This window comes from Leopardus geoffroyi, chromosome C1 (genome assembly GCF_018350155.1).
Source record: "Leopardus geoffroyi isolate Oge1 chromosome C1, O.geoffroyi_Oge1_pat1.0, whole genome shotgun sequence".
NCBI lineage: Eukaryota > Metazoa > Chordata > Mammalia > Carnivora > Felidae > Leopardus > Leopardus geoffroyi.
Window position 1 is genome coordinate 81,314,904 of NC_059328.1, and position 144,179 is coordinate 81,459,082.

General features: G+C 40.3%; 3 long non-coding RNA genes across 4 annotated transcripts; all 3 read left to right on the top strand.

Annotated features, from left to right (window-relative positions):
• Window positions 1–24,207: 24,207 nt before the first annotated feature.
• On the top strand, window positions 24,208–31,213 carry LOC123600032. Its single transcript, XR_006713435.1, has 3 exons — window positions 24,208–24,463; window positions 27,863–27,989; window positions 31,121–31,213. It is a non-coding gene; the product is annotated as an uncharacterized LOC123600032 (long non-coding RNA).
• Window positions 31,214–62,572: 31,359 nt separating this feature from the next.
• On the top strand, window positions 62,573–79,664 carry LOC123598286. Of its 2 annotated transcripts, XR_006712509.1 has the most exons (5): window positions 62,573–62,841; window positions 69,121–69,227; window positions 71,387–71,496; window positions 74,248–74,309; window positions 79,618–79,656. It is a non-coding gene; the product is annotated as an uncharacterized LOC123598286 (long non-coding RNA). The 2 variants fall into 2 exon arrangements; XR_006712510.1 differs by having other exon boundaries at window positions 71,387–74,309; window positions 79,618–79,664.
• Window positions 79,665–79,750: 86 nt separating this feature from the next.
• LOC123598287 lies at window positions 79,751–107,545 on the top strand. Its single transcript, XR_006712511.1, has 9 exons — window positions 79,751–79,794; window positions 79,922–80,130; window positions 80,661–80,762; window positions 82,917–83,049; window positions 84,427–84,501; window positions 91,174–91,539; window positions 95,010–95,175; window positions 106,102–106,182; window positions 106,540–107,545. It is a non-coding gene; the product is annotated as an uncharacterized LOC123598287 (long non-coding RNA).
• Window positions 107,546–144,179: the final 36,634 nt, after the last annotated feature.

Consider the following 144,179-nt stretch of genomic DNA (forward strand, 5'->3'; position numbering starts at 1 on the left):
AATGCACTGCTTAGTCATGGAAAGCATCGTGAAGCACCATTTAGCAAAGGCATCCCGCCAACTCCTGAAAGGCTATTCACGCAGAGAGAATAGTCCGTCATTAACAAAATCTGCCATATTTTCCTGGTTTTCCCCTGAAGATGCTGCTCCCTCTGCAGCTCTATCATTTGGTGTCTGTTTTCTCTCACACACGTTTCCTCCCTCCTTGTATTTTCATTGATGTTTGCAAACCATTCTTAGCCCTCTAGGAAAAGCAAGCTTTGAATCTCATGTCCTCAGACTCTACCCACTGCCCCCACGTCTCCATGGCTGGTTATCTCCTGAGCCCTGGGTTCCTGTGTCTTTAGTTCCTGACTCCCTGTCAGTTAGCCAGCACCAGCTCTGCCTTCCTTCCTCACGAGTGGATTATTTGCAATATAGTCTTCCCAGTCAACTGGCCTCTTAGTCGTTGGCCTGCTCTTCTCCAACCGTCTGGTCCTTGGTGCTGTCCTGGCCACTGACCCCATGACCACATCCTGGACCTTGTCTTTACTGTGACCTTCCATCAGACCCCTCACCTCAGCTTTACTGACACATAACTGACACGCAGAAATTGTGTATCTTTAAAGTGCACGGTAAGACAGTTTGATGTACGTATACTTTGTGAAATGATTACCACAGTCAATTTGTTAACACGTCAATCACCTCACACAGTTGCCTTGTTTTGTTTTGTTTTGTTTGTTTTTGGTGCGTGTGGTGAGAACACTTGAGATCTGCTCTCTCAGCAAGTTTCCACCATCACGGTTTTAAACAGCCCACTCGCGGATTCGCGCTTTTTCTATCTGCCTCATGATACTGCTGTTAATCACAGTTTGATAAAGGGTGTTTGCTTCACATAGCTCTCAAACATCATTTTTTGTACTTATGTACCTCTACCCACAATCAATCCTTTTCTCTTGCTCTTTGGTTGTGTTTAACAGGTATAATATCTCATATTTAAACTACAGAAGGCAATGAACGACGTTTGGAATCTCTTTTTCATTCTTTCTCCAGACCGCTGCTCGTTTGGTTTGCGGATTCACAAACCATGCCCCTCGTATAATTTTTTATCCATATATCTGAAGTTTCACCTCCTAAACTGGAGATTGAGGTGCCCCTGTAGCAGCTGCTATGTTTGAAGATTTATCTGTTTGGTTGATTTATGGGATTTGGATTTATTACATTAATGGTTTGCTGCAGCATACGTGCATAAACCTCACCTGATAAATGCTGCTTCTTTTGAGGCAAATTAGGAAATTACCAATTCATTGTATCATTAAACATTTCCTGCATGTTTCTATTCTCTTAAGAAAAATGAGAGAATGCTTATGTTTTGCAGTCTTTACCATTGCTTTTGCATTCAATAATAAAACAAATATTGAAATTCACTAACTCAGCTATTATTCGGAGTAACCAATTATGGGTTCATTGTATTGTAGTTATTTTAATAAAAATATAATCAGTTCAAAAATACTTGGCTTGATCTTTTCATTGAGGAAAGAGGTTATTTTTCACTCTGGTAGCTGCATTAATTTGCCTTTGCGACTAGAATATAATTAAGTAAATTAATTCCTTCAAGTTTTTTCTCCAACACCTTGTGTGCAAGTGAAGAAACTAAGAAAGCAAAGATATTTAAGCCATGTTTCCTGTCCCACAGCTACTTGCAGGCTAAATGATGAGATAGAGCTGAGCCAGTGGTTGACCACACTGCAAGTGTTTCACACTTTTGTCCTTAAAAAAACTTTAAATAGCACTCTCGGGGCAGCTGGCTGGCTCAGTCAGTTAAGCGTCCTACTCTCGATTTTAGCTCGGGTCATGATCTCGTGGTTCGTGAGATCAGGCCCCACATGGGACTCTGTGCTGACAGTGTGGAGCCTGCTTGGGATTCTCTCTCTGTCTCTGTCTCTGTCTCTCTCTGCCCCTCCCTCTCTCTCTCTCTCTCTCTCTCTCTGAAAATAAACATTTATGAAAAACCCTTTAAATAACACTCTAAATTGTGGCAAATTGGCTAGCTGTCCACCAAACCAGTTTTCCCTACCCTCCTTGGCAATTTGCTAGACTGTATTTTCCAGTTTCCCTTTATAATAAATGTGAACATATGACTATGTGAAGGCCAATGGAATGTAGATAGAAGTGATGAGGGGCAGCTGGGTTGCTCAGTTGGTTGAGCAGCACACTCTCGATTTTGGCTCAGATCATGATCCCAGGGTTGTGGGGTTATGGGATAGAGCCCCCGCATTGTGGTCGGTGCTGAGCATGGAGCCTGCTTGAGATTTTCTCCCTCTCCCCCTCTTCCCTGCTTGCACTCTCTTTCTGTCTCTCTAAAATAAATTAAAAAAAAAAAAAGAAGTGATGAATCCCACTTTTTTTATCTGTCCCATAAGACCCCCATACAACCCTTTATTCTCTCTTACGCCATCTGCTGGCTGGATGTCCACACCTGCCACTACCTGAAAGTCAATATTGAATGAAGATAGTAGAACCTGTTAGCATAGGTCCCTAAATGAAGCTGAACTTTCTACACCACCACTCCCTGCTGAGCAAGCGATAAATCCATATGTGTTAGGCTGATGAGATTATAGGATTTATGTATTGTATATTCTAGGGTACAATAACTAATATGCTAAGGAACTTAAAGAGGTGATCCTGCTCATCAGAGTCAAGAGTGTACTTTTATCTTGTGAGAAAATGAGGCTCATAATATATTTGAGATACATCATTATGGAAGCTAAGTATGGACTCGGTTGTACAATTGAAGACTGCCATGAAATCTAGGAATCATAGATTTTTTGTTATTGTGTGCTAGAGACTATGAGAAAAAGGAAAACAGTGAAGTCACAGAAAAGTAAGGAGCGAATGGGAACATTAGAGGTGTAGTAAATTATTTCTGTAATGATGTTTCTGTATGTTCAAATACCCATAGTTGGGGCTCCCTGGTGGCTTGGATATACTCTTGGCTGTCCTTATTCATTGCAAGAGAGGGTGGAATTAATGAGCTTTAAAACCTTTAAATCAATAATTCAAAGGATGCTTAATTAAATAAATGTCATTGCCAGGCCCCAGCTGACTCTATTTCCCAGTTGTGATATTCGGACTTCTGTATTACTTTTATATTAGTAATATTACTTAAATATTATAAAATTTCAAAACATTTAACTTCTGGTCTATAACTATAATTAAATTTTCTGTGTGCCATATGTAAGTCGATTTGAAAAGCTGAATACCCTTTAAATAGCATTTGCAATTGTATTATGATATACGTATTATTCACTGAAGAGCTAAGTAGTTTGATGGTATCCCAAAAGAAGGAAATGTAATCCTATGTCATTATATATGTGCATTTAATGGCACATGCTCCAAGCATCAAGGAAAAGTGGCATCTCTTGTCTTGAACTCAAAATCATGCCACATTATAATTTTATTCATACTTGAATGACTTTTAGATAAAGCATTTTGTTTCCCTTTCTGAGTTCCTAACTATTCTCCCTTTTTTTTTTTTTTTTTTTTGGTTATTGACAGAAGAGGCATATGCTTTTAGCATGGCATATCTTTACAGAAATACATGTGCAAATAATTTGTTTTTAAAGAGTATATGTGGGTGGTAAGCTTTTTAACTTCTTGCCTGTCAGAAAATGTCTTGGTTTTGCCATTACACTTTATTGATAATTAACTAGTTATAGAAATATAGGTTCAAAATAATTTTCCCTAGGAATCTCAAAGGAATTGTGACACTGTTTTAAACATTCAGAGTTCATATGTGAAGAAAGCTGATCCCACCCTGATTTCCAAATTTTAGATTTTCTTTTTATATTTGGATTTATGAAACCTTATCAGAGTATTTCTAAGTATGTATCTTTACTCTGTGCTTGGGACTCAGATGACATTTCAATATGGAAACTTAGAGAGACAGAGACAGAGACAGAGACAGAGAGGGAGAGAGAGAGAGAGAGAGAGAGAGTGTGTGTGTGTGTGTGTGTGTGTGTGTGTGTTTGCATGCATGCATATGCGTGTGTTTAAGCTCAGGGAAATGACCTCATTTCAATGCTTTTTTTCCTCCCTGGTCATTTATTGCTTTGGTTTCCTCTTTTTGTAATTGCTCTTAAATAGTTCTTGGATTTTTCTGGGTTTGTTGTCTATATTTCTTTAAAAAAATTTTTTTTCGTTTTATTTATTTGAGAGTGGTGAGAGTAGGGGTGGGGGGGAGAGAGAGAGAGAGAGAGAGAGAGAGAGAGAGAATGAGAATCTTAAGCAGGCTCCGTGCTCAGTGCAGAGCCCAATGCCGGTCTTGATCCCACATTCCTGGGATCATGACTAGCTGAAATCAAGAGGTGGATGCTCAACCTACTGAGCCACCCAGGAACCTGAGTATTTCTTACCATATTTTTTCATCTTTTCTTTTTGCTTAATGTTCTGGGAGATCTTCTCGTCTTTATCTGCTGTCATTCATAATGATTCTATCTATTAAGCCTTTCTATTTTAGTTTTTAATTTCAGCAAACCTAACTAATGTCTAAACCCTCTTTCTTGTCTTTGGATTGCTCCTTTTTCATAGTAGCCTATTCTTGTTTTATTAATGCCAGATCCTCTTGAATGTCTCTGAAATTAAAATGATCCTAAAATTTTCTCCTGTTATTATATCATTTTTGTTTCATAAGGGCCAGTCATTATGTTTATTTGGCTTGAATTTTTTTTTCATGCTCTTTGTTTTCTACAAAAACTAGCATTTTCGGTTCCCTTGTTATATGTATAAAGGGCTGTGCTGACTTTATTTTTTTTTTTAATTTTTTTTTTCAACGTTTATTTATTTTTGGGACAGAGAGAGACAGAGCATGAACGGGGGAGGGGCAGAGAGAGAGGGAGACACAGAATCGGAAACAGGCTCCAGGCTCTGAGCCATCAGCCCAGAGCCTGACGCGGGGCTCGAACTCACGGACCGCGAGATCGTGACCTGGCTGAAGTCGGACGCTTAACCGACTGCGCCACCCAGGCGCCCCTTTAATTTTTTTTTTTAACGTTTATTTATTTTTGAGACAGAGGGAGACAGAGCATGAACGGGGGAGGGTCAGAGAGAGGGAGACACAGAATCTGAAACAGGCTCTGGGCTCTGAGCTGTCAGCACAGGGGCCCGATGTGGGGCTCGAACTCACGGACCGCGGGATCGTGACCTGAGCCGAAGTCGGCGTTCAACCGACTGAGCCACCCAGGCGCCCCTGTGCTGACTTTAATAAAGGTATTTGACATGTGCTTCCTGTGCTCGGTTTTAGTCCGTTAAAGTCCTCTTTGGTGAGTAGAAGGACTGCCTGCAGACTCTGTATAGGTGGGTGGAGTGAGTCAGAAGATTGTAGAGAATGCAGAATATGTTGAAAGTCCCATAATAGCTAAAGGAAGACTTCATTCTGGGACGAAGTGCTTTCATGCATTTCACTCCTGTGTAGTGTGGCCATACTTCTCAATTTATGCCCATTGTTATATCATAATTACTCATAGTGCGCCCCTTCTAAAGAAGACTGATTCGGGTGATAGCTTACACAGTCACCCTCTCCTTAAGTGGAATGGTCTTTTTCCCTGTTCCAAGTCTCTGGTGGGGTCTGGAGTTACCACAGGCTCTGCTGCTGTGTATCTTTCCCTATTTCTAGCACATCATCTTGGGTCCTTTCTAAACAAAATCCCACTTTATTAAAAAACTATTTGAGGGTTTAGCTGGGCAAAATGCTGCTACTAGCTGTCTTATGTATACCAAGGAAGGGGAGGGAATCCCTGGCCCAGCGTTTCCATGGCCATCTCTCTATCACCACTCCTGATTGCAGCCCCACAGCTCTCTCCTGTTCTATATTATCTATTGATTGCAAATTTTGAGCCTCTTTGAGACTTTTCCAAAACCACCATTTCCTGTCTCTTTACAGCCATCTTCAGTGCTTGTTCTGGGTCTTGGCTGTCATTATTCATTTTTTTTATCAATATCATCTACCCCAGGCTGTGTTCTTGTATTAGTTTTCTGTTGCCACATGGCAAATTACCACAATGTTAACATGTTAAAATAACATCCACTTAATACGTCAGTTTTTGTGGATCCAAAGTCTGGACTCTGGACTAAAATCAAGAGTAGGGGTGCCCAGGTGACTCAGTCAAGTTAAGTGTCTCACTCTTGGTTTCAGCTCAGGTCATGATCTCATGGTTTGTGAGTTTGAGCCCCACATCAGGCTCAGCACTGACAGTGTAGAGCTTGCTTGGGATTTTCTTTCTCCCTCCTCTTTCTGTCCCTACTCTGCTTGCACGCTCTCTCTCAAAATAAATAAATAAAAAATAAAATCAAGAGTAAAGTATGGTCTTATTTGGGTTGTATTCACCCTGGAAGTGTGATTAAGGAGGAGTCTATTTCTTTTCTTTTTTTTTTTAATGATTATTTACTTTTGAGTAATAAATCTGGGGGGAGGGGCACAGAGAGAGGAAGACACAGAATCCTAAGCAGGCTCCAGACTCTGAGCTTTCAGCACAGAGCCCAACATGGGGCTCGAACTCACTGACTGTGAGATTATGACCTGAGCCTGAGTCAGATTCTTAACTGACTGAGCCACCCAGGTGCCCCAGGAAGAATCTATTGTTGAGCTCATTTAGGTTGTTAGCAGAATTCAGTTCCTAGTGGCTAAAGGACAAAGAAACCTGTTTCTTCCTGGCTGTTGACTGAGAGTTGCTCTTGGCTTGAGGCTGCCTTCAGATCTTAGCCACATGGCTCTGCCATAGCATGGCAGCTGTCTTCTTCAAAGCCAGCATGAGGACATCTCTATCAAGGACTCACCTGATTAGGTCAGACCCACCTGAGGTAATCTCCCTTCTTATTAATTTAGAGTGAATTGATTAGTGGTCTAATTACATCTGAAAAACTCCTTTACTGTTGCCATATAGTATAACCTACTCAGGACAGTGACATCCCATCACATTTCACAAGTTCTTTCAGCATTCAGTGGGAGGGGGTTATACCAGGTATGTATGCCAGGTGGCAGAAATCCTAGGGAGGACATCTTAGAATTCTGCCTACCACAGATCCCTACAGAGTAGACTCTGGGACAGACATTTCCATGTAGGAAGTTCACTTCTGAGTGTTTCAAAGATGACCGGTTGTGGAGTAGCATTGAATGACCTGAGAAGTTAGCTATGTTGTTGTCATAAGGCCTTGGCCAACAGCATGGGAGCTTCAGAAGCTGGGATGGCCCTTTAGATTTGTACTGAGTTGGGGGAGAGGCTGTGTTTTTATACCCTGTCCTTGGCTAGTCATTGGATACAAGCTGTCCTGAGAGCTGACCTTGTAAGTTGAGAGTGGAGTCTACAACCTTCACAAAAGCTGGGGGAATAAGTTTTCAGTCCTAATAGGGTGCTATGGTCTGAATGTGGCCCTCAAAGTTTATATGTTGAAATCCTCAAGCCCAATGTGATAGTTTTAGGAAGTGGGGCCTTTGGGAGGTGATTAGGTCATGAAGGCATTAAACAAAATTTTTTTAATGTTTATTTATTTTTGAGAGAGAGAGACAGACTGCAAGCAGGGGAGGGGCAGAGAGAGAGGGAGACAGGATATGAAGTAGGCTCCAGCCTCTGAGCTGTCAGCATAGAGCCCAAGGTGGGGTTCAAACTCACAAACCACGAGATCATGACCTGAGCTGAAGTCATATGCTTAACCGACTGAGATACACAGGCGCCCTGGCATTAAATAAAATTAATGCCCTTATAGAAAAGGTCCAAGAGAGCTCCCTTGGCCCTTATGCCATGTGAGAATATGAGAAGTTTGCATGCTTGGAGAGGCCCTTATCTGACCATCCTGGCACATTGATCTTCGACTTCAAGCCCCAGAACTATGAGAATAAAATTCCGTTGCTTATAAGCTATCTAGTCTGTAGGATTTTGTTCTAGCATACTGAATGTAGTCCATTCAGATACAGGGTGATCTGGGGTGTGCAGTACAGCATCTATAACTTAATTTCACTTGTTTACTGTCTTTAGGGCAATTATCACCTATGATCTTATTCACCTATTTACTTTATTTAATTCCTACCGCCTTCACTAATTATAACCTTTATGAGCACAAGGTTGTTCTCTGTTTTATACTGCTCAAACCTCACATCCTACAATAGAGGTTGGCACTTAGTAGATGTTCAATAAATATTTGTTGATTCCACAAATGAATTGGCTTTCCATAGTTCAATCCAGAATGTATTAAAAATCTCTGGTCTTTGGTTTTTTGTTTTTGTTTTTTTTTTCATTTAACGTATCTTTTCTTTCATTTCATGGAGTACGAGATTATAGAAAAATATTGAGTCAGCTATCTGGTACCTCTTTCCAGATCTCTGTGATGCTGCCATCAGCCTGCAGCCTATTCATCATCTCTGACCTCCATGGACTGGTTTCCTCTTATCTCCCATCACCGGTAGCTAAGTCCAACCCCAAGAACTGGATTCTCCCCAGCGTGCTCATTTAGTTTATAGACTCAGGATCCTCTTAATCATTCCTGTTTAGATTTTATCACAAAATACAATTTTCTACCCCAATTTCTAGAAATTAATCCTTTTTTTCTTCCCTTTTTTTTTTTTTTTTTTTTTTTTTTTGGACTGGGCTTAAGCAGTTGTTTGGAAAAGTTTGCCCAAGTTCCAAAATACTGAATAATATGGAAATGCTTGTTATCACTTATTGAGAGGTATCTATAGGAGTGACATTGTTGTAAGTTGCTCCATAAATCATTCTTAGTTTTTCAACAACCTTTCAAAGAAGAGCTCATCATTCCTATATTATAGATGAGAAAACTGAGGCTTGGGAGCTTTTTGTAGCGTTAATATGTAGCGTAAAAAGTGTTGATGCTTCAAAACCTCAGTGTAACAGACTCCAATATCAATGGTCTTAACAACGCTGTTTCTGTTGCATGCCTCTCCCAGTCTGGAAGTCTGCTGCTTATTACCTTCCGTGAAACAGGTTCTTACAATTTCATGCTCATCAGTGATCAGATGCTCAGATATAGCTTAGCACTGTTCTTCCTCTGTGAAGGAAGAAAGACGTGGACCTGGTTGATGATACCAAACCCCTCTAGCCCCATGCAAGAACCGTTCTTTATGAATATCATCATTATGAAATGAGCTAAAGTTCCTTTTTGAGGGATCATAAGTGGCTGAAAGCTCAGGAACATTCTCTCTCTCTCTTTCTCTCTCTCTCTCTCTCCCTATATGTCTATGTCTATGACTATGTCTATGTCTATGTCTGTCTATGTCAATGTCTATATCATCTATCTATCTATCTATCTATCTATCTATCTATCATCTATCTACTTTCACTGAGCCTGTATCACAACCTTCTAATACCTAACATATGAGCGTATCATGCTACTTTGCATCCATGTGCCTGTTTTGCAGTGTAAATTCAAGATCTCAAACATTTGATAGAAGCTTCACCAATTATTCAGCTGAAACAAATACTATCTCAGCAACAGATGTTAGTAGGACTTTTTATGAGAGCAGAGGTTTAACATATAAATCGTACCATGGAAAATTAATCGTTTAGATAATAAAGACAAATGGAGACTAATTTCTAAATATCCTCCCTTCCTTGCTCCACCCCCACATCATAGAAACACACATTAGGAAGAGCATCTATTTGTCAGATTTGCTTGGTGTGTTGCTTCAGAGCTTACAACAGTATTACCAACTTTCTGAAGGAGCTCATCGATCTAAATTGGTTTAATCTCGAGGTTTTCTTTATCATAAATAGCTCTAAAGCAGTGACATTGTACTTTCCTCAGCTGAGGGATAGCTGAGTAAATTCTATAGAATCAGGAGTCAGTGGATTTGTTTGTTTGTTTATGTATTTAGAGCACGCAGGGGAGGGGCTGAGAGAGAGGGAGACAAAATCCCAAGCCTGATGCAGGGCTCAAACCCTTGAACCACGAGATCATGACTTGAGCCGAAGTCAAGAGTTGGATGTTTAAAAGCCACCCAGGCGTGCCAGGAGTCAGTGGATTTAATGTGATCCAATAATTATTTTATTTATGAAAATATCAGCTATTTTAAACATCAGCATTGCTTTCTTCAAAAGTTACATATTCTATGAGAGGTTTTGAAAAATGTAATGTAAAACATTCAATGCAATTGAATGATGATTTCCTTTTTAGCATACTTTCACATTTGTACTAAGCATTTGATAGAAGGAATGGCTATCATAAACTGAAAGACATTTTTAAGGGGGTACTTTTGATTCTACAGTAAATTAATGTGATAGCTATGGGAAAATGGCCAATGTCCCTCTGTGTAGTTTTACATCAAAAAATGATTAAGTGGACACTGAACTTGTAAGTAAATATGGTCAGCTATTCAGATGCCAGCAGCCTTTATTCCTAGGATGCTTCTCACAATGAGGAACATGACATGCAATGTTTTATTCTTGAGAATGCAAGCCTTCTCTTGCCTATTTATCTAACATCATTACCATACAGAGTAATCATCATGAAATAGAAACTTATGTAGGAAGCAAATACAAAATAAAAGGATCTGAAAAAGTATTAGCAATTAGCCAGAAAATGTAAGACGTAAATGAGTTAGTGCATGGAATGTTGAAGTTGGTGGTAGCTTGATCTGTGCTCTGAGCCATCTTAGAAGATGAAAACAGTGATACATGATGCAGTTTGGGCAAGTATTCAAGCTGATACAAACCGCTCCAAAATGTAGTAAAAGTCGAAAAGGCAGTTTGAGGAAGTACACAGGAAACCTGGAATTCTCTATTGGCAGTGTGATCTGGAAAAACTCCAGGAACTGAGTACCCATTTCCACATTCTTGGATTAGGAATTGAAGGTGTTCAGCATGGCTCTTTCAAATGTTGGGCTTGCATTGTACTTGGCTGTCTAGTCTCGCTCTATGTCCACATCAGTCAATAAATAAAAACCTCCAATTTTTCTTTAAAAAATTTTCTAAAGAATACAATAGTTACTGTGTTCTCTTTGGTTTCTGGGCATTCAGATTTTCATTATATGCCCAGCTAATTTCTTTGGATAGCACGCAAGTATGTGACAGCCTATGATGAATGTCATAATAAGACTGTGCAGCACCTGTGACCCGGAAGTGAAATGTGCAAATCATAACTGCTTGAGCAGCCACAGGGGGGAGGACATTTTACAGTGGCTCTCACATTTATTTCAATTAAGGTTTTTATAGAGTGTTTATTGTGTAATTTAGTGATTCCAATTTCTTCCCAAACTTAGTTACAAACCTATAAACTATATGAACTTGCTACCCAATTTGGACTTACTAGGGAGGTCTGTTCTCATGGTTCTCCATGTGAACCCTGGGGTGGGAAACAGGTCAATGATTCCTCTAAGAAAGTATCAGCCCAAATGGCCGACCTCCCCCTATCTCAGGGGGTCCAGAAAGCAGTTGTTTGTGACAACCATATATGAATTTATGCCACAGTGGACCTCCCACATCTGTGACCAACTTTCTACTGTTTCCTAGTGTGATGTTTCCTAGTCACAACTATTTCTGTCAATATAACTTACCATTTAACTGACACCTGCATGTTGGTGGTTCATCCACCAAGGTGTGACTATAGGAAGCACATCCACTGTTTCCCTACAGGATTGAGATGGGCCATGCTGACCCACAGCCCATGGGGAGAGAGTAAGCCTGGCAGATATGATGACTGCTAATGCTTGGTCTTCTGGCAGCGGCTTTGTTTTTCATTAATGATCGCTTTGATGTAGGTTGAAGGACCCCCAGTGTCTCCTGGGATGTATCTCACTCTCAGAAGGTATATCGAAGCAATCTGCTCACTTGGAAGTTTGACTTGTATTTGTGCAACACATCTATTGTTCTTGTGAAGAAATAACCCTTAAAAGTTTTTTTAAGGTAACAGAGTAAAATCTGATTTCTAAATCTATGTTGCTGGCTCAGACTTTGTTGACAAGTAAAATTATTTTTTTGAGGACAAAGTAGCTAAAAGACTCTATTTGTGATTATTAAAAATTAAATTATATATGAAGTGATTCACCTTGGAATCAAACTTTATTCCCAGGTCATCCAAACAACTCTCTAAAATTGCCAAAGGAACACGATAATACAAGTTCTTGGAGAGTGTCATTTGGCAAGGTGACCAATAAATGAAATGAAATGTCAGGAGTTTAGAGCAGTAATAGGGATATCAATATACTTCAGGTTGTATAAAATCTCACCAGGAACTTTCACTGGACAGAAGCCAAAGCTAAGAAAGAACCCTGATATCAGGCAGTCTTATAAGGGACTGACTGACAAGAAATCAAGACCTGTAGGAAGAAGTTTCAAGTGTCCTCCAAGAACCTCAAAAACTTTAATATAGAGTATTTTCAGGATTTAAGGTCTGTAAAGCATTCTTTTATGATTTCTTATCGGACACTGAGTTCTGTACCAATTACACTTTCACTTATTCACTTATTTCTTCATTTATTAAATTTTTTATTATGTTTTGGAGACTGTGACAGGCTTTAGTGATACATAGTTCTGGCAATCGAGGTTCACAATGCTGGGTAGGAGACATATGAATCACATTTTTGTAATTTTTGAAGTATAATTTGCATAAGATGAAATTTGCCTTTTTTTATTTTTTTATTTTTATTTTTTTCTCCTTTTTTTAATTTTTTTTTCAATATATGAAATTTATTGTCAAATTGGTTTCCATACAACACCCAGTGCTCATCCCAAAAGGTGCCCTCCTCAATACCCATCACCCACCCTCCCCTCCCTCCCACCCCCCATCAACCCTCAGTTTGTTCTCAGTTTTTAACAGTCTCTTATGTTTTGGCTCTCTCCACTCTAACCTCTTTTTTTTTTTTTTTTCCTTCCCTTCCCCCATGGATTTCTGTTAAGTTTCTTAGGATCCACATAAGAGTGAAACCATATGGTATCTGTCTTTCTCTGTATGGCTTATTTCACTTAGCATCACACTCTCCAGTTCCGTCCACGTTGCTACAAAGGGCCTTATTTCGTTCTTTCTCATTGCCATGTAGTACTCCATTGTGTATATAAACCACAATTTCTTTATCCATTCATCAGTTGATGGACATTTAGGCTCTTTCCATAATTTGGCTATTGTTGAGAGTGCTGCTATGAACATTGGGGTACAAGTGCCCCTATGCATCAGTACTCCTGTATCCCTTGGGTAAATTCCTAGCAGTGCTATTGCTGGGTCATAGGGTAGGTCTATTTTTAATTTTCTGAGGAACCTCCACACTGTTTTCCAGAGCGGCTGCACCAATTTGCATTCCCACCAACAGTGCAAGAGGGTTCCAGTTTCTCCACATCCTCTCCAGCATCGATAGTCTCCTGATTTGTTCATTTTGGCCACTCTGACTGGCGTGAGGTGATATCTGAGTGTGGTTTTGATTTGTATTTCCCTGATGAGGAGCGACGTTGAGCATCTTTTCGTGTGCCTGTTGAAATTTGCCTTTTTTAAAATTTGAGTATAGTTGATACTAATGTTACATTATTTTCAGGAGTACAACATAGTGATTTAACAAGTTTATACATTATGCTATTCTCACCATAAGTGTAGCTCCCATCTGTCCCCATACATGAATTCACCAATTTTAAGTGTACAATAGAAGTTAGCAATGTATACAGCTGCGTAACTGTACAATCATGACATTAGTCACATTTTTTATCACCCCAAAGTCTCTAGTTCCTCCTTATAGTCAATCTACCCCATCTACCCTATGTCCATGGCAATCGCTATTCAGTTTTTTCTCACAAGAGTTTTGATTTTTTCTAGAACTTTATGTAAAAGGAATCATATAATACATAGTCTTCTGTGTCTAGCCTTTTGCATTTAGCATAATGTTTTTGAGATTCATCCATTTTATTGAAAATATCCATAGATTTTTTTTTCTTTTATGAGCAGCATTACTTACATGGCTATGCCAAAATTTTTGTAGCAATTCATCAGTTGATAGATTAGTAAGGTTGTTTTCAGTTTTGGGCTGTTATGAATAAACTTGTTACAAATCTTTGTGTATGGGTCTTTGTGTGAGTATTTGTTTTCATTTCTTTTGGGTAAATACCTAGGAGTAATAAATTCTGGGTATTATTTTCTTATGAGGTTGTTGGCATTTATTATGCTGTCCCCAGAGTTTGATTTAATCCCCATTTAATCTCCATGTTTTACACTCAACCTTCCTCATACATGCCATGTTTGTGCGTTAGGCCTCTCTAGACCTCGGCAGGGTAGGTCAGGTCCCCACCTACCTGTAATTCCCTCTGTGCCTACACTGTAATGTGACTTCCTTCGTCCTTTTTTCTCAGTAATCGCTTCTCTGTACTCTTTCCATATTGATAGCCAGGAATTAGTTGAAATATTTTGGCTATCAACGGTTCCTTTCCCATGCTCGTGAAAGACGGAACTCAAATAGCCTTCTCTGACTACCCTAGCCTTTATTAAACTTTCCTAGTCATTGACATGTTTTACATCTCTTAAGATCCATGTTAACTGTTGATATGATGTTTAAAAAATTTTTTTAAAATATTTATTTATTTTTGACAAAAAGAGAGAGAGAGAGAGAGAGACAGAGTGCAAGCAGGGGAGGGGTAGAGAGAGAGAATCCGAAGCAGGCTCGAGGCTCTGAGCTGTTAGCACAGAGCCTGACATGGGACTCAAACCCATGAACCACAAGATCATGACCTGAGCTGACACTGGTTGTTTAACTAACTGAGCCACCCAGGCGTCCCTCGTGAGAGGGTTTTATTTGTTCATGTGTTTCTTATCTATCTCTCCTACCAGAATGTGAGCTTCATGAAGGCAGGGAATTTATCGCATTCACTTTCTTTCTATTTTTTTTTTAATTAAAAAAAATGCTTATTTATTTTTGAGAGAGAGACAGACATAGCCTGATGTGGGGTTCAAACACATGAGCAGCAAGATCACAACCTGAGCCAAAGTTGGACACTTAGCAGACTGAGCCACTCAGGTGCTCCTATTGTGTTCACTTTCTGATCCCAGCACTTAGCACTGTTCTTGGCATATAGTAAACACTACGTAGATATTTCTGATGAATCAGAGATGCATGAATCCTCATCCTGACAGTAAGAATATATCATAATCTGGTGTCCCTTAATTTCTTTAATGTGAATCTCTGGATCTCCTCAAGCTTATACTCTTATTGGATTTTACCACGAATCATGATTTCAAAACTTGTATACGCTCTTTGCTTTTCTTTTTCTGTACTGAAATTATACTTATCCTTCAAGGCCTGATTCAAGTCTTCTCCACAAAGTTTTCCATGAAGATAACATTGCTTTTCTTCCTCCTGTGAACATTGACTGTATAGATGGTCTAAGTAACTATTTCATGGTTTCGTTATATTTCTTTATTCTCTAATTATGTCATGGGTTAGTTTTGTCTCCCTGACAGAACTATAAGCTCCTCATAGCCAGAATCCCCTCTTATACCTGCTAAGAAGTGTTGGTCTGTATATTAGCTTTTAAGCAAATTTATGGTGCTCATATTTATGTAGATATATGAGGATTATAGATTACATAGAAGGCTACTAACAGTATCATCCATCCATCCGTCTATTCATTCCATAAATATTTATTCAGTGTTTTTTATGTGCCAGGTAGTGCTTTATATTTTGAGGATACATAAGTGAATAAAACAGCAATAGAGACAAAAAATCTCTGAACTTTTTGAACCTATGTGTTTTGGGTTGACAGCAAAGACAATTTAATAAAAAAAATACATTATATGTTAAGTAGCCATATATAAAATAAGATCTTCAAATTTGAGGGAGAAAAGGAACTCAATAATTGAATTAAAATGTAATCATCAGGCCTTCAACAGCTTATAAAAGACATTTAACCTTATCTTCTATTTAGAAATGGAGTCTCTGGTTTGAGGAGGGGCAAAGAAGGCAGAGCAACATGGACATTTGCTGCTTCTCTGATCCCTGAAATTCATCCAGGTCAGCACCAGACCATTTTGCACAAATAGAAAATTGATCTGAGGACTCACACAACAATCTACATAACTTGGGCCACAGAACTTGACAGGTACACAGCACAAAGAGGTGAACTGGGGGAGAAAAGCTGCAGAGGGTGCAGAGCTGTTTTTGTTTGCGAAGAAAGGATGGAGACGGGGGGGGAGGGGGGGAGGAGAGTACAGGAAAAGTACTCTCCGTGAAAGCAGCTAGAATTAAAGAGTAGAAACGCCCACAAGGAGCTTAACAAGAAAGGGACAAAGGGGAAAGGAAAGGGTTTCAATACTATTAAGACTCTATAAACAGGGGAGCACAGAGTCAGAAACTCTGCAACTCACTATCTGGCAGAGCTCTGGTGGTAAGGGCAAATCCCCAGGAGCAGACAGTGGGGTCCTCAGAGTCCTTGGGCCACACGGGGAGAGGTGGCTCCTCTGCTGGGAGGACATTTGGTAGAAGCCATGAAGTCTCCCCACAAAGGTTCCAGCGAACCCCAGATTACAGCCACATTTTCTGGTGTTGGAACAAGGATGCTAGGGTGTGGTGAAGACTGGTGCCAGATGTGTGTTGTGATTTACCATAGTCCCTAAACCGCTGTTGCTATAGGATCATGCGAAATTTTTCTGGAGTGGGCTGGCACTCAGCCACAGTCTCTGGGCCTCTACAGTGGCATAGTCACATGAGTGTTCCTGGGGACGGCTGGCAACCAGCCATTTTTTGGTGAGACCCTCCCCCAGAGAGTCAGAGCAGGTCAAAGCCTCAGGGAACCTCAGAAGTGAGGGGTTTGGAAACAGCCACATCTGAGATAAAATTATGGAGGGAGGTACTGCTTGGCAGGCTGAGTGCTTGGACATGGACAGTATAGAAGCAGGGAATGGATAGAAGCCTGAGACAAAGGAGGGCTGCATGATGGCTGGTTGGTAAGAGCACAGAGTTCTAATGCTAGAGACTGGGAAGCTGTGTGATGCCGTTTTCACCTCTCCCATGCATCCTTACACATGTACCTGTGACCCTCACTGATCCACCACAGTAAGCTAAGCAGCGCCACCTCGTGGAGAATGGAGCAGTTATATGAAGCCTTGTCTAACTGCGCCAACCAAGCCCTAGAGGATCACCACAAGTCTCTCTACCTGCTTACTTTATGGACTATAAAGTGCTTCATAGTTTTACTTCTAAAGGAAACTGGATGTAATTTCATGTAGATTTCATTCTGTTCACTGGTCCATCTATTCATTTTTTTGTTTAGTTTCTTATGCTTCGACACAGAAAGAGAAAAAAAAATATTTTTCATTAAATTTTTCTACTATATTTTAAATTTTTTTATAAAAATTTTGTCTATTTTACCTTCTTCATCTCATTTTATTCTATTTCATTGTATACATCTTTTTCAAATTTTAAATTTTTTCCTACTGTTTTTCCTTTTTAAAATTTTCATTTGTTTTCCCTTATTTCTCTACTCTATCAAGCTTCCTTCAACAATCAGACCAAAACACACTTAGAATATAGCTTTCTTTATTTGATTTTTTGTGTGTTGCTTTAAATTTTTTAAATTTTATTTTTAATTTTATTATTTTCTTCCTCCAAAATGATGAAATGAAGCAACTCACCCCAAAAGAAAGAGCAGGAAGAGATAATAGCCAGGGACTTAATCAATGCAGATATAAGCAAGATGGCTGAACTAGAATTTAGAATCACGATAATAAGAATACTAGTGGGGGTCGAAAAAAAGCATAGAATCTCTTTCTGTGGAGATATAAGAAATAAAATCTAGTCAGGATGAAATTAAAAATGTTATAACTGAGTTGAAATCTCAGATGGATGCCATGGTGGCAAAGATGGATGAAGCAGAGCAGCAAATATAGAGGACAAGTATATGGAGAATAATGAAGAAGAAAAAAAAGAGGGAAAATAAGGAAAAAGAGCACAAAGAAGAATTAAAGAACTCAGTGACTCATTAAAAAGGAATAACATCCAAATCATAGGGGTACCAGAAGATGAAGAAAGAGCAAAAGGGATAGAAGATTTATATGAGCAAATCATAGCAGAAAACTCCTGACCTGGGGAAAGACACAGACATCAAAATCCAGGAAGTATAAAGAACTCTCACTAGATTCAACAAAACTGACCATCAACAAGGCATATCATAGTCAAAGTCACAAAATACACACACAAGGAAAGAATTATGAAAGGAGCAAAGGAAAACAGGTCCTTAACCTATAAGGGAGACAGATCAGGTTTGCAGCAGTCCTATCCACAGAAACTTGGCAGGCCAGAAAGGAGTGGCAGGATATATACAACATGATGAAACGGAAAAATATGCAGCCAAAACTTTATCCAGCAAAGCTGTCATTCAAAATAGAGGGAGAGATAAATAGTTTCCCAGACAAACAAAAACTAAAAAGTTTTGTAACCACTAAACCAGCCCTGCAAGAAATTTTAAGGGGGACACTCTGAGGGGAGATAGATAAAACAAAACAAAAAAGACCAAAAACACAAAGACTAGAAAGGACCAGAGAACACCACCAGAACCTCCTACTCTCCAAGCAACACAATGGCAATAAGTTCATATCTTTCAGTACTCACTGTAAATGTCAATGGATTAAATGCTCCAATCAAAAGACATAAGCTAACAGAATGGATAAGAAAACAGTATCTGTCTATATGTTGTTTACAAGAGACCCATTTAAAAAAATTTTTTTTTTCCAACGTTTATTTATTTTTGGGACAGAGAGAGACAGAGCATGAACGGGGGAGGGGCAGAGAGAGAGGGAGACACAGAATCAGAAACAGGCTCCAGGCTCTGAGCCATCAGCCCAGAGCCTGACGCGGGGCTCGAACTCACGGACTGCGAGATCGTGACCTGGCTGAAGTCGGACGCCTAACCGACTGCGCCACCCATGCGCCCCAAGAGACCCATTTTAGACCTAAAGACACCTTCAGATTGAAAGTAAGGGGATGGAAAACCATCTATCATGCTAATGGTCACCAAAAGAAAGCTGGAGTAGCCATACTTATATCAGAAAATCTAGACTTTATTTTTTTTTTTTAATTTTTTTTTTTCAACGTTTATTCATTTTTGGGACAGAGAGAGACAGAGCATGAACGGGGGAGGGGCAGAGAGAGAGGGAGACACAGAATCGGAAACAGGCTCCAGGCTCTGAGCCATCAGCCCAGAGCCTGATGCGGGGCTCGAACTCACGGACCGCGAGATCGTGACCTGGCTGAAGTCGGACGCCTAACCAACTGTGCCACCCAGGCGCCCCAGAAAATCTAGACTTTAAATGAAGACTGTAACAAGAGATGAAGAAGGACATTACATCATAATTAAGGGGTCTTTCCACCAAGAAGTTCTAACAGTTTAAAACATTTATGCTCCAAATGTGGAGAAACCCAAATATATAAATCAATTAATCTCAAACATAAAGAAACTCATTGATAATTGTGCCATAAAGGTAGGGGACTTCAACACCCCACTTACAACAATGGACAGATAATCTAAGCAGAAAATCAAGGAAACGATAGCTTTGAACGACACACCAGACTGGATAGACTTAACAGATATATTCAGAACATTTCATCCTAAAGCAGCGGAATACACATTCTTCTTGAGTGCACATGGAAAATTGTCCAGAATAGATCACATACTGGGACACAAATCAGCCCTCAACAAGTACAAAAAGATCAAGATCATACTGTGCATATTTTTAGACCACAATGGTATGAAACTTGAAATCCACCACAAGAAAAAATTTGGAAAGGTAACAAATACTTGGAGACTAAAGACCATACTACTAAAGAATTAATGGGTTAACCAAGAAGTTAAAGAGGAAATTAAAAAGTACATGGAAGCCAATGAAAATGATAACACCACAGCCCCAAACCTCTGGGATACAGCAAAAGCAGTCATAAGATGGAGGTATATAGCAATCCAGGCCTTCCTAATGAAGGAAGAAAAGTCTCAGATACACAACCTGACCTTACAACTCAAAAAGGTGCTGGAAAAAGAACAGCAAATAAAACCCCAAAACAGCAGAAGATAGGAAATAATAAAGATTAGAGCATAAATCAGTGCTATTGAAATGAAAAAACAAAAACAAAAACAGTAGAACAAATTAATGAAACCAGGAACTGGTTCTTTGAAAGAACTAACAAAATTGATAAATCCCTAGCCAGTTTAATCAAAAAGAAAAAGGATAAATAAATAAATAAATAAATAAATAAAATCAATAAGTAAAATCAAGAATGAAAGAAGAGAGATGACAACCAACACTGCAGAAATACAAACAATAATAAGAGAATGTTATGAGCAATTATATGCCAATAAATTGGGAAGAAATTCCTAGAAACATATACACTACCAAAACTGAAACAGGAAGAAATAGAAAATGTGAACAGACCCATAACCAGTAAAGAAATCGAATTAGTACTCAAAAATCTCCCAAAAAACCAAGAATCCAAGGCCAGATGCTTTCCAGGGGAATTCTACCAAACATTTAAAGAAGAGTTAACACTTACTGTTTTGAAGCTGTTTCAAAAAATAGAAATTGAAGGAAAACTTCCAACTCATTTTATGAGGCCAGCATTACTTTGATTCCAAAACCAGACAAAGAACCCACTAAAAAGGAGAACTACGGACGAATATCCCTGATGAACATGAATGCAACAATTCTCAATAAGATACTAGCCAACCAGATCCAACAATATATTAAAAGAATCCTTCACCATGACCAAGTGGGATTTATACCTGGGATGCAGGGCTGGTTCAATACCCACGAAACAATCAATGTGATACATCACATCAATAAAAGAAAGGACAAGAACCACATGATCCTCTCAATAGATGCAGAGTAAGCATTTGACAAAATATAGCATCCTTCTTGATAAAAACCCTCAAGAAAGTAGGGATAGAAGGATCATACCTCAAGATCATAAAAGCCATAAATTAGAGACCCACTGCTAATATCATCCTCAATTGGGAAAAACTGAGAGCTTTCCCCCTAAGGTCAGGAACACTACAGGGATTTGCACTCTTGCCACTGTTTTCAACATAGTACTGGAAGTCCTAACCTCAGCAATCAGACAACACAAAGGAATAAAAGGCATCCAAATCGGCAAGGAGGAAGTCAAACTTTCAGTCTTTGCAGAAGACATGATACCCTATATGGAAAACCCAAAAAATTCCACCAAAAAACTGCTAGAACTGATCCATGAATTCAGCAACATGGCAGGATATAAAATCAATGCAGAGAAATCAGTTGCACTTCATACACCAATAATGAAGCAACAGAAAGAAAAATCAAGGAATTGCACCATTTATGATTGCACCAAAAGCCATAAAATACCTAGGAATAAACCTAACCAAAGAGGTGAAAAATCTATACACTGAAAACTATAGAAAGCTTATGAAAGAAATTGAAGAAGTGACACAAAAAATGGAAAAGTATTCCATGCTTATTAATTGGAAGAATAAATATTGTTAAAATACTACCGAAAGCAATTTCCATATTGAATGCAATACCTATCAAAATAACACCAGCATTCTTCACAGAGCTAGAACAAGCAATCCTAAAATTTGTATGGAACCAGAAAAGACCCTGATAACCAAAGCAATCTTGAAAAAGAAAACCAAAGCAGTAGGCATCACAATCCCAGACTTCAAGCTGTATTACAAAGCTGTAATCATCAAGACAGTATGGTACTGGCACAAAAACACAGATCAAGGGAACAGAATAGAGAACCCAGAAATGGACCCACAAATGTATGGCAAACTAATAATTGACAAAGCAGGAAAGAATATCCTATGGAATTAAGACAATCTCTTCAGCAAGTGGTGGTGGGAAAATTGGACAGCAACGTGTAGAAGAATGAACCTAGACCACTTTCTTATACCACACACAAAAATAAACTCAAAATGGATGCAAGACCTAAACAGAGGACAGGAAGCCATCAAAATCCTCGAGAAGAAAGCAGGCAAAAACCTTTGTGACCTCAGCCACAGCAACTTTTCACTCAACATGTCTCCAGAGGCAAGGGAAACAAAAGCAAAAATGAACTATTGGGACCTCATCGAGATCAAACAAACAAACAAACAAACAAACACCTTCTGCACAGTGAAGGAAACAATCAGTAAAACTAAAAGGCAACTGATGGAATGGGAGATGATATTTGCAAATGACATATCAGATAAAGGGTTAGTATCCAAAATATATAAGAACCTATCAAACTCAACACCCAAAAAACAAATAATCCAGTGAAGCAAAGAACAAAAGACATGAACAGACACTTCTCCAACGAAGACATCCAGATGGCCAACCGACACATGAAAAGATGCTCAACATCACTCATCATCAGGGAAATACAAATCAAAACCACACTGAGATACCACCTCACCCCTGTCAGAATGGATAACATGAACAACTCAGACAAAAACAGATGTTGGCAAGGATGCAGAGAAAGAGGATCTCTTTTGCATTGTTGGTGGGAATGCAAGCTGGTGCAGCCACTCTGGAAAACAGTATGGAGGTTCCTCAAAAAATTAAAAATAGAACTACCCTACAACCCAGCAATTGCACTACTAGGTATTTATCCATAGGATACAGGTGTGCTGTTTCGAAAGGGCACATGCATCCTGATGTTTATAGCAGCACTATTGACAATAGCCAAAGTATGGGAAGAACCCAAATGTCCATTGACAGATGAATGGATAAAGTTGTGGTATATACATACAATGGAATACCACTTGGCAATCAAAAAGAATGATATCTTGCCATTTGCAACAACGTGGATGGAACTAGAGGGTATAATGCTAGGTGAAATTAGTCAGAGAAAGACAAATATCATATGACCTCACTCGTGGAATTTAAGATACAAAACAGATGAACATAAGGGAGAGGAAGCAAAAATAACATACAAACAGACAGGGGGACAGAACATAAGAGCCTTAAATGTAGAGAACAAACTGAGCGGGAGAGGTTGTGGGTTGGCGATGGCTAAATGGGCTAAGGGGATTTAAGGAAGACACTTGTTGGTATGAATACTTGGTGTTATATGTAGGGAATGAATCACTGGATTCTACTCCTGAAATCGTCATTGCACTATATGCTAACTAACTTGGGTGTAAATTTTTAAAAATAATAAATAATTTAATTAAAAAAATAAACCTCAAAAAATGCTTCTCTGTTCTATTTTAAAACAATGAAAAATAATTATGTGGGGTCAAAAAGGGAAAAATATTATTGAATTTGTTTCAATGGGGAGTAGTTTGCAAACAATGAGTATGGTCTTCTAACGTGATCCGAATAATCTCTGCTTCATTGTGAGCCACAAAAGTTGATTTAATGTAACTCTGAAAACTGCTAAAGTTGAAATTTCGTTCCTGACTCTAAATCAACACATCATCAGGAGAGAAGGTTTGTACCTTGAATTGCTTGGGGCGTGTTGGTTGCAGTCATTGCTTTCTGTATCCCTAGGCCATTCTCTCCTAAATCCCCTAAATCTAAAATCTGAAAATAATCCTCTTACTGTCTTCTTTTCCAAAAATCCACTCAGAGTGGATCACATGAGTGGACTTCCTTGTGGAATTCTATCTCAATCTCTTCTCGGGACCTCTGTCCATTAAGAACCCTTAACAGGCATGTCAACAGTAGGTTTATAGCTAAAAGTTTTGGTCCAGCGGCAATGTTTACACAATTGCATATTTTGGGTCATTCACGTTGTATAAATATTGTCAGGCTTTGCTATTCAACAGCTTGCCTGTATTTTGTAGAGTATATGGTTTACTTTCAGAAAGTAGCCCTTGGAGGAAAGTTAAAAATTGAGTATTAAAATTTTTTAATAGTACTGGCAAAGAATGAAAAAGAGTATTATTAGATTAGCAAATATATTGGTCAGAAATATTAATGACTATCAAAAGTAAATATCCATTGATATAAAAATTCTACAGTGGGAAGCAGTAATGGATTTTAAAGCTAAAACTTATATGAACTTTTAAAATGTGTGATGTAAATATACTCCAATAGGAGTATAGGAATATAGAATTCATATTTTAAAGATGGGATTAATTTCTATTTGTTTTTAATTTTTATAAATGTCAAAGTATAATGTGTTATGAACAATGCAGAGAATAGAATTTTTGAAATTTCCTAGAGCATTCATAATTTATCAGTGCTGGCTGTCTTCTCCCCAAACACCTTGGTATTTTTGAAATAAAATTATAAAACAGAGTGTATTCAAGATCTGGATAAAAGGTTTCCTGGGATAAGGAGGAAAGAGAAAAGATTTGAAGGCTATACACTGTATCTTCCTGACATTTTTCATTTCACATTTTTAACTTGATTGCATGTCCATTTATTCATTCAACAGATATTTATTGATCTGTTATTTGCTTGGCACCATTCTAAAGGATGAAGATATAGTAATGAAAAAATATTCCTGTCTTCACAGAGTTCTTAGTGCGGCAGGGGAGATATACAATGGAATAAAAAGGTAAAAAAAATGTAGGATACGTTAGATGGCAATATGTACTGAGGTTATAAGATGAATAAAGGAGGGAAGTGGGTTGAACTTTTAGTTAGGCTGCCCAGGGAGGGCTTCACTGGGAAAGTGACTTGAAATACTTGAAGGAGTTAGAGAGCACATATCTGGGGAAAGAGTGTTCATGGCAAGGAAACAGCAAATGTAAAAATCTTAGGTGGGAGCAGGTTTGGGATGTGGACAAAAGGAGGTCAGCATGACTGGAAAAGAGTGATTGTGTCAGTGAAGCCACTGATACTCTTCTCTGCCTGTATAGCTGTAAGAATACGGATAGTCTAACAGGTACTCTTTTCCTACTATTCATTAGTGGTTCCAGATCTATGTCAACTGAAAACAATGCCCTATTTCAGGCCAGTGCTTACTTTCTATGTTTTTATTTTTTTAAAGACTTAATTTTTTAGATTAGTTTTAGGTTTAAAATATCATTACAAGGGAAGTTGAGGGATTTTTCATTTACCCCATCCCTGCATAGCTTCCTCTGTTATCAACATCATGCACCAGAACGGATTTTATTAAGTTTTTTAACCAAGGATGAACCTACATTGACACGTCATAAACACTCAAATTCCATATATACCTTAGGGTTCTTTCTTGGTATTGTATATTCTATGAGTTTAGACCAATGTGTAGTAACCTATATCCATCATTGCAATATCATACAGAGTATTTTCACTGCCCTAAAAATCTTCTGTGCTCCATTTATTTGTCTCCCCTCTTCTGTACTGCACACATTGATTTATTTACTACCTCCTCAGTTTTTCCTTTTCCTAGATGTCATACAGGCGGAATCAAACAGCATTTAGCCTTTTTAGACTGGCTTCTTTCACTAACTAACATGTATGTAAGGTTCCTACATGTCCTTTTATGTCTTGATAGCTCATTTATTTTTAGTGCTGAATAATATTCCCTTGTCTGGATGTACCACAGTTTATTTATCCATTCACCTACTGAAGGACGTCTTGGTTGTTTCCACGTTTTGGCAATTATGAGGAAAGCTGCTATAAACATCCTTGTGCAGGTTTTTGTGTGAACATAAATTTTCAACTCTTGTGGGTAAATACCAAAGAGTGTGATTGCTGGATCATATGGTAAGAATATGTTTAGTTTTCTAAGAACCTGCCAAACTGTCTTCCAAAGTGGCTGTACCATTTTACAATTCCACCAGCAACGTATGAGAGTTCCTATTGCTCCACATCCTTGCCAGCGTTTGGTGTTGCTTACTTACTTTTCATTTCTAAGAGAAGTGTTGCTTCTGACATGAATTAGAATAGAATTAATTTGTCAGTCTATTCCTTGCTTTGATCAAAGAAAGGACTTGGGGAAATGAAAAGCTCTAATGTCTTTGTTAAATTAATTGAAATATGTAAAAATTTAAAAAGCAAAACTGAAAAAAATTAATTGACATTTTGCCAACTCCAATTTAATTCAACACACATTTTATTGAGATCCTCTAATGTAAAAAGTTTGCTGCTTGTTCCTTTGGGGGATATGGTTAGCAAAGAGCCATGGACTACAACTTTCTCAGTTCCAACCTTCTCAGGGCTCTTTAACAGAAGAACCCAATAATCTGTTCTAATAATACTGTCCCATTTATCTGTTGCTTTGGTCTGAGTGTCTTGCTTAATTTGCTTGCGAGCTGTGTTTTCTTAATACAGAAATTTATTATGCCTCAGTGAAGTAGATATTAAATACTACTCTCATTTTTTTTCAGAATAGTAGAAAGATTTCCAATGTTTGTCCTCAGATGCCTGTGAGATCCTTGTTATTCTGTGTCTGGTGAAGATGCTTCTAGGCGTCCACTTTGCACCTACAGAAATGGGCAAACCGATGCCTAACTCCCACATAACTTCAGAACATGGCTCCTCTTCAGAACATGGTTCCTCTATCCCGGAAGTACTTCAGTGTTAAACAGATGAGTTTTCTTCGGAAAGAATTTTCTGTGTATCCATTGTCAGAGCTAACATATCTGTGATAGTTCTTTCCCTGACTACACTGGATACTGTGGGTCTTTTCCTTTTTCTTTTACTAAGGTTTATATAGATTTTAGCCTTCACTTTTCTCCCTCTTCCTCTCATTTGGTTTTTGTGATTTCCATCCAATATGCTTGCACCTAGATTCCCTCTATTTTGAAAGAAAGTTTTATTTCTCACAATGCATTGGTGAATATTATTTGCTACACTGTGTTTGGAAGGATTCTGTGACTGAGTCCAGGTTCAGGAGGAGAGAGTGTTGGGATTAATTAGTAATGAGAGAGTGTCAGGAAATAGTAGCTGTTTCAGAACCTCACTGTCTGTACTGTTGGCTTGCACGGATGGTGTAATCCCCTTGTACCAAGCCTACCATTCTTCTTGTTTTTATGGTTTATTTATTTTGAGAGAGAGAGAGAGAGAGAACACAACTGGGGGAGGGGCAGAGGGTGGGGAGAGAGAGTCCCAAGCAGGCTCCACACTCATCATGGAGCCCAATGCAGGCTCAATCTCACAACAATGAGATCATGACCTGAGCCAAAATCAAGAGTCGGACACTTAACCAACTGATCTACCCAGGCGCCCCCCAAACCTAATCCTACAGACTGCAGCATGAGGTCATGTCATGCACAGTTCAGGTCCTTGAACTACTGTATCTCAGCAAATGTTCGATATTTGGAAGGAACTACTTGCTCACTTTGGATACAGAATATACTCAAGATATGCAAATTTGTCATATATGATTTTTAATGGGATGAAGCCTTTAATAGTTGATATCACTTGGGATCATCTATTTCAGACTTTCTGTTTAGTAGACTATCTATGGTCAATGGTATTAGCAAGTGGGCTGGGTATCTGAAAGACTCATTAAGTTTCAGATTCCTGAAAACTTGAGGTATTTATTTCCCACTTTCTGGAATGCATGCTACTAAGGCATTTAAACTGCCTGCTAGTTCCTGTTCATAAGGCTCAATAACATGATGTCATCAAGGTAGTTAATGTGATATTGTGTAAAATTCCAAGACGATCAACATCTTTGAGTGCTAGATCATGTCAGACAATGGGAAAGTTGGTATAGTTGTGATGCAAGAGTGTGAAGGTGAGTTGCTGTCCTTACTAAGTGAGAACAAACTGTTTCTGGTGGGACCTGCAATTTGGTATAGACAAAAAGTCATTTTCTGGATCAATAGCTGCTTACCAGGATCCAGAGGTTGTATTTATTTACCCCTTGAAAAATGAAATACTGTATCTGAAGTAGCTGCCGCATTTGGAATAATGACCTGCCTGACATTATAACAACCCACTATCCACCTGCATTTTGCATAGGAAAAAAAGGAGAATTACATTGGAATGTGATATGAGTTATCATGCTTTCACCTTTCAGATTTTTGGTGAACTCCATGCTGTCTGTAATTCCATCATGTTCAGTTGTGGCTTACTGCTCTGGTTGAGAGAGAATGTTTCAGAGGCCACTACCTCATCATCATACCATAACAGCCCTACCTCCAGAGGTAAGAGAGGTCACATGGTGATTCTGTTATAAACATGACTATTCAATTTATATATGCAAGGTCTGGGGATACAAATATAGGCCCCCAAATCCACTTTATCAGTTGACCTCCATAAGCCCCACATTGACCAGTGGACCACAGTGGCAGTATAAATCAAGAGAGCTAGAATCTAGTAATCTTGAGATAGGACCGGATGTTTTCCTTTTCCCAGAGCGTGATCACCCTATATATAAGCACCTTTTGGAAGGCTTAGAAAATATTTCAGAATATAATTATGGTGATTCTGGATAAAGCCCCTGTACTCTGAGCTTATGAACTCGGTTAGGGCTGCACTGGGGGAGAAGAGGTGCTTCACCATTGTGGTGATCCCAGATAGATTTCTGCTCACTTGGGCTAGAATTTTTATACTTGATCTTAGCCAAAAGGCCGAGAAGCGATGGGCTAGAATTTTTAATTATAATTATGATATAGTATATACTTAATATAGATATATTAATATAGATATAATATAGATATATATAATTATTTAGTGGGCTACCTATTTGTCTTATTAAAACATTGTGATCAATAAGTCTTACTGCAGATACCTGCAGGTCAAATATAATTGTTTATTATGGTAATTATGCAAACCTTGCCTTTAGAAGTTAAGTTGGCCCCTAACATTCCAGAATTTCACTATCCACTTTAAAATCAGAAAGCCCATTTCAGTTGTGGCTTTTCTCACCATTATCCCTAGCTTATGAAAGACAGCCATCCACCATAAAGCTCTTCTAAGCATATAGTGGCTGCATCATTAATGCATTTCTCAACACTTAAGGGAAGAGGGAGTACTCTGGACTCTCAAGGGACATGTTTTTGTGGATATTCAGGTTTACTCCAGGGTTCCTATCTTTCTAAGCCTTTTGGTCTTTTCTTCTATTTTATGCCAAGGAAGTTCTGGCATCTCATCCTGATTGAATTAGGTCCATGTTTCAGTAATCATCCAAGCCAACTGTTGAAACTCCTCACATTTACCTCATTCTCTGTTAAGTTAAACCATAATAATATACTTGACTTCATCCAATATTGTGTTTTACCCTTCTTGGTCTAATATGTATAGAATCTACTCCCATGGTCATCCTCTAAGTTTCTGCCAATGTCTATTTGCAAAACTCTTGCTATTATTTTGGAATATGAACTCTCTTCTCCCACATATGACTTGGCACTTGCCTCCATGGACTGTGTTGAGATACAACTCTAGTTTCAGGTCTTGAGGCAGTGAGAGATAATGAGGAGAATACACATCCTCTTTGAAGGCATCAGCCATAGAGGAGCTTATAGAGTCTTCAGGAAAGGTAAGGCTATGCACCTCAGAACCTAAGGAGCTGCTTCTGATGGCAAGTGAGGCTCAGAGATATCAGATTAAAAATACTCAACTTTGTCTAAGTTGAACAAAATTTCCTCCTTCCAAGTTCAGGCATTCATTCCTTCTAAACAATTCCTAAATTTTTACATAAGAAACTCTGTCTGTTAATTCATCTCATATTGTAATTATGTAACTCGCAAAATTATATTTTGATTAGTCATACCTGCCTTATGAATCCAAGAAATAAGAGGTTCTTTCATGGCTACTAAAGTTACTTCCTGGTCTTCTGTGACTTGATAGCAGAGAGAAAGCTCGTTCCCAGTTCTTATAATTACATTTACTACTGTAACTGTCAAGGACTTCAGCTACTTTGTTACTCAAAGACTTGCCTTCCATAGGAAATTCATCTCAAGAAGCCACAGCTATAATTTAAGTCATTTTGCTATTGTTGCCTGTTACAGATTACCAGCATCCCATTTGTCATTGGCAACGAGATTTCACGCTAAATTGTAAAGCTAAAGAGGTAAATAACCCAATTATAGAATCCTATCTTTGAGGGTCAGCTTCCTGGGTCCACTCATGCTACCAAGTCTTCTATCAATCAAGAGCCAACAACAGATATTTCAAATGGAGAACTTTAATATAAGGAATTGGTTACTTGGTATTTTAATTATGTGTTGTAACCAATAAACCAGTTACCTCAAAATTTAATAACTTGAAACAGCAATAATACGGTTATTATCTCACATAGCTTCTGAGGTTCAGGAATCCAGGAGAAACCTAGGATCCCTTGTGAGATTGCAGTCGAACTGTGAGATGGCATTGCAGTTATCTGAAGGCTTGGCTGAAGGTGGAGGATCCGCTTCCAAGATGGCGCACTCATGTAGCTATTGGCAGGAAGACCTCTGCTTCTTGCTGGCGGTTGGCAAAAAGTTTCAGTTTCTCACCACGTGGGCCTCCCCACAAGGCTGTTTGAGTGTCCTCATGACAGAGCAGTTGGCTTCTCTCAGGCAGTGATCTAAGAGAGAGAGCAGGATGAAGCTGTGATACCTTCGATGACCTAGCCATACACCATCGTGTCTGTCACAGTGTACTCATCTGAAGCAAGTCACTAAGTCCAGCCCACAATCAAGGGGAGGGGAATTAGGGTCCACCCTTTAGAGACAACAGTGTTGAAAAATTTGTGACATATTTTAAAACCACTACTCACCAGTATTAGAAGCCTTAAAGAGCAGAAAAGGAATGTGAAGGTTAAGTCCAATATTAGTATGTGTGAAAGTAGCTACTACTCTTGGTGTTGAAGGAACAAAAGGGCGCTGGTATATGTAGTGGCTCAGAGGACTGGTCTGTGTGGCTGGCGCTTTGAGTGATGAATACCATGTGGCTGCTGTGTGGATCTCTAAGGAGGCTACCCTGTGACTATTGTTCAGCTCTCTGGGGGAGAGACTCATGCTTTCTGAAAAGTGCATGGTGTCGCTGGTACTCTGTCGCTGAAGGGGCACAGCCAGCCCTGAGGGGCTGAAGCAATGTTGGTATGGTATTTGTTTTCTGCTGCTAGAGGAAAACTTATAGGAACTGTAAATAGAAAAAGAGTTCATTCTTCCCTCCTCCTGTCTTTCAATTTCACACTAGTCTCTTTCACTGACAGAAACTAACAGGAATCCATCTGGCAAGGGAATATTGAAAATATAGTGCAAAGAAGCAGAGAGGATGGGTTGACTTGGCACTGAGAGATAATAGGTAACTAACTGGCATAGCCTGATTTTGGCTTATGTTTTTCTTGCAGGTACTATGTCTCAAATCGCCGTTTTAATTCTTCACAATGAACTATGAAAACCATCATATCTGGTCCAGATCCCTGCATAACCTCTTCCCAGTAAGTGGCTGGTGGCTGTATGAATTGGGTACTCTGTATTTTTTTTGATACTCTGTATTTTAAAAGTACTTAAGCAGATTTGTGGTAGATGGCTTTTAATAGGATAAAAGCTTGAAAAGTGGAAATCATTTGAGATCGTCATCAATTTCAGAACCCCAGTAGCCATTTGCAAATTGATGGTATACATAGGTTGGATATCTAGACGTCTCCATCATGTCACCAATAATGGTCCAACTTGTCTTTCTTCCCCTTTTGTGTGTTCTGCTGGCAAATATGGTAAATATTCCCCAGTTTATAGTTGTCCTGTAAGGTTTTTTCCAGGCCAGAGCTGAACCAAATGACCCCTTGAAAGTTCACAGCTCTAGATAAGATTATGAATTGGGCACTGTTTTAGATCTCTGCAAAAGAATATTGTCATTGCATGAGTAGTTCAGAATCTTGCCCCTTCCCAAATATTTTTTGAACAATTAACCCGAAATGTGAAAGTTCTTCCCGTTCACTTTGCCCAACACCATATCATATCCCAGTTGTTTCATATGCTGAACAGGTTTTGTTCCCAATCTAAATTCTAGGAGCTGCCACCAGGGACGCTAAGTTGCTCTGGCATTTGATATGCAAGGAGTGTCCGCAGTCCATGTGGGTAAAAGAGTTCAAATAGATTTCTGCCATCTTCACTTATACCATTCTCCCTTTACATTCTCATCGCACAACCCTTAAAGAATGTTCCATGTTAAAATAAATTTAGTAGACACAATCAGGAACTTAATGGAAAAATGCACAGTAGAAACTAGCAATTGAATGACATTTTGCAGTTTCGCTCGTGGTTTATGAGACTTCAGTTTGGTCTGGCCACTCACTTCCTGGCCAAACAATGAGGAAGGCAGAATCTGTCATTGTCTCAGTCTTTCTTTTCCCTTTAGAGTTCTATTTCTTCCCTCCAGGGTGCGATTTTATGTCCCACTTTGATGGTGCCTTTGTGGTTGGATGACCTGATATAATTCACAGCTTCCCTGTTTATACATTTTCTCATTTAAATAATCAACTCCTCTCTTTGGATGTCCACTAGGTACTTCTCACTTAAAATGCCCTGACTAGCTCCTGATCATTGCACTCCCTTCCCCAAAACACACACTACCCTCAATCTTTCCACTTCAGTTCATGAAAACACCATCCTTCCAGTTGCTCAGGCCAGAAACCTGAGCTTTTCGTTTTTTCTAAGGTTTATTTTTGAGAGTGGGGGGGAGGGGAAGGGATAGAGAGAAATGGAGACCCAGAATCTGAAAAAGACTCCCAGCTCTGAGCTGTTAGCACAGAACCCGACACAGGGCTCCAACTCATGAACCGTGAGATCAGGACCTAAGCTGAAGTCAGACACTTAACCAGCTGAACCACCGAGGTGCCCCTAAATCAGAGCTATTCTTGTCACTTTTCTTTCTTGCAATCCTCATAATCAATATGTTAGCCAATCCTATTGGCTCCACTATCAAAATGTATCCAGAGTCTGTCTACGTCTCACCATCCACTACCACTACCACTCATCCACACTGCTGTCTCCTCTCACCTTAATCAGTGTAACAGACTCCTGCATGGTTTATCTGCTTCTGTCTTTGCCCCAGTTCAGTCTCTTCTCAACATAGCAGCAGCATGGTCCTTTACATGTACGGTCAGTCCAAGCATGGCACTCTTCTGCTCAAACCCTCCAATGCTTCTCATCTCACTCAGCCTATTTTTCTTAATGTTTATTTATTTTTAAGAGGGAGAGAGAGAGAGATACGGAGCACAAGTGAGGGAAGAGCAGACAGAGAGGGTGACAGAATCCAAAGCAGGCTCCAGGCTCTGAGCTGTCAGCACTGAGCCTGATGCGGAGCTCAAACCCACAAACCGTGAGATCATGACTTGAGCCGAAGGTGGACGCTTACCCGACTGAGCCACCCAGGAGCCCCAGCCTAAGCCTATCTTGAAAATGTCCCCCAGGGTTCTGTGATGACTGGACTCCCTCACTCATCCTCTGATCTCATCTTCTACTTCTCTTCCCTTTGTTCTCTCGAGACGAAACACACTGTTCTCTTTGTTCTTTTCTTTTAACAAATCATATGAATTCCTCTCTCATGATATTTGGATTAGCTTTTCCCTCTACCTGGAAAACCCCTCTTGCTCTGGTATTTGCAATCTTTGCTCCAACCCACCACCAGTCTTCTCTCAAATGTTATCCGCTCAGTGATGACCTCCTGATCGCTGAAATTAAATTGGAAGCCACCTTCACTTTCTGCCTCACATGTTCTCTCCCTCTTCCCAATTTTATTTTTATTCATTAATCACTATTTGGCAAACCCGAGAAGCCAAGAAAAAATACATTTTACTGATATATTGTTGATTGTCTATCTCTCCCCAATATAATGCAAGCTATATGAGGTCTTGGATTTTTGTCTGTTTTGTTCATTCCTGTGTCTCGAGTTCCTTGAGAAGTGCTTGGCACATAGTAGGCCTTCGGCAAAGATTGGCTGAATGAAAAAATGTGCAAGTACATGCATGAAAAAATCAATCTCTTAAACATAATATGGGGGGGACTAGATGATCTATAAAGCCCTTTCAATCTAAATCTAGGAAAATGAGGCTCAGGGTGGGATTCCTTCCTGGCTGCAGTATAGGCAATATATTTAACATCTGGTAATTTACTAGCACTGAATAATAAAAACCATTGCCAGTCACAAACAACCACCCTCTCCTTATTGATCATGTATATAGGCTACCTACCAACCCTGCTTCTACCCAGGAGTATCTACATTTTAAAAGGTTCTGTTAAAGATCGAGAAGCCAAAGGTTATCATTTTGTAATAGAAATTTCAGCATTCTAGTGTGCCAGTAGTAGTAAATATTTGACAATTCATCACACCTCTAGAAAGTATGTCTTTTCTGTCCACTCATAAGTTTAACCCTGAATTTTTATATAAATCTCAGAGATCTAAACATACTAGAAGTAGAATTTGTATGATGTTTTCTCCCTGGGGTAGTATAATTTTTCCTGCTCTGGTTTGGTTGTTGTTTAGCAGGTGAGTGGAAAAACAAAGCAGTTTGGTGGGTTTTTGTTTTTTGGGGGGGTTTTTTGTTTGTTTTTTTTGAGTCCTTAGGAATATATTTGAGGAGGTTGACACTAAGAAGGAAGCCCTCAAGGAGCTCTCAGTAATGAAATAATTAGCCAGCAAGGTCATCTCCAATCTATGTCGGCATTTGATAGTGGCGTAATACACCCTGCTTTAGCCTACTTTGCGCATCGTTATTTTAGACAAAGAATATATATGGAGAAGGACTACATAAAAGACAGTGACCAGATCTCCAGTTCAATGGCAAAATATGAAAGGATTCATTCATTCATTCATTCAACAAATATTTATTGACTGCTTACTATATGCAAGTCACTTTTTTAGGCTTTTGTGACCTTTTTCACAGAACGGGTTGCACATTTTATTCATTCATTCACACAACATCAGTTGAGTGCCAAACATGTCAGATACTGTGCCAGGTACTGGCTATACAAAATTAACTGATTATGGACCTTGTCATTGGGAGTTTTATTTCCAGGAGGAGGGAGACATGTTTTTGATATCTGGGCAAAGTGCAGGGGGGAGGGCCTAAAGGAAGGGGTGGTCAATTCTATCTCAAAGTTCTGGTAAGAGAAATAAGGAATTCCTAGAGAAGAGGGTGACTGAATGAGTCTTGGCAAATGAGTAGGTGTTTGGACAGGAGGTTGAAGACAGGAGGCAGACTTCTCAGGCAAAGGGATTCAGTAAGAGCAAAGGCAGGGAGTTATGAAACCACATAGAAGAGTCAGAGTTGTAAGAATTGTGAGGTCAAGACAACTGTGAGGACAGATAATTTATAGGGTCTTCTATGTCATTTTAAGAATTTTGCTCTTTGTTCTGTAAACTATGGAGAGCCTTTGAAGGATTTTAAGAAAGAGGGATACATGGTCTTTCTTAGCTTTTAAAGATCACTATCACTTTGGTAGCATTTGGAGAATGAATTACAGGAAGTGAGGTTAGACACGGGGAGACAGTTAGGGGGCTATTTCCAAACTGAGATAAAGGGTGACGCAGCTGAACTCTGGCAATCAAAGGGGGAAGGAGAGGATGGTATAGGTATGAAAAATGGTAAGGACACAGGGTTGACACAGTTAGCGGAGGGAGGTGAGATGAAGAGAGAAGAAAAGAAGAAATTCTTGCTTTCTTGCTTGAGTAAAGGAGAAAGTGGTGGTATCTTCTACAGAGACAAGAAACTTAGGAGGAGAGCAGTTGTCAGTCTTGACAGGAAGTCTGGTTTTGGAGTTGTCTGTGTGGTCCAGCTAGAGATCCATACATAGCATCCGCCAGTGGGCACTGGTAATCTCAGTCAGAAGGTGTTTGTAGAGGAGACAAGTTTGGGGATTGGTAGCAACACGAGGGTGGGCTGGGGAAGAGTCTGCTCAACACTGTCCCCGCAGGACTTCCCAAACCTCTAAACCAGAAATAGGTTCATCATCTAAAGTAGACTTTTTTCAGTTAATGTATTTGAATCAAGATCCAAAAAATGCAGCTGAATAAATGGTATAAAATGACTTAAGGTGGTTCTAACCATTCACTTCCATGGTTACAAGCAGGGAGTCTACCTTAACTGCAGTGATCATGTCCATGTGACTTGGAGGCCGTGAGCAGGAGCTGACTAGGCCCTGGTGGTCCTTTTCCACCTCCTCTGATTGCGGGTTAAGACTCAATATTGAAGTATTAGAATTCTATTTCTTGAGTTTCAGACTAACTAGAGTTAAAATCTATTCTGCCCTGTTAAGTGTAGGGCTTAACATTTGCCTATTATATATGTGCACTATAATAATAAAGTTTTGGGGCACTTGGGTGGCTCAGTCGGTTAAGCAACTGACTTCAGCTCAGGTCATGATCTTGCAGTTCCTGAGTTTGAGACTCACATCAGGCCCCCTGCTGTCAGCACAGAGCCTGCTTTGAATCCTTTGTCACCTCTCTCTGCTCCTCCCCTTCTTGTGTTCTCTCTCTCTCTCTCTCTCTCTCTCTCTCTCTCTCTCCCTCTCAAAAATAAACATTAAAAAATAATAACAAAGTTTCCATGACTTGCCTCCAAAATATTTAGTTGCTTCCATGCCTGTGGCTCCATAACACTTCTTAATACTCTATTATGGTTCCAATCTTATGCTATTCAAAGTATGCTTTCCATGACATTCTCTGTTAGACTGTGTCTCCAACCAAGCACAGGGGACCCACCATATTCATCACTGTATCCAGTCTTAAATATAGTAGGTATTCAGTTATATTTTTGAGTGAATGAACAATGTTTTGTGGAAATAGCACCTGATTGGCCCCTGAAGTTTCAAAATACTTCAATTTGTTTTTTTGTAACTGCAGCATGTATACCCTCCTTGGGAAGTAAGTGATTTTCTTATCCCTATTTTATAACCGAGGAATGGCTCTGAAGAGGTTAAGTGGCTTGGACAAGGTTATGCAGCCAGCGAGAGATGGGACCCAAACCTGGGTTTTCTCATCCCAACTCCTTCCCTTTGCTCTCTGCATTGCTGTGCCTGCCCAAGGAGAGGTTTTAAAAGAGCACTGGGCCCTTCAGAGAAGTATGGGGTAAATGAGATTTTGTCTCAGAACATGGACGCTGGGAATAGAGGTGAAACACTACATCCACTGCCAATTTTGTCTACAGTAGCCTTGAAAGCTAACATGTTATAAAGACACCACTGAGCTCAGATTTCCACAGAGGGCAGGTCAGCAGTAATCCTGGCATGATGTGCTCTCAGGCCTGTGACCACAACATAATGATAAGGAAAGAAGTCTTACAGTCAGTTTGGGGACTCCATTTGAAAGAGCAGGTGTGGTTGTAAAGAGCCAGGAATACAGGGAGTGTGAGTTACAGGGCAGATGTTAAATATTCATCTCCAGAAAGGATCACTGAGGTTTATAATAGTATTGACTGCACTCTAGTTTTTCCTTCCTGGTTCAGAAAAAGGCTTCTGTTGCTGTAGACTCCAAGTACAAGATTTAAGAATTCTGTGTTAAAGGCAAATAAACATTATTCGTGGTGGCAGAATTGGGGACACTTAAATGAAATGCTGAGATGGTTAAATTAGTCTAAAAGGGGATGTGCCCTCTACCATTTTTAGGGCAAGAGCTCTTTCACTTAGGCTCTGTGGGGTGGTGCATAATGGTCAGATTTAAAAAAAGAAGGAAGGCAGGAAGGAAGGAAGAAAGGAAGGGAAGGGAGAATGTGGTGGGAACAAGGCTTCTTGTTCCCCTTCTGGTCCTATTGTGGGCTGGTGTACATTGTATATTACAGGAAGAGTTTAAAGATGGCAGCCAGTAAATGTTAACGCCTTGTTCTCTTGCAACTTCTAAAGAATTGGAATTTGCCATTCTGCTTCCTAGTGTTTACGTGTGCATGGGGGTCTCCAGCAGGGTCTCTGTGATTTCTCTTTTTGTATGTATAGCAATTTGTTGCAAAGCCTTACATTCAGTTCTCTAGTTACATCTCCCAGTACAGACACTTTTTTCAAAGATCTTTGGGAAAGGGAATGCCACTATGTGCAGTCATTATCCTCATAAAAGAAGTCACCAAATGGTGTCACCTCATTTCTTCTTCCTGCTTCCCTTGCTTCATCTCCCTGACGACAGTTTCTAAGCACGCACCTCGGCTCCGTTCTTTCTTTTACTGCGTTTCCCTTCATCACTCAGTCGCTCATCAGCAAGGAACAACAACAGCAACAACAACAAACCTGCATGTTTGGCCAAATGACCTTTCCACTGTCTTACCGTTTTTTGTCTGGTTCCACTTTGCGATGACAGAATGGAAAATCCTTGAAGGCAGGTGCCACACTTACCCATAATTTAGAATCAAAACCAGGCATCTTTTGAGTACTTATTAAATTTTATATACAAAGCATTATCTAACTTTGATGGAATGACCCCAGACATACTTTATTCTTTCTTTTTATTTTATTACTGTTTTTTCTTTTTTAGTGGCTGCTGAAAATAGGAAAAGGTGGGGGTAGGCATTTAGATGGGGAAAGACATTTCTCTAAATGTCAATACTTATGAAACGCCATTTTAAACCTTTATAAATGATTATCTTCCTCAGTACTGATGAGGCTGTTTCACATTGCTGCTCAATTTATTTACTCAGGAGACCAATTTATTCCACTACCTCTGTACTAACTGTTTGCACTGACATCTAGGTCTGCTTTGAGCAAGCAACTGTGACAAGTTGTTTATTGAACTGTAAACAGGTATTGTCTGAATCTAAACAATGGCTTTATCTAATTAGGAGACCCTGGGCATCATCTTAGCCCCATGTGGCTATTCTAACCCAGTCTAGCATCTCCTGCAGATTCCCCATGCCTTTTCAAATCCTCACGCTCACATTAAAACCCTTCATCACAAAGTGAAGAATAATCCTTATTTTGTCCTATAACTTTGCATACTGGTGCTTTGTGCAAAAGGGCCTGACTATAATAAGCCAAACAAGGATGGCCCAATTTAGAATGGTTGAATAAGAAAAGGAAGACATGAATGAGACATAAAAAGAAAAGAAGGATGAATAAAGATGAACTGGGTCTGTTACTTAGGCTGTAAAAATATCTTGTAGAAATTAAAAAACATTTTCCTTACCAAAAGGGGTCTCGCTGAAACGATGGCTATCTGAATGTTCAGACAAAAATACAGGTATGATTCTGGGAAGCCTGGTGGGAGAGCTGAGGGGGAAAAGTTAATTTCCCCGGGCTCCGATTGAAATAGAACACGTTCAAAAGCGCTCGGGGACCCTCATCTTACCCGCCATTGCTTTGTGTCTGAAGATGCTAATTGGGTGCAGCAATCAATGTCTTTTGTTTTCAGCTGTCAGCACTTTTCTGAAAGGCTTTGCCCAATAGTGGAGAGAGGAAGCTCTTAACGAAGCTTCCCTTTTTGGTTGCTATTATTATTACAGTTTCCTCTCGGAAGGGGAGAATTAATTGCAATTTTGAAAAAAAAAATGTCACTGCGGTGAAGTTTTCAAATGTGAGGCCAAACATAGATATCTTTCTAAAAAAAAAAAAAAAAAAAAAAAAATTGACAGGGGGATGCCCCGCTGGCATGCATTAAAAAGAAAAAGCTGTATCAAAGCGAGCAGGGAGATGAGATTTCTTTTCCAGTCACTGTATAGATACTCTGTGTATTTTATCATAAAGCCAGACTTTCACGTTCTTTTTGTCTCCTCCCAGGCATCGAAGAGTTGCTTTCTTGGTCGCTTCCTTAACGATTTGTGTAATTGGTTTCACTCACTGAGGCCCAATTGGTGGGCTCATCGTGAGTGCCTCATGAAATATGAATCTATTTAAAAATTAATCGTAAATCAATATTAATTCAATAAAATATTTTAATCTGAGGCATGAATATTTTATGCCTTCCCCCAGACATGCAGATTTCAAAAGCCGTTTTCATGTTTCTGACAGGCCGTCCGGTTTTGCCAGGACGACGTTGAAACCTCCCTCCTGGCGGGGGCGCGGGCCCCGTTCTTGGCGCCAGAGCCGCCGGGTCAGCGCTCGTGTTTATTCAGATGCAAATGAGCCGGCGGCGGCGGCGGAGGGACGCGCGGGCAAGTTTACCCGGTTTCAGTTCCTCGTGTCTCCGCCCCGCGGCGCGCGGAAAGGGAGTCTGGCGCAGCCCTCCGGGCTAATCCTTGTTCACACCAGGTTGGACTCCCGTCAGACCTGGCGGGCTAGGCACCTGAAGGCTGTCCCTGACAAGGGGCTGTACAGAGATGGACTGCCACCGATCTGGGCGAAATGAGCCAGTTGCACCCAGCTGATAAAACCTGAGATTTACTGGAGCAGACAGGCCGGGGCTTACACAGGCTTCTCTCTCTATTGAAACCCTGTCTGTCACCTGCCTCAGTCATCTGCCCTGTCAGGCATCATCAGCTAAAACAATGGAGTGGTGTCTGAGTTTAGCTGAAAAGAGGGCGATGTCAGATTACAGACAGGAATGTGTTATTCTGATCAGTGGGGTTGGGTCCGCCTGTGTTTCCCTGTCTGATTTCGCAGAGGGTGGTTGCTCCTCCGGGTGCAGAAGAAAGGCGTGAAGACCTTAGGGCTGAGGTAATGATAATGAATCAGGAGGGGGGGGGGGGTTCCCGTACTGATGCAGTACAAGAAATGGTAGGTAGGTAATGGCTACAACAATAATTTTCTTCCTGTCGGGCTTTCCCTCTTCATTTGTCTTTAATACGTCTCTGCTGTTACCTGATGCCCAAGCTATGCTGGTGGACAGAAATAAGCTCCCAAAGAAGAAAACGTAAGCTGGATGCATTAAAAATTCGTTGGCTATGGCTCTTCTTAGGGGAGCCATGGTAAGTGAGGCAATTGAATTACTGAATGTTTTCTGTGCACGGCCCAAGCCCTGGAGAACAAGTCTATATAGGTTAGAATAGCCCCAAACTAGGAAGTGGAGATTATGAACACGGTGGAGGATTTAAATAAGATGCCTGACAGAAAAGAGCGGAGTCCTTCGCATCCCTGTGGGTCCCCAGAGCCCGCGAGGAGACTTGTGTGTAGTAGGCCCTCAGCAGACATTGCTGAAGGAATGAATATGTATATATTCGTCTTTGACAGTTATTGAATTTGCCTTTGCAGCGTACTCTGGACACAAAACCGAGCCCTAGAATGATATATACGCTTAAGTGTTCAGTAATTTACTATTGTATTTTCCTTCTCGAGGAGAAGGTTGTAGCTTCGTAAAAACGTATTGCTGCTGTATATTGAAGCTCAGGGAATGTCAGCACATCAATCAGTTCCCGTGACAGGGCTCTCTCTTCTGTGTGTGGGAGGGCACTGGCAATAAATGTTCCTTCTGAGGTGTCCCCTGGCACCCAGATTACCCGCCTCTTCCATTTCCCTCTTATTTGATTGGTTGGTTTGTTTCTGAGTGTGCCTGCGTAGGGTCCCTTGTCGCCTTTCCTAAGCCTATTGAATGGGAGGTGTGGATCAGTGCCTCCAGAAGACCTGGGTCCACTGTGCAATCTAGAGACGGCCGTGTCAGGTTAACCAACTGTTTGGTTTTGCCCAAGAGGGTCCCAGTTTTGTTTTTGTTTTTTGTTTTTTTTAATTTTTTTTAACGTTTATTTATTTATTTTTGAGGTAGAGAGAGACAGAACATGAATGGGGGAGGGTCAGAGAGAGAGGGAGACACAGAATCGGAAACAGGCTCCAGGCTCTGAGCTGTCAGCACAGAGCCGGACGCGGGGCTCGAACTCATGGACCGCGAGATCATGACCTGAGCTGAAGTCGGACGCTTAACCGACCGAGCCACCCAGGCGCCCCAAGAGGGTCCCAGTTTTAGCACTGATGTTCCCACATCCTGGGAAGCCTCTTGGTCCCAGGCAGAAAGAGACGGTTGGTCACAGTAGCCTTATAAGTTTATGACCTTTATGTTGTTCAGGGTTTTGGGTGAATGCTGAACTTTTGGAAGTTACATGGGTTTGGAGACTGAGAAAGACTGTGATACACATTATGATTTTGCTACTGATAATATATAAAATAACAGTCATGTAGCTAGAAATCACCCACCTGGTGATCTTCTTGACCTCCATTCAGACCCCCTCACCATGATCATCTTGACCGCCATTCAGACCCCCTAATTGTATTAAGAGTCAGTTTACAAGGAGTACCAAGTGTAGGAACCATAGCTTGGTAGCAGAGTGGGGTCAGCAGTAGTCTCCACTGGTAGAGCCGGCTTTCAAACCCAACCTCCTTGCTTCCAACCACTCTGCTGAGGGCACCCTGTGGTTAACAGGGACTAAAGATATTAATTGTAGTGTGCATGCTTCCGGTAGAGTTATTTATTGGTGTTTTCCCACTAGATCATGACTTCCTTAGTGGCAAGGATCTGGACTTATTCAGCCTTACGGACTCCCCCCAGACCTTGTGAGCTCTGTGGGGTGGGGCACTGTTGGGTTCTTCAGGAAGCCGCACCTGGCAGTGGGTTGGTTTATAAGAGCCTCACATTTGAAGTGCTTCCCCCTCCCCTTGCCCCTCTGCTTTGTCATTTCCCACCTACCACCGCCATTGCGGTTCACTTTGGCTCTTGCCCACGGTAAGTGGGTGGGAGAAACCTCAGTCATTCTTGTAAGGATGAAAAATCAGGTCTTCTTGATTCTTGTTGTGTGCATAGGTGTTTATGTGTATATGTGTGTGGGTGGGTGTGTTTATGTTTGTACATAGATGAGAAGAGAGACACATGGTGGTCCTATTCATATTCATATATCTTTGCATACAGACAGATTTTAATACCCAGACATTTGTCTGTTTCTCCAAAACCCTTCAGATTTACTGGGAGTAAAAAAATAGATCATCATTCCGTTGCCTGAAAGCAACTGTTCCAGCTGTGTGGAGAAAGGGCATATGTAAATATCCCAAAGGTATGACACTTTAAAGGATGACGCTTTATTTAATAGTTAATGTTTTCATTTCCAAGAATTTAATTTCTTTGTTGTTGGAGGCGGTGTGGCATATTAGGGAAAACCACAGTGGGTGCAAGCACTTGCTTTGTTGTGATCTTAGGCAGGTAAATGAAATTTTCTGAGCTTTATTTTTCACAACTAGAAGTGGGATAATGTCTACCTTGTAGGGTTTCTGTGAGGTTTAGTTAGAAGTACTGCATGAAATAACAATCTTTGGCACATCACGATGACTCTATAAATGATAGCTATTAAAAGTAAGAGAGAGAATTTAGTTCAGCCTAAGAAAGTGCTTTCAAATATTAACACTGTCTAGCAATGAAATGGCTGGCTTGGGAGCTGGCGAGCTCCACATCATTGGAGGCACTGAAAACAAGGCTGGATGATTATCTTTCTGGGATGTAATAAAGGAAATGTCTATGCAATGTAGATTTCTATTGTTTAGTAAACCATATTAAGAGTTTGGTCATTCTTACTTGAAGTTCTTTTAATAAAAACACTGGAATTAAAAGAAACACTTTCTGATAGTTCTCAGTGTAAATGTATGAAGTTGGTAGACTCAGCAGACAAGAGCCTGTTTCCCAGTGGGGAGACCAGACAAGCAGTGCTCTTCGTAAAATTGCATTTTGTGTCCCACCTATCTGTGCTATATTAGGGGGAAGTGGAGAACAGAAGATCAGGAACCTGGATGGCTTACTTCCATTTTGTCCCCACAGCGTCCTGCCTTCTTCAAGTCTATCCCTAGGATTACCTCTGCTGTCAGAGGTCTAGTAAAGGACTTTCAGAAAGGAAATCTCTAAGGACTATGTGGTCATTTAGCCATAGAGCCCAGGAAGCACATGGTGAAGTGGGTGGTTATTCCAGAAGGGCTGAGAGAAAGCTTTAGCGAGAATGAGTATTAACTTCCAATGCTTATGTCACTGTGAGCTCCTATGAGATACCTCTGCTCTTGAAGTGTCCAAGGGACTTCCAGTCATAGCCTTCTTTTTTTTAGTGTTTTTATTTATTTTTGAGAGAGCTAGCACAAGAGAGGGAGGGGCACAGAGAGAGGTGGGGACCGAGGATCTGAAGCGGGTTCCACGCTGACAGCAGTGAGCCTGATGTGAGGCTTGAACTCACCAACCTCGAGATCACGACCTGAGTCAGACGCTCAACCGACTGAGCCTCCCAGGGACCCCCCTAGTCATAGCCTTCTTATAGGGAGCTTAAGATAATTCCATCTTTGATGACTTTTGAGTGTTTGTATATGATGTGGGGTAAAAAGTGGCAGTTTTACTGAATTTTAAAGAGCAATGTTTTGCTAATTTTAGGGTTCTGCATCCCCTGGACTGTAAAGCTATTGGGCTGTTGGCTTCATGTCAGCAGCAATGTTCTTTCTGTTTTTAACATCAATTTATATAAAATATAACTTCCTTTTAAATGATGATGCTTTAAAGACTGTCAAGGAGCTTAAGACCTCAAGTTATCTACAGAAGGGATTTAATTTTTTCTTACTAAGGCATCATTAACATACATATGGTATATTAGTTCTAGGTGTACAACATAATGATTCAATATTTTTATATATTTAGATTAAATTTTTTAACATAAAAATTTGAAGCATACAGGAATTTTCTTTAAAACATCTAGATTCTTTAAATTGTTTTAGAATAGTTGACATACAATGTTACATTAGTTTCAGGTGTTCAACATTGTGATTTGACATCTTTACAGATTATGTTATGCTCACCATAAGTGTAGCTACCATCTGTCACCATACAACACTACTGTAATACCCCTGACTATATTCCCTCCACTGTACCTTTCATCCCCATGACTTATATACTCCATAACTGAAAACCTGTATCTCCCACTCCCCTTTACCCATTTTGCCCATTGACCCACCCTTGCCCCTCCCCCACCTCCACAGCCATCATCAGTTTGTTCTCTGTATTTATAGGTCTGATTCTGCTTTTTTAAAAACATTTTTTAAATATTTATTTATTTTTAAGAGAGAGAGAGAGACAGACAGACAGACTGTGAGCGGGGGAGGGGCAGAGAGAGAGGGAGACACAGAATCTGAAACAGGCTCCAGGCTCTGAACTGTCAGCACATAGCCCGTTACCGGGCTCAAACCCACGAACCTGAGATCATGACCTGAGCCAAAGTCGGATGCTTAACTGACTGAGCCACCCGGGTGCCCTGGTCTGATTCTGCTTTTTGTTTGTTTGTTCATTTGCCTTGTAAAACATCTAGATGCTTAAATATTCAGAAAATTTTGGAAAGACGAAAGTTTTTTGCCACTTCACCGAGTCCAAGTTATTTGAAATGTGTCAGGACCATTTGGTCAACGTCTAGTAATTTTCTACCTGAAATAATGTCTTAGGTTCTCCAATACAAGATGTGATAGTCCTAGGTCTGGGCTTTCCAGTTTGCCCTCAGACTCTCCTTCCTACTTATCCGGTGACTTCCATTTTAAGATTTCAATTTGTAATGGGATTTTTATTAAAATATGAACCAGAACTATTATTCTTTCACATTTTTAACTAAAAAAGCACAAAATGGAATTCCAAATAAATACCGCAGGTTGAGGGGGGTAGAAGACAAATATTATCAATGATTTATAGTTATTTTACGTCAAGGATTTAAGATATTTAAAATATTATTTACTTTAAAAGATTTATTTGTTGAACATTTTGGATTTTTCCAGATATGAATAAGTAGGGTCCAGTCAGGGAAACATAAGGCTCTCTAACTGTTTCAACAGAGAGAGTTTAATATTGAAAATTGCTTCCACAGATGATGGCTTTCCGCAAAAGCCACCTAGGGGTTGGTGTAGCATCCCAGACAGTAAGAAGAACAGGAAACCACTACCATCCCTAGGGCTGAAATAATCAAAGAAGTTGATGTTGTCAAAATTTAGAAGGTGGGCTGTGTGGTGAGAAATGGAACTCCCAGCAGCAGAAAAAAAGGACTCTCTGGTCAAATCTAGTTTCTCTGGAGCTACAGGGAGGACTTATCCCTGACACCATTCAAAGGAATCTGGGAAATATGATTTATTGGGATTCAGAGCAGAGCAGGAGCACAGTGGTGAATTTATCTCAGAACAGACAGGCTAATGGCCAGGACAATGGGAACCATGGCCAGGACAATGGGAACCAGGGTAGATGTTGTCTGATACATGAAGCTATGTGACGTTTTTGGTACCAGAGATGAGACAGCAGGCCTATCATCGCCTTACATCTCAGAGAGCATCTCCAGAATGGTGGCTGATTTGCACTGATTACTCCTTCCTCACTCCTTATTTTGTAAAGGTGCAACAAAACCCATCCATAATGGGCATGACATAATTAAATAGTTTAAGCCCATGTGGCTGTAGCCAGGTGTGAGACAAAGTGTAAAAGTGTGAGATGCCAAGTATTATGCTCATTCTAGATAATACTCTTTGCATCCCAATGACGTGAATACTGAAACATCCACTGACTGACAAGCATATCTATTCCTTTAAGATACAGGCCACATAGACTCAACAGAGAGGTGTGGCTCAGGGAAATGGACAAACTCCATTTGTAGCTGAAGAGGTAACAGGCATCTGAAGAGAGACAGAAGGAGAGGAAGTCTCATATTTCAGCACTTGTGTGGGTCTGAACAATAGCTGGTAGGAACAGGATGTGCCAAATCTACAGAGATACAGTTATTAAAGACCTGACACTTCAAGTGTAAACGTTGAGCAATTGCTGACAGAGAGGCTCAGAAGTCTTTACAGTTGTAATAAAAGCTCTCATGAAAGAAAACAGCAATTCCAGTTTTGGATAGTATAGGATGCAGAAGAGGATCTGTGGATAATTTGGAAAAATAATGAAAGGTAAAGGATCCAAACAGAATCGGAACATTAACATTTTCTGTAAAGATTCATCAGTTCCCTGGTGGGAAAGAATAGGAAGGAAAGGCCTGGACAATGCCATACATTTTGTTTATATTTTTAAAGATGAGTTAACTTTTAGTTCATTTATGCATTCAACAACTATTAAATGCCCATTATGTGCCAGAAGATAATGAGAAACTGGACTAAACATGTTCTATGTCCTCTGGGGGTTTGTAATCTAGAGGAAGATACTAACTAGTAAGCAGAAAGCTCCAGAAAACCTTAAGAAGTGTCCTTAAGTGAGTGTCTTGGCAAAGAACCTCAGAGGAGCATCTAATTGAGGTGGGAAAGAAGGGAGGGCAGGGAAAGGTGGGGAGAGGAAGCCAACAAAATTGAGCTCTCAAGGATGAGTGGGAGGTGTTCTGGAGAAAGGTAATTGGGGAGTTAGCATATGTTATAAATGAAATAACTCAAAATGACTGGTAGGTACATGGTTTTGTACTAAGTGGCAAGATGAGATACCGGAAAGGTAAGCAGGCTTCAGGTGTTTATACGTCATATTGAGGAATTTAGATTTGACCCATTCATTCATTCATCTAACTGAATAGTAACTAAGTAGTTTTTAGTTACTCTTATGGGACCTATATGCTAGGGGCTTGGGAAAATGTAAAGGTAAACATGTCTTCTACACTCATAGAACCTAATAGTCTATCAGGGAAATACTGAAAAAAAGTAATTTCAATCAGGCATGAATAGTTCTATGATGAGGCAACTATGTTCACATGTAGGGTTGCCATGCAAACACGCAGCAGAGGCGCTCAATCTGATTTTGTTGGTGGATGTGGTGGTGGGGGGTGGTGGCAGGGGAGATAAAGATGTTCCAGGAGAAATGATGTTTAACCTAAAACCTAAAGAATTATTAGGAGTGAGGGAGAAAGGGATACAGGAGTACTGATGCACACGGGCACTTGTACTCCAATGTTTATAGCAGCACTCTCAACAATAGCCAAATTGTGGAAAGAGCCTAAATGTCCATCAACTGATGAATGGATAAAGAAATTGTGGTTTATATACACAATGGAGTACTACGTGGCAGTGAGAAAGAATGAAATATGGCCCTTTGTAGCAACGTGGATGGAACTGGAGAGTGTGATGCTGAGTGAAATAAGCCATACAGAGAAAGACAGATACCATATGGTTTCACTCTTATGTGGATCCTGAGAAACTTAACAGAAACCCATGGGGGAGGGGAAGGGGGAAAAAAAAAGAGAGGTTAGAGTGGGAGAGAGCCAAAGCATGAGAGACTCTTAAAAACTGAGAACAAACTGAGGGTTGATGGGAGGGAGGGGAGGGTAGTTGATGGGCATTGAAGAGGGCATCTTTTGGGATGAGCACTGGGTGTTGTACGGAAACCAATTTGACAATAAATTTCATATATTAAAAAAAAAAAAAAGGGAGTGAGGGAGAGAAGATGGAGGTAGCAGTGTTCTAAGCAGAGGGAAGAGCCAGTGTAAAGAACTCAAAGGAAGCAGAACAGAAAAGGCAGAACATGCCTTTTCTGAAGACATGGGAGAATTTCTAAAGCATTTCTAAAGTTATTCTAAAGAAGAACTGGTTTGAAAGTGTGTTGAGTTTGGATATATCCTAGAGGCATTGGCAAGAAACATTTGGAGCATTCAATAAAATAGCTGGATATACATTTGAAGAAATCAATAGATATCCTATATATTAGCAATAATCATTTAAAAATGTAATTGAGAAAAAAATGTCAACAATAATATTGATAGTAATAGCAAATACATATGAAATCCAATTACTGGATGACTGGTGCCAAAGCCTCTACTGTGAAACACTCTACAGAATATAAATCTCCTACTCCAGTGCCCTTCACTGCACTACACTGTTTCTAGCAACTTCACTGTGTAATTCATATCTGCATTGGGAAGTTTTCTCTCCCAGATGACTTCTCAGTCCACCCTCCTTCCATTTACTGTAGGGGCACAGGCATTTAGCTCTGCCCTTGCCTAGAGGCAGCCCCGTGACATGCGGTCAGCAGAATCTCTGAGCGCAGTTCCTCGGGTTAGGGCCTGGGTCTTGTCCTAATGCCCTGTCCTGAATCTTGCTGGCTTCCTTTCCAGCGTCTTCTTCTTCTACCTGCTCTCACTCTTACTTTTTACAGTTCTCCCCCGACTTAAAGCCTCTATTGCTTCCCTGCGCTCCTGGATCATTTCCATTCTGCACGTACTATGTTGGCTAACATAGTGACATTTTAAAATGCAATTTTATGATTCTATGGACATGCACATAAGTTTCCCGGCATGCTGGCCTCAACGAACACATTTCCAACAGTAAAGGCAAGGTGCGTGGGCAGCCCAGATGTCAGCTAGTTGAAGAAACTCTCTAAACCTTAGTTAAATGACCTAACATGCCACTTTGGAATTACCATGATGCCTTTGGGAAAGACATTTATCTGGTTATGTTTAATTTTCTAAGGCAATAGCTTCAAGTAAAAAAAAACAACAACCCAGGGAGGATTTATTTGCGCAATTCTTTCTGTGGTGATATTTTTATTTTGTATTAAACATACGCACTATATAAATTCAGTGCTTCCACGTTTTATCATAGTTTAGGTATATTTAAAATATCACATGCTATCAGCATAAGCGTGAAACTTGTTTACTGAATTTCTTCCTGAGCTGAGTCCAGACACTCCTTAACTTAGAACAAATCACACATACAAAATGAAGATAAAATGCCAACATCCAGAGCAAGGCGAGTAAATATTGTCACGAACACTGCTTGAATAGAGGAAAGAGCACTGGGCTTGGAGTAAGAAAAACTGGGTTTGCTACTCAGCTTTTCTCATTAGTAGCAGTGGGACCTCAGATAAAACTCACTTTTCTCATACAAGATTAGGACAGTGGATCTTGCCTTACTTCCTTTTATTTGTTCACTTATGAATTTATTACTCATGAAACCAGCATTTACTGAATGCCTACTATGAGGCAGGCATTTTGGTAGGTATACACTCACAGTCAATGTCCTCACAGGTTGTTATAAAAGTCAAATGTGATAATAGTAGCAGGTGCTACCATTCATCAAGGGCCATGGGCCTTATATTATTATCTCTATTGTACCACCTTCCAGGGACTTAGCTGTCATCCTCGCTTAAACCTTTGCCGGTAGTTCTTACCCTGTTTACATGGGAGGTAACCGACACTCACTTGAGAAATTTGTCCAAAGTTGGATACCCATAAGGAGTCTGACTGGGATTTGAACCAAGGTGGATCTCATTCAAGTGATCCTGATTTTCGAATAAAGCCTATCAGTAAGAAAGGTCTTTACAAACAAAGCACCAAATAAAAAGAAATACTTACTTTATTGTTATTCATACCCTTGTGTGATTCATCAAAACCAGAACAGGAAGTGATTTAGTCATGTTACTATGGGAATTCTCATTATAATGCTTTCGATTCCTGGTTTTACAGTTGCAAATTTCCATTCTTTTTGCCCCTGTGGGCACACATTGCTGCCGTTCCTTTTTCTGTCGACAGATCATGGCAGGGCTTTTGGTAAGCATGGTATTTTTAAAAAATTGAATAGTTTTGCTGGAGAATCACTGTGTCAAGAAGGTTGTGTACCTCCTTGATGATGAAAATGCCAATTTCTCATAAAAAGGCAAAACTCTCATTTCAAAAGGTTGAATATAATGTTACTTAACTAATTTCAAATGACTACTTTTAGGTCACTGAAAAAGTCTAAATATAAGAATAATCTCTGGGGTCTGTAACATTTTCATTTGATTCTAGAGTAGATAAATTTTAATTCATTTTAACCTCTTGCCTTTTGGTATTTGGCTCTTCTGACAGGAAGCATCTGTCTACTGTGAAGTTTGTCTCAGTACGATAGCCTGCCTTAACCAGGAGTCTGTTTTTATATATCCTTGAAAGCTAAATAAGGTCCCAAGCTTTCTGACACAAAGTACATATGCTATTTCAATAGCTATATTGAAACTTTAATTGAAATACAACATACATAGAAAATTACAAAAATTGTAATTGTATTTTTACAAAATAGAACATTACGAGTACCTCAAAAGCCAAACGCATGCCATCTTTCAAGTATAGTTTGCCCCAAGGTAACCACTATTCTGATTTCTATTACAGGAGATTAGTCGTTTCTGTTTTTCAACTGTATGTGAAGGACAATAGAATCCTATAATATATACCTTTTTGTCTCTGATTTCACTCACTCAACATATTTTGTAGGATTCATCCATATTGTTGTATGTAGTAGAAGTTTGTTCAGATTTCCTGCTGAATAACAGTCTATTGTGTGAATACACTATAACATTTCTCTATATGTAGACATTTTAGTAGTTTCTAGTTGGTGACTAGTAAAATTACTGCTGCTTTGAATATGCATCTATATGTCATTTGCTGCATATATGTATTTACTTCTCAAGAGCATAGACATAGAAATGAAATTGCTGGGTATTAGAGTATTAATATTTTATGTTCTAGTTTTCCAAAGTGGTTGCATTAATTTAAAAAATTTCACCAGTGGGGCACCTGGGTGGCTCAGTCCCTTAAGCGTCTGACTTCACTCTGGTCATGATCTTGCCGTTTCTGGGTTCGATCCCTGAATTGAGCTCTCTGCTGTTGGCACAGAGCCTGCTTTGGATCCTCTGTCTCCCTCTCTCTCTCAAAATTAAATCAACATTAAAAAAAATCTTACCAGCAATATACAAGAATTTTGATTGTTCTACATCTCTACAGACTTTTTAATATTAGCCATTCTTGAGGCGTATAGTGGTGTATTATTGTGACTTTAATCTCCGTTTTCTGAATGACTAACGAAGTTGAATACCTTTTCACATTTCTATCGGCTATTTCTATGTTCTTTTTTGTATGTGTTTTGTAGTAGGTAGAAAATGTCTCCCTAAAGATCTATATCCTGTAATTAGGGTATGTGTATATGTCTATATCCTAATTCCTGGAACCTGTAAATAGGTTGCATGGTAAGAGGGACTTAACGCTGCAGATAGAATGAAGTTTGCTAATCAGCTGGTCTTAAATCAGGAAGATTACCCTGGAACATCTAGATTAGCCCAGTGTAATCACAAGAACCCTTAAAAGTGGAAGATGGAATCAAAAGAGAGAACCAGAGATAGCACTGTAAGAAGGACTGGCCTCAATGTTACTGGCTTTGAAGATGTGGGAATGGGGCCATGGACCCAAGAATCAGGCCCCCTTTAGAAGCTGGAAAAAGCAAGGAAATGGATTCTGTCCTAGAACATTCAGAAGGAATGCAGTCCTGCTAACATCTTTATTTTAGCATGGTGAGACCCATTTCTTACTTCCAAACTACATAACTGTAAGATAATAAATTGTATAATTTTTATCCTCTAATTTTGTGTCAATTTGTTACAGCATAAGTAGAAAATTAAATCATGTGTTGAAGTCTTTTGCCTATATTTCTGTTGGGTCTGTGGTTGATTTGTAGAGGTTATTGATATGTATATGAGTGCTTTGGTTTGTTTAGTATTTCTTACCTATGTTTTTAAGAGAGAGTCACATAATTTTCTTTTCTTGCAATGTCCTCATCAAGTTTTGGTAACAAGGTTTTCCTGGCAAAATTAAAATCACTTTAAGATGTGGTCTCTCTTTTCTCATTCTCTCATAGAGTAAGTGTAAGATTACTGTTCTGTATTTCTTAAATGGTGGAACTAATCAATGAAGCCATAAGGAGACTGGAGTTTTCTTTCTGGCAAGATTTTTTAATTAAAGGATTCTATATGGTTGGTAGATATAAGATTATTCATATTTTCTATTTTCTTCTTATTTTAGCTTTGATTCAAGGAAAATCTCTTCTAAATTTTCAAATTTACTTGCATGAAATTGTTCATAATATCTTCTTTTTTAAATGTTTGTAGGATCTGTACTGATGCCCCCTTTTCATTCTTGAATTTGGTAGTGCTTGCCTTCTCTCTCTCTCTCTCTCTCTCTCTCATCTTGATAAGTCTTGGTAGGAATTTATTAATTTTAACTTTTTAGGAGGATAAACTTTTGGCTTTGTTGATTTTCTCTGCTGTATGTGAATTTTCTATTTTTTAAATTTCTGTCTTATCTTTAATATTTCCTTTATTCTAATTTCTCTGCATTTAACTTGCTGTTTTTTAAAGTTTACTTAAATCACTTAGTATTTTAGTCTTTACTTATTATCTAATATATATGAATTTTAATGCTAAACATATCTGTCTAATCACATATGCTGCAAATCACAAGTTTTGGTATTTTTGTTTCACTCAGTTAAAATTTTTTCTAATTTCCTTACTGACTTCTTTCACCCATGGATCAATTAGAAGTAAAACAGTTAATTTTCAAGTATTTGATAAATTTCTAGTTATCATTTGTTAATTGATTTCTTTTTTTTTTTTTTTAAGTTTATTTTGAGGGAGAGAGAGAGTGTGCATGTGAGTGGGGGAAGGGCAGAGAGAGGTAGAGGGAGAATCCCAAGCAGGCTCTGTCCTGTTAGCATGGAGCCCTACATGGGGCTTTATCTCACAAACCTTGAGATCATGACCTGAGCCAAAAGTTAGACACTTTTGTTATTGATTTCTAAATTAATTCCACTGTAGTCAGAGCATAGATTCTCTTTGATTTCAGTTCTTTGAAATGTGTTGGGATACGCTTTGTAGCGAAACTTATTGGCTTGACTTATTATTGGTGAATGTTTATTTTACATCCAAAAGATATGCATTTTATAGTTATTATGAACAGTGTTCTATATATGTCAAAAAGGGCTAGCTTGTTAATCATGTTGTTCAAATAGTCTGTGTCTCTATAATATTTCAACATCTACTTATTCAGATATTAAAAGAGGTGTGTTAAAATCTACTATGAAAACATATTTATCTAGTTCTTGTCATCCTGTCAGTTTTAGCTTTTTGAGACGATTAAGTATGTACAATTATAGAATTATATTATTTCCTTGGGGTTTGACCTTTTTAACATTATCAAATGTCCCTCTTTATACTTAGTAATCCTTCTTACCTTAAATCTACTGTGTCTGGTAATAGTTTCACTATGGTAGCTTTCTTTGCTTAGTGTTTGCTTGGTATATTGGGCACTCCTTGTGCATGGCCTCACATTCTCTTGGCCATATGTCTAATTCCAGAAGTAACTGTACAGAAATAAAATTTTTTAAATTCTTTCTAATGTAAAGATTTGAATCAGATCAACTGGTCCCATGTATTAGGAAAACATTGTTAGAGTAATTAATACTAGTATATATCCTAGTGAAGTTATTGAACCTGAAGGCTAAAGAAAATAATAAATTGGGCATCGGCATCAAGACAAAATTCAAGTCATGTACAAAGGGGAAAATAGCAGATTTATATTAGATTTTTTTCCCCTTTATAATCAATGCTAGAAAACAGTATGTTGCATTCTGGGGGAACGCATACTCCCAAAATTTTCATATGAGCAAGTTGTCCTTTGTTTGAAGCATAATGAACAAACATTTTTGTGTTCATGAACTGTAGGAATCCAGAATTTGCAAAACAAATAACCCAAATGTAACTGGTTTGACATAATCCAAAAATTTAAGTTTTGAAATGATGAAAATATAATTAAAAAATACTAGTGATCAGCATTTAATCCATCTAAATACAGAACTAAAATTTGAAATCTACTTCATTTAACAGAATGTGAATGCTATAAACCTGAACAACATACAAACAAAATGATCAGAAGGGGGAAGAAGTTTAAGTGTGTCAATCCCATGCTACCATTTGGGGATGGTATGTTTTTGATGATTTAATTTTTTTTCATCATTCTTTACCTTATCACTTGATTTTTCCTTTTTATGTAATGAACATGTACCATTTTTTCAAAATCTATAAAGTCATTTTTCTAAAAAAAACTAAAGGGAAATAGCAATAGAGCCATCTTTAGCTAGATGAATTTTTCCCACCTTTTTCTAAATTACTTTTAGGAAGAAACTTCATATTTTATCTTAAAAGACACTACAGAGTGAATTATTCTTTGTTATGGTGGACCTAATGCGATCAATTTTTATTTGGGTATCACTAATGAAGAGTGAATCCTTTTTCTCTGCCATTCCTAGCATTCTCTATCATTCAGGATAACCTTTCATATCCCAGTCTTCCCTGTTTTAAGTCAAGTCTGTCATCTCTTCTTAGATCTATGAACAGACAGCGTCACCCAAAAGGACACTCTCTGAGGAGCAGGATGGTGGTGGGGTGCTACTGGTTTGAAAGCTCGTCAGATTGACGGCCGTTCTGCTGTGTTCTACGATAGAGTCAAAAAATTAAAATGCAGAGTGTCCTATTTTAGGATCAAGGATGAAGAGGACAGGAAAGATTGGCTTACAATTATTGAGCACCTGATGTATGCTGGGATAGCCAGAGTAAGCCTGTGAGTTAGGTGTTCCCAGTCTCCTTGTATACAGGAAGAAACAAAGTTGGGGAGGCTAGATGAATTGCCTGTGGTCACGTAGCTATCAGAGAAAACCTGTGTTCCAACGTGCCCTTCATTCTCTTTCTATTGCTATGGTGGAAATGCTCCCATTTGCTTTTTAAAAATTTTACAATTTTGTTTAATCTTTTTTTTTTTTTTAATTTTTTTTTTCAACGTTTATTTATTTTTGGGACAGAGAGAGACAGAGCATGAACGGGGGAGGGGCAGAGAGAGAGGGAGACACAGAATCGGAAACAGGCTCCAGGCTCTGAGCCATCAGCCCAGAGCCTGACGCGGGGCTCGAACTCACGGACCGCGAGATCGTGACCTGGCTGAAGTCAGACGCTTAACCGACTGCGCCACCCAGGCGCCCCAGTGTTTAATCTTTTTTTATACATTTATTTATTTTTGAGAGACAGAGCACAAGTGGGGGAAGGGCAGAGAGAGAGACAGAGGCACAGAAACGAAGCAGGCTCCAGTCTCCAAGCTGACAGCACAGAGCCCGTTGCGGGGCTCGAACTCACAAACTCAGGTGAGATTATGACCTGAGCCGAAGTCAGACGCTCAACCGACTGAGCCACCCAGGTGCCCCTATAATTTTGTTTACTACACTTAAAAAATTCTCAAAGTTTTGGGGCGCCTGGATGGCTCAGTCGGTTAAGTGTCCAACTTGGGCTCAGGTCATGATCTCACCGTCCGTGAGTTGGAGCCCCGCGTCGGGCTCTGTGGTGACAGCTCACAGCCTGGAGCCTGTTTCAGATTCTGTGCCTCCTTCTCTCTCTGACCCTCCCCTGTAAATGCTCTGTCTGTCTCTGTCTCAAAAATAAATAAACGTTAAAAAAAAACTCAAAGTTTTACGTCTGATACAGATAGTAAATTTTTGCTCCAAATTGTTTTTACTTAAACAATTTCTGCAAAGACAACAGGAGAAGATGATTCCAGCCAGAATCAAAATTTCGTGGTGAAACAAGATCAAGTCCACAAAGAGTTAATTGTTCTAGCTCTAATTAAGTGTAGTCTTCTAAAAAAAAAAAAAAGCCTGCTTTATCCTGGCAAGAAGCCTGTAAAAAAGGGACGATCTGTCACAGACTCACAGAACACAGTAATTAAGGGCTGAAACGCTTCCCAATCAAAGAACAGGAAGAGTTCACTCAGAGTTAACTGTTTAAACAGCATCCCTTGTGAAATGGCATTGCCACTGTATGTTTTTAGACTGAATTGATTTAATTTCTGGCTGTTTGCTTCTACGTAGGAATTAGAGCCTCCATTAGGAATCACTAGCGGTGCTCATTCTGCACTGTCTTAGCCCAGGACAGAAGAGAAAAGGACTGAAATGCAGCGTGTGTGTTATGTATGCGGCAGCCAGAGCCCAGTCACAGGGCTAATGTTTGCAGCAGGCAGGAATAATGAACAATTAATGAACCCACATTGTGTTTACAGGTCTCATTTTGAAACCAATCATTTATATGCTCTAAGTAAGATGTTATGCTTTCACAAAAGCATTAAAATTCACAAGTGAATGAAAATGTGTGTATTGTTCCAAAAGTATGCTTAAATTTCAAATGTTTCATTTCACAGCAGAGCCCTAGTCAGTCAACACATTCATGTAGTGACACCTGTAACTCACACATGGTGGTTTAATTGAGTAACAGTTGATTTCCTTTCATAATAAAACAATCACCTGAATCCTGCTACATGTATTGGTCCATTGTTCTTCCTTGCTGTCACCATTAACGTGTATTTAGGCTTCACCCAGGACATCTACTCCACTTATAAAGTGTAGCAAATGAGCAAAAATGTTGAAATTGTCATTATCCTCTAAGAACCGAGGATATGAGGGTTGCCATTTTTCTCCACTCACTGGGAATTTGTTTTTATATGCACATCACACGATCATTTGTGGCTTGTATTAAGGGACAGATTTGGTAAATCCAATTTAGGTCTAATGTGGCTTGTGAACAAAAATATGTTACTCACTTTTTAAAAGCAATTAACTATTTCAGCTACTTGATAAAAATAATAGCTAATACTTGTTGAGATTCTATTTTTAATCAGGTGCTCAGACCTTTTGTGCATTGCTTTTTAAAAATATTTTCGGGGTGCCTCAGTGGCTCAGTTGGTTGAGCATCCGACTTCAGCTCAGGTCATGATCTCGCAGTTAGTGAGTTCGAGCCCCGCGTCGGGCTCTGTCCTGACAGCTCGAAGCCTGGAGCCTCCTTTGGATTCTGTGTCTCTGTCTCTCTGCCCTTCCCCTGCTCACACTCTGTCTTTCAGTCTCTCTCTCTCTCAAACATGAATAAACTTAAAAAAATTTTTTAAATATTTTCAATAACCCTATGAAGGAAGTATTATAACTATTCCTGTTTTACATGTGGGGAATCTGAGATTGGGTTGAATAACCTGCCCAAGGTCACGTAGGCCAGGGTTTCTCACCTAATAGCTTAACCACGAAGGTTTGATGGCAGTACCTTGTGTCCTCTTCAGAGATACGAATGGCAGATGCTCTTAGTTTGTGCACCAGAAGACTATTTAATGATTAGAAAGGAGAGGAGAATCCTTTAAGAGTTTAACATTATGTCCTGATAGTGGCAGATTAACTAGGAGGATATGTCTCACATCTATGCAAGCAAAATTCTGAATCATTTAAATCAGTGAAATGAGAGAAAGATGCTTTGGGTTTTCCAATTCTTACCCTTCTCATTTCCAACTACCGGAATGTTTTGTACAAGCAGAGCAAATGGAAGGGTCAACCATTTATGAGACCAGATGGATATCCTCTTCCTCCATTTCATTCCCTCTTTGTTTTGCTACCCTTTTAAAAGTTAGTTAAAGGGGCGCCTGGGTGGCGCAGTCGGTTAAGCGTCCGACTTCAGCCAGGTCACGATCTCACGGTCCGTGAGTTCGAGCCCCGCGTCGGGCTCTGGGCTGATGGCTCAGAGCCTGGAGCCTGTTTCGGATTCTGTGTCTCCCTCTCTCTCTGCCCCTCCCCCGTTCATGCTCTGTCTCTGTCCCAAAAATAAATAAACGTTGAAAAAAAAAAAAATTTAAAAGTTAGTTAAAAATCTCACCACCTAACTATGGGTTTACTAACTCATGCAATCCATTTTCCATTAAAAAAAAAAAAAAAGTATCTTACACTAGAGAAATTGTGACAGTCAATGGACCAAGACCATGAACCATTTTATATTTCTTAGTATGATCCAGACAAACTCTTTGGAGAAACTCTGGCCTCTGGCACAATATTTTCACAGCCATAAGAGTTTAGATTCCTGTGATCTCAGTGGTATTTAACAATAAATCCTGGACTACATGGTTAGCAAAAGCAAAGGGAAAATGGATGTCAAGTCCATTAATCACAGATGAAAAAAATTTTCTGGGTTGGAATGTCAACCAGGCATTAGCTGTGCTTTGCACTATAAAATCTATTCAAATGACCTCCTGATTAGGTCAGCTTGTCCTTTTGCCCTGAGATATTTTAAAAACAGAAACTGGCAGTTAGGGCTATAATCCTCATGATACTTCAGGCTGTACAGAGTAGATAGTTGGTCATAAGGACAACCATAAGCAACTCCTCTGTAGCATTTTGCTCGTAGCTGTCAGCTTGACCAAATCGCATACAAAATCGATAGCAAACTGCATGTTCTGTAAAGTAAATATGTCCATTAGATGAGAAGTGTTTCAAGGTAATTCAAAATAGTCTGAAAATACACATTTGTAACTGAAGGATTTATTTAAGATTGATTTTGGGAAAAGTAAAAGTAAGCAAAACGATGTTTACTTCTTACCTTCTAGATAAAAGGAAGCACTAAGAAAAAAAATCTGAATTATACCTATCAACACTGATATGGTAGAGAATCTGATGTTGGCATTTGTAACTGTATTAGGGAGTGATATTAACCGCTAGCCATTTGTAAGTTGCAAATGCCCATTTATAAACTCCTGGTGTAAATGTACAGCCACACAATCAAGTGAGTGCATTTACAACCTGTGAATCACTAAAGACTTGGGAGGCAGCCCCTCGTCCCTGGCAGATGCTATCCACATTCCTCAGCTCTCCTGGTGGCGTTCAGAAACACAGGCTGCTTCTGAAGAAAACGAGAATAACGACTCCAAAAGGCTTAGATTAGAGCAGCTTTGAAATGGAATGCATTTTAAAAATGTGCTTTAGTGCTGCTGTAAAATGATGCTATTGTTGTGTTTGTCATACTTCTGTTAAAAATGAGGCCATTTATACAGCGTTAGGCTCAGTGAGGTAGGAGGGAGAATTGGGAGATGCTGGAATGTTTGATGATATTCTTTTCCTTTCTGGGCATCGGAAATTCCGCAGTTGTCATTCACATTAGCAGAATGTAGAACATTAGCTGAGCAAAGCCAAGATGCCCTCCTGGGGGGAATGAAAGCCACTTTGCCCATCATGTTAACCTCTTGAGTACCACATTGCTAAAGGATTTAGTGTGCATGGAATTAGGAGTTTGGTGGGAAATATGATTCTACAAAACAAGATGGGTAAATCCAAAGGATAGGAATATCATAATGTTGGGGGACAGTCTCTGTGGTCCGGAAATTCTGGTACTCAGAGGGGCATCCATTTTACTTCCTGCTTTGTATATTCCATTGCAAAAATGAGCCTGCCCACCTCCCCACCATTCCCAACCTTCTCATCCTCCTCCACACTCCCCTACATGCTCTCTTGGAAGAAAACTTCAGGAGACAGAGATCGCCACAGCCAACCTATTCTGATTCGTGCACCCAGTGAATGTAGTTTCACTGTTCACCTTAAGACCCATTTCTTTCAGAAAGTTTTTTTTTTAACTCTTAGATTTATCTGATCCATGTCCTTGAACTCTAAGTTTGAAAATGGGTGTAGCATGTATGAGTTTATTTGGGGGGACAAATGATTTGCTTGTACTTAAAATATCAGGCATCTCCAGTGAACCAAGAGCTTTGTGTGGGGTGCAGCATGAACAAAGTACGATTTCTGCCCTCCAATGTCTTACACTGCAGCATCACAGTTAGCATATTTGTTTGCATATCGATACATACAATTCTTCCTTCCCTTTCCCCCCAAGTTAGCAGAAAGATATATAGAACACTCCATTCTCCAGCCCAAGGATCATACATAGAAGTATGTAAAAAAAGACATTTTGATTAGGAATTGAGAACAGAAAGTCCTTTCTGCAAAAAATAGCTCATGATTGAACAAAGTCTTATTCTGTTTATCTTAAGAGAAAATTCATATTTAAAGAATCCAGCCTCCTCACCTTATGCATTCTTTCTGCTTTGTTAATTTCCAACTGTTCAGCTCATAGGTATATTCACTAATTTATCAAGTTTTCTTGATTTTTTTGTTGTTCCCCAAATCAAGAACCCCACTGTCTAATGGAGGAGAAAGGTATCAACGGAAATTAACTAGTTTCTATCAGAGAATTAGGAAGAAAGTGCAGTAGGGGCAAAGAACAGCCACAAACTAACATGGCTTGGTGAGGAAGTGAGCTGTATCTTTTTGGAGGAGATGATATGAATTTTCCAAGTGTAGAAGCAAGGGAAGTGTAACCTAGGCAACAGGAACAGCATATACAAAGACACAGAAGTGAGAACAATCTTCCAAGGTTGGGGAAATGTGGTTTATCAGAGGCTTCTTGAGAATCAGGCTACAATGAGGTAAAATAGGTGGGAAGTAGGTAGGAGTGTGAACTAAAGAGTCTTAAAAGGCAGATAAATGAATCTGGATGGTCCTTTTGGCAAGAGAGAGTTATGGCAGGATTTTGAGCAGGAGCATGGCAGGATCAGTGTAACATTACGAAGATCATTTTATAGAAAGAAAGACATTAAAGCGAAATAAAAAGATGCCATCGTTGTGATGTCTGGCAAGTGATGGATGACCAGCTGTGACTCCATGAGGATAACCCAAAGAAGAGATGCCCAGATCCTAAACAGGACAGTGGTGGTGAGGCTGCTGAAGAGGAAATACATTGGAGAGGCTGTCAGTAAATACACTAAACAGGAAAAGTGGTGACTAATTTGGTATGAGATGAGGTAGAGAGAGAAGACATGAATGACTCTAGATTTATCAGATTACTCAACTGATGGTTGGTGGCACAAGGCGAAAGAAGAAAACAAAACAGACAAAAAAACCACAACTGTTAAAACGAGCGTATGGTGGGGACAAGGCAATGAGCTTGGTTTGGGATATGTTGGGCTCTGGCTGTCTGTTGGGATCTGTAAACATCTGCCTAAACTAAACTTGAATGTTTATTTATTTATTATTTTGAGAGAGAGAGAGCATGAGCAGGGGAGGGGCAGAGAGAGAGGGAGAGAGAGAATTCCAAGCAGTCTCCATGCTCAGCACAGAGCCTGATGCAGGGATTGATCTCACGAACCTTGAGATCATGACTTCAGCTGAAACCAAGAGTCGGACGCTTAACCAACTGAGCCACCCAGGTGCCCCTGACTAAACTTTAATTAAAAAAAATTTTTTTTAATGTTTATTTATTTTTGAGACAGAGAGAGACAGAGCATGAATGGGGGAGGGGCAGAGAGAGAGGGAGACACAGAACCGGAAGCAGGCTCCAGGCTCTGAGCCATCAGCCCAGAGCCTGACGCGGGGCTTGAACTCACGAACCGTGAGATCGTGACCTGAGCTGAAGTCGGACGCTCAACCGACTGAGCCACCCAGGCGCCCCACCCCTGACTAAACTTTAAACAGAGAGCCTGTCACTATATGCCAACACACAATGCCAGTCAGTTTGGAGCTCTCCTGCTTTCTGCATGCTTCTCTGTGGACCGGGTAGCAACATAATGGAGAAATAGAAGCACCACTTGAAGGAAGAGAGAAGAGGCTGACCACGGCTTCTTTTCGCTTTCAGACTGCACTCTCAGGGAAGAGAGGTGAAAAACCAAAAGTCCAAACTGAGCTTAAAGCATCCAATAGCAGACAATATGAGACAAGTTAATTACCAATATGGCTGAGTTTTTCTATTTCATTAACTTTGGGACTTTTTGTTGGCTAAGAGTAACAAGAGAATAACTGGAAAGTCAACCAATGGCAGGGAAAGAACTAGTGACACAGAGGAAAGTTGAAGGGACAGTGGGTGAAAAAAATAAAGTGCATTGTAATCACCATCCCCATCAGGAGTCAACACAGAGGAAGAAGAGAAGGTCTGACACTGAAGCTTGAGTAACACCAACATCGAAAGAGCTGGCAGAAAAACAGCCACCTTCAGAGGAGAGATTGCTGGCATATTCCCACTTTGTTAGGGATTGAAACCTCATAACAATGGCTTTTATTACCCATCCTCTTTTCAGATAAGTAAACTGAAACTTATAGAGGGAAATATTCGCCTTGAGGCCACATCACTAGTAGATGGCATAGCTAGGACCCAGAGCCTGATGTGATTGATCTCAAAGCCACCGTGCTATCTATTCCCTAAATCTTCAAAATATCACCACTTTAGAATTACAAGGAAAATATAAGTAAAGAACTGAGTGATACTAGAACCAATAACATAATGTTGAACGTTTGAAAGACAGGGATGGTAAGAATGTGATGCTGAGTCAAAGTATTGGAAATGAAATTGGCATATGATTCAAGATACTGTAAATCTTCAATACCAAACTGTAAACCCTAATAACAAATATGTCTTCTCTCTGATGTTTCCTACAAGGTAGGCTGACATTCAACTTATTTCAGCCATTGAGGTCAGCTGGAGATCCTGACCAGCGTTAGTGACCTGTTGTCCCTGCTGTGGCCCTGTGTCTGGAGGTGATCCAAGGAGACCCCATTCATCATTTCTCTCTGCACCTACACCTCATTTGTAGGTTTTTAATTTAATTTAATTTTTTATTTTTATTTTTTTCTATCTGTGACCCATCATTATAGAAAACCGTCATAAAAATAATTTCACATTTGGGCTTCAATTATGTACTGAATGAAGATCTTTAGTGATGTATTTATTTAAACAAAACAAAACAAAACAACCCACAAAAAACCAAACTGGTTTTTATGGGTTAATTCACCTATTTGAAAACAAGTTTATAAGTGAAGCCCTAAACTGATTTGAGAAGCATAAGCTTCACTTATCATTTTAGTTTTCACGAATAATAATACATAATAAGAATGAGGACAGGAGCGCCTAGGTGGCTCAGTCGGCTGAGCGTCCAACTTCGGCTCAGGTCATGAACTCATGGTTTGTGAGTTCGAGCCCCGCGTCGGGCTCTGTGCTGACAGCTCAGAGCCTAGAGCCTGCTTGGATTCTGTGTCTCGCTCTCTCTCTGCCTCTCCCCTGCTCACACTCTGTCTCTCTCTGTCTCAAAAATGAATAAAACATTAAAAAAACTTATAAAAAAAAAGAATGAGGAGACACTCCTAACTGAAAATGAGCACTAGTGAGCTAGATTATGGTTTGGGAACAGGAGAACCCAGCAAACACTCAGCAGTGGGAGCGAGCCATTGTTAGCGAAGGCTGTCATGCAGTTAGTGGTGATTTTTTTCCCCTTCTTAAAGACTTTCTTTCGGCTTGACCTGGTCTTCATTTACGTTTTAATTTTGGAATTTTTTTCTGATAGAAACATCATATAGAACAATAAAAATAGGGTTAACTTGTTCTTTTTTGAAGGAAGGCAGATTACTGAAGTGAGAGAGCCCAGCCACATCCCCAAACTGCAAAATTTGTACTGTCCAACTAGAAATAAAAGTCTGTGGCATCCTGTTCTCCAGTATTACATGTCCATATTTTCTGCTCTTGTAACCTTGCAAATGTCATCTTATTCCAAAGAGTGCCTTACTGGGGCTCCTGGGTGGCTCAGGGAGTTGAGCGTCCAACTCCTGATTTTGGCTCACGTCATAGTCCCAGGGTTGTGGGAGTGAGTGTGGAGCCTGCTTGAGATTCTCTCTCTGTCTCTGTCTGTCTCTGTCTCTGTCTCTCCCCCTATCCCCTGCTCTCTTTCTCTCTGTCTCAAACAAAAATAAAATAAAATAAAAAAATAAAGAGTGATGTATTGATAGTGCAATTTTCTGGTAAACTGAAATCTTCCCTCTCTCTTTCAATCTTTTCTTTCTCTGCCCCCGCTCTTTCTTTCTCTCCTTCTCTCTTCTCTCAAACACACACCAACATGCACACACAGACACACACAACTGTATTACTAGTATAGTAAGGCTGCTTTGCCTGCCATTTGCCCTGGGTATGGACCTGACCACTGAAGGAAGACTCTGTCCTGACCCTAGTGATACTTGTTATTTGATTTCTTAAATTAATTTTTTATTTGTAATCTCAGGTTTTGTTGACCTTGGAGAACTCTCTGAAAGAGCAATCTGAGAACCGATTTCAGTGTGTAGACAGGCCTATGGAGAATACGAAATAATAGTGTAGTCTGATAGGTCAAATTTTGGATTCATATTTCAAAGGTCAGAAGTGCAAATTCCATTAAGGTTGTACTTATGATAAAATTTCCTTTAAATCATTTTTTTTATCTTTAGTTTGGAAATCTAGAAGATGATCTATGATCCAGAATATTTCCTATGTTGGGAAAAAAAGCTGAGTTGTACAAATAAATATAATGATTAGGGCTAAAAATAAGATCTTATTACACTGAAATTTCGTTGAGTTCAATACGAAACAAGGGTTCAGAGGTGAATGGACAGATTTGCAATTGAAAATGCTCCTTTGGAAAAAATTAGAACCCTAATGTCACCAACAGAATTTCTGCTACACTCTTGATGTGACAGACTGGCCCAGTTTCACACAAGCTCTGGGATGTGGGTATGAGTTGGCTCAGGAAGCCTTGGGTGTGGGATGGTAGCTATGTTAGTTTCTAACAATTCAGTCCATAGCATTGTGCAGTTGCCCCCCCCCCCCCGCCCCGCCGCCAAATCCTTGTCCTTCTCACATACAAAATACATTCATTCCCTCCCAACAGCCCCCAGTGTTGAAACTTAATCCAGCATCAACTTGAAAGTCTAAAGTCCACTGTCTCGTGTAAATATCATCTAAGACAGATATGGCTGAGACGTGTGGTATGATTCATCCTGAGGCAGAATTCCTCTCCAGCTGTGAGCCTGTGAAATCAGACAAGTTGTGTGCTTCCAAAATACAACGGTGGGACAAGCAGAAAATATATATTGCTGTTCCAAAGGGAGACGTTGGAAAGAAGAAAGGGGTGACAGGTCCCAAGCAAGTCCAAGATCCAGCAAGGCAAATTCCAATGGATCTTATGGCTTGAGAATAATCCGCGTTGGCTTGATGTCTCATTTTCTGGGCCTACTGTGGAGGCAACTTCACTCCCACATCTCAGTCCTCCCTGCCCTTCAACTTTGTGAGGTACCACCCTTGGGGGACTGGATTGGGAGAACTCTGGCCTCAGAAACAGAAGAGGCCCCCTACTTTTGGAAACCCAGGAGGAACCAGCCCTAGTCCCTGGGACCGTGGTGGGAGAAGCAATGTTACAACGTCTGAATCCCTTTCAGGGTTCCTTCTTCCCTTCCTTAAGGAATAGTGCACATTCACAGCTGAATAGTTTTATGGGCCGGTCTTGTCAAATCCAGCAAGTCTGGTGGCCTTCCTTCCTTCTGTCCTGCTGTCTCCCTTTGCTCAAAATGGCAGTGTCTTTGCTGGTGTAACCCTATTTTCTTTTTATTGAGCCAGGCTGTTGGTGTTATGTTCTGAACATGCATTCTTTCTTTCTTTTTTTTTTCTTTTTGCTTTTTAGACAGGCTGAGAATTTTCCAAACCTTTAAGTTCTTTTCTGCTTAACACTTCCTTCTTCACTTCCTCTTCATTTCTCTTTTCTCACATTTTGCTTTAAGCAGTCAAGAGGCTCCAAGTTGCTCCTTCAACACTCTGCTTAGAAATCTCCAAAGCTAAATATCCAATTTCACTGCTTGCAAGTTCTACCCTCTGCAAACCAGTAGAATACACTTTATAACAAAGACTGTCTTTCCTCCAGTTTCCAATAACACGTCCCACATTTCCAGCTGAGACCTCACCAAAATTGCCCTTAATTGTCCATATTTCTGGCAAGCCGTTACCCAGTTCCGAAGCTGCCCCCATGTGCCTTGGCGTTTCTTACAACAGCACGCCGTTTCCTGGCACCACATCTATTTCAACCTCATCTAAACCTAATTACCTTTCAAAGAATCATCTCCAAATATATCAAATTAGGGGAGTAGGACTTCAACACATGAACTGGAGGTGGGGGTGGGGGTGGGGGGATCTGATTCAGTCCCGAGCAATAGAGAAAAGGAAGGGAAAGAAATACTTTTTCCTTTGGCTGCGACTTCCCTGCCTCAGCTCTAGTTGACTCACATTATCTGTGGATGAGGAAGAGCTTCTGAGATTCCTGTGTTCACCTGTCTCCACTCCTAGTTCCACAAACACATGCTTTGTTAATTCTATCATGCTGTGGTCTTGAACAAATTCTCGAATAGTCCTGAAACACGGTTTTCAGGTTTTCTTGCGGCTGAGTGAATAATGTCAAAGGCAGTGCAGATGATAAAATGTGGATAGAGCTACACCATAAAGGTTTCTGGCAAACCAATAGTGTATGCCCCAGTAAGCCTATGCAAGTGGTGTCAGTTCATTTTAATTGTCAGAGGCCAAATCGAACATGCTAGACAAGAATTGGCCACACCTGGACTAGATGTTCTCTAAATTATCTTCAAGACTGAACTGTGTGAATTAGCTATAGATACCAACTGTATTTCTGCCTACTCTTCCCATTCTCTGAGACTCAGTGAGGATCAGGAAGCCTGTCCCATCCTTCATCACTTAAAAATATTTATTTAAGATTCTCCGCAGTTGTGGTCAATGAGATTGGATCCTTTTTTCCCCATAGAATGTTCCTTGAGATAGTAAGACCATGATGAGGCAGGTCAGATTTAGGAAGATGGTAAGTCAAAAGCACCCACCATGGGGTGCCAGGTGGCTCAGTTGGTTAAGCGTCCGACTCTTGATTTTGGCTCAGGCCATGATCACACAGTTCGTGAGTTCGAGTCCCACATTTGTGCTGCACTGACAGCAAGGAGCCTGCTTGGGATTCTCTCTCTCTGCCCCTCCCCCCCACACTCTCTGTCTCAAAAATAAATGAACATTTTTTAAAAAAACACCCACTGAGATATTCAACTCTAATGAAGTCTTGACATTTAAAAAATCTGTTATTACAGTTAACTAGCTGGCTCGATGTCTTCTAGAATACTATCTTTTCTCATCCTCGTTTCTCAAGAAATGGTAATCACTTTTGCTATTGTCATTTTTTTCCTTTGTAGGAGAATCTTCATGTGGGGTAGAGAGGGAAATCATCTGAAGGTCATGCAGTATTCCAAACTGTCAGATATTGTTGAAGATCAAAGGGCAAGATTATTGATGTCCAAATTGATTGGCTTTCTTGGCATCATGATTCCAGAGCCACTAAACTGATAAAATCAAAAGGGTATTTAATATTGCATATGAACATTTTATACAGAATCAGATGATGGCATGAAATGTAGGCTCATCATCTCTTTAAAAGGTTGTAAGATTATTTCATAAGATTTCAGATCATCTTTAGGGATTTTATCTGTAGCTAAGTCTGTTGTTTGGGTATTTATGCCACATACAGACCTAAAACCTGGAGTAATTTGGTTTCAAATGAGTGGTGTGGCAGTGGAGGTTGTGTGAAGGTGACTGGATCCAACAAGAAATTCTCCTGTTGGCATCTCGACTGTGACCTCCTGGGGGCAGGAGTGTGCTTCTCACTCCTTTGGTTCCTTTGGATTTGGTGATAATTTAGGGATGGCCCTACTGTTTTTTGTTTTCATTTTTGTTTTTTGTTGTTGGTGGTGGTGTTTTTTTTCTGGGTTATAGCAGAACCCAACAGGAAGGATACACTTAAGCAAAGGGGATCCAGATCTTAGGCTCTGAATCATATTCCTTCACCGGGGACTTGCTGGACCTCAGCTCCATGTGTCCCTGGGGAGTTCTTATGAGGACTGGGTGACCATTATTATTATTTGCTACTTCCTCTCTTCACTGCTCCCCTCTGGCACACCAGCCCCTCATTCTGTGGCTTGCCAGCTGTCACAAGGCCCTTAGCCTCTGGCTGTGGCTGTGAATCCCCTGTGGCTTTGTGAAGTCCCTGACTACCAGGGGTTTTCTACTTTTGATTCTGATGATTACCTCCTGAAGGGAGAAAAGGCTCATTTTCCCTTTAGTGTTTATCATTTCTTAGGCCACAGTACAGACAGGCATTGCTTACTGAGTTCTATTCACTGGCCTTAACGGAGTATTATTTCATTTTATCTGAACTTTGGCACAATTTCCCTTCACTGAATTTGGGAGAAAAATAAAGGGGTTTTGTATAGTACCATACACAAATCATTCCCCCCAACCAGGGTCCGTACACTGGTCTTTGATGGAGTGAAGAACCCCTCGATCTTTCCTCCCTCAAGTTGATTTATGGTGCTATCCAGCACCCCATCCCCCTTTCCCTCTTCCCTTTCCTTCCTTCCTTCCTTCCTTCCTTCCTTCCTTCCTTCTCTCCTTCCTTCTTGATTGCTAATGGATGTGTGGAGGCCAGACCTTGAGGAAAAGATTGAGAACTGGCTCCTGGTTCTGGGGAAAGATGAGGTGAGCAAAGACCAGGAAGCTGCGAGAAGCGTTTGCAGACATTTACTTCTCCAGGCTGCCTCTGGAGAGCAAGCAGCTCACTAATCTCCCCAAGGCGGGGCCACTAAGCATTTGGCTGCATCCCTTGCTGCCCCGGAGACAGGGGCTTGGACTTAGTGTTCAGACTGCCAGACACGGTACTGTAGGAGCATCAACTTGAGGGGAGAGGCATCAGTAAGAGAGGGGGCTGGGGTAAGAACTGTTTTGACGATGACTATTTTTTTCAACTGCAAATAACCCAGAATGGGATCTGTAATATAAGATGAAGAACTAAGGACAAAATGTAAGCCCCGTTTAATTTACCTATTTGTCTTTGTGGGTTTACGTTAACCCTTATTATTGAGTCCCCGTAGTCCTATTTTCTAATTAAAACATATATGTCTAATGAGTTTTCAGAATAACAAAGCATTTATAATACTCTAATGAAGGGCATTCTTTTCATCTTTATTTACTTAGCAGCATAATCAAGACCAACTTAGAAAGGTTAGCTGTGGTCAGAAGAAATTTATGAAGAGTGGCTATTAAGAGATAGAGCACATGTATGCAGACTGTGTTTAATAATGGTAAGTAGGACGTGTTTATTAAAATGATGCAGGGATTTTATCCCTTCATTCTTGATGTCTCTTAGTACCTGACATTATACTGCTACGGTTTCCATGGAAACAGCACACACTCTTCCTTTCAGCTGTCCTGAAGTTCAAGCCCTGCTGTTGCAATAGAAATTCTCAGGAACACCTCCACTTTTATTAAAAACAAAAATACCAAGTCTATGCAAAAAGTAAAAGCAAAAAAAAAAAAAAAAAAAAAAGAGGGCAAAAAAAAATCCATCGACTATATTGCAGAGAAGAAACGAGAATGTGCAATATTTTCATTAGGAGGGAATCAAGAAACAATTTACTATGCTGGAGGTTGAGAGCATCTGTCATTTCCTTTCCCTAAATTACCTTAGAATTGATCCTCTGGAGCCTGCCTTAACATCTGCACCTTTCATTTCTAATTCAATATATTCTATTTTTAGTTTTCTGGAAATATCTCTTTTACTGATTTAAGAAGTCGTTTCTCTGTGACTCCCCCCAAAAATGTTGATTTCTGTCTATAAGTTGTGACTTTAATAAAGAGAGTTTACATTTAGGATACGATTGTTGGAATAAGACATTTCACATATGTTCGCCATGAGGTGGGTCTCCTGTCCATAGTAGCCTTTTGTTTGGTTTATTAGCTAAGATGCTTTGGGTTGCAAGTAACAAAACACTTAATGTCAATTGTTCTGTATAGGAAAGTGGATTTGTTGGCTTGCATTACCAAAGCGTCCAGAGGCATGATTTGATCTGGGCTCTGGGTCTGGTCCTCCGAGTGCCAATACAGTCCTCAGGCTGGCTGCTTCACTGTGACAAAATGCCTGACGCAGTTACCCAGATTACACCAGCCTGCCATACAAGAGCCAGAAAATGAGGACATCCTTTTTAGGATCCCCTATGAAATAGCTTCTTTAGAAGTATAATTCTGATGGTGTCAAAGGCACGCCCTTGAGTCAATAACTGGGCAGGACAGAGGGTTATGTTGACTGTCCCTGGGCAAGAGACACGTGTTCCATTCCTGGGTCATAAGGGCTGCATGGCAGAGGTATGGATATCAATGTAAAGCTTGCGGAGATTACTGAGAGAAGAATGGATACAGGCTGGAGAAACAGCCACTTTCCACAAATTTTGGAAGAGAGATGTTGCTTAGATGCAATCTCACCTTCTTTCCTATCCCTGATTTAACCTTCCCTGTTTATTCTGATTTAATATTGCAGCCTGCCCTCCCAATCACATTATCTTGTATCACTCTACGTTCTGTTTTCTTGCACAGTACTTAAGACTTTTACCATACTATAAAATTAATGTTTATGGTGCTTACTGTTACCATGTTTGTTGGTTATTCTGTTCAATGGTGCATTCGAAGCACTTAGTGAATATCTGGCTTTATAGATATTTGTTGAATAAATGAATGAACTGGATAAATGAATAATTGGATCTGGCAGATACTTTCTGGCCATTTATTAAGCCAATCTGATTGTTCAGATTTTTGACAATTAGAGATAGTGTCCAAAACCCTATTTCTAAGAGATCATTCCCCAGAGATTTTTGTTCCTGCATGTTGTTGGTTGTTGTGCTTCTGTAAGCAGGTGGCAGAAACACCAGCCTGTCTTGGACATTCTGAGAGAGATTTGTTTCAAAAACCCCTTGACTTGGTTGGGAATCAGAATGGTGGGATATATGAAAGGCTTGGTTCTATTGTAAGGACTGTATCTCTCTGTTTTATGCAGCCAAGTTCATTCTGGGCTTGAAGGAATTAACTGTGCCTTAGAGGAGTTGTCACCTGGCTGCTTAAGGTGCTGGTGGAGAGGATCTGGTAGCACAAGCCTCTCTGGACAATTTTAAGTTTTTCTGAGAGAGAGAGAGAGAGTGAGAGAGAGAGAGAGAGAGAGAGAGAGAGAGAAAGCATGAGCCTGTGAGAGCAGGGGAGGGACAGAGAGAGAGGGAGAGGCAGAATCTCAAGCAGGCTCCACGCCCAGCACAGAGCCCAATGCGGGGCTTGATCCCATGACCCTGGGATTGTGACATGGGCCAAAACCAAGACTGAGCCACCCAGGTGCCCCTGGACAATTTGAAGTTTAATGTCAGCCTGAAAGCAAGATGTTGTCCTCATTTGAGGGTAAAACCCATCTCTTTCTCTACAGTGACTATTCAGCCTGCGTTCATGTGACTCACGAGTGACCTAAGCAGTTTCTTCACAAAGCACACATGGAGAGCACAGACACAGAGGCAAGTTGGGGGAGAGCCCTGGCAGGTAAATTTTCTGCGCTCAGTGACCTGGGAACAGGAATGAAAAATCCTACTGCTCTTTTGGGAGAAAGGCTAAAATTCACAGGCGGCAATCCTTGCTCAGGACATTTTGATTGCTGAGGGCACGTTCTAACTTTCGGTTCAGCTCTGTCTATTGGCCTGTCAAGCATACCTCAGGTGTCATAAAATGGGTTCCACTTCAGTACAGTGACCCCATTCTCTACCACTGGGGTGTGAGAGTACAGGATTTAGGATACCACTCACTGGAGACTATGTCCCCAGCTCCAGACATAACTTCATCTAATTATTCCAAACAAATGCCTGTTGTGGGCTCTCTTGCCTTACACATCAAGTCCCAGTGACTTCCAGAGATGGTAACCACACGAATCAATATTGCCATTGTGTTAGATGTAGCACTCCCTGCCAGAAATCTGTCTCACTGTGATGATTACGTAAAAGGTTCTTAGATGGTTTTCCTACCACAATCCTTGACTCTAGGGTTAGATAAAGTTACCTGAAAAGGTCACCTTATTCAGGTAACTATATGCAAGAATCATCTGAGGCCAGTGTAGTATGAAACATGTTTAATGCCCTATACAGCATGGGCACCAGGCAATCCAAATGGAGGCTGGTCAATGAGCCGAATGTATCAGCCCTGCCAAAGAACTACCTACGTGAGCGGTGATCTCAGCCTCCAGTTCCCCTCACGATCTGCAGATTAAATGATCACTTTTCAGAGTTTTTGTGTGTCATCTCATCTATTTCAACAGGTTACCTCCCTTTTTTCTAAGGGAAGTAAGTGACATGCTTAAGGTCAGAGGTAATCCAAATAAATTCTGGAACCCCATGTGCTCCAATCTGGATATGTTATCTCAGGCATAGAAACACAACCTAGAAAACCAAAAGTAACCATACATCTTTCAAACCTTTTATCAGTTCTTCCAGGAAATGACAAAGAGGAACGCGTGTTCTTAATAAACAGCTAAAGTTATCATCTTTTCTCTCCACTGCTTCCTTCCTTAGCACATTTCACATAGACTGCAGCTGCTCCTTTACCAGCCTCTCTATTTTCCTCCTGTCACTCTCTCTGAAGGTCTTCCACATGTGTGGGCTCAACGATCCCCCTTCCACTGCTTAAGGGAGCGCAGTGAGGTCTTACCCAGCAGCCATCTTGGCCATGCTGCGGGAGGAGCCGGGGAACCGGAAGCCATATACAAATCCACAAATCCCCAGCAACCTAGACCTTCATATTTGTTAGGGAGAGAAGCACCCAGGGCCCACCGAGAAATGCAGTTCCTGTGGTCTGACAGATCTTGTGACAAATCATTTTTGGAAATTTCGGTCGAACAAAATTCTGAACCTCTTTGCATGTATACCTGCAAAAGCTAGAGTCCAGACCAAACCCTAGAGTTTCTGGGGTCTGTGCAAATGGAGAGAGAATATGTCTCATTTACTGCCGGCACATAGTTAGGACACAGTAAATATGTATTAAACCCAGGGTAAATTGAGAAATAATTTAGGAAGAAAATGACATTAGGAGGGACCAGGTATTGGATAGTTTTTGACTGTCTGCCTGCCAGCCTGCCTGCCTTTTTTTTTTCCCTACCAGAATGATTTGAATTGACCATCTACATTGAAAAACTTCATTGATTGATGGTTTCATTCTTCCATTCGCTTTGTGCAGACCCTTTGTAATTTACTTTTATGTTCGGTCTCTGTTTTCTCTTCCTGTCACTTTGCCCCTCTCTTTTTCACTGCTTGCCTGAGAGTAATTTTCCATCATATTGTTATAGCCAGAGGTCTCTGACAGGGTGGCAGTAAAATGACACAGCTAAGTGATACAGATTTTAATGACTTAATGCCATAATAATTTCTAACAGAAACATAAGTAGAGACAGGGGTGATGTTTTAAAAGACATAAAAATGGGAAGTGGACCATGGACAAGTTGTACCTGAGACAGAACCGTGGCAGAAATGGGAGCGAGACAGCTATGCACAAAGTTGGTAGAGGCAGGCCCATAAAACAGATGCTGTTAGTAAAGGGGGAAAAGTCACAGAAGAGAAAAATATAGCATTTTGAAAGTATTCGAGAAAGAAAAAAAAAGATGACAAAAAGAAAATGTGGACTGGCTTCTTAACAGAGAAAAAGAGAAAATAGGAAATTACAGAAAAAGGACAGAAGGCTTGGCCTGTCTTACGAGCCAGCCAGGCTTGGTGACAAAGGTAACATCCAGAAGAATACTTAAGGTAATAATAGTCAATGAGGAAAGAGCACGGAGAAGCAATGCGCCTCAGAATGCCCAGGGTAGGAAAATCGCTGCAGACCACAAAAGGAGAGAACAGAGGAGTGCAGGCCAGCTGGCAACTATTTCTGAAACCTCGTGGAGGATTATTAGGTTCCTAGGAATTTGAAAAGGGAAAGATACCAAATTGTTATTTTGACAGTGTGATGAAAATGTGTTAAAGTAGGTCACAGAGAATCTGTGGAATTGGTGGGCTTCCTTGGCACCAAGGTAAACTCTTGGTAAAATGAAAAAAATGGCTAAAAGATAAATGCATAGCTAACTTGCCCACGGGCTCACGTGTGGGTCTCTAAGGGCCGTGGGTCAGATGTCCGCCTCTTTCCATCCCCGCCCCCGTTGCGTGAAAGCTCACTGTTTGTTCCTCTGAAGTTGGCTACAAATCCACCTGTGGTAGAACTAAGCGCCTCTCACCGGGGGTTCTGGTTCTCTTCCCTTCTGCGCATGCACGGAAGGACCATACCTCCTCACCCCAGGGCAGATGGGCATGAACTTGTCTGGATGGACGCATTCAAGGGTAAGGTGTGTTTCTCCATATTCTTTCTTCCCCTGTAATAACAGAACATTTGAGGTATACTAAGGCCAACAAATAGGGAAGTGATCACCACTGTAAAGACAATTTACTTACTCCTGGTTCTCCTGAGAAGGAGGCACATGGCGCCTCGCAGGGTCACACAGGGAGCCCCGGGGTAGGCCACAAATCAGAGGGAGATGAAGGAACTATGGACCAGGGCTTTTATTTTGGTTCCTGCAAGAAGGAATGAGCGAGGTAGGGTAGGCAGGCGTAGAATTGGCCAGTTTGAATTATTTCAGCAGATCCCAGCACATAGAAGCTGTCCCTAGTTTTCTGCTCCCTGGACCTGGAGTGATTAGGGCAAGTGGATAGTGGTCCTGGGTGTGAGCACCTGATAGAAGAGGTGGTTGTGGTGTTGTTTGGTTGGTTTTTATTTATTTTTTTTATTTGAGAGAGAGAGAGAGATTGGGGGAGGGGCAGAGGATGAGAGAGAAGCCTCTCCCGGTGGAGGGGGCAATGCAGGGCTTGATCTCACCACCCTGGGATCATGACTTGAGCTGAAATCAAGAGTCAGATGGCTTAACCGACTGAGCTACCCAGGTGCCCTGTTTGGTTGATTTTTAATTGAGAGTGCGCCCCAGGGAGGAGGACTCTTCCAGAGGGGTAGGAGGGTGATAAGAGAGGCAGGCGGCCAAAGCCAGGTGACTCAGGCATATTGCTGGGTTGCCCAGAACAAGGCATGTCCAGCATAGGCATGTAGGGCAGGTGTTAAAACATCAAGCTGACAGAAGCTAGAAGCATGGTTACTATGTCCTGCCTCAGTGACCATGATTGCATGTTCCTAATCAAAGCAGCTTGGAGCACTGCCGCTAGGAGCTTATACCCGTTGCGTGATTTTGCGTGAGAAATAAACTTTTGTAGTTATGAAGCCACTGAGATTTGAGAGTTATTTATACCACAGCATAACCTAAATTATCCGGACTAATCACTGCCACGCCACTTGCAGTGGGAATGAAGTGAGGTAATCCAAGTAAAATACTTCCTGACACATGATATAGTCTCAACAGTGTTAACTATTATTATCATCCTTTGCTAATATTCTTCTGCTGCTTAGTCTGCTCTCTTACTTTTTCCCTGGCACCGGATAAATTAGTATTTATCTGAAATAAGATCAGCTGGCTTGTTGTAATATGTAGCTATAAGCTATACATTCCTGTTCATATTTATCCTCAGAACAAAGGGTAAGGTAGTTATTAATAGAATAACGAATAATAATAACTGCAATAATAATTATGTTATTGTTGTTATTTTTACATTTTAAAGATGAGGAAACTGAAGATCAGAGAAGGCATATAACTTGTCCAAGGTCACACAGCTAGTAAGTGGCTGAGATAGGATTTGCTCCTGTCTGTCAGATTCTAATACCTAGCCCTGACCACAGTATTATGCCACCTCACATGTCCAGGATACCTTACAGATTGGAGAGATTCGATGTAGTGAGATATTTAGCTGAAAACTCTGCAAAAGTAGAGAATCTTCTTGGCACAGAAGCAGCCTTCCAGCGGCACCAGGGTGGCTTAGTCAGTTAAACTTCCAACTCTTAGTTTCGGCTCAAGTCATGATCTCAGATTTTGTGAGTTCAAGCCCTGAGTCAGGCTCTGCATTGACAGTGTGGAGCCTGCTTGGGATTCTTTCTCTCCCTCACTCTCTGCCCCTCCCCAGCTCATGCTGTCTCTGTCTTTCACAGAATAAATAAATAAACTTAAAAAAAAAATTAAGAAATAACTTTCCATCAGCTTCACTGCCCAATTTGCATTTAAAGGTCCTCCCTAAGCAGCCTACTCTCTAGTCCCTAACGTTGGGAGAAATCGAACGTTGATCCTGAGGCTGGGACCAGATTGTAAAGTTATCCTGCCCAACACACTGCCTTGTTTCAATATGGCTGCTTCAACCTCTTTTACATTCTGCATTCTCTCTCCCACCCGCCTTCGGTCCTTCCCCTGCATACTGCTGATTGACTACTCCTTCTGCCATTCCCACCTCTGCGACAGAGGAGGGAAGGTCAGCAACCACTTGCTCAATCTCCCTGACAGCTACGTGGCCACAGGAAACGGCACTGGCCCATGGGACACGAATGGGGTCTTCTAGGAAAGTTATTTCACTTCCTGATGAAAGAGACGAGCGTAAGAGGAGATGTTTCTGATACTGCCATTTTTCCCTTGTCCCTGCACTGAAAACAGATGTGATACTTGAAGCCACAGAAGTCATCTTACTACTATGAGGCAAGATGCATAAGGATAAAAAGCCAAGGCTTGTCAGTGACACACTGAACCAGTCGCAAGAGCCTGAGTTCTGATGTTATCAATGAGCAGCTACATTAAAAACAGCAACCACCAGCCCCCTGGCCTCTAGTTATGTAAGAAGAACAAACCTCTTTTTGTTAAAGCTACTGTTGGTCAGGTTTTTCTGTTATTGGCAGCTAAATGTGTTCCTAAATTATATACCATGCCATCATAAATCTTCACATACATCATAAAATACCATACTTGGAATTTATCCTAATTTGTGTATCTAGTTCTCAATTTTGGAGAATTTAGATTATACCATTTTAACTACTTTAAATAATCCCATGTTGAACATCTTTGTATATAAAGCCTTTTCCATATTTATGATTACTTTCTTTACTCAGGATAGAACTTCCTGGAGTAACTTCAGACTCTTGACACATATTAACAAAAAGCTTTACAAAAAAGTGCACCAAATCTCAACATTTTGCCTCTTGTAAGATACCATATTATATGGATTCTATATTTGTTACACAAATTTAAAAAGTGGACAATCTAAGCAAATCAGAATGAAACTCTACATTCTAAATTGTCTGCATTTTCCTCCTAGGGGGAAAAAAACTGCCTTCATGTGTGTTTCAACTTGTTTGAAAAGTATAAAACAATCTTTCTATAAAATAAAGCATTAATATTATGTAATGGTTGTCTATGAATGGGTTTTTCTTCTATTTACCAAGGTGGATGCCCTGGTGAGGCTTTGCAGATGCATTAATTTGGGTAAAAGACTAGACTGAAATCTCACAGGTTTTGTATGGGCTCAAAGGTTGGCACGCTATTTGAAGCATGCAGGTAGGGAAGAGGCGAAATGGGTAGGGTTGGGAGACATTGGCCTGGTGCATGTACCTTCCAGACTTCCTCTCATGTATTATCTCACTGTAGTGTTTAAATGATCTCATTACTGATTCCATTTTACACATAAAGAAATGGTAGCCTGGCAATTTAAATCCCTTGCCAAGCTCACAGAAATGGTAGCATTGCTGGGATTGAGCATGGGTCTGTCTGATTCTCATGTTTCTGTACTTCCTATGCCTTCTCATCTATAAAAATGGGGGAAAACAGTGGATGGAGAGGCTAACATGACTTTCCTCACACAGAGATGGTCTAGAACCCAGTATGCCATGCACTTTACATTCTAAGCTTTGACCTCTCAAGGGAAGTGGTGAAAACATAGGGAATGAGATTTAGCAAAGGCACAGCCATTACTGGTGGTGTGATTTTCCAAGTGACATTGATGCTGTTGGATTGTAGTGGTTAAGCCACATGTCTCTTACACAGTTTGGGGGACAAAGTTAACCTGATGAAATATCATTTATGATGATGAAGGATTTTCTCGAGGAAGAGATATCTGAGGGAGACAGTACTGTGAGGCTGAGTGGTTAAAATTGTGGTCTCAAGTTTAACAGATCTGGATTCAAGTCCTAGCTTCATCCTGTGTTAGCCATAGGACCCTGGACAAGTTATTTAAATCTCTCTGTGTCTCAATTTTTACAGCTTAAAAATTGGCATAAATAATGGCATAACATAGAAAGTTTTTGTGAGGATTAAATGAGACAAGAAAATGAAACACTGGTCTGTACATACTAAGTGCTCACTAAATCAGACAAGTCCTGGATTGTAATGATTCTATAACTGGATCCATTCCCCTCTTTATTTTCTTATCAAGCTTTATCTCTATGCTGAAAGTGTCTTTAACTTCCCTGGTCACTGTCTGGCTGAATGCCTTGAATCTAGTTTCTGTTCAGCAGACTGAATGAAACTTAGATGCTCTGATTCCAAATGTTCTATTTGGAGAAGGGTGTTTCACACAGAAGTTTTAAAGTAGATCAGTATGGTTGACTTATAGCTTGCCAGCCTCCCTTGCAGTAGGTTGGGGTCATTTCTACCTTAAAGATACAATGCAAGGGGCACCCGGGTGGCTCAGTTGGTTAAGGAACTTCGGCTCGGGTCATGATTTTGTGGTTCATGAGTTCAAGCCACACGTCAGGCTCAGTGCCTGGAGCCTCTTCAGATTTCTGCGTGTGTCTCTCTCTCTGCCCCTGCCCTGCTTGCATTCTCTCTCTCTCTCTCTCTCTCTCTCTCTTAAAAATAAACATTTAAAACAAAAGGATACAATGCAAGATTTCAGCAGAGACTTGTGGCTCATTACTCTTTCTTCAGACTCAATTCAAATATCTTTGGTGGTTTCTAATTGCCTAAAACCACTTAAGGTTCTTCTTTGTACATCCGGTCATCAAATATTTATGTGGTTACTTCTGGCAAATGAACTGTGTGTAGAAATGACATGTGTGCTTCTGGGTCAGAACAGCTAGAAGCTAGCTAGGTGCCTCTTCCCTTGTTGAGATGAAGCCACATGTTCCAGATGGTGTAGCTGCAAGATGCACAAGACCTGTCCGGGCCACAATGGGCTTTATGTGAGCAAAATATAAATATTCATTGAGTTAAGTCATCGAGACTTTGGGATTTATTTGTTACTAAATGAAGATTAGGCAAGTGGTTCTCAAAGCGTGGTTCAGGAACCCCTAGGTATCTCTAAGTCCCTTTCAGAGGGTTTGGCAAGTGAAAACAATTTTCATGATAATGTTGAGGTATCATTTGCCTTTTTCACACTCATACTTTCCTGACCGTCAAGCAGAGCTTTCCACATGCTATATAATGTGTGATGATGTCATTGCTCTGATGTCCAATGGAATGTGTCTTTGTGTATTCCTGTGTTAAAAAATGTTTCTCTTTTCATTTCTAATATGCCAAATATTGATAGTTGTAACCCTCATAAACAAAAGCTCTTTGGGAGTCCTTAACAATCTTTAAGAATGTAAAGGGGTCTTGAGACCAAAGAGTCTGAGAACCACTGGATTAGTCTACCTTGCATAATACAGAAATCATATGGGCAGTTTGAAGTGGGATGTGGTGATCCCAACCTATTTTGTTCTTAAATTTTTTTTAATGTTTATTATTTATTTTTGAAGGAGAGAGAAAGACAGAGCATGAGCAGGGAAGGAGCAGAGAGAGAGGGAGACATAGAATTCAAAGCAGGCTCCAGGTTCTAAGCTGTCAGCACAGAGCCCGATGCAGGGCTCAAACTCAAAAACTGTGAGATCATGACCTGAGCCGAAGTCGGACGCTTAACAGACTGAGCCACCCAGGTGCCCCATCTTTTGTTCTTATATTTAATTTTCAAAGCTCTCTTTATGAAGGAAATACACAATCAAAAAAAGCTAATGTACTTTTAACTCAATCAAATACTTGATACAATAGTTGTTTTTTTTCCAGTGGACTGAAAGAGATTGGGAGTTGATTGGATAGTCAGAGATAGGTGCAGAATTTAAACTCCTGGATCATAGAAAAATTAATGAAATAGCAGAAAGAATCATATAGCGGGCACATTTTGTTGCTGAACATGTTAGTCAAATGTTGGTTGATAATTTCTACCTACAACGTTAGCAAGAATTTTGGTGAATGGACTATGAAAAGATGGGCAGGTAAGTTTAAAAGACTGGCTGTACTGTAATTAATTGTTAAATCAAAGGAACTAGGAATTTATAAAAACCTACTATCTGCTAGATCTTTTATATACATTAATAATAATGATTAATCCTTATAACCTATGAAAAAGGGTTTTGATTATAACCTCCACTTTATAGATGAAATCAACACTGTTAGAATCAGAAATCTAACTTTGGTATATTTTTTACTCCAATCCTTACTTTTTCCATAATTCCAAGCTGGCTTGATACGATTATCAAATCAGAGATAAACAGAGATGCATTTATGATGGGATAGGGGAAGAAGTCATGGCTTTTTTCTGATATTTTGTTTTTGGATAGTTGCCCCTGAAATGCAATTTCTACCCCAAAGATGCAATGCAAGATTTTGGCAAAGACTTGTTTCTCATTTCTCTCTCTTTGGACTCAGTTCAGACATCTACAGTGGTTTCTCATTGCCTGAAACCACTTAAGGTTCTTCTTTGTACATTCAGTCACCCAACGTTTATTGAGTTCCTATTATGTAGAGACACTAGCCGGGATGCTGGAGATACAGCAGTGAACAAAACCCACACACCCCTCTGCCACCTGGGAGCTTACATCAAAGAGGGAGGTGGAGAATAAACAAGGTAAATACATAAAATACCTATGATTGACAGTGATAAGTGCAAAAAAGAAAAATAAATAAAAAAGGGTGCCATTCTTGACAAGGTGGCTGGAGTGGGTGACCTGTGGCAAGGTGGCCTGTAAGCAAAAGGCGTGAGGACGTGAGGGCTCTGTGGATGTCCAGAGGAAGAGTTTCCAAGGCAGACTGAATGATCAGACAAAGGCCGTGAGGTGGGAATTGTAAGAGCAGCAAAGAGGCTATGTTGGCTGAAGTTGAGGGAATGAAAACTTGCACAGCCTTTGGAAGAGTTTGGGGCTCTCCTGTGAGCAAGAGAAGGGCATTTTCAGTCTTGTGAGTTGAAGAAAGACATGGTCTGCCTTGCATTTAAATGGAATCACTGTGGTGCCTGCACTTAGAATCCTGTGGGTACAGGAGGGGAAGGTCTAGGTCTGTTAGGAGGATGTTGAAATCCAAGTGAGTGAGGATGTGGCTCAGTCTAGAGTGTGGCAGAGAAGGGGAGGAGGAGTGGTCAAACTCTGGTTGTATTTTGAAAGTAGAGTCAACAGGATTTTCTAATAATTGTTTGTGGTCGTGAGCAAAGGAGGAGTTGAGGGGATGACCCCAAGATTCTTGGCCTGAGAATCTGGAAGGCAATCAACCTGAAAGGGAGAGTTGGAGGAAGAGTAGACCTGGAAAAGAACACCAGGCAGTTTTAGGACTCATAATATTGTGATGTTTGTTAGACTTTTTGGTAGAGATGGTCTACGGGCAACTGAATGTCCCAGTCTGGACACTTCAGGACATGCACTGAAGACAGAAACTAGGGAGTCATCAGAATAAGGGTGGTGCTCTCTGACCTCAGCCGTAGCAATCTCTTACTCGACACATCCCCAAAGGCAAGGGAATTAAAAGCAAAAATGAATTACTGGGACCTTATGAAGATAAAAAGCTTCTGCACAGCAAAGGAAACAACCAACAAAACTAAAAGGCAACCAACGGAATGGGAAAAGATATTTGCAAATGACATATCAGACAAAGGGCTAGTATCCAAAATCTATAAAGAGCTCACCAAACTCCACACCCGAAAAACAAATAACCCGGTGAAGAAATGGGCAGAAAACATGAATAGACACTTCTCTAAAGAAGACATCCGGATGGCCAACAGGCACATGAAAAGATGCTCAACATCGCTCCTCATTAGGGAAATACAAATCAAAACCACACTCAGATATCACCTCACACCAGTCAGAGTGGCCAAAATGAACAAATCAGGAGACTATCGATGCTGGAGAGGATGTGAAGAAACGGGAACCCTCTTGCACTGTTGGTGGGAATGCAAATTGGTGCAGCCGCTCTGGAAAACAGTGTGGAGGTTCCTCAGAAAATTAAAAATAGACCTACCCTATGACCCAGCAATAGCACTGCTAGGGATTTACCCAAGGGATACAGGAGTACTGATGCATAGGGGCACTTGTACCCCAATGTTTATAGCAGCACTCTCAACAATAGCCAAATTATGGAAGGAGCCTAAATGTCCATCAACTGATGAACGGATAAAGAAATTGTGGTTTATATACACAATGGAGTACTACGTGGCAGTGAGAAAGAATGAAATATGGCCCTTTGTAGCAATGTGGATGGAACTGGAGAGTGTGATGCTAAGTGAAATAAGCCATACAGAGAAAGACAGATACCATATGTTTTCACTCTTATGTGGATCCTGAGAAACTTAACAGAAACCCATGGGGGAGGGGAAGGAAAAAAAAAAAAAAAGAGGTTAGAGTAGGAGAGAGCCAAAGCATAAGAGACTGTTAAAAACTGAGAACAAACTGAGGGTTGATGGGGGGTGGGAGGGAGGGGAGGGAGGGTGATGGGTATTGAGGAGGGCACCTTTTGGGATGACCACTGGGTGTTGTATGGAAACAAATTTGACAATAAATTTCATATATTGAAAAAAAAAAGAATAAGGGTGGTGCTTAAAGCCATGAGAGTGGGTAAGCTCATAAAAGATATGAGTAGAAAATGGAAGGGGTCCAAGTACTGAGCCCTGGGCTCCATTATTTGAGGTGAGGGCAGGAGACGAAGAAAGAAAGCAAAGGAGTGTGAGGTGGAGCAGCCAGTAAGGAAAGAGCTCAGCCCACCTTGCTCAGAATCTCATCAGCCCACCTCTCCACAGACTCCCTGTGATCTGGCTACATGCTGTAAATTGCTCATAGTGGTTCCTGCCTCCACGCCTCATGAACATGGTTCCTGTGTGTAGCCCAATGCCAACCAGCTCTTTCCTGACATGACTTTGTCCTGGGACACCTGTAAGGACCATTTTAAATGCCTTTCCTATATCCCCAAATCTCTCCCTTTTATTTGTACGAATGACCACATTTTAAAAACAACTTACGCAGCAATTTCATATTCCTCTTTTTACGGTCCTTTGTGTACGTGTATGTTACTTCTCCAAACGATGAGCTTTTTGTAGGTAAGGGCCATGCCTTCCCCGAGACTGAGGAAGACTGAGCAGGATTGCATTTCACTGGACAATTACTGGGGGGGGGGGGGTGCGGTATAGACAGGAGGAAAATGCAAAGAAGCGTTGGGTGTTTTAGACTAAATAATACCCTCATTTGTTATTCTGTGCTGCTGTGGCAACAGACAGGCTACACTTCTGTGATAATAAGAAACAGAAGTAGTGGCTCATCTGCTTTTGGTATAGGATGGACCTTACTGCTGCGGTGCCTTTTGATTTAAAAATCCTCCTTGATAGCCCGTAATCAAAAGAGAATTTTGAAAATCCTCCCAAAATAGACATAACACTGAAATATAATTTTAATAAAATGGGAGACACAATTCAGTTTTCCATAGATAAATACTTCTTTAAAATAGCTCTGGAATGATATCATAAACTGGTGACCTGTGATCCAAAGTTCAGCTTGCAGACATGCATTTGCTTTGTGTGCAGTGTTCTGTGCCCTCCAGTTGATGACAGGCCCCTCTGCTTCATACTGTTGTGTCTAGGGCTGCTCCGCACATCGACCTTACCTGCTGTGTAGCACCACTGGGTGTCCCAGCTCCACACAGTTATTAATCCCAGCCCCCCACTAACATGGAACGCAGCATTGAGTGAACGGGGCCTTGTAGTTGTGCAATTGCAACAGGCTGTTTGGCTCCTGAAGGCATTTAAGTGGGTGACCTTTATTTAAGTTAGTAAATAACATATAACTATTTAAAAAATTTTTCTTAAATCAAGTCTTACCATTGCCTGGTAAATAATGTATCTTCGTTGTTACCTGGGCTAGAGAAACCACTAGAAATGAACAAGAAGATTCCGACCAGATGTAAATAGACTCAAAACAAATAAATAAAAAAAAGGACAAATATAAAACTTGAGAAAACAAGGGGCACCTGGGTGGCTCAGTCAGTTAAGCACCCGACTTCGGCTCAGGTCATCATCTCACCGTTCATGAGTTTGAGCCCCGCGTCAGGCTCTGTGCCGACAGCTCAGAGGCCAGAGCCTGCTTTGGATTCTGTCTCCCTCTCTCTCTGCCCCTCCCCAACTAGTGCTCTGTCTCTCAGAAATAAACATTAAAAATAAAAAAATTTTAAAAATTTTTGACAAAAGTCTTATTCAGGAATGAAGTTTTTAGTTTTGATCTTCATTACTGACTGGCTTGATTTTCTTATTTCTACTTTAGGCTCTTTCTTGCCCTGGAGACTCAATGATTTTATGTCTGGAGGTTCATAAGTCACAAGATATCTGGAATTAGGTGGTAAGTCTTTTTCTTCCTTTAGTGTGAGCTTATAAGACCTCAGCAGTTTGTATTTTAAAGCAATCAAAATTAAATGGAGTCTTGCATAATTGGCTCTCTCTTTCTAATGTTTCCATAAAAACAAAATACTATAGACAACCCCTGAAAATGTAGAGACCTTTTTCTTCCTGAATGTAAACAGAATGAAAATTATGTTAGGAACACTCTCCTTACTTTGATACATACACACACACACACACACACACACACACACACAAATAGATGGATACATTATATATATAACATATATATAATGTATATGTATATACACATTATGTATATAATGTGTGTGTGTATATATATATATATATAATATATATATAATGTATGTATCTATATGTGCACAAAGCCAAAAGTGATGAAATACACACACACACACACACACACACACAAACATATGACAAATATCACTTTTGGCTTTGTGCACATACTATAGAGCGATCAGAAATTTGGAGAATAATTGGAGTAATTACTCTTCTTAAAGATGAAATGCCAATAGGGGCACCTGGGTGGTTCAGTTGGTTAAGTGTCCGACTTTGGCTCAGATCATGATCTCACGATTTGTTGAGTTCAAGCCTCACGTCCAGCTCTGTGCTGACAGCTCAGAGCCTGGAACCTGCTTCAGATTCTGTGTCTCCCTTTCTCTCTGCCCCTCCCTGGCTCACTCTCTCTCTCTCTCAAAAATAAAATAAACATTAAATTTTTTTTTTTAAAAAAGATGAAATGCCAATAGAAAACTTTTGAATGGCTTGAGCTTAGAGCACGAAATGATGATGGATCATTATTATTGTGTGAACTCCCTTCGAAATATCTCTAAAAATAAAAGGGATCAGAGATAAGACCAGTGAAGCCTCAGAACTTTTATTAAATCGCCCATCTTTTCATTTTTATATCTTAAGAGTAGTCAGCTCTTTTGCTGTTAGCACAAAATGACCCATATGATATGTGCAATGGATTTTCTTAACCTTTTATTATAAGAAATATCTATCCTTGCTTTTCACCTTCTGGGGGCTTTTGGTCCTAGAACTTCTAGAAAACCAGAAAGAAATGCCTGAAGGAACAATGGAAGCTGACTTAGAAGATCTGGCCATGGTTTGGGTGATAGGCTCTGACACTGAGTTCAGGATTTTTATTGTGATGGGAGATACTATTTTTAGAATCAAACATGCTACTTTATGGAAACATACAGTGTCTTTCTTCTAAAGTGCTGGCACTTTGATTGGGCCAGAACAGCATTCACGGGAGGGGTCTGGGGAACACGGCTGACAGGAAAAATCGGTAGACACGGCTCCCAGCAGAAGTGGGCTTCCGGAAGCTAGTTGAAGATTACGATAGAAGCTATCAGGGTAGGTGATTATTCTGAACGTAGGAAAGCAGCCCAAAGTAAGGCACAGAGTGCAGACCTGGGGAGCCCAAAAGAAGTTGCTGCTGGGAAATAAAAATGACAGAGGAAGGTCAGGTGTAACAATGTATAAAAGAAATAAAGAGCAAGGGGAAAATGGGGAAGAATTTAAAGAGACTTACACTTGGAGGAGAGGGCCAAACAGAATTAAATGACCTGGGAAAATAACTGACATATCCTAATGGAACGGCTACTGCGTGATGTGTCATGTCTGTATTTTCTGGAATTTTCTTCTGTCAAAATAACTCAGAAGTCTTTACTGCAGGTGGAGTGACTGGGCCAGAGGGCATTAAGGTTGTCTTCTACGGTACAAATTCTACATTATAAAGACTAGGAGGAGGATTCTTGTGGAAATGACCAGAATGTGAAAATAAACCCAATTAATTTATGGCTTAAATAACTGGAATACATACAAGGGAGCAAAAAATTATTTATAAACTTACCAAAGTAATAATATTTTCAAAAGTAATTGTTACTAGTACCTGAGAAAGGCCAAGAAGAGGCTAACAATAAAACAAGGGAAGAGAAAGTGTGATTTTAAGTCTAATTGGTACATTTATGATTTGGCTGTTAGGAGAGAAATTGATAAAACTCAATCATCTGTCTATAACAGAAATAATAATGCAAATAGGACTTAATTGGCTTCATTTAAAGGGTTCAAATGGACACAGCATAATTGTGGAACACTTTCTGAAGTGAACAAATTTACCACAATTTCATACATAAAGCAGAAGAATTTAAAACTAATGAAGATGTGCCTTATAAAGCCCCCAGATCACAGTATTCCATTTGCTTATTGTAATTGCTAGAAATACTACTACCTGTCTAAAAACAGTGGATGGGGCTAGAAGATATAAGGAGCCAATAGGTGGCATTTTAACTGCATAATGTCCACTTGAAAACGTAAGACCACCTGTATTTGCAATGTGTTGAAACAACTCTGTATTATATCTGCAAAGCCCTTGGCATTGTGTAGAATTTTTCCTTTCCCCTTAATTTTAGGAATGTTTCCAGCAAAGTTTCAGGTTAAAGAGATAGAATTTAATACCAAAAATTTCAAATGAAAGCTTTGCATTTAAGCTGATAAATATTTAATGTCTTGATGCTATTCACATTGATAGATTGAAAGATGGGAGAAAACATCCACTCGATACTTCCGAACAAAACAGAAAAGTTTAATGACAGCACCAACCAGAAAACATTTGAAGTTTTCAACATCATTAACTTATAGGTGAATAAATATTTTTAAATTAATACCAATAATTATTGACCTCTCTTCTAAATAGTTTTTTCATTAAATTGTGACCTTTTGTCCCGAAGGGACTGTGGGCTCCATGATGTTCACTGGAAACCCTATTGAAAAGTCAAACATTTTGTCTCCCCAGTATCTCCAAGACAACTCTGGCCATGTCCAGAGCTGACACATCCCCTTCTCTTAAGTCCTTGACTTCTTCTGCCCCTGCTATCCAAAGCTGGAAGCTATCCAGCTAGTACTTCAGACAACCAGTGACGAAACCACCTTGGAGAGCATAAAAGATTGAGTCAGCTTGAATCCTGGAAGAGTATCAGAGCAGAAAGGCAAAGACTGATGAGGAAGAATGAAGTGTAGTAATTAGTGAGGTTCCTGTCCCGCTAATCCCCACCCTTTCCACACTGTGTAAAGATGTGGCTCGTGTCCCTATACTCGCTCCCCTTCTCTTCCTTGCACTTACCTCCACTGGTCACTATATATACATCTGTCTTTTCGTGCACAAGACTTGTCTTGCTCAATGCCCTATTGGACAGCCTAAAGCACTGCCTGGCAATTAGTACGTATTCAATAAATTTTTTTTTGATAAACAAATGAGTGAATGAATTAGACAGCGGATATCAGATCTTGGCGTGGAATAAAGGCATCCATGCTTTTAGGTTAGCGTCTTAAATATCTCCTCAGGGAGAAGATTAAAACCTTGTTTCAAATATACAGAGCCTCTGTATTTGATGACAACGAATTTTAACCAGAATTATTGTGGTGATAATTTCACAATATCTAAATACCTTGAATCATTATGTTGTATACCTGACACTAATATAATGTGATATGTCATTTATGTCATTTTTTAAATGTTAAGTTAAAAGAATAAAGTAAAATTTGACAAAAAAAATACACACCATCCCTTTTTTCTGCCTGGCAAAGTATCTCATAGCATTATATACTATTAAATAATACATGTTCAAACATATTAATGTGTTTGAGTGAATTTATTGAAGATGAAGAAATGAAAGGAGGAATAAAAGGTGCTCAGGAGGGATACTAGAAGAAAGGAAAATGATGATGTACATAAAGCTGAGGGAACCAGGGCTGGGGGAGAGCTGAGGAGAGGAGCAGGTAGCAGGGATTGTGATACATTGCTCCCTCCAGGTGGGTTAGGCTGAGACTGTCCCAGGTAGCAAATATTTAGCACATCTTCAAATAAAAGTATTTATTTATTTATCTATTTATTTACTTAACACTTTTTTTTTTTAATTTTTTTTTCAACGTTTATTTATTTTTGGGACAGAGAGAGACAGAGCATGAACGGGGGAGGGGCAGAGAGAGAGGGAGACACAGAATCGGAAACAGGCTCCAGGCTCTGAGCCATCAGCCCAGAGCCTGACGCGGGGCTCGAACTCACGGACCGCGAGATCGTGACCTGGATGAAGTCGGACGCCCAACCGACTGCGCCACCCAGGCGCCCCTACTTAACACTTTTTAAAGTTTATTTATTTATTTTGAGAGAGACAGAGATCGTAAGGGAGGGGCAGAGAGAGGGAGAGAAAGAGAACCTCAAGCAGGCTCTGCACTGTCAGTGCAGGGGTTGACCCCATGAACTATGAGATCATGAGCTGAGCCCAAACCAAGAGTCGGACGCTTAACCGACTGAGCCACCCAGGTGCCCCTCAAAGCAAAATTTTAAACTGTGTGTGTGGTGTCTATTTAGAAGCTAGGATGACTCATGGTGGAAGGACCGAGAAGCAGGTATGCCCTTGGTGGCAGCCTTCAGGTGTCCTCTACTGCCCAGCTTGGGCCCTAGACTTGTATCCCCACAAAACATGGGCTCTGGAGACCCACCCACATGTGGAGGCAGCTTAGCCAGGCCACTTGGTCTTCTTACCTCCTCCTCATGTCTCCGTATCTCTCATCCCAAGTAGCTTGTCAAAACATCCGCCAACCAATACTCTGTCCATCTCATCATCCCTCCAGAGATGTTTAAGGTCCACTCTCAGTTGCATTACCAAGCCGCTGTCTGGCTTCCATCCATCCTCACTCTTGAACCTAGCATTGCCTTTGGTGAAGAGTTCGCTGGAAAATGAGTTAACTACAAATATTTAGGGGTAGATTCCAGGAACATTAGTAAAAAATGTTACTAAGTGTGGTTATATGCAAGGTAATAAATAGTTGACACAAAAGGAAATCGTATCATTAGACCCTAACCATGTATCACTCATTGGGCTTAGCACCTGACACATTATTATCTCAGTTCATCCTCATAGCCACCTGATGTAGGAACAGATATCCATGTTATACAGGAGGCAGCTGAGGTTTAGAGAGGATAAAGAACTTTCTCAAAATTATAGTGCTGCTTAGTGAAGGAGTCAAGCCTTAAACTGAGATCCATGCTGTACCCACTGCCTAGCCTGCCACAGTGGGAATTTATTCTCAGCTAGAGGAGGCATTGATATAGATGGACATCAAAGAAGTAAGCATATCATTGAGGAATCAGTACAGGCTGGTGGTATTAATTACAGAAATGGGGTAAAGAATTGCATGACAGGGACGTATCTCTGTCTCGTTTCTGCCAGTAGTTTCCATGCTACACCCTAGAATTATTGAAATGTTTTCAAATATTAGTGCCTATTATGAACCAGGTGTCATATCTGAACTTGGGACACAGTGGTGAAGAAAACAGAGCTGCTGGGATTATTCATACAACCTCAGCCTCGTTACCCTTTTGGGAAACAGAACTCTTCATGTGGCCCTACAAACCCAACCTTACCACCCTCTTGGCCTTATGAACACACCCCAATCTATCCCTCTCCCCTATGCAACCTGCCTTTCTTTCTTCTTTCCTCTGACACCAAACTGGCTCCTGCCACTCACTAAGGCAGCTTACTCACCATGTGTCCTATGGGAAGGGTCTCAGCAGGGCCACATAATGAATTCATAAGTTCTAGATGCTTTTGCCTTTGTGGGCCCTTTGCTTCATTAAAAATAAAAGTAAAAACTGTATTTTATGGCTGCCATAGTATCTAGACGAATGTAATAACACTATATATTAAAACATTTTCTTTGACTAGAAGTTCATTTTTTTTTTTCTTATGCTTCTAAAGTAAATGAAAACATTCTCATACGCCCTTGAAACTACTGCAGGTCCTTGGTCCTGTGCCCAGTGTGCCTAATGCATATCTTGAGAGTGGGTCTAAGCACCATTTGCTAAAAAGCTATTGCTTACCTATTGCTGACCAGGAAGTCAGACAAAATCAGACAAGAAGTATCCTCTTTGGTCTATTGTGGTCTGACTGGGAGTGACTTCTCTGGGAGTTTAAGACTTGCCCTTTTGCTTTGATGCTATAATCATCCCTCAGTTGTCACTTGGTAATTGCCTAATTATATTATTTGGTGATAAGTGAAGTTTTTCAGCCAAAAATCCTTCTGAACAGCTGTGATTGGATTCGCTTTTGATATTTTATTTAATGTACAATTGCATTTATAAAATCATAATTAATCTAATTTATTTAATGACCCCCCCCCCCCCAACACAGCCTGTAGAACATTTTCCAAGGGTGTTTTAATTACACATGAATCAACACCATGATTTTAGGAGAGCTTGAGTGAACTGAACACACATAATTCTCACCATTGGTGAATTTTCCCCCACAGTAAAAAGGTTCTTAATGAATATAAAATGCTTCTCCAAAAGGTTGAATTCTCTTAGTAATTTAGAGATGTATCTTTTTCTTTTAAAGTTTTGGAATCTCGTACCTGACCTTTTCTATTCTGCACCCAGGATAAATATATTTTCTTTGGATAAAGTTAATGATGTTATAACTGATCCTGAACAAAAGGTTAAGTTCTTATAAGAACCGCAATTGAATTTTTGGTTTATCTGTTAAAAGTGGTTTCCTCTGCATTTTTGTTTTTCCTCTAAATGTAGGTGTATCTCTTAATTAGCTTTACTTTAGAGCGAATTTGTGTCATTTCTTGCTTTTAGGGAGACCATGCTGGTGACATTTGGAAGAACCTGGCTGGGGAAGAATGAAGCTCAATTATTTTTGTCTACTTTGCTAACAATTCAGAGTTCTGAAAAGTCTGGATCGCACTATGAGAAGTTTGTGTGCTTAGTGAAATGTTGTCCAATTGGCCAATCCACTTGGTCTTGGGAAATGTCCTAGAAGCTTGGCAAGAAAATGTTCTCAAGAGAGCACAAATGCTGCCAATTTCCAATTGGCCAAGACACATTACAAGGACAACCTTCTCTCCGAGCAACCTGGCATTTCCACTCCAATTGGAATCTGCAACACAAAGATGCACGCGGGGGAAAGACTAAGTAAACAAACCGTTCAGATTTCCGCTCCAGGTGAGTCTTTCATTCTGGTCTATCTGGTGAATCTTTCATTTTACATCTGGTCAGCTCCAATCTTCTTTTGATCACTGACCATTGCAAATATGAGGGAACAGTGGGTGCCTATTACAGGTTAGTTTTAGACGTGAGAAACAGCCAAGGTGAATGCAGAAAGAGTGAACGGATCTATTTTTACACATACACACAAGACATTGAACCTGCCTGAACAGTCCAAATTGTTGCTAATAAAATTTTAGATTTGCTATGTGAGAAAACCTGCCTGTCATATTGGCCCTTGCTCAAGTAGCTCCCAAGCCCCCGGTGCCTGTGTGGAAAATGATGACAGCTGTGCTCTTTGCCTGGCTGCTTCCATTTATGAAAACATGGGGGTAAATGGCAGCCACCCCCACAGGCCCATTTACTGTGAATCTTCTTTTGTAGCCGCAGCCAAGAGTAAAGGGCCCCAACAGAATTGAATAACATTCAGGCCCTACCACAAATAGGTTTAATTTGCTTTTTACAAAAAAAAGACCTTAGGAAACTGGAAAAAAAAAAAAAAAGATATTTACCTATTTGGAATTTCTGAAAAAAATTTTTTCTTATAAAACAGCACTCATTGTATGCTATTTTAACCAACCACTTGTGACAGTTTAGGTAAGCAAGACAAAAATATCCGATTATGCCAAATAAAATTTTCCTCCTACAGTTTATTTTTGGGTGTGGCTGAGGAGGGATTAGAAGGCTTGGAAGCCTACACATGTCCCTTGGCAAATCTGGCCTTATTCTGCCTGTAAGCACTGTCAATGATGTCACCTCTGCAAACAGAGCCTAGTAGCCGATTAGTTGAGATGGTTCCTTGAGTGGGTTTATTTTTTCTTCTCTCTAGAATTCCAGTTTCCTTTATTGCCACACCTCTCAGTCCTGTGCTTCTGGGATTGTGATCATGCCCTGTAGCTCTATCTGCCTGACCATCAGAGCAGCGCAGTGTGGTCCCTGCCCTGCCTTGTGCAGACAGCCCAGAAGGGGAGCTGAGGGCACCTAGGAGCAAGCCCAGCCCCATCCCCTGTGTACTCCTCTTGACCCATGCTCCTGGAACCCGAAAGCCATTCTCAGAAAACCTCCTCCACACTAGCCTCTTTCATTTCTATTATAGCCACATTACTGTAAATCCCTTGGCCACCATAGAAATCCCAGTCTAGAAGGGCTTTAGCTGGTGAAGGTCTCTATCAGATGACTGGCAATCAGTAGAGATTTTGTCTTTCGCTCCTGTTTGGTGTCATCGTTCTATACCAGAGATGTGACTCCATCCTCTGTATGGAATGCCTGGGGCAAAGCTCTCCTCACACATTAGTTATAAATGACGAGTAAATGAGTGGAAGGATAATCCCAAGGGACACACACCTATCAGCTTTCATGTCTTCGATGAATGCTGGGAGACCTTCCCAGATTGTCCCACAGGTTTTCATTCCAGTGTTTTAGCACTCGATTTGCTATCAATACATATTTTTCACCCCTCTTTGGTGCCAGGCATTGTTAAAAGTCCGATAATTCAGTGTCTTGGGCACCAGCCATCAAGTTGAAGGGATGTCAACTCAGCAGACAATCTAAAGCAGGTGGAAGGGGCTTTGACAGGGACATGCACAGGTGTGGCGGGAGTCTGGAAGGAGCACCCAACCCCGACTAAAGGAGTTAGGGAAGTCTGCCTGGAAGAGATGCCACCTCAAATTAAAAAAATAGTTGGCATTAGTGTAGTAAAGAAGAGGTAGGAGAAGGAAGAGAAAGATTGACTTTTTGAAGGCATGCAGGCCTAAAGCTTACTGAATTAAAAGTAAATTCACAAGTTCTTTATTGTATCCAAATCACGTCTGCTGTCTTCTTATAGTCCATTTCCTTTTGTTGGACTAGCTTTGCAGGTGGGAGACTCATCATCCAGCATTTCCCACATAGTCATCTTCACATTTTTTGTGATAAATTCTGTATCCTCTATCTTAAGAGGGAGGTGGGGACAGTGGCATTTGCTCAGAAAACAACAACAACAACAACAACAACAACAACAACAATGTTGTGAGAGAACTTAAAAGTTGGGACATGAAATAAATTTCTGAAGGAGCTGGTGTTGTTCTGCCTGAAGAAATGACAACTCAAAGGGCTCCAAATTTTTGAAGGATTATAGTTTAGAAGATGGATTCATCCAGCCTTGACAATTCTTCATGGCGCCACTGGGTTTCCTGTCAGATATCAAGAATTAACCCAACCCCATGACTGTGGTGCCAACAGCAGTCATTACTATGTATGCAGTACTCTGGATGAACTTTCCTCACTATTCTGAGGTCGGACATTGTCAGGGTGCTGCTGAGGGTTCAACTGAGACCAGTGGGTAAAAGACAGGGATTCAACTTTAGAAAAGGTCAGAGGTGCTCAATGATGGAATAAGTTGCTCCTAGATGTGGAAGTCTCCTAATAGGAGAAGTTTTCAGAGGCATGTTTTGGGAAAAATGTCAAACTACCAAGTCTCCTGAAGACTCTACCCTCCCACACCCAGCCGTATGGTGAAAGAGGCAAACGAGAAGCTGTCTCTGAGAAGCAGCAAAGTCAGAGATCAGGTCAGGGATGAGGGGGGTGTTCTTTGCATCACACGGGCTTTGAGCTCCACAGGGGAAGATGCTCCAAGGAAGGCTGGACCCCACACAAGGCGCTTCCAGTCCTGCCACAGTATTGATGTAGGGCAGATAAGAGCATCAGTCCTGCAGGGACTACTAGTGGCTTGGAAATTTGGGATCTTGGGGGCAAACGTGACAAGCTAGAGAGTGGTGGCTTCCACCCCTGAAGCCTCCCGAATTCTAAAGTGTCTCTGAGAGAGGAGAGGGACTTCAGTAATGGTGACATAGACGTGCATCTGCTCACATCACTCTAGACAGACGCTCTCTGGGTGTCCATTTCTCACAATTTGTAAAGGTCTCTCTGGACACTTGCCTGCGGAACTATTTGCCACACAGAAACAACAGAACTCTATTTTAGCCAACCTTGGGTTTACTTAGATCCACTCCCACCACCCAGGTTTTGGGTATTCTGCCCCCAAACCTGACAAATACGATGAATACTTACTTGACGGGTCACAGCCAACAACTCTGAGTTAATAGGGTACTGCCAACCTGTGAGGAGGGGCTGGTCCTGTTCTGCAGTATCTGGGATACGAAGGGCCTTTGTTGTGCTTAAAAAAAAAAAAAAGAATAGGTTTTCTTATCAGTTTCTAAAGGTTGCTTTGGCAAGCAACTAGGGAGTAGGCTTGTAATATTTCTTACATACTATGCTCGAAATCGCTAATGCAAAATCAATTATCCCACCATCATTTTAGACACTGTGTGAAAAGTACAAGAGTTATACTAATGATTCAGAGAATACAATTTGCCCCCATGGAGGTTGTGCTGCTTTATCACCAATAGTCCCCACCCTGTGCTTAACCTTGAACGATTTTCCTTTTCCAGCCAGTTGCCTGGTACCATGATGTCACCTACTACTGTTTAGTTTCCATCCACCAGGTCTACACTAGTGAATACTCCAGGACCAGTAAAGTCACTTGTTTGCCAGCAGCAGCAGTTATTTCTGCATTGACCAAGCTGGTACTTTGCTCATCATCAAACCCAGTCCAAGGTAAGCCTTAGAAAAGGTCCAGGTGTTGTCCATCATTGCAAGACACAAAGACTATTTCCCAAGGCCAGGTGTTTTTCCAGAGCTAATCAGACTGCTGTTACAGAAAAGTCCTAGGACAATGTCACAGTGAGGAAAATGTCCTCGATAAGCACTGAGAATTAAAACTTGGTTGCATTTTTTTCCCCCAAAAGGTAGTACAGCACAAAATGACTGCTGGCCTTCAGGGCTTTTACTAATGTTATTTATTATGGTAGCTAACATATATTGAGGACTTTCTATGTGCCAGGCTCTGTGATATGGAATTTGTTGGGTCATGTTATTAAATCCTCATCACCTGATGAGGCATCAATAATATTTTCCCCATTATACGAATGTGACACAGAGTGCTTAAGAAATTCGCCAGAGTCATAAAGTCAGTTCACTTTGGAAAGGGTGGAGGAAAGGTCAGAAAAGATTTGGTGGGCTCTGACTTCCAGCATCACTTAATTGCCTCCAGTTTTGGACCAAGTGGAAGATCACCTGTACTTGAATCCTGGTTCCACAGCTCACTTAGACTGTCTCAACTCAGCTTTTTTGTTGACCGAATAAATCTAATGACAGTATCAACAGCAAAGGGTTGCAAAGATTAAAGGGGAAATAATAATATTAATTAACACTTATAGATGCTTATCATGTGCCAGGCACTGTTAATAAGTTCGTCGAACATGTCTGCTTATTTATTTCTGACCACAAATCTGTGAGGTTGATATAATACTATCTGCTTTCAGAGATGGGGACACTGACACACACAGAAGTTAAGTTACTTTCCCAAGGTTGTATAAAAAGTCAATGGTAGAGCTGGGATAGGAGCCCAGGCAGTCTGTGCTTGGAACCACCACACTCTGTTACCTTCCATAACGTAGCCAGAGCTCTTAGCACAGTGCTCACCCACCACATGGTAACTGATCAATAAACGTTCATCATTTAAGAACATAATTCTGTGCCAGATGCTATGATAGCACTTTATATAAGTTATTTCAAATAATTCTCATGACCATCTAATAAGGTAGAAATGAACCCACTTTTGCATATTTGGACACTAAGTTGCAGATGAAGTACTTTGCCCAAGATTACATCTCTTTCTAACATCACATGTGGGTGACTCCAGTGGGAAAAAGACCTTTTGTGTCTTGAGTCACAAAATATATGGTTTTGACCAAAGCCAAGTAGCTTTGCTAAATTGCCATTGCTACTGGCTTTAGGAATAACAACCAGAGAGTAACATATTTTTATGCAAGCCTTTTACTTACATTTTTTGTATCTCTCAAATGGCTCCCACATAAACTTTTTGAAGCTTACTTAGGTTTGGCTTCTGGAGTCATGAAACTGATCATGGTTTACTACAGTGTGTTTTTTTTTTCTTTCTCCCCTCTGCTCTGACATACAAAGTCTCCACATTTAGTGAAGCTTTGGCACTGCACGATCCATTTCACATTCTAGGGCTCTGCTGCTCCTCACTTTGGAGTGATATATCAGACAATCAGTCACAGCAAGACGCTAAATGCCAGATGTTGCTTTGTCAGCTAGGATCATCCTTTGAACATCTGTCTCCAGTCCTGAGAGGGGAAATGCCCTAATGTGCCGAAAATATGGCTATTTATAAGGAAGAGTCTAGCTGCTAAGTAGGCATCAGGAGTGATCTGAAGAAGTAAAGTTACTGGAAAGGAAACTGGTCACATTCTGTAAACTCTGATATTCTCAGTGGGTGAGGATTGTAGGGATATTGGCATACTCTAGGGAAGAACTTATTCAGGACCCTTTTCTTGCCTTCTTTCAATCCCAGTAGCTATGTGGTCTTCCTAGGAACTTTGTGTGTGTGTGTGTGTGTTTAATTTTTTAAATTTCTACAAATTTTTAAACGTTCACTTATTTATTCTGAGAGAGAGAGAGAAAGAGAGAGAAAGTGGGGGAGGGGCAGAGAGAAAGGGAGAGAGAGAGAATCCCAAGTAGGCTCCACATAAACCCAATGTGGGGCTCGGTCCCATGAACTGTGAGATCACGACCTGAGTGGAAATCAAGACTGGGACACTTAACCCACTGAGCTACCCATGCGCCCAGGACCTTCTTTGTTTTTGATTAATCAAGTAAAGGAACGTTTAGGGAAGGCTCATATTTAGGGAAGCCACTGTGCTATCTATGTATTGGAGAAGCTGTTATTATAAGCTCTTTGCCCTTTCAGAATTACTGTTAAACACAATTTGGTCAGTGTGTCTTTGTAGAATTAAAACTATTTCGATTCACTTGTTTATCCATTCATTTAAAAGTTTGGTTCTGAGTACCTAGTATATCTTTAAAATTAATTAGAACCATGACAATACTAAAATAATTGTTTGGTTTTTAAACATTTTTTTTAGCTTTGTCTTTAGTAAAACAAGTTTAGGGGTTAACCAGGAAAATTTTTATCTTGTATTAGTTTCCTACTGCTGCTATAACAAATTGCCATACACATAATGGCTTAAAACAGCAAGAATTTATAATCTTACTTTTCTGGAGGGCAGTCCAAAATGATTTTCACCAAGGTGCTAGCCAGGCTATGAAATCTTTATAGACTCCTCCCCCCACCTTTTTATAAGTTTTTTTTTTTAAGTTTTTGTTTGTTTGTTTGTTTGAGAGAGAGAGTGCACGCATGAGCAGGAGAAGGGCAGAGGGACAGAGAGAAAGGATCTCACGCAGGCTCCATGCTCAGCGTGGAGCCTAACACAGTGCTCGATCCCATGACTCTGGGATCATGACCTGAGCTGAAATCAAGAGACGTTCAACCAAATGAGTTACCCAGGTGCCCCCAAACCTTTATAGGCTCTAGATGGCAGTCTGTTTCTTTGTCTTTTTCAGCTTCGAGGGACCTGCTGCATCCCTTGGTTTATGGTCTTTTCCTCTATCTTTCAAGCTGGTACCATATCATCTTAAAATCTCTGACAAATCTCTTTTTGACTCTGGCCCTCTGCTTCCATTGTCATACATCTCCTTCCTTTTATGACTCAGATTCTCCTCTCATATCTCACATCTCAAAATATCCCCCTCATAATGGCCCTTAGGACACTTGTAATGACACTGAGTTCACCCAGATAATCTAAGATAATCTTCCCACCTCAAGAATCTTAATCACATTTGCAAAGTAACTTTTACCATGTGTACTAGTTTCTTTAGGCTGCTCTAAAAAAGTACCACAAACTTGGTGGCTTAAAACAGCAGAAACTTATTGTTCTAGATGCTAGAAATTCCAAATCAAAGGGTCAACAAGGCCATGTTCCTCCTGAGACTCTCCATAGAAGTCGTCCTTGCCTCTTCCTAGCTCCTGGAGGTGGCTATAACTCTTGGCATTCCTTGGCTTGTGGCTATATCACTCCATTGTCTGCTATTCTGGTCATATGGTTCTCCCTGTGTTTGTCTTCTCATGGCATTTTCTTCTTCTTATGTAGACACTAGTCATATTAGATTAGGGTGCACTCTAATGACCTAATCTTAATTTGGTTACATATGCAAAGATCCTATTTCCAAATTCGGTCATGTTCATAGGCACAGGGGTGTTAGGACATCAACATGTCTTTTTTGGAGGATGCAATTTAACCCATAATACCATGTAAGATGATCATATGCCCTATATCCCTAAGTTACAGATAATAAAATTAAGAACCTCCGAGCATAAAGGGCTTGCTTGGGTTCCCAGTGAGGGTCTGAACTGAGTGTAAAATCCAGATCTGTGGACCTTCTGGACTATGCAACTTCTTCCTGGGTAGGTAAATGCTTACTCTAGTGTCACATTAGAGTCCTTGGAACAGAAATTGTGTTCAAATCATTGACAAGGACAAAGATTTAGAAGTTTTGATGGCTATTTTTAGGGAATGCAATAGTCTGGCTTTATGGCCTTGAGGAAATCACCTTTTAAATTTGACCTTAGTTAGTTAAACTTTGAAACCGGATTATCATACAAATTTAAAATAAAATTGACTGGTGACTAATTAAAGGATCCTAACAAACCCAATGAGCAGGGAGAGCCACAGAATGAAGGAGCAGTACTTTATGTTAAAAGCCAGCAGGCAGAGCATAGGCATGGGTGTGGGATCAAACACACGAGCAGGACAAAGTTCTTGCCGGCTGGTCCCTGAACCCTTCCTCTGCATGTCAAAACACTTAGAAGCTACCTTCTTGCTTTCAATGATAGCATTTAAAATCTAAAGCCCATATTCCTTCTTTAGCACCAATTATTAAAAAGAAAAAATAGAACATTTCAGCTATTTTAGCCCTTCCTGAATTTCCTCCACTTTTCATTTGTTCTTAAAACTCTCAAGACTCTAAGATGAAAATTTTTCCTTTAATTAATAAAGACGGTAGGAAATACTTCACACACCCCATTGTCAAACCCATGGTTTAAACTTGGAAAAATGAAAAAAGTGAGAGTTGGAATCTCCCCAAACCCCAATTAGGTCAAGTGGAGCTACATTTTAGAGAAAGAATGAGGAAAGCCTCCCTCGCGGATCTGTATCTCTAAATAGGTTGGGGATTTGCCAACGCTCTGGGTTAATCATGATGAGAAGGGAAACGGCTGGCTTTGCTGTCACTTAATACACAGGGAGCAGGAAGAGTCTGGAAATGTGAACTTGATCTTTTCCTCTTGGTATGTCATGTATATGTGATATAAGGGGCACAGTTTTACAGAGGAGCCCACGGTTTCTTTTGAAAATGTTCTCCGTGCAAAGTGGGAGATAATATTGGACAGATCCATGCACGGAGACCCTGATGAGCAGGTGCACTCCCACCCAGCTCTGCCCTCCCCACTCCACTTCCTGTGCGACTTGGGGAATTAGTTGGCCTCTCTTGCCATTAGATCCCATACCTATAAATAAAGGATCGGATAAATTTTAAAGGATTCTATAATCCTATATGACGTTCAAAGAATAATCTCTTCATTATTATCTCTTCATTATTACCAAGGACATGTGTGGAAAGCATCACCTCCTCACACAGTGGTTCACTGTAGATTTGCACTGCCTCATGGTCCATACTGAGAAATATATTGTATGAGAAATGATGCAGGAAGGAAGCCCAAATCCTTTGGTATGGTAGGTGGACTCTCCCTTCTAAATGCCTCATGAAAATAGGGAGCTTGATGATGAGCCTCCTTCAGAATTTCCCAAAGTATTCTCCCTGCAAGATGAATTCCAGAGGACCTATCAGTTATGACGGTATTCTGCTGCAAAGAATAGAAAACCCTATTACCTTGCTACTCAACGTGTGATTCGCAGACAAGCCTCTGCATCACCTGGGAGGTGGAGAAGGTCCCCACACCACATCTACTGAATCAGAATTTGCATTGAAACAAATCCCCAGGTGATTTGCACAAATATTAAAGCCCGAGAAGTACTTCCCTACACTGCCATAAACAGAAAGTGTTTATTTATTCGATGTGGTACGAAGTCCAGGAGTAGGCAGCTCTGGCTTAGAGCAGTATTTCAGTGATGCAGTCGAGGACCTAGGCTTTTGCCATCTTTGCGCTCCACCGTCCTCTAAAATGTAAGGCTTTGCCTTCATTCACTGGCCCTGGAATCACATGGTGGCTGCTTCTGCTGCTAACTTCTGGCCAAGAGGAGAGGTGGAGGGCAAAGGCAGCCAGGAAAGAATAAAGGTGAGGCCTCCCTTGTTGATTTTGGAAGGGTGCCTGTCTCTAGTGGCTCCCCATCTTACCACAGCTATGGAACACTGCCAAGGATAGGCACAAGGCAGGCTGAACTATAAGTAATGTTGCGGCCTCTGTGCTGCAGAAGGCACAGAAGTGGGCTCTGAGTTGCTCTTCGGTGGCCAATCCACCTCATTTACTAGATTTGTTAATATATGTTCATAGAGAAAAACATAACCCATTCAGTTTGGGAAATGAATCTAAATAGGCTTCTTTTATACGGGACTTCTTAAAGTTTTTCATATGCCAAAGTACATTTTTAATCTCCCCGAGGGGAATACAATATGTAGTGTTTTCCATTTATCTGATCACAGAACTTTTCCTAGGAATCGGTTTTCTGCCAAAAAAACACAAATGTCAAAAAAAAAAAAAAAAAAAAGGAAAGGTAGATTGATATCACGTGATTCTTTTAAAGGGCTCATCAAACTTTTCTGTAAAGGGCCAGATAGTAAATATTTTTTGGCTTTGCAAGCCATATTTTCCCTGTCCAGCTACAGAACCTACCATTACAGCATAAAAGCCTTGGACAATACATAAATGGCTGTGGCCCTCTGTGGTCCAGATTTTGCCAATGGGCCATAATTTGTTGACCTCTGTTTTAGAGTTAACTACCACAAAAACAGGATTAAAAGCAATAGAGCCACAATAGCATCTACTAATACTGTAATGGTGCCCTAGATTCTACAAAATATTTTAATATAAATTTATATTTATATTTTTATATTTAATATAAATATATATGTATATATATAAATTTATATATATATAAATATAAATATGTTATATATATGTATACACACACACACTCACACACAGGCACACACAATCTCTTCTGATTCTAACAAACCCGTGAAAGAGATTATCACCATCGTGTGGTTTCCTGAAAAAAATTAGAGGGTCAATTTCCCTAAAACATGAAAGCATTCACTAGGGCTCTTGATGTCGTATTTAGTTAATTGTATAACTGCTATAACGTTTTGAATTTATGTATTTTTCCCTCAGTATGCTCAGGGAATTTCTTCAATCTAATCTTCATATTTTTTCTTTGAGGGAGTTCAGAATCTATCCCTTTACTCACATGGGCCTTTGAAAGTATTACATGTGCTTTGGATTTACTATCGGGCTCTTAAATTTCCAGACCATAAATGCTTCCCCCACCTCCCGTTCCAACCATACTGGATGTTTAAAGGCAGTTCAGCCCCATTGTTATTATGTGCTACTATTATACTATGTATGTGGGTCTATCATAGTGGTGTCTCTGGTATTTTAGTGCATTTGCTCATGTGAATGCCTATGTGTTTTCCCTTGAGAAACAATAAGCCACTTGAGGGCCAGGCCTGTGTGTGTTCGTTCTGTTTGCCCCTGTGCCCTCAGCGCTGAGCAGAGAACATGGTAAATGAATGTTGCCGAGTGAAGTGTTCCATGTTAACAGCAGGGGTGGGGTAGTGCGGGTGCAGCTGCTGTGCTGCCCCTGGGGTTTCAGGGCCAATGTCTTCTGCACTCACTGATGCTCTGTCTTCACCAGTGCAGTCGGCCATCCATTCTGACTCTGCTGGTATTTTCTGTCACGTTGCAGCAATGAGAACAGATCCCAAGGCGACCACAGCAATGTACCTGTGGATTGAGTTCAGGCCATTAAATTGCCATCATGCGACCTATCTAATGTCATTATGGTCCAGTTCCAGCAAAGCAGAGAAATAGAGGGGGAAAAAAATGACACAATTACCAATGGACGTGTTCTCAGACTTTTAAACGAGCCTAAAGGAAGAAGTGTCTGTAATAGATAGAATGGTACCTACCCACACCCACCCACACACGGGCACACATGCACACACACCCACACACAGCCGCCCCTTTGGAGGGGAAGTCTGTAAACCACAGGAGGAAGAGAATTACTAAACTAAGGCTTTCGTTTGCTTGTGAGCCCAGTGCACTCCCTCTGGAAACCTCCACAGCCAAGTCTGTTTTCCAGGGGCTTATGGAGGAAATGTTGCAAATTCAAACGGGGGAGTTTTGAAAAGCTGAGGCTCTTAAATCATGCTAGGTATTTACCTGGTGATATAGGTTGCCTTGCATTTTACTTTGAGGTTAAAAGGAGACCAAACAGCATTGCTGAACCATGAAATGGGTTCAATAGCGTATAATAGGGCCCTATGTAATTTTATATTGAACACCCTGCAGCTTGGATTTGCTAACTACAAAGTGACTCTTAGAGATGCTGTTATGGTAGTTTGGGTTTGGAATTTTTCCCCTGAAAAAGTGCATTAGGGACTTTCAGGTAGTTTCTTGCTTTAGCAGGTTTCCCAAGTAACATCTTGCACAGTGCATTGTGAGGCTCTCCTGTCTCTGTGTTCATACGCTTTCTTTCCTTTGTTTTGCTGTTGTTGTATTTGGCTCATTTCTTAGGGAAAGTGTTGTGCAAAATGTCCGCTTCTCTTGGCTTCTTCCGCTTTTCCTATCAGTCTCTCTCTTGTCACCTGGTCTTGCAAACAGGCCTGGGAACTTTGGGCGTCCTTGTGCTTTAATATCATTTTAAAAAATGCTTCCCACCTCCTCTCTAATTAACTGTAATCAGGAAGGCTAGTTGGTGGACACATGGTGTCGTAGCTCTGTGAAATGCTGCCTGATGGCTATAAACACGGCCATATGTTCTCGGTGAAAGATGGCTGTAATCACCAGCAACAGGGACAGCCGATGGAAGACGAAGGCTCAGCTCTTCACTTCCTCCTGCTTTATTCTCAAAACCTGCGAGGCACTTTGCAGATCAGCTTAATATTTTCTCTTAGCCATCACTGCCTCTGCTAAATTTCCTTTGTATTTCAGCTTCAGTTCTTTCCTACATATACTGGAGCTTGAAATTGCAGTTATCAAAGGAATATGTTTAGCACCTTCCGGTTTAACATCACAACACTTTAATTAGGATGGCCTCTCTTTAAATCCTGCACTACACACATTACACAGGTTTCTAAAACTAAGTGGTTATCAAGAAAGAGGATAAAACCATCAAAATTTTCACAGTGAATGAACAAGAATTTCTCAGCAAAGTTCAATAGATTTGCCCTGAACTGGTGCAGCTTATAAAACCCTTGAGCCTAATTGCTTTCCTGCATTTTGGCAAGAAAAATAGCTGACTTGCAATGGAGTAGAAAGAGAGGTTTGGAAGAAAGTGTCTTTTAAGAAAAGCTTCCAATGAAAATTTCAATCAATATTTTTAATCCCAGAAGACTAGATAAAATATGATATTATGTTGCTTGCACTAAGAGATTGTGGATAGGGTTGTTCTTCAGTGTCGGAAGGAGAGCGGTTTCAGGAGCAAAGCCGCCCATTGTCACTCTGCAATGTGGACAGTGAGCTACACACTGGCATTTCAGCAATGCCTTGTGTCTCAGGTCTAAGACGGTGGCCCTTGGATGCCACGTCCTCATTGAACCCGGGTGGACTCCTGGTTTCGTGGCTGGCTGCGAGGCACAAATGTCTGGCTCTCCCGTGGAAGCAAGGGAGAGGAGCCGTGTATGAGACACATAACGTACTCACGTCTCTCCACTTAGCATCGTTTGGCTGCATATTAAAGTAACCAGACAAAACTGAGTGCAGAGTAGACACAATGATTGCTTTTGAGCCTTCACTTTCCCATTTAGAAATGTTTTAGATTACTGTTTGATAATCAAGTTTTTTACCTTTAAGATTGCATATATATGTGTAGGTATAGAGATAGAGATATATCTCGAAAGTTTATTTTATTGCCTCTCGAATGCTTTTGGGGCTTTGTGAAAACAGGGCTCTCACCCCTTACCCTTTTTTTGCTTTTTTTCCTTTTACCTTGTATGTACTGCACAGGCTATTAAACTGTGTGCAGGTGATTGATCTCTTTAATAAAAGCAAGTTCTTTAGTAAGCAAAGAGTGATAAAGATAAACAAATGTACTGGTTTGTCCAGTGCTTTGGAGATTATGGTAACACGAGGGCATCAAGAAAGCCTATTAACAGATAAGTTAGATGAAACACATCAATTCTGATCTCAGTAAGTCGGGAAACCATTCCCTTTAAGTTAATTTGATCCATGTTTTTCTCTTCATTTGTAATACTTTGTGGGTTTTAACAGGAAATATTTAATAGTGTGAAGTGCAGTCCGTAGATAAACGATGTTGGCAATTTCTCCACCCAACTGCTTGTCAGGCCCTTTAGCAAGGTACACAACGCCCTGCAGTTTATCATCTCGCTTTCTAGATTGTTTTGGAAGATCATTGTGAGGGCTGAGACTCCCCAGAGGACTGTGCTCTAATCCTGTCATATTTTTTAAAATGCTGGAAGGTATAAGGTTACATGGTAAGTTGGTTTTACGTAGGCATTTCTTCAGCCCGTCGCCATGGCACATTCTTTCCATGGTAACCACTGTTTCCATGGCACGTACTGTGAGCTCCTCCCGAGGAGCTGAGGGGTTTATGAAGATGCTCAGCCACCCACAAGTGCGCACACACACTTGTCTTCTTTCTCTCCTATCGGCACAGATTCAGCCCACCATTTATGTGAATTTAGGCACCTTTTCTAGCAAATTCGCGAAATGGAGCAAGGCTAATTTTAAAATAAAACCTTTTCTCTCTAACATGTGAGGAGACGAATAACTGACGTGGCCTTTTCAAATGATGTGAAGATATAACAAAAGACTGGCGTTGTCCTCAATGATATGGAGTAATGGGATACAATCTTGGGAGGCAAAATTTGACAGAAAAGACAGTCATCCCTGGACCAGATTTTCTAAATTTATCTCCATTTTTTAGACCCTGAGCTAAGTCTATACTCAGCATCCTGTTAGACGCTGTAGAGGATAAGAGAAATTTATGTCCACGGGGACTTTGCATTTTCTGCAGGCTTGGGGGAATGAGATTTAGACACATGTAATAATTAGAAAACAATATAGCACTGTAAATAACAACATTTTTCACGTAGGATAACGGCAACATTTTTAGGTTTGGGGACAAACAACATGGCTGTTATTTATTTATTTATTTATTTATTTATTTATTTATTTATTTTTAAATTCCCATCACTTTTATTCTTAGGACTGGGGTAACCAAAACATTTTAGGAAAATACACTGGCTTACGTGGATATAATGGTAAATGACTTTTTTGAGGTGCTGATTAGTTTTCAAGAATACATAACAGTTCTGTTCTCTTGTCACTGACTTCATAATTGGCATCTTATCCTGTCTCAGTATAGGTGGCTGCTTCTGGAATTAACTTCCAAATGCTGGATGGAAGTCAGGTGTGTTTTCATCAGGTCCGTGCAAATCCAGGTAAGCTGAATTCTCATCCTATTGACTATTCTTATATTATCCTTTTGTTTTGAAAAGCAGAATATAGCTTTGGGGTTAAACAATTGCATTTGAATTCTGAATCTTTCGCTTAATTACTTGTGGCCTTGGCCACATTAACTGACCTCTCTGAACCAGGACAGCAAGATGTTACTGATACAAGGGATGTTACTGATACAAGGGTGTTACTGATACAAGATGTTACTGATACTGATACTGATATATGTTCCTCTTAAGGCAAGTGTGAGGATTAAATGAGATATCGGTATGTTCAATAAATGGCAGCTCATGTGTTCACACTGTTCAACAAATATGCATTAATGTTCCACTGTGTTGCAGGCATTGAGTTGATGTTGTGGATATAACAGGATTGATTTCTGGCCTTTGGGGAGCCAGCACACAGACAATGAAGCAGGAAAACATGATGACCTATGATCCACCAGAATGGAAGCTCCATGAATGCAGGGTGGTGCTTTTTTCTGCTTTTGCTCACTACTGTATCACAAGCCCTTAGGGCATTGCCTGCAAGCAGTAGGTACTCAACAAGTATTTGTTGAAAGGTTAAATATGATAAGAGAAAAGTAGAAAGGTGACCAAACGTGGGATAGAAAGGAATGTTAACCAGAGGAAGTGACATATAACAACCCCCTAAAGCATAAGTGAGTTAGCCTGGAAAAGTAGGGAGATCATGATTTTTTGCTTTTCACTTGCTTTTTATTTGGGGTCTGTACTGCTTCCTGTGATGTCTCCATAGCTAAATTCTTTTATTTTTATTTATGTTTCTGACAAACTGACATGCAGTAAGTATGGATCTTTATTTAGCATTTGCAATGTCCAAAGTGGAATTCTTAACCGAAGCTACTACTAGCTTCTGACTATTTAGGTCTCCTGAGATCACTGAGGCCAGGTCCTGCGTGCTTAATTGAACACGTCACTTATGTATGCATTCACGTATTCATTCATTATACACATGTTTGTTCAGCACCCACCATATGCAAGATAGTAGCTATGTACTAAGTTGCCAGCAGAGACTGATCAGCAAGCATTGGATCAAGGGAATTGACAGTTCCCCAGATTTGAGAGTTTATGGGGGAAATTGATGATAGAAGGATAAGGTTTCGAACAGCCGTGGTCTGTGTCCAGTCCATTAGCAAGCGATTTTGGCATAAGCAGCATAGAAATTAGCGGGTCATGCAACTAGATCTTTCCCTTCTGTAGTTGAATCAAATTATCTCTTAGGGCGCCTGGTTGCCTCAGTTGGTTGAGTGTCTGACTTCGGCTCAGGTCATGATCTGAGCACCCTGCGTTCAGAGCCCCGTGTCGGGCTCTGTGCTGACAGCTGAGAGCCTGGATCCTGCTTCGGATTCTGTGTCTCCCTCTCTCTCTGCCCCTCCCCCGCTCATGCTCTGTTTCTCTCTCTCCAAAATAGACATTAAATTTTTTTTTTAATTATCTCTCTATAAATTTTTTTAATGTTTATTTATTTTTGAGAGAGACACAGAGTGTGAGTGGGGGAAGGGGAGAGAGAGAGAGAGAGAGAGAGAGAGAGACAGAATCTACAGCAAGCTCCAGGCTCTGAGCTGTCAGCACAGAGCCTGACGTGGGGCTCGAACCCACGATCCCATGACCTGAGCCTGAGCCGAGGTCTGAGGCTTAACTGACTGAGACACCCAGGTGCCCCCCCCCCAAAGAAAATTATCTCTTAAAGTGAGCCCTACCTGAGTATGGTGCTTGGAAAGTGTTCTTGGTAAAGAAAAGTCTAAGTAGTCATACCCAATTCATTACTTTTTTCAAGGAACATTTATTTATTTCCCAAGTGTGTCTAACACTTTCCATAAAGAGTTTTCTTTTTTCTCGGCAAGAAAAATAAGTTAACTGTGTGAAGCAACTAAGGAACAACTGAAGCCTAGAGGCCCCTTGGAGATTCAGAATACAATAGAAATTGTGAATTGAGGTGAGTCTAAGATAATGTTATAAAAGTGCTGTTTCTCTAATTGTACCTCAAAGCAGCAGCAGCAGCAACAATGAAGGATGTGGGTGGGTAGAGAGGAAGGGGAAAGGTGTGATACAGAACCTACAAAGGATGAAGGCAGGAATGAACCTGGTATACTATGTTAAGTGAAAGAAGCCAAACACAAAATTCCAAGTAGTTTATAACTCCACTTATATCAAATGTCTGGAGAAGGCAAATCTATAGAGACAGAAGATGGGGCTGCAGATGAGAATGGGATTAACTATAAATGAGCACAATGTATCTTCTTGGGGTGACAGAAGTAGCCTAAGACTAGGTTATGGTGATGGCTGTATGACTTGGTAAACTTACTAGAAATCAGTGAATCACAAACCTAAAGTAGGTGAATTTTATATTACGTAAATTAGGCCTTAAAAATGCTTTTTAAAAAATATAGCAGGAAGGGGCACCTGGGTGGCTCAGTCAGTTAAGTATCTGACTTTGGCTCAGGTCATGATTTCATGGGCCGGGAGTTTGAGCCCTACATCAGCTTCTGTGCTGACAGCTCAGAGCCTGGAGTCTGCCTGGATTCTGTGTCTCGCTCTCTCTGTCCCTCCCCCAGCTCGTGCTCAGTCTCTCTTTAAAAAAAAAAAAAAAAAAAAAAAAAAAAATTAAAAAACTGAAATAAAAAATATAGCAGGAGGAAATGAGTGTAGGATGAGTAAGGGATGGTAAAGAAATTGACATGGTTGCAGTAGGGGCATCAGAGTCTCAGAGCAGGGACATAAGTTGACCAAAGTCACATAGCTGATAAGAGATAGATCTTGGTAAGTGGTAGAACCATCTGGTTCTATGATAAGTTTGGATAAGTGAAGTGGTGCCAATTGAGGTACAATATTGGATTAATTGGGAAAAAAGATGGGTTTTTTTTTTTTTTTTTGAAAAGTTATCTGGGATATTTTTGACTCTTCACTAGAAAAGAGGCATGCCAAGAGTGGCATTTTAGGAAGCTTAATTTAGTGACAGGATTCATAGATGGAATATATTTTAATGAGTGCAATTATCCAGGTGAGATGAACCTAGGTAAGAGCTATAGGAAAAAAAAGGGGGAGGGATATTTGAAAAAAGAAGAGTCTAGTTATGGTGACTGATCCCATAGGATTAATTGCATATGAAAGGGCTTTGTAAACCAACAAGTGTTTAAAAATGTAAATAATGAATCTTTGCTATCGGGCACACTGAAAGCAGTAACAAAATATGCAGAGAAACTCAAGATGTTGGAGAGGAAAGTGATAAGTGTGGGAATAATATCCTTGAGGGCATTATGGGTAAAGAGGGAGATGTTCTTCAAAGAAAGCAGCAGAGGAATTAAAGCAGCATATCATGCGCATATAATACTGTGTGTGTAAAGCACCGTGCTGGATACTGCAGATGTTTCTTAATCAGAGGTTTTGGTTGCATTTGACAGAAACCCAATTCAAACTAACAGAAGAAAAGCCGACCATGTATTCTCATAATACTAGGAAGTCCAGGAATTGGATGCTTAAGCAGTGCGAGAATTCTCCCTATTTAAATCTCTCAGCTCTGCTTTCCTCTGTTTTAACTCCATTCTTAGGCTGGCTCTCCTTTTTTTTTTTTTTTTTTTTCTTCAAAAATAGCCACTAACAGCTCTAGATTTGCATGCTCCTTGTAGTTAGCAATCCCAGAAATTATAAGAAGTTTCTGTCGCAGTCATCATCAGATGAGTCACTAGGTAGACTCTGATTGCCCCACTTGGGTTATGTCCATGAGCCAACTCCTGTGCTTAAAGGTGTTGCTTCTCTAATTGGCCAGGACAGGGCCTTTTATCGCATCCCATGGAGACAATCAGCTTCATTCAAGCCAAAAGGAGAGTGTGGTTTTATTACTGGAGATGGAAAAAGGACCAGGCAAAACCCCCAAAATGTGCCCACATTGTGTTGGAATCTCATAAACTCTCCACAATAGGCTTTGTTCTTTCCATTTTAAAGTTGTGGAGACCAGACCTGGGAAAATCTAAGAGATTTGCCTGAGGGTGTATAGTTACAAATAAAATTGTAAAGCTGAGATTTGAATTCAGTTCCATTTGTTCCAAAGCCCAGCCCTTTTGAAGACATTAGTTGACGTACAACAGGTATATGTGGAGATGAAAAGGGGCAGGGAGGAGTCTCTCCTCTGAGGTATTAAACACAAGTGCAAATCAACTTGAATCAGTAGGCAATGTTGAGGAAGGGAGAAGTGGGAAAATCCGGGGGCTGGGAATAGAGAGTTGTTAGTTTAGCTGTTCGTTGTTAGAGAAGAAGGTTCGGAATACCCGCTTCAGAATACGAACCAGAATTTCAGTGACAGGTGGTAGTAGACTTGCCAAGTGGCGGAAAAGCCAAATTGTAGTTGGAGCTGGTTATTTAAGTTATGGGGTTATTTCAGGAAGCGCCCTCTCGCCTAGAGACAACACGAAAGTAGAAACAGTGGACATTTTAAATGCCCAAGTCATGGTAGTTTTTCGCAGGGAAAGCGCCATGGGCTTGGCTCTGTGTTTGACTCTAATCCTGGCCGATGAAATGGCAGGTCAACACTGTGGGAGGCAGCAGTGAGTGTTTTGATGCCAGGCCTAATGCAGGCTGGCTGTAGATACATGCTGGAGGGGGTGGAACTGAAGAGGCTGAGCAGAAGGTGGCTGCTAATAGCAAGAAAGTTTGAATATTTAAGAGAGGTATAAATACTTTGAGTAAGTGACTGGAGTTCAAAGAGCTGCTGAGGAAGGAGGGAGGAAGGAAATGGAAGCAAAGTGAAAGACCACTCATACCCATCTGAGTGAGTTAGGGTAAAACACAGTGAGAGATGTCAGATAATCTAACACAAGCCAGGTTTTTTTCCAGGTAAGGATATAGAAAAGCTTCTGATGGATCGAGGTGTGTTTTGACCTGCTGATCACGTGGGCAACTACAAAGAACATGGACTTTGGAGTCAGCTAGACCTTGGACTGAACTCTGCTCTGTTACTTGCTACTTGTGTAACCATTGGCAAGGTATTGATCGTGAGTTTCCTCATCTACACAATGGAGATAAATATATAAGTATGTATATGAGAGAGAGAGAGCCTAACATTCACAGATAGGAAATAAATGGCAGCTTGTCATAATAATAGCACATTTTAGGATGCTTTGCCCTTAAAAACTTTGTTTTGCTCTGAGGTAAGTAAAGAATAAATGCTGAGTTCTGGTTTGGCTTGAGAAGTCAAAAGCGGACCGATCTCAGGGCACCTGTGTGATTCAGTCCGTTGAGCGGCCAACTCTGGATTTCTGCTCAGGTCATGGGCTGACAGCATGGAGCCTGCTCGGGCTTCTCTCTCCCTCTCTCTCTCTCCCTCTCTGTGCCCCTCCCCTGCTCACATCCTCAAACAATGTTAACTAGCCTAAGTTATTTTATCCCTTCTTCAAATAACCTAAGTTTTATGTCACATATTTTTAACATGAAAATCACCCACGTTCCCTTTAAATTGTGGAACGCAGTATTAGATGTGCTGGCGGATCTGCTGGATAGTTTATCTTGGGTCGTCTTGAATTGCCTGGGTCTCCATCTTTGGGTCTACCTTGGCTTTGCTTGTGGGAATGGCTACTGTTGCATATGCAGTTGACTGATTGTGTTCCATGGGTATCCAACCTTTATTTTTTTCCTCCTTGACCTTATGCATATCTGATTCCTATGCTTAAGAAGCATGAGCCGTATCTTCTTGCTCCAAATCTCCTGGTAGGCTACATCCAGTCTGTGTTTTCACAGGGGGACTGATGTAGATACAAAGAGAAAAACAAGTATTGAGATTCATTTATTAATTGTTCATTCACTCACTCAACAAAACTTTATTTGAAACTTTCTATATGCAAAGCATGACAAGGTGCTATAAGAAATATACATGACAAGAATACATGTTCCAAGGCCTCAAGGACCCCACAGTCTAGCATACTGCCTGTGAGATATCAGGCCTTCTATAGCAATGGGAGGAATATTTCTCCCTTCAACTGGACCCTGCAGAGTATGTGGAACAATCTAAATAGTTCTTTTCTTAATCAGCTTGAGAGGAGAAAAGTCAACTGGGCCTTTCCCTTCTTTGATATTTGAGATATTCTTGGAATGGTATTTCATTGCCCTTTGGTAGAATAGCTCACAAAAGCCAAATAATACTTTGTGTAAACGATAGACTTCCCTGAAAGAGTGTGTTGGAAATTTTTGACTCAGCTAACTTTCTGTCAAGTTAAACACCCAACATCAAGAAGAAATTTGAGCATTTGTACAAAAGTCTAACAAATTCTTACAAATTAGGATAGAATTAAAGAAAATTCATTATGGTCAACAAGCTTGTGGAAGCTTTATTTTATTCAGTGTATCCCCAAAACTGATTTTTTTCTGGTTTTATTGAGATATAATTGACAAGCAACACTGTATAAGTTTAAGGTGTGCAGCATAATGAAAAAAGACATCTATATTATGCAATAATTGCCACAGTAAGTTTAGTTAACATCCATCACCTCACACAGTTGTGAATTCTTTCCCCTTGTGTTCAGAACATTTGCATTTTACTTTCTTGGCCACTTTCAAATATACCATACAACATTGTTAACTATAGTCATCACGTTGTACATCACATCCCCAATCCTTACTTATCTTATAACTAGAAGTTTGTACTTTTTAACCACCTTCAGTCAATTTCCCCACCTCTCACCTCCTGCTTCTTGAAATCACAAATCTGATCTTTTTTTTTTTCTATGAGTTTGTTTGTTTTCGATTCCACATATAAGTGAGATCATACAGTATTTGTCTTTTTCCGTCTGACTTATTTTACTTAGCATAATGCCCTCAAGATACATCCACGTTGTTGCAAATGTCAGGATATCCTTTTTTTCGTGGCTAAACAGTATTCCATGTAAATGGGATTATTGAACACTTAGGTTGTTTCTATGTCTTGGCTATTGTAAATAGTGCTTCAGTGAACATGAGGGTACAGATATCTCTTTGACAGAGTAACTTTGTTTCTTTCAAATATATACTCAGCAATGGAATTGTTGGATCATATAGTAGTTCTATTTTTAATTTTTTGAGGAACTTCCATACTGTTTTCTAGGATGGTTGTACCAATTTATACTTCTACCAACAGCGTACAAGGGTTCCATTTTCCACACATTTTTACCAGTATTTATCTCTTGTCATTTTTTAAATGTTTATTTTTGAAAGAGAGAGAGAGAGAGAGCAAGTGGGGGAGGGACAGAGAGAGAGGGAGACAGAGGGTCCGAAACAGGCTCTGTGCTGACAGCAGAGAGCCTGACATGGGCTCGAATCCACAAACTGCGAGAGCATGACCTGAGCTGAAGTGGGCTCATGGTGAGAGCATGACCTGAGCTCAACCGACTGGGTCACCAGGGACCCTTATCTCTTGTCTTTTTGATGGTAGACATTCTAACAGGCCTGAGGTGATAATCTCATTGTAGTTTTGATTTGCATTTTCCTATTGATTAGTGATGTGCAGCTTTTCAAATTTTTTTTTTTTTCAATGTTTATTTATTTTTGGGACAGCGAGAGACAGAGCATGAATGGGGGAGGGGCAGAGAGAGGGAGACACAGAATCGGAAACAGGCTCCAGGCTCTGAGCCATCAGCCCAGAGCCCGACGCGGGGCTCGAACTCCCGGACCGCGAGATCGTGACCTGGCTGAAGTCGGACGCTTAACCGACTGCGCCACCCAGGTGCCCCATGATGTGCAGCTTTTCATATACCTGTTGGCCATGTGAATATCTTCTTGGAAAAATGTCTATTCAGGCCCTTTTCTAATTTTTATTTATTTATTTATTTATTTATTTATTTTTATTTTTATTTTTTTTTATTATATGAAATTTATTGTCAAATTGGTTTCCATACAACACCCAGTGCTCATCCCAAAATGTGCCCTCCTCAATACCCATCACCCACCCTCTACTCCCTCCCACCCCCCATCAACCCTCAGTTTGTTCTCAGTTTTTAACAGTCTCTTATGCTTTGGCTCTCTCCCACTCTAACCTCTTTTTTTTTTTTTTTCTTTTTTTTCTTTTTTCCTCCCCCTCCCCCATGGGTTCCTGTTAAGTTTCTCAGGATCCACATAAGAGTGAAACCATATGGTATCTGTCTTTCTCTGTATGGCTTATTTCACTTAGCATCACACTCTCCAGTTCCATCCACGTTGCTACAAAGGGCCATATTTCATTTTTTCTCATTGCCACGTAGTATTCCATTGTGTATATAAACCACAATTTCTTTATCCATTCATCTGTTGATGGACATTTAGGCTCTTTCCATAATTTGGCTATTGTTGAGAGTGCTGCTATAAACATTGGGGTACAAGTGCCCCTATGCATCAGTACTCCTGTATCCCTTGGATAAATTCCTAGCAGTGCTATTGCTGGGTCATAGGGTAGGTCTATTTTTAATTTTCTGAGGAACCTCCACACTGCTTTCCAGAGCGGCTGCACCAATTTGCATTCCCACCAACAGTGCAAGAGGGTTCCCGTTTCTCCACATCCTCTCCAGCATCTATAGTCTCCTGATTTGTTCATTTTGGCCACTCTGACTGGTGTGAGGTGATACCTGAGTGTGGTTTTGATTTGTATTTCCCTGATAAGGAGCGACGCTGAACATCTTTTCATGTGCCTGTTGGCCATCTAGATGTCTTCTTTAGAGAAGTGTCTATTCATGTTTTCTGCCCATTTCTTCACCGGGTTATTTGTTTTTCGGGTGTGGAGTTTGGTGAGCTCTTTATAGATTTTGGATACTAGCCCTTTGTCTGATATGTCATTTGCAAATATCTTTTCCCATTCCGTTGGTTGCCTTTTAGTTTTGTTGGTTGTTTCCTTTGCTGTGCAGAAGCTTTTTATCTTCATAAGGTCCCAGTAATTCACTTTTGCTTTTAATTCCCTTGCCTTTGGGGATGTGTCGAGTAAGAGATTGCTACGGCTGAGGTCACAGAGGTCTTTTCCTGCTTTCTCCTCTAAGGTTTTGATGGTTTCCTGTCTCAGGTTCAGGTCCTTTATCCATTTTGAGTTTATTTTTGTGAATGGTGTGAGAAAGTGGTCTAGTTTCAACCTTCTGCATGTTGCTGTCCAGTTCTCCCAGCACCATTTGTTAAAGAGGCTGTCTTTTTTCCATTGGATGTTCTTTCCTGCTTTGTCAAAGATGAGTTGGCCATACGTTTGTGGATCTAGTTCTGGGGTTTCTATTCTATCCCATTGGTCTATGTGTCTGTTTTTGTGCCACCTTTTCTAATTTTTAAATTGGATTAATTTTTTTGGTTTTGTTTTTCATGTTTTGGTTTCTTGCTACTGAGTTGTATGAAATCTTTATATATATCATGGGTATCCAAACTGAGTTTTAAATTATTATTGATTTGGATTACATCGTGCTCACCCCAATTTCGCATTTCTGGCTACCTACATACTATGGAGCCGGATTGGGAGTAGGCCTCTTTCATAAGTTCTCTCAAATCAGCTTGAAGGGCTTATTTTAAGCATAATGTTCAAATGCACTAAGTACTGTCCCTCATTATTCAGTGGAGGAAGTTGAGGCTTGGAATAGTCCAGAAACCAGACTGCAACAGTTTAAATGGTAGTGATATCAAGATTTGAAACTCGCTCTAGACTCATTTTTATTGGACATTTTTGATCATTTGTTTTTAATTTCCTAGCAATTTATAGTTTCTTTGGCAAACCATTCCGTCCCCAGTACTAAGACTAGAATTCTATTGTTCCCATTCTCCTATTTGCCCACCAGTCACTCTTCAAATATACATGAATTTTGAAAATATATTTCTAAAAGGTTAGCTTTTCAGTTTCACCAAATTTCCACTAACTCCCTATGGTTCTTCCTGAGGAGTCAGAATATTGTAAAGATTCAGAGCAGAAGTCAAAAAAACACTGGGTTTTGGTTCTAGTTCTACAATTTATTAGTGACCAGAGCAAGCTATTTGGTAATGTGGTAGACTGCACTGATGCTCTGTAGGACTTCACTTTCTTCCACTTCTTCCATGGGGTCTATGTTTTTCCACACAATGATGACAGTTTTGGCTGTATCATTTACTTTGTTCAGATAGGTTATCAAGACGAAGCTTTGATCAAACGTCACTGATATAGGGTATCATAAACGTACTTGCTGATTTGGTTTGGTCTCTTGTACTCCTGCCATCAGACACGGGAAGAGCATGCTCTGAGTAGCTGTTGGTCCCAGAAGAGAGAAGTCTCGAGCAGATTTAAAACCAAACTGCAGCTTCTAGCCTGGGGCCTCTCCCGCTATTCTCAATTTAGGCCACAAAGCCATCCTCATTAACCCATAAACTTATTAGTAAGAAAACTAAATATTTGTTTTTGCAAGTCAGTGACATTCTTGGGTTGTCATGCAGCATTATCATAGTAATAGCTGAGTAATACAATTTCTCTGTGTCTTCAATTTCTGATCTATAATGTGGGGTAATATTTATACCATACTTAATTCCTTCATGTTTGAAGATTCATTGAGATGATACATACATTATGTTTAGAACACTGTCACACTTTAGAAATACCATCCATTATTATACATTATTTAGTGAACTATGCTCTCCCCCAAGTAATTACATCAACAAATATATGTTAGTATGCTTATATCACCTTGATATAACTGAGTAATACCTTCCAATAGAGGAAGAGTACAAGGAAACACTATGAGAGACCTGAACTCATCAGCATTAGTTATACCTCTCTCCCAACTGCCTAAGTCCTTGCTTGGATAAGGGGCAACAGGAGCCCATTGATGGGTAGTAGGGCTCTTCTTTCTACAGAATACCTTAGTACTTCTGCCTGTGTCTGCTACCTCCAGAGCATATTAAGAACGTAACAGAGGCTGAAGCAGGTACTCTTGACACCCAGCTGACATTCCTTAGGCCCATGTCTGAGTTGCATACACACTGAAAGCTTTTCTATCTCAGACACTTGTATATCTTTACTTCTCAGCCTAAGAGCTTTCTCTAGTGCCATGGAAGCTTGTTTAGCAGGGTAGCCAAGAAGTGCCTATGGGGCAGTCTTTAAGCCATGAAAAATGGTTGATTAGTTCTCTAGTTTTCCTGTCCCTCTATAAGACATTTTGAGTAATATTTTATTAGATTCCAGCAGAATTGAGCCCCAGTTTCCAAAAATGGTAACCCTGGCATACCATTTACTGGGTTTTCTCCCTTTTCTGTCTCACTGCCCTCCTCCCTCACTTGTACTTTCTTGGATCACATCCCCCCAGAACTGCCTGAACTCAAGTCTCTTCTCAGAACATGCTTTTATGGGTAACATATTCATATAGTGAATTAACCCATCTTTCCTCTTTTTAAATTTTTTTTTTTCAACGTTTATTTATTTTTTTTTGGGACAGAGAGAGACAGAGCATGAACGGGGGAGGGGCAGAGAGAGAGGGAGACACAGAATCGGAAACAGGCTCCAGGCTCTGAGCCATCAGCCCAGAGCCTGACGCGGGGCTCGAACTCACGGGCCGCGAGATCGTGACCTGGCTGAAGTCGGACGCTCAACCGACTGCGCCACCCAGGCGCCCCTTTCCTCTTTTTATTTATCCTGTTTGTGAGCCAGAAGGACCATGGCAGACATCCACACTTATGCTGATAAATTAGTAATCAATCTTAAATATGTTTTCTGTAACTCTGTAGCTACTGGAAACCAGTGCTTTTATTTGAATAGGCTTGTTACCTCAGTGGAAGGAAGATGCTTTACTCAAGGTTATGTGCCCTTCCTAGGGGCAGTCCATATCAAATAACTGCTGATATAGGGGTTCAAAGCTTAGCCCTCCCTTGTCTCAATTTGATACACTTCTGAAGGGGATTCCTTTCTTCCTAGCCACCTGTAGAGCTGAGGTGGTTAGGACCTGTTAACAATTGTATTTCTTCCTCTTTTTTTAAAAAATGTTTATTTTTGAGAGAGAGAGAGAGAGAGAGTGGGGGAGGGGGAGAGAGAGAGAGGGACAGAGGATTGGAAGTGGGATTCTGTGCTGACAGCAGACAGCCTGTTGCGGGGCTCAAACTCATGAACACTGAGATCATGACCTGAGCCAAAGTCAGATGCTTAACTGACTGAGCTACCCAGGCACCCCACGGTAGCAGTTCTTTTTTTTTTTTCCTTTTTATTATTACACTTTATTTTTTAGAACAGTTTTAGATTCACAGCAAAACTGAATGGCAAGTACAGAGAGTTCCCTTATAATCCCTGCCCTAACATATGCACAACCTTCCCCGCTATCAACAACCTGCACTAGAGTGGTACATTTGTTGAACCTACACTAACACATCATTGTTGCCCGAAGTCCACAGTTTACATTAGGGATCATGCTTGGTGTTATATATTCTGTGGGTTTAGACAAATGTATAATGACATGCATCTACCATTGCAGTATCATACAAAGTAGTTTAGAATATCCTCTGTGTTCTGCCTATTTATCCTCCCTCGCCTCAAGCCCTGGCAGCCACTGATCTTTTTACTGTTTCCATAGTTTTGTCTTTCCATGAATACCATATAGCTGGAACAATACAATATGTAGCCTTTTTCAGATTGGCTTCTTTCACTTAGTAATATGCATTTAAGTTTCCTCCATGTCTTTCCATGGCTCCATACCTCATTTCTTTTTAATGCTGAACAGTATTCCATTCATTGTTTGGATGCCCCACAGTTGGTTTATCCATTCACCTACTGAGGACTATCGTGGTTGCTTCCAATTTGGAACTATCATGAATAAAGCTGCTATAAACATCTGCATGCAAATTTTTGTGTGGACGTAAGTTTTTAATTAATTTGGGTAAATACCAAAGGGTGTAATTGCTGGATTGTATGGTAAGGATAGTTTCAGAAGAAACTGTCAATCTGTCTTCCAAAGTGGCTGCACCATTTTTCACTCCCACCAGCAACGAATTAGAGTTCCTGTTGCCTCACACTGTTGCCAGCATTTGGTGGTGTCAGTGTTTTGGATTTTGGCCATTCCAATAGGTGTGTTGTGGTATCTTGCTTTAATTTGCATTTATGTGATGACTGTGCAGAATGGTGTCATAAGCCTTTTTTTTTTTTTTTTTTTTTTTTTTTTTTGGCCATCTACGTATCTTCTTTGGGAAGGTCTGTTAAGATCTTTTGCCAGTTTTTTAAAAAACCAAGTAGTTTGTTTTCTTATTGTTGAGTGTTAGAGTTCTTTGAATAGTAGTCCCTTATCAAATGGGTCTTTTGTTTTTGTTCTTTAATGTATTTATTTAAATTCAAGTTAGTTAACATACAGTGTAGTATTGGTTTCAGGAGTAGAACCCCGTGATTCATCACTTACAACACCCAGTGCTCATCCCAACAAGTGCCCTCCTCAATGTCCATCACCCGTTGTAGCCCATCCCCCTACCTGCCTCCCCTCCAGCAACAAGAGAGGAAAAACCACAGAGACTCCTAAATACGGAGAATAGCATTTTAGTTCAACTTCTCATTCTGTTCATTCCTGATTCTCTTTCTTTCCCACAGCTATTATCCCCAAGAGCACTTTCCAATAAACCCCCTGCTTGCAAATCTCTGTTTCAATATCCACTTGGTGCCAGGAATGGTCCTTGGAAGTAGACTTTAAAATGGGCTTTTGTAGCTGGAGCATCCACTGGCTAGCTGACAGTGAGGACTCCACCACAGATAGGAAGTGGGGTACTGATTGCCCTTGGCTTGCTGTTGTGGTGCAGTTGTTGTAAGAGGAATGAACTGTGATGTGACACCAGTGGAAGAGAATGCACTGCTTGGCTCGTGCAGTATCTTGGGGATTTGAGGGGTCTCGGGGAAGTGGTCATTGCAGACTATGGAGTCAACTCTTGCTTTGAACTGTTCCTGATTTAATGAATGGAACAGAACACAGATGCCAGAAATAGACCCACATTTATAAGTCAATAGATTTTCAATAAAGGTGCCAAAGCAACCCATAAAAAAATTTGTTAAAACAGCAACTTCTGGAACACCTGGATCCCAGGTGGATAACTTAACACTTTTGCCCTATTTCATAACACTCACAAAATTAATCCAACACGAATCTTAGACTTCAGTGTAAAATCTAAAACTACAAAGCTTCTAGAAGATAATACTGAAGAATAACAGGGTAGGCAAAGATTTTGTAAACAGGATAAACAGCAATTGTAAGTTTTGTTTTGTTTTTCTTTTGAGAGAGAGAGAGTGCATGAGTGGGGAGAGGGGCAGAGGGAGAGAGAAAGAGAATCCTAAGCAGACTCCATGCTCAGTGTGGAGTGGAGCCTGATGCAGGGCTTGATCTCATGACCCTGGGATTATAGCCTGAGCCGCAGTTGAGAGTCTGATGCTCAACCGACCGAGCCACCCAGGCACCCCAGAAATAATAATTTTTAAAAATGGCAAATTGTATTTCATTAAAATGAAAAACTTCTGCTGATAAAAAGACACCAGTAAGAAAATTATTAGACAAGCCATAGACTATAGTCAAATATTGTATAGTACACATCAAGATGTGTACTATATATTAAATACTTAGTCTAATGAAAAAGTATCATAAAATAAAATCCTCAAATACAGATACACAAAAAAATTCCTTCTACTCAATAATAAAACAATTGGGAAAAGATTTGACGGCTCAGATACTTTACAAGGAAACATGGTCAATAAGTATCTAAAAAACTGCTTGACCTCAGTCACAAGGCAAACATAGTTGGGATTAGTTACCACTTCATACCCACTCAAGCGGCTAAAGTGAAAAAGACTCTGAACACTAGATGCTGGCGAGGAGCTAGAGCATCTGAAACTCATAGACGTTGCTAGAGGGAGTGTTAAGTGGTGCAGCCACTGGGAATGTAGCTTGGCAGTTTCTTCTGAAGTTAACCATAACTTGCCCTATGACTCAGAAATTATATTCCTAATAATTTACCCAAGAAAAATGAAATAGCATGTCTGAAAAGACTCAACTGGAATTTCACAGCAGCTTTATTTACAAAAGTCAAAAACTAGAAACAACCGAAGTTTCTACCAATAAATAGAATGGGTAGACCAATTTTAGTATATTCATGCAGTGCTACTCAACAGTCAAAAGGAGTTAAATACTGATATGCTGCCACATGAACGAAGTCTCGAGGATACATTGTGTATGAACATCTAGTATATGCAAAACTGACCTATAGTTGGAGAGACCACATTAGTAACTTCTGAGCATGAAGGCTGACTGAGAAAGGGGCCATTAGGAACTTTCTAGGGTGATATAAATATTCTATATATTCATAGGAGCATGGTTTACAGGTATATTCACTTGTCAAGACTCATCAAACTATAACACTTAAAACCAGAGCATTTCCCTGTATGTAGAATATACTTGAATTAAAGAAGGGGATAAAAAGATAAAAGCAAGTACACTGAGGATTTTACCAACACTTTGGATACAGGCTTTTTTAAGCTTGATTAGGTTTCATATTCTCTTCCTGTACATTGTTTGTTGAAGGAATGATCTTTTGGAGAGTGTTTTTACATAAATAAATTGCTGTCACAAATTCCTAATCTAGAAATCCTTTCTGGGAATACAATTAGAGGAATATGGACCAGAATGTAAACATAAAGTTGTTTATTGAGGTGTTTGATGTCATATTTAAAAATAAAATATTTAATGAAACCAAAATGGTCAAAAAATTATGGCATATTTGTATGATGAATTATTTCATAGCTGGAAATATTAAATACAGGTATTCCCTGCTTTTCAAAAGTTCACGTTACAATGCTTCACTTTTACCAAAGATCCACATTAGTACTTTTCTCTAACCAAAAGATAGCCAAAAGAGGATTTTTACTTTTACAAAAAAAAGGAAGAAGAAGAAGAAGTAGCAGCAGCCAAAAGGCAAAGGAACATTCCCGAGTCATTCTGCAGTGAACTCTTCCAGAGGCAGTGAGCACCCCAGCAGTGCAGTGGCCCGGCCCAGCTCCTCCCAGGGAACTACGCCCAGCATCTCCACATCAAGCTGCCAGAGCTTGGAACTGTGTCTGTGAGCATCTGTGCTTTCTCTCGATTTATTTTCTGCCTCTGTTAGCAAGATGTGTCCTAAGGCATCAGAAAAGCCTAAGAGAGGTTATTTTTGGGGTCTGGGAACTCTCAAAAATGTTTCCGTATAAATGAATGGTAATTGCTTTTTTTTTTGCTTTACACCATTTCAGCTTACAAAAGTTTTCACAGGAATGCTCTACTTTCAGATGGCGGGTGGGTGTGGGGGGACCTCTAACTGTTATATAATGAGGAGGTGACAGTGAATTATCGGTGAACAATATAGAACGTGGAACTGAATAGATAGCATGATTTCATCCAGACAAATAACATGTGAACGGAAAATCCTGAACAAACGTGCACCAGATTATTAATAATGGTTATTCTGGGATTGTGGATGACTTTTATTTTATTCTTTTTAAACTTTATTGTCTGCATTTCTACTTACTCTTCTCCAATCTGCCATGAATCACAAGAGTTATAAAGTTTTAACAGTGAAACAAAAGTAAAACCTAATAAAGCCCAGAGTGTTTTTGCTTTGGTCTTCCGCAGCCACTCGGTAACGGGTAAATCATCTGTGGAAGCACATGGGAAACCCACCATGCTTTCTCAGAAACCAGCTGCTCGGTTCTTGCATAAAGGGGATACTGAATTAGATTTTTTTTAACCTTCCTGATGAAACCAGCTTTCCTCTCTCCTCTGGCTCTCTCCCTCATCTCTCCTCTCCATTCGACTCCAATTCTGCTAGTCTCTGGACCATGAAGAGCAGTGATGCTCTTTAGGAGATCCCAGCAAACACTGATATCACCAACTACCATGCCATTCTAGAAATACATTTAATTTGGCTCCATTTCCTAGTCTGCAGACTTGTTTTAATCAAAATTGGAATCAGTGCGATAAGAAGTCATGTACATCTCAGCCGCACTGTTTGGTATTTTGCTGAAATTAAGTAAGCTCAGGATTCTGTAAGGGATCGTCCTGCACGAGAAGGGTTTGTACAAGCTTGCAGACATTGGGCACAGTGATTACTGTAAAAGACAATTTTCAACAACGAATCAGTTCATTAAAACCAAGGCAATGAATAATCGCATATAAGAGGAGGTGAAAAGGGACTGAGGAAAGAAGAAGGAATATCAAAAATCTCTCCACGAGGTTTTATTTTGTTTATCCAAAAGCAAATCCAAAGGTTGCTACAGGACAGTGCTCATAAAACAGGTCTGCAGAGAGAATCTCCTACAAAAAATGCTGCCTCGCCCGCTTCACTGGCAGTTGAGTTCACAGTAGAAATACATTCAATTCCACATAGTAATAGTGCTTTAATAACAGATGAAAATATGTTTTATGGTGTGTGTTGATAACTAAATGCTTATCCTATATATAGAAATTCAAATAATTGGAATTTCTCATAGCCAGCATCCAGTTGAGACCACTGGAGAATACCTTGATATAGAAGGTTAAAATCAATAGACTGTGTTTTGGTTATTTTTCAGAAGATGTCTGCTGTATGTTTAATATACTATATTTGTATTATGGGCTCTGGTTCCTGTAAATCTGAGGTCTCTCTTTCTTGAATGAATGAGGAGATAAGCAATTGAATTTGAAAGATACTTTATGCAACAGAAAAGCAATTTTGTTCCTGGTTATCAGAGGGCAAGAAGTGAACCAGCAATTGAATGCTAAATATTTTTAACCGTTGGGATTCCGATTTACTCTGGGTTCAATTTATCTCCGCTCTAATGTTCCTTATAATGGAGGAGAATTTTGTTGAAAGTTTAATCAATTTCAATTAATTATCTTTTTCTGTTAACGGATATGGATTTATCTTAAAGAATCTCAAATTTCCATTTTTTGGAAAGGAGGGAGATTTGCATTTCTTCCAACGAGGATGCACAAAGCACAGAATACTGTTTGCTCTGCTTTGTGATGGACTGGTGTTGGTTTTAACCATCGTTTGTAATGGTCTCTAAAGTTCTTGGTGCTCTCATGGTGAAATAAATGAGGCTGGCATTTTCCCACCACACTTTATGGTGAAAACCTCCTTGTCCAGCTCCTCAAATAATTTTTTAAGAATTTTTAAATTCTTTACTCCTGAATCTTAGATAATAATGGCACTATATTGGTTATTTAGAGATATATCTGATGCTATTTTTTTTTCTCAGTGTTTCCGAAAATTATATCAGGTCACAAGGTGATGTTGTTTGGGTTGTCCATGTAGATCACACGTGTAGTAACCAGCCTCCAAGATGGACCCCAGTGGTCTTCCCTTCCTGGTATTGATGTCTGTGTAGCCCTCACCATTGCATTAGGTCTGGCCTTTGTGATCGATAGTATGCAGCAGAAGTGTCAGTGTGTGTCTTTTGAAGCCAGGACATATAGGACATTGCCACTTTTGCCTTCTTCTCTTGGATCACCTACCATGTCATGAGGACACTTAGTATCTCAGTGGGAAGTTTGGTGTGACAATGAACTGAGTAAGTCCTCTTACAACAACCAGCACCAATGCACCTGCCATGGGAGTGAGGCATCTTAGAAGTGGATCCTCCAGCTCCAGTCAAACCCTCTGATAACTGCTGCCTTGGCCAACATCATGACTAACCTCCTGAAAGACCTGGACCCAGGAACACTCAGCCAAGGCACACTCAGATTCCGGTACCATAGAAACTTTGAGAGATAAAAATATATATTCTTTTGTTCTACCCTGCTAATTGTTGGGGGGTAATTTGCAAATGTACTCGTTGCTTTTAGTACATTGGTTGCTAGGGTCAAAATCCTCCATGGGTCTGCTGACATGAAACTGCCACTTAGTTTATGCAAGTATATTTGCCTCAACATTTTCACAAGTATCAGAGTGTGACGGGGGCTCCAGCAGTCATTAAAGAGACAACAGAAGTGTTGAGTTCTGTGGTGAATTCCTTCTGACATGTGAGTTAGAGAAAGAAGAACCGCAAATGACAGACTTAAAGAATTGTGATACAGGGAGGGTAGGATGTGGTGAGTAGCGTCTGCTTCCCAAATTCAACTCTCCTCACACGGACAAAAGCTTTTCCTGCCTGGATCAGGTTGACCTGTCAATCTTAGAATAAATAGAAAATCAAGAAGCAACACACACACACACACACACACACACCCAGAAATAACATGTGTGTCTCAATAGCTCAGTTGAGTAAATATTTATTGAGCCCTTGCTGTATGCAATTCACTCTGCTGTGAATTCCAATTAATAGAAGATGCAGAATCTGCTTCCTGGCCCATTCTGTTCCATGACCTAAATGATTATCATAAGCAATCCTGGATGGAAGTCCTACAATCCCTCCTACCCTAACCATCTGTCATTCAATGTAATCTTAGATTTCTGAGTTCTTCCCACTTAGGTCAGAAGCCATCTGTTTGGAGATTTGATGTAAGCATTTATTAGTTGTCCTGCCACAGGATTACATTTTTTGTTTCCAAAATTTCTCACCCTCGGTCACTTAGGGCTATCTTCCCAGTATTTACTATTGGCATACTCACTATTTATTCTGGTTTCTTAATTACTGGTTGACCTTCCTTCTAAATTCTCTTATTTCTGCTTTAATTTATTGAAGTACATTCTATTAATATGACAAGGTCTCTACCTTTAAGAAACTTATAATTAAGTAGATAGAGTACCAGATGTGACAGAGGAATGCACAAACTTTCTATTTTGATCCCTATTCCTTGTAGATACCAATTGTCCGTGAATCCACTCCATTTTCTTTCTTTTTTTTTTTTTTAATTTTTTTTTTCTTCAACATTTATTTATTTTTGGGACAGAGAGAGACAGAGCATGAACGGGGGAGGGGCAGAGAGAGAGGGAGACACAGAATCGGAAACAGGCTCCAGGCTCTGAGCCATCAGCCCAGAGCCTGACGCAGGGCTCGAACTCACGGACCACGAGATCATGACCTGGCTGAAGTCGGACGCCTAACCGACTGCGCCACCCAGGCGCCCCTAATCCACTCCATTTTCTATTCCTCTGCACTAGGAGAGAAATTCTGACTAATACAGTCAACCAAACATAACCTATCAGGCCCACTTTGTTCAAAATTAACTGCTCAGGTTCTCATACCTGATTTCATGAGAATTACAGTTTAGTTAAGGAGGCAAGACCTAGTGGGGAAAAATTAAATAGTAGGAGATTTCAAAACCACAGTAATAGAATGGATCTAATGAGACACAGAACATGGTTATTATTGACTGACAAGCATGGACACTGTCATAACATACAGAGGAAGGTAAGATTCCTCCAGATGGGTCACCAAGGAAGGCTTTTCAGGGGAGGTGATATTTTGAGTCTGGTCTTAGATGCCAAATAAGATTTGGGTATGACAACTTAAGGAGGAAATTTGAACTGTATAAAGATGTGGATCACAGCAAACATTTCAAAGACAGGAGTACGCAGGGTCTGGCAAGGACCCTGAGCTGGGTAGAGGAAGAGTTGGAGAGAAGGCTGCAAAGGCAGTTTGGAGCATACTGGGTTCAGCAAATGAGGTAATATATGGGAAAGAGCTTTGTAAACTTCAAGGCACCATGGAAATGTGAGAAAGTATTATTACAATAGCAGAAAATGTAGTGGTTGCCAGTAAAATAATATTTGACTTAGGGCTTTGTTATTTCTTTCAAAGAAAATATTTTTGAAGATCACTGCTTTGAATAGCTCTTCTCCATGTTCCATTGCCTGTAGCTATCTTTCTCTCTTATTGACTTCTTTTCAGCCACCTTTAGTACAAATGGTAAAACTGTAGAAAAACTACAAGGCTTTGCTCTCTACTTCCTTTAAAGGTTCTTCATCTCTTTAAGAGTTTAGGCTCCTTTTTATAACTGTGGCAGCTGCAACTCCCAGAGGTCCTGCCTGGCCCTGAGGTTTGTTTACCACTCAGCAGGGATTTGTTTACCACCTGGTAGGAGAAGAGTCAAGAAGATAAAAGCCAATCAGGGAAGTAGGAAGATAGAACCAGGCAGAAAATAGCAAGAAAATAAGATTAGAAACACCAGACTCAAGTAGAGTTGACTTTAGCAAGATGGTAACCCTAGGAAGGCTATTGACTACACATGTTAAATCATTTTATTGTGTAGGTTGTTAGAGATATAGTGCATCTTCTAAAATCACTTTGTGCCTGTGAACATGCACCACCATTTTAATTTTTTATGTTAAAAAAAAATCCCCAATCACTTCATTTTCTTTTAAGTTCCCAAATATGCATATTTCTGGCTCTCAAATTTTAGCCTGGCTGCTCAGATTGTATTTGGGGAAAAGTCTTCCTTGGTCTAATAAATAGTTGATAAAATATCATTCATCCTGAAATACTAAGACAACAAGGTTTTTCTTTTATACAATTCTTCAGTAACTAAAGTTCACCTTGACAGATTTGAGGTACCATGATATCCTAAAGCAAAATCTGAATTCACAAATCAAATTATTTTAAGAGTAAGTGTATTTTATTCTCTTTCTTTGAAAATCTAGTGTGGTTATGGTTATGACCACTGGTTATAGGGTGGGTATAGTTTTTTTTTTTCCATTAATTAGAAATAGCCAATGGGGGCGCCTGGGTGGCGCAGTCGGTTAAGCGTCCGACTTCAGCCAGGTCACGATCTCGCGGTCCGTGAGTTCGAGCCCCGTGTCGGGCTCTGGGCTGATGGCTCAGAGCCTGGAGCCTGTTTCCGATTCTGTGTCTCCCTCTCTCTCTGCCCCTCCCCCGTTCATGCTCTGTTTCTCTCTGTCCCAAAAATAAATAAACGTTGAAAAAAAAAAAAAAAAGAAATAGCCAATGAACTAGAAATTCTGGCTCTTAAAGTGTTTAGAAATGTAAGGTTTTAGTGTAGGAATATTTTATAAGTTAATGCATATTTGGTGATGATAAAGATTATTGAATTATTTTATTCATAAAATCATTTAATATATACATTTTAATAATCTATTTTTAGCCAACTAGAGACTCTATATTTGATACTTCTGTTCTTGCTAATTCACTTGACTATGGAGTAAGATAAATGATTTTTGAGTATTTAAAAAATAGAATTTAAAATCATTGATTGAACTGGTTTATTACAGCTGGAAGCAATTGTTTCTTAGAGGTTCAGTATTTATTGTATATGAATTATTTTAAGAATAATTAGGATGTGTAATTCAGAATACTTTAAACTGAAATTTGAGACCATCCAACACCATTAAAACATATTAATGAATCATTTATTCAACAGACATTTATTGAGCACCTACAAGTTTTTAAAAACTATGTTAGCCAGAGGTGTTTTGCAAATGTCAACGTCTAGAAATTAGGTAAAGAACGATGAACTCATTGCTACAAATTGAGCAGCAGGTAGGTAATTATCTTCTGAGAAAAGTAATGCAATATTATTTGTGTTGACGGGGGAAGCATCTCTATTTACTGAGAGTTCCCGATAAATATCATTCTGATGGTGAGTCAAGAGTAGTCTGGGACAAATCACGGAGAAAGGAGACCCACCTTGAAAGCAAAGAGGAGTCTCACACTTAGTAACTTGTTCTTAGACTATTTTATAAGCCATTACTACACTTCAAAACCTGATGGCCCCTGGGCAAACTGTGGATATTTCAGAGATTCCAGATAGAACCAGCAGAAAGGTAATTGTATCCTGTGACGTTTGTGGGAGGAGGTAGGAAGGGTTATCAGAGTTTATTAATCATCTTAAGGGATTTCCTACACACCTTTCTTAAGGACTCCGAATTTTGTCTTTTACTCCTCACTGACCCCTTTAACCTTTAGCCTTTTCTTTCTTCCAATTAATTTTAAGTGTTTCTACAAGAAATCATATTACCAAGCTTCTACATTGACTAAAATACTGAAATGACTTCCCAATATACTGTGGATTTGACCCTAGGCATCTGAGTTTTCTCCAACCAATTTTCATTATTTGCTAGTAATTTCTACCGTCAAGTAGACAGGGCATATCCGTCTCCTACCTGGAGAGTCCTTCATTCATTCGACATAAGTTTGTGGCTACCTACCTTTTGTACTATGCTAGGTGCTAGTGGTACCAAAAAATTGATTTCGATTCCATCAGTCTCAAAAAGGAGCCCATGGCTTAAAGAGAACGTAGGCACGTGAATAATTACAAGAGCAAAAGTATGTACTGCCATACTCTGGTGATGAACAAAGACATGGGAGCACAGGAAAGGGAGTTACTAATTCCTTCTGAGGGATCCCAGAAAGGCTTCACAGGAAGGATGATGCTCCAACAGTATTGTGAAAAGTGAACATATATTTTCCATGTGAAAATAATAGGGAAATAAAAAGTAAATAAAAGCATAAATTGGGAAATAGCAAATAACTAAGTATAGTTAGAGGGCTTGTGGTGAGAAATAAGGCAGAGAGAAGTAAATAATCAAAGCACATTTAGGCACATTTTGGAGTAGAAATAAATTTAGAGAGTCTCTTCAAAAGGGCAGAACAAGCTGATGCATGGCAAGTTCCCAGTCCAAGCTAAATCAATGAAGTGTTTGTAAGACTGCCAGGGGTGAAAACGGACCCCACAGTGGTGAAGGCGACGTGAAGTGCCATGATGTGTAGAGGTGCCTCATCTTAAGGGCTAAAGTTGGAACCCAAGTTATTTTTATGTCAAAGAAACACACACACTGAGCTCCAGCATTAAGTCGGGAGAAATTGCACATACTGATGTTAGGATAAGGCACAGCAACGCCCCATAGATGTTGCCATGTAGTGCTATCATTTCATTGCCTTCTAAATATATTTTGGTTTTTATTTCCTCTTGAACCGACGATTTATTTAGGAAAAGAGTTGCCATGCTGCCTGGTAGGATTTCCTGTGGGGTGCGATGGGAATTTGTTTTTTGGGTGCAGGGGCACCCTGATTCTTCCTCGTGATTGCCATAATGGGGACACTGATATCCAGTCACAGAACGTTCTCTGACAGTCTTTGATGGCAGAGGTCTTACTCTGGAAAACTGAACAGGATCTGATGTTCTGAGAATGGGTGAGGGCGAGGGCAGGATTGTTCTACCCTTTCGATAGAGCCACCAGATATAATTACTCCTCTGCTCATTCTAGAGGGATTCTTCAAAATATTCACATGGTTCTCTGGCTGCCTTTTATCATCCTTTCTTCCTATGTTGTTTCTATTGTCAGTTTGTTCCCATTTATTTTATTTCTTATATCTTCTACGGATCCCTCACTATTTGTATTTCTGGCAGCTTTACTCCCTCCACTCCACTTATTCCTTAGCTGTCCAGTGCTGTTTTGGATTTTATTTTCATATCTATTCTGTGATTTCACTGGAATTTTGCAAGGGGGAAGGGGTGAACTGTGTGTTTGGCTGGCTTTCATGAGGAAGATAACTGTCTATTCTACCTGCTGTCTAGTTTGTATCCCTGATTCTTTAAAACCCAAGGAAACTATATTATTTATTAAGATTGTTCCACAGCCACCGAAGAAAAGTAAAATTACTTTAATACTGTAGAATAAGAAACTGTTGTTTTCCACACTTGATATTTCAGGATAGCACTAGTCCCTCAGGAGAAAACTCTAGAATATCATTGTGTCCCTTTGTCTTAGAGATTCCATCTGCTACACTGCTATGTCCTCTCACACCTGTCGTCTTAGTGAGGTACTTCAAGGATGGCTTCACTGACCGTGACTTAAAGGTAATTTTGTCAGTTTAGCAAAGGGAGGGCTTTTGTAGTAGCCTAGAAGCCAACTTCGATTTGTATGGCTGTGTAACACTGTGGTTAAATATCCCTTTTTCTGTCTAAGTCCGGAGTGAAAAAAAAAAAAAAAGAATTCAAAGACATTACTTAGAGAGCTTTATAAGTGGTTCTTAGAATCAGGGAGCCTGGTATATTTGATTCAAACCTGAAAAAAAATCTATAGATTGGAGACCAGCTAAAGTGACCTCTGGCAGCAGAGCAGGGGGCTACGTTTGAGAAGGGACCGCTTTCCCCTGACAGGTCATGAGTTTCTGTTTCCCAGGGACCAGATAAGTAATCTGTAGCAAAAATGTCTGTTTAGGGGCATTTAAAAATGAAGCCCGAGAGTGCTTCTGCAAGGATTGAAGGAACCTCAGCCAACACAGGCTGCTATGTTCTGTTCAGGTGCAGAGGCTGAGGGGTGGTCATGGGCAGAGGGCCAAAGCGGGGGGATGCTTCCCACATCACGTGTTCCACCTGAGCATGCCGGAGAGAGGACTTCAAATCCGCAAGGGTCCAAGGAAACCAACACAGATTACACTCATGTCAGTGAAGTGAGATTTCCTCCACAGCATCTTTTCTCCTTCCTCCATGACCCCTTCCACCCTGGGGATGCCACTGGCCACCCACCAAGTGAGAGAAGAGGAATAGAACGTTAGACGGAGAAATAGAGTGCCCCCCTCCTCCACTATAGGTTTCCAATGTGAAACAGACGTGAGCCGGGGAAATGGGAGAAGCTTGAAATCGAAATGCAGTACAGAGCACGGAATATAACATGGAACTTGGTAATTTAATTATCAGTAGACATCCTGGAGATTCATGTGTCCAGAGGACATCCTCATGGTCAAGAATGTCCAGAGAATCTTTGGGACCTGACTGAAATCTCCTCGAGGCAAAGAGAATAAAATGACCTCAGGTTGCTTTCTGAGTGCACCTTTCTTGTTATCTCACTGTCTTACATGTGCGAAGCATCATTTTTATAGATGCAAGCCCCACCCTGCCCCAGAGTTAGGGTTACACTGCTTTGAGCCCCTATGATCTCTCTTTGGCAGAGTTTTCTCAGACAGAGTTGAGGGCGTGATAATCTGGGGTCCTAGTCCCACTGTGTACTGTTGTCACAGCTCTGGGTTTTTGTTCCATTAACTGGTGCCTTATCATTCTCATTGGTTCAGGAATCTGAGCTAGTTTGTCATTTTCCTAACATTAAACCCTAGGTATGAGGGAAGAAAAAGGGGGACCTTCAGTGGTTTTTAAACTAAGTTCCCTGGGCCAGCAGCCTTAGCATTACCTGGGAACTTGTTATAAATGGAAATTCTGTGATTTACTGAATCAGAAAAGCCATGCCTGAGATCCAGCAATCTGTATTTTAACAAGCCCATTAGGTGGTTCCTCTAACACACTAAAGTTTGAGTGGCATGCATAACGGAACCGCATTTTATTAAACTGTATTGAAATGTCAGTGTTTCTAAAAACTTCTTGCACTTTTAAAACACAGAGGGCCATTGTTTGGCATGGTATAAACCATTTGGGAAAACTCTGTCGTATATGATTCCTTTCTCATTTGGGACGAGGTTATTAAAAGACTGCTTGGGTTCCTTGAGTACAGAATTTCCGAAATGTGTTGCTTGAGCAGAGGTGAGTCTCTGGGAGTCTGAATTCTAGCTGAAGTATCTCCCAGTGATTAAGCTGGAGCCCAGCAACAGTGAGACCTGGTTTTGAGTCCTGTTATTTGCCTCCTACTGGTTGTATGACCTTGAGTAAATTATTCAAAATTTTTAAGCCTTGGCTTCATAAATGTTGACACTGGGATGCCAATAAAAGTACTAACCTTATAGCAACTGCTGAAAGGATTAAATGCTACGCTGCATATTTAATGTGGGCAAAGCACTGAATTCAGTGCCTGATGCAGGATAGGCTTTGAATGGATGGTAGTAGTTATTACTGTAGCTGGGATGTCCTCTACCCAGCTCGGGCTGCACGTCGGGTGTCCTAGTCTATCTGCAGGAAACTGTGAATGTGTGTGTGTGTGTGTGTGTGTGTGTCAGAGAGAGAGAGAGAGAGAGAGAGAGAGAGAGAGAGAGAAGGAAAAGAGAAAGGAAGCCAGCCTCAGTGAGATGTCTGAAAATGGAAATTGAACAACTTTCTTGCCCTTCCCAGCAGCTATGAATGTTAGACTTTCAGGACAGGCCATCCTTACGTGACTAGTTTTCTAATAATAAGTATTACCAAACAAAACACTTAGTTTCTTGGTCTAAGAGTACCCATGTTCTAGTTAATTGTTAGAGTTTTCTCCTAGAATAAGTATGAATTGCATTATATTCATATATATATAGGTTACTAAATCGGACTTTTAAGTGGTTTTCTCAGGACAAAGAAAGTATTCTTCGTAAGAAAAAAAATTGCCTCCAACTTTAAAATGAGTTTTTCTGGTTTCTACCAGTCCCATCAAAGTTAAGAAATTTAACAAGCTCGTAGAGTAATTCAAAACAGTGGGTTGAAAACCTCTGTCCACAAATCCCAGTTTTGTCTCCTGCAACATGTGTGGCATGGGAAACTCTCTGAATGTCCACTGCATCATCTATAGACTAAAGAGAGCGCCAAGGGCATCTCCTTCATTGTCGTCAAGAGGGTCATATGAGAAATCAAAATAAAGCACGTAGCTTGATGTCTGGTGCATGGAAAGACTCCGAAGTTTTCGTTGTTGTGTTAGGTCTTCTGAGAAGCTGACACCAAGAGGGGATTAGATGAACAAGAGAGTAATTGGGGAGTATCCCTGTGAGGGTTGGAGGGGAGGATGCCGGGGAAGGCAGGGAGAGCTCCTCTGAGGCCTGAAGAAGGAGGGGAAGGAAGGACTGGGCAGGGGAATCTCAGACTACCGCACAGGTGTAAGGGAGTTTGGCCAGGCTAAAGGCAAGTCTTCAAACCAAACCTATCCTTCGGAGGGGTACCACCTCCTACAGGAGTCTTTGGGGACCTTTGGGGATCTTTTGGGGACCTTTGTCTCACTCACACCCAGGTGCATCTGGCCAAGACACTCCATGCCACATTGCAACATAGGACCCGCGAGGATAATAGTTCTATGTGTGTGTGCATCCGTGCGCATCAAGTATCGAATAGAAGTGGGGCACGCTGACGAGAATCCATCGGGAGCTGGCACTGTAAAGTAGGAAGCCATTAGCATAGTGTTAGCTTACTCTCTGGAGGAAGGGGCAGGGTCTGGAGGATCCCTTCCAACCCAAAATGTGAGTTTTGGTAATTAATCATTTGAATATAAGAGTGTCTCTTCTATTGAAAGCAATCAGACTCATCACCTAGTGAAAGGGGTCAAGTTCTAAAGACTTGATTTATCTCAGTTCCTTTGTACTCAGCAGTGTCTGCACAAATTGCTTATAAAGTGAAAAGCATGGGGGAAAAGGCACGTGGAAGGTTTCTGAGGAAAGCTTTGTTTTAACTCTAGGCATTTTCTCCATTTATTATCAGAGGAAACTACATCAAATATTTCTGAGCTGGAAACAATGATTAAAAGCACCCTTTTCATTTGATTCTAAAAACAAAAGAATGTAAGCTGTTCCAAAAAGAAAAAAAAAAAAAAATCAACCAGTGCCAGGCCTCCCAGCCCCGAAAAAATGAATGGCATAGTATATGACAGCGTGACTCAGGGTGTGCTTTGTGTGCCCTAGACACCTGGAGCAGGTTTATCTGTGATGTGTCCACACCACGGTGATGAATTAGTTAACCGTCTACATAATCTTCATGTGCTGCAGCTAAGATTTCAGGTATTTTAAATCTAAATGAAGGCACTTTGCTTATCCTGTGTAAATGGAACTTACAAACAGAACTGCAATTTCATTTAATAGCTATAAACCATTACTCTAATGGTTTGACAAATACCTATGAGGATAGACTGCAATATTTCATCCAAGAAAGAACTGAATATTAAATAAATGTAACCTCCCAATGGGTTCTACTTTAACCCCCTACTAATTTTGGAGGGTGGATTTAAAAGCTGAAAGCATTTCAGAGTAAATGTTAGGGATGGCTGCAGCAGGTTCTGTGGTACAGATTAGCACTTTATCCCGGTAATCACAAAGCCTCTTTTCATCTCCCGTTATCACTTCAAACTCATCATTGGAAAGTGCAGAACTTAACTCCGAAGTTGGAAACACCATTGCTTCATGTCTAACATCCTGCTGGGGGATTTAAGCAATTAACTGATTTCTCTGCTCATGCTTATTATTTTTCTGGGGACAAAAAAAAAAAAAATCTAACAGTACATTTACAGACCTCACCCAGGTTGATATCAATGGAGTCAAAAGTGCATGCCTCCATAAAATGGAAAGATGAGTCTCCCCTTCATAGTCAGGGAATATATCAAAGGCACCATCTCTGGACTCAAATAATAAAGTGTCATTGGGGGACTTTCAAATTAGAGCCCTCATAAGTTGGAAAATGTGAATGGTGTCTAGAACCAGAAAAAAAAAATAGTTTCTATAATTATCTGCTGTAATTAAAGATACGTTTGATGTTGGCTGATCGGAGAGTGAAAGAAAATAGGACAATGCCCCAAGGACAGATGTGTTCAAGGAGAGATTTGATAAGGAAAAGGAGAGTTTTCATGCTGAGCACAATACAGATTGAGTTTCATTTGATTCATAGACTTTTTTTCTTCTGAAGACCTATCACTTAGAGGTACCACAAATGAACTTTTATCCTGACAATCAGGAAAAAAATCTGGGGGACCCATAAAATTGACCATGTTGGTAATGACCCGAGCAAAACAACAGCAGCTACAAACCCTTTAATTATAACGGCTTTAGGAAAACCTGAAGCTGCTTGTAATGGCTGCTTTCATTCTGTAGTTTTGTTTTGTGTTTGACAAGAGGAAAAAATGTGCTGAAAGCCTCCGATTACCTAATGACAATTACCAGAAAACCAATCAAAAGCCAATTGGATTTTTAGAAAAGTGTGACTTATCAATTTATCCAATAGAGTTTTTCTTTTCTTTTTTTTCTTCTTAAACTAATTGGATGGTGGTTCAAAATTTTTTCGTTTCACAGGAACACATATTTCTACTAATAGAGTAGACCAATAAGTCAGACCTGAGACACATCTCACTGTGGGAGAGATCATCCCTATCACTACACCTATCCATTTCCTGACTCTTCTTGCTTCCCAGATTTTCTAATATTTGGCCACTGCACCTGCCGCAGATCCAGAAGCTGCTGTGAGGAGACCCTGTTTTCAACAACAAAGCAGGCGTGGGGTGCAGCATTGAGCTCCGATGAAAACAGAACATCACCATGAATTTTCTAAATTGCATAATGTTTCTTCAAATGACAGGAAAAGGATACAAATACTTATAATGAACTGATCTGAAGCATGGCCCCCTTCGTAGCATGATGGTGCTTCAAAAAAAAAAAAAAAATATATGAAGCAGGAACCTCTGTCTTCTCTCAGCCCTCTTTCCCCCACTGCCATCCACCTAAGCTCGACACTACATCCCATTTGTCTGTGGATGGAACAGCAGTGGCCCCCCAGAACCCCCTAGTACGTGGTGTATGTATGCATAGGTTGAGATTAAGTGTTTCTTTCCGATTTGGGCTGTAGACAAATCCCCCCTTTATAAAATCACTGTATTCACAGGTATAATTCCTAATGGCGAGCTTTTCAAGAGAGGTTCGTGTGATACCTGAAAGTTGAACTAGCTCCACGTTAAGAGGAAAACAGAAAGAAAAAGCAGCCTCTGCTCTACTGAAACTTGCTTTTCAATGGAAAGATGCTGAAGGCAGAAGTGTACAATTGCTTGCCTTTCAATATTCCATTTGCAAGAACATCTTTTCATTGATCTCTGTCTATATGTCCTGAAAGCGTGTGGTGTTAATTTGTTTTTTGAGATATAGATCACATAGTGTTACCAACACTTACGCCTCCCATTAAGGTTCTTGTAACATGGTCTATTTTGACTTCTGCAGCAAACTCACATCTACTATTGTAGACAGAACTCTATACAAATCCAAACAAAACAACAAAACAAAACAACCCAGTTCCTATGAAGGCTGAGGTCCAAGTACCTCTGATGGCAGTTTATTTCACAGTGGAAATGTTTTGTCGTGACGTGTATGGATGCTTTAGTAATCACTGGAAGTTTTATAGACAACTTCCTGGTGAGAAATTTGTTTCTCATTCATTGAACTCAAAAGAAAAACGGAATTTTCACATTGATGTGTTTTGCTAAATTTTAAAATATGAGGGGACTGTTAAAATTCCACTGCCCCATCTATTCAAGTATAACAAGTTTTAATGGATGAAAAGGTCTTTTCAAATTAATTTGTTAATGCTACTGTTTTTGAGTACTTCCAACATGCTGCCAGCCCTTGTGTCAAGAAATGTATTAACATTGTTGCATCTCATCCTCTCAACAAACCACCCAAATGTGCATTTCTCCCATTTCATATTGATGTTGAAACTACAGCTCAGAGGCCTGCCTGGGTGGCTCAGTCAGTTAAATGTCTGACTATAGTTCAGGCCATGATCTCATGGTTCCTGAGTTTGAACCCCACATCAGGCTCCCGGCTGTGGAGCCTGCTTTTGATTCTGTGTCTCTCTCTCTCTCTCTCTCTCTGCCCTTCCCCTGCCCTTTCTCTCTCTCTCTCTCTCTCTCTCTCTCTCAGAAAATGAATAAAACATTTAAAAAATTTTTTAAAAAAATCTAAGGCTCACAGAATTAAGGTGGTTCACCCATTGTCAGGACAGATTACAGAGCCAGCCCACTGGCTCAGTATGCCAAAGAATTCTGAATGCTTCAGGTAAAAGAAGGTCATGATTTTAAATCTCACTGGGCTGATAAAACAGGCATTACACTGAGGGTTTATATTACTATTTCCATGGCACTAGAACTTCATATGCATAAAGTGTTATTTTCTGACATTATGTAGCTTGATTTATTTTTATGGTAAGTCCATTGTAGGGTTTGATACATATTTAAACAAGAAAAAGGAAATTAAATCTTAAAAGATCATTTATATAAGATTAGAGAGGCTATCCTAAATACACACATGTGGATAAGGGAAATGTTAACTAAACTGCATTTCATATCTGAGTCGTATTCTCTTCCTGATCTCCTCTGTTTGAATGAAAAGTTTTTCAATCACTATGTTTTTACTGAGGGAAAAAGGCATTGGGATCATCCTTTTCAGTAGGCCCTGAAATACTGGTGACGTTAAGCAATGCGAAAAACAGTTAATTTATTAAAAGATATCCAAGGAAGGTCTTGATGTATAAGAGCTTTAGAGGTACCTGACGGATACGGGCACTTTTCAAAAACTTTTTTTTCTTTTTGTCAAATCAAGCATGTCTCAGACTTTCAGAGCAAGATCCACAGAGCAAGTGATTCTCTTTTTGGTTTTCTATACCTCCTGCACCCCCACTTTTGGCTACTCTCAGTCCTGCCCCAATGTCCTGAGGACTCCTGTGATCTCAGCACACATATGATGCATTAGCTCTGGTCCTTCCAGACTGGCTGGGAACTCTGGCTCTGTTTGATAAGCAGGACTGATTTTCCAGGGTTCTGGCCAGGGAGTCTACATGACAGCTTGCCCCTTGGGAACAAGTACTGCCTGACTCTCATTGGACCCTTGGTCTACAGTTTACTGAACAATGAAATTTATTTTACCATCTCAACATTTTAGCCATGCTATGGGCCTACATGGAACAATTCCAGAGAAGAAACCAGCAATAGCGGGAGAAACTTCATTCCTGATTTTTTTAAGTACTTGGGATTAAAAAATTTTTTTTATGTTTTATTTTATATTTGAGAGAGAGGGAGAGACAGAGCGCAAGCAGGGGAGGGGCAGAGAGATGGAGACAGAATCTGAAGCAGGCTCCAGGCTCTGAGCTGTTAGCACAGAGCCCGACGTGGGGCTCGAACCCACGAACCATGCAGGAGATCATGACCTGATCCGAAGTCAGATGCTTAACTGACTGAGCTACCCAGGTGCCCCAGTATTTGGGATTTTTACTTATATTTGCAGTAAGGGGTCATGGATTGGTGTAGTAGAATTGTGGCAGAAAAGTTAGAATAATGAAGTTGGAAATAGTATTTTTACTTTTTCTTTCTTTGCCTTTGCTCTTTAGGGACTATTTCAGTGATCAAAAATAAAATAATTTTTTTCTGTGATGTTAGCGGTGTATCCCCATGACAGCCCCAAACATAGTGGCCCTTGAAAAATAGTGGTTAAGATGACAAATGTCCTAGATGCCCCCTCATCAGCTCAGACGTGACATGCAAAAAAGGCCACATTGTGCCTCCTCATAAATCATCACAGGCTCTCACATCCTGCATTCCCAGGGCATCACCATTCTCTCAGGGTCAAAGGGTCACACATTAAAGTCTTGCTGGACTTTCCTCCTATCCTTCCTATCCCATCAGCCACTGAATCTATTCATCATTCCTTTCTATTCTGCCACGACTCAGCCCATTCCTCATCACCTCCTGACCTAATGTCCTAGTTTATCTTTTCCAGTTATGCATTTAATACCCTTACATACATATGCCTCATACTCAGTTTGATACTCAAGGATCCCCAACATCTACTTCCTTTTTACCTTGCTGGCCTCATCTCCCCATGGCCTGTCAGTCACCTGACTGCCTCCCCATCTCATTTTTTCTTAATACATACTGTGGTCAATCCTTATTATTATTGATAATATTTCCTATACATAGAAGCCATTCACTCATACAACCAACATTTATGAGACGCCTACAACCTTTAGAAAGTATGCTAAAAGCTGGGGACATACAGTGAGCCAGACAGACACAATTTTTGCACGCAAGAAGCTTGTTACCTGTTCTCTTCCCTCTCCTGGACTCAATCCCATTCACACTATTTACCTATACAAGGCCTTCACTACCTTCCTTCCTTCCAGCCATGGCAAACAACCTTTCTTTGAATTTCCTCAGCATTTACTGTTCTTATCTCATATTTTGACAATTGGTCCGTTCAGTCAACAAACTTTGTTTAAAGCACTCACTTCATGCCAGAGACTTTGCCATTTTCCATGGAGAACATAACATTGTAAAATACACAATCTCTTACTTTGAGCCACTTAACAATATTTACATAACTGACAATAGTAACAAATGGTGGCCATACAACAGGGCCAAAGAGTGCATGTCACTACGTTGCTTGTGCACTGAGAGTTCTCCCTACGTGGATATCATTTCTGTACCACCTAAGGACTCACAGTAGGCAGCAGAGCTAAGATTTGAACTCTCTCCACCTCACTACAAAGTCTGACCTCCTCTTCAACATATTCAGAGACAGCCAGGGTCTGTATCATCTCTCTGTATTCCTCTGAGTGCCTAAAACTTATTGGCATTTGAGAAATATTTGTGGAATAAAAGAATTTAGTCTTGTCTTCATAATATCTTGGTCCAAACATCAAATAAGCCCTCTTTATGGGAGCAGAGGAGGCAACCAGTCTCCAGGAGGTACAGTGGCCTCTGGGTTACCAAGCAGAGATTTGTTGGGGCAGGAATGTCTTATCTGTTCAATAAAGGGACATGGCAAAGAGACAGTTAGAAAATACCATATTCAGTTCCAATTGTAGACCATCTGAGCTGGTGAGAGCTTGCTATAAAATGATAATAAATTTAGAGATCCTTCTGGGCTGAGGCTTGCTTAAAAGGGTAGAGTCAAGAGGTGATACTCAAACAATCTGAGTGTTGAAAAAGCTTTTTTTGGTTGCCGAGGATGTAAAATTTCACAAAGATCATTTTATTCAATAAAACAGACATATAAAGAGCACCTACTTAAAATACACACACACACACACACACACACACACACACACACACACACCCCTTTGGGCATAGTCAGAGGGTCAAAAAAAATAATGAAATATTCACTAGTATTACAGAGTAGCATCTATAAACAAAAATAATAGTATATAGTACTCTAATGAAAGTATAAAGGTGTATTGTAGAGTGAGAAATTAATTCCAGCTGAGGAAGTTTAGATGACTTAATAGCCAGGGTGGGTTTTAGGTGAGCATAAAATACAGCTAACCACTGATGGCTAACATTTCTTGAAAAGGTGTGTCAGGTAGAGAAAATAGCCAGGACAAAAGCCAGAGCAACAGGGTTCAGGAAAGAGGCAAAGTACATAGGAAAACACACCTACAAGGGTCAATAAAAGGTCCACCAGGGAAGACATTGCATCCCAGGGCCAAGAAAGGGATAGTGTCTTCTATGTTAGCGGGGAATGAAGGAGTCATCTGAGATTTGAGGGCCCATGGGGCGCCTGGGTGGCTCAGCTGGTTGAGCATCCAACTCCAGCTCAGGTCATGATCTCCTAGTTCGGGAGTTCGAGCCCCGTGTTGGGCTCGCTGCTGTCAGCACAGACCCTCTTCAGACCCTCTGCCCCCCTCTCTCTCTCTGCCCCTCCCCCACTCATGCCCTCTCTCTCAAAAAAGAATAAAAACATTTTAAAAAATTAAAAAAAATGTGAGGGTCCCAGACCAAAATGATGTCAGGTGGGATAACACTAATGAGCGATCAAGACAGTGTCCTTTGCAGTTAGGGGATGGAAAAATGTCAAAACCTCCATATTGGCAAGGTCACAGCACAGATGGCCTGTTCCTAGGATGACGTCATGCTCCCAGCTCACTATATCATTATTGTTGTTAGAATTAAAATAAGTCAAGCATTTTCCAAGATAATTTTATCAGATCCTCTCAACTTAAACTTTTCCATTATTGTTTTACATTTCTTCCTAGCACTCCTAACATGTGAAAGATGGGCTTTATTGGGATTAGTTCGTCTTTTAATTGCATTTTACACTTCCTAAATGATTTGCAACCACTAAAAGTTTGTGATGACTACGTAGTCATTTGTAACCACTATTTATTTTTAGCATTACAAAATCAGAGCACAGAGATATTTTTGCATTGAACTGAAAGGTTTCTATACATGGAAACAATAAGATTCCAGAGTCAAAACCAAGTTATCTTTTATATAAAAAGTTAGGGAGATGACATTATGCCTGGCTGTCTCTTCCACTAGCTTACTATTTGGCTAGGGAATGTTTGGTTTGTGTTTTTATAATTTGCAAAGATGACAAGAATTGGTCTTACTGCTCTCTATGGCCCCATCTACCCCTAAAACGTGTGTTGGGAATTCAACTTTTCTTCACAGAGGTAATGCCTCATATGTTCTCCCTTCATCTAATATTTTTGAATAAAGTCTTACATTAACTATATTGAAAGATGCTTACAAAACACGATAGCAAATCACCTTGGACTTTAAGACAGAGGAATATTCAGGGTATAACTTTACAGCATAAACTTGAGTTAAAACACCTTATAGGGGGACCTGGGTTTGCTCAGTCGGTTGAATGTCCGAATCTTGATTTCGGCTCTAGTCATGGTCTCATGGTTGTGGGATCGAGACCCACGTCGGGCCAGGTGCAGAGTGTGGAGCCTCCCTCTGTCCCTCTCCCTGACTCCCCACTCACTCTCTTCCTTTCTCTCTCTCAAAACAAAAACAGAAAAATTCCTTACAATAATGTGAGGGTGTTGAGTCGGTCAGACCTGAATTTGTGTCTCTAATCTGTCACTTAACTAGCTTTGCAACATGGAGTGAGATATTCAACCTCCCCAAATCACAGTTTTTTTTCATATATAAAATGGACATAATAATCAGGTTGTGTAAAGATTTATTAAGTTAATTGAAATAAAACATGCAGAGTCGTAGCACAGTGTTTTCATATGTAACAAGCACTCTAACATTACCTGCTATTCTAATAATTACCTGACAATGCTGTAAAAATGTATTAGGCAGGCATGGTCCCAGCCCTTAAGAAAACAAGCTTGGACAGGAAGATGAGGCACATTAACAACACTGTTATGCAGGAAAGGAAAGTGCTATTGTCGTGATAACAGCACAGACAGAAGACTAGGAAGTCAGAAGTGGTATCTGCATGCTTCCTATTTAGTATTTATACCAATGACCTTTAGCCAGTGGTTGAATAGCTTACTTTCCAGCAGCTTTGTACTGTTTCTTACTCCTTGCTTGCAAGACGCACAGGAGAGGATTCTCCCCAGAGCATGCTTGAGGGCTGGGAGCAAAAGCAACTCTTGCTGGAAGTTCTCCGACAGCGTCAGCATGCTGTAGGCAGGTGGTAGGGCGATGGGATTTGGAAGATCTCAGGCTAGATCCTCCCAGCTGTTACAAGGTCCAAGGACTCCACTGTTAAAACAGACAGTTCTTTGGAATAAAACTTGGCACCTCTGAGAAGCTTTCCTCCACTCATAAAAATACACCCTCTATTTCCTTGATTCTAACACACAGAAGGCATACCACCATTTTAATAACAGTCTGTGCATGGAAGGGAGGGAGCTAGAGAACCTGTTACATTAAAGTATATATCCCTTTGTCAAAAACGTCCCTAATTTCAAAAATGTTAAGGTGTATAACCTGAAGATACATCTATGAGTTGAAGAAGTGTAATGTTACTGAGAAGCCAGTAAGATGCACCATGTTTAAGGACTAAGTCTAAAGTTCCTTCATTCACACATCCCTTCATTCAACCACTGTTCATTGAGCATTTGATATTCAATCTTCAGGACTATGAATGAGGTTGATTAAGACATAGTTCATACAAGCAGGAGCTCTGAATTTAGACAGTTATGTGCAATCACAATGTAGTGAAGTAAGTGCTGATACAGAGAGTTACAAAGGGATGCTCCAACACCAAGGATGCAGTAACTAATTGCCTGGGCCACAGGACCAGGGAGGGCTTTGGGAATCTTTGTGGAGAGGATGTAACTACTGAAAGATGACAGGGTCTGTTTGTCGTGCCTCCATACATTCAGAGTGAAACCAAACAAGGGCTAGGACCACAATTGTGCTGTGAAAGCCAAATGTGATGTCTCCATTTCCAGAATCTGGCTGGACCAATGATCATTTTAATCATTCTAATCTGCAAATCTTTTCTCTTGTCTCCATGATCTTTTTCTGCCAGTTCAGCTCTCAATGCTCATCTCAGACTCTCAGACTCTCCTTTTCAGACACCATCTGGGAACCATAGATTCTTGCTCCAATTTCAGCTTTTCCCCCTGGCTATGTTTATTCTCTTACTGCACTCCCCATGTTTATAGGTAAAACCCATATACACTTCCTGCCATATACCAATGTGACCTAGTATCATTCTTCTCTCTTATGTTAAGGGAGAGTAGACAATCTGACACCTTCAATTTGGGAGGATGGGTGAA